At 48.6% G+C, this 142,031-nt stretch overlaps 3 protein-coding genes and 1 non-coding gene across 17 annotated transcripts in view; 1 reads left to right on the top strand and 3 right to left on the bottom strand.

Moving 5' to 3' along the window:
• AAR2 (AAR2 splicing factor) overlaps window positions 1-19,049 on the bottom strand; it is a 20,808-nt gene extending 1,759 nt beyond the window's left edge. Inside the window, exons 1-4 of one of the 3 annotated variants that reach the window (XM_030914867.1) lie at window positions 18,999-19,031; window positions 14,905-15,714; window positions 10,637-10,866; window positions 994-3,346 (exon numbers count right to left, since the gene is read on the bottom strand). In XM_030914867.1, coding sequence (XP_030770727.1) covers window positions 3,230-3,346; window positions 10,637-10,866; window positions 14,905-15,661 — 1,104 coding nt within the window. In that variant the 5' untranslated portion in view covers window positions 15,662-15,714; window positions 18,999-19,031 and the 3' untranslated portion in view covers window positions 994-3,229. Of the gene's footprint in view, window positions 1-993; window positions 3,347-10,636; window positions 10,867-14,904; window positions 15,715-18,445; window positions 18,598-18,998 lie in introns of those variants that run through there. The other 2 variants (XM_010386573.2, XM_030914866.1) reach the window with 2 other exon arrangements.
• Window positions 19,050-22,406: 3,357 nt separating this feature from the next.
• Window positions 22,407-100,922, bottom strand: EPB41L1 (erythrocyte membrane protein band 4.1 like 1). Of its 12 annotated transcripts, none has more exons than XM_030914852.1 (22): window positions 100,658-100,922; window positions 81,296-81,486; window positions 79,511-79,675; window positions 77,195-77,299; window positions 76,582-76,624; window positions 72,908-72,983; window positions 70,018-70,236; window positions 67,607-67,694; window positions 66,872-67,024; window positions 64,699-64,796; window positions 64,280-64,455; window positions 60,831-60,979; window positions 59,824-59,859; window positions 57,149-57,331; window positions 45,506-45,916; window positions 42,992-43,096; window positions 40,928-41,011; window positions 36,414-36,500; window positions 35,193-35,276; window positions 33,095-33,175; window positions 32,647-32,763; window positions 22,407-25,890 (listed from the first exon to the last, which is right to left on the bottom strand). In XM_030914852.1, exons 2-22 carry the CDS (start codon window positions 81,470-81,472, stop codon window positions 25,882-25,884), a joined length of 2,646 nt encoding a protein of 881 aa, XP_030770712.1. In that variant the 5' UTR covers window positions 81,473-81,486; window positions 100,658-100,922; the 3' UTR covers window positions 22,407-25,881. The 12 variants fall into 12 exon arrangements, with proteins under 12 accessions (XP_030770712.1, XP_030770713.1, XP_030770717.1 ...); XM_030914853.1 differs by having other exon boundaries at window positions 40,928-41,008; XM_030914857.1 differs by lacking the exon at window positions 40,928-41,011.
• LOC115892770 lies at window positions 99,781-107,968 on the top strand. The gene is made up of 4 exons (XM_030914865.1): window positions 99,781-99,937; window positions 100,303-100,493; window positions 105,369-105,456; window positions 106,515-107,968. Exons 1-4 carry the CDS (start codon window positions 99,887-99,889, stop codon window positions 106,599-106,601), a joined length of 417 nt encoding a protein of 138 aa, XP_030770725.1. The 5' UTR covers window positions 99,781-99,886; the 3' UTR covers window positions 106,602-107,968.
• A 25,317-nt stretch (window positions 107,969-133,285) lies between these two features.
• Window positions 133,286-133,388, bottom strand: LOC115893084. The gene has a single exon (XR_004053039.1). It is a non-coding gene; the product is annotated as a small nucleolar RNA U13 (small nucleolar RNA).
• Window positions 133,389-142,031: the final 8,643 nt, after the last annotated feature.

Genomic DNA, 142,031 nt, shown 5'->3' with positions numbered 1-142,031 from the left:
CAAGACTGAATTGCTGCTCTAATCTTCTAAACGGGCCACAGGCTGCCAGTTTGAGGTTTCTATCCCCCTTAAAAGCTGTCTTTGATTTTTTTTTATTGTGGTAAAATATACAGATGGACCCTGACTTACGATGGTTCAATTTACGACACTTCGACTTTATGATGATGCAAAGTGATACACATTCAGAAGAAACCACACTTTGAATTGTTTCTTTCAGTACAGTATTAAAGAAATTACACGAGATATTCAACACTTCATTATAAAATAGGCTTTGTGTTAAATGGTTTTGCACAACTGTAGGCTAGTGTTAGTGTTCTGAGCACGTTTGAGGTGGGCGAGGCTGAGATGCAATGTTAGGGACATTAGGTGTAATCAATGCATTTTTGACTTACAGTATATCTGACTTTACAGTTTATTAAGACATAACCCCATGGGAAGCTGAGGAGCATCTGTACATAAGATCTACTATTTCAACCATTTTTAAATATTTTTTAAAATTGTGGCAAAATATACATATTTACTGTTAGCCATTTTAAGTGTACAGTTGAGTAGCATTAAGTACATTAACATTGCTGTACAACCATCGCCACCATCCATCTCCAGAATGACCCCATCATCTCCAACCAAAACTCTGCAGCCATTGAACAGCAACTCCCCCTCCCTCCTCCCTCCAGGCCCTGGCAACCCACATCCTACTTTCCATCTCTATGAATTCGACTACCCTATCCCCCTTCCCTCCTCCCACCAGGCCCTGGCAACCCACATTCTACTTTCCATCTCTATGAATCTGTAGGCACCTCATCTAAGTGGAATCATACAGCATTTGTCCTTTTGCAACTGGCTCATTTCACTTAGCATAATATCCTTCAAGGTTCATTAATGATGCAGCATGTGTCAGAATTTCCTTTCTTTTGAAGGCTGAATAATATTCTGTTGTATGCGGATACCACATTTTGTTTGTCTATTCATCTGTCAATGTCCATTTGTGTTGTTTTTACCTTCTGGCTATTGTGAATAATGCTGCTATGAACATGGGTGTACACATATCTCTTAGGGTCTCTGCTTTCAATTCTTTTGCACAGAAACCCAGGAGTGGAGCTGTTGGATCAGACGGGAACTCCCTGTTTAAATTGTGATGAACTGCCACACTGTTTTTCACAGGGGCCGTACCATTTTATATTCCCACCAGCAATGCACAAATGTTCTCATTTCTCCACATCCTGGCCAACGCCTGTTAGTTTCTGTGTGTTTAAATCATAGCCATTCTAATAGGTGGGAGGTAGTATCTTACTGTAGTTTTGATTTGCATTTCCCTAATGATCAGTGGATATTGAGTATGTTTTCATGTGCACATTGGCCATTGTGTATCTTCTGAAACCCCATTCCAGACTGTCTGGGATTCCAGTCCCTTCCTAAGAGTAACAGCAAACCCATGATTCCTTCTTATACTGTTTTCAAAGAAGTTTCACAGAGCATCCAACTAGATCCTCCCAACACCCTGGGAAGATACAAAAGAATGCCTATTTTAAGGAAATGGAAGCTGAGAGGAGTTAAATGACTGAATACAAATTACCCAGAAAGGAAGAAGTGTTTTTTCCCAGACTACCATCTGCTACCCTACAGGCCCACCCAGAGACACAGGGGTGTGACGGTGGAAGAAGCTCTTTGATCCACATCACCCTTATGCCACAGTTGGCTTTCAGGCCACCATGGAAAGATGCTGGGCCCCAGGAGACCTGACCCAACAAAGGCAACAGGCGTACTCTGCAGCTGATTCCAGAGGCAATATTCCTCCCACCCGCTTCTGTGCCATCTTCCTGTTAGCAGGAGTGCGGCTCGTTTTCAGTGGTCTTTGTCTGGAGCCATTCCGTTGGAGTAGCAGCAGTGTGAGCCCAGGGAGAAGTGATGCGGGGGAAGGGGGACGGTACAGAATCCAGCTTCATTAACTTGGGAATCGACTATACGTAGGAGTGGGAAGCACAGCCACAACAAAATACCAGATCAATAACTAATTAGAGGGGCTGTGTGATCTTGGTGGCGAGGGCCATGGGGAAGCCAGGGGTCGGCCTGTCTGTAGGCAGCTAGTGGAGCCTGCCTGGAGCAAGGCTGAACTCTGGGGAGGGGCCTGGTATGGACAGCACAGAAGCCTTCTCTCAAACAGTTTTAGCTCTGGAGGCCCTGCACACCCATGACGCCATCCCCAGAGGTTGTGGGGAGCCTGCTGGGCTGAATTACCAAGTCTCTTCCAGTTTCCCTTTCTTACATGGGAATTGGATGACTTTCCACAGTCCCTGCTCTTCAGCCACTGAGCAGCCGCCCAAACATGTGCCACTGCTTCCTCTGTGCCTCTCTGCACACACGCTTTTCCCTCTGCTCTTAACACCCTTCCACCTCCTGCTTTCTCCTCCTTCACCTACGAATTTCTCCTAAAGACTCAGGCTCGGCTCAGACATCACCTCCTTTAGGATGTCTTCCAGACCAAGGATGGAGCAGGTGCTCCTCTGCGCTCCCTCAGCCCCAGGGCTACCTTGATCAGTCTCAGTAAGGTAACAGGCCATTTGCTGTTGATCTCACCCACCAGACAAGGAGCAACCTCACAGCAGCGGCTCTTTCACACTGTGCTCCACTCTCAGCACAGCGCCCGACACACAAAAAGAACCCATTAGATGTTTCGTGAACAGAAGAATGAAGACAACCACAGGTTCAATTTTTGGTTCACTTTTGTACAGTGCCTAGCACCAAATAGCTGTTCAATAATGATGTGGTGATGCCGGGGAGAATGAAAGGCTCATCTTAGGGAGGAGGCAGCTTCTTTACCAGGCCCCTGAACGCCATGGCTCTCAAGCCACCTCCTTGTGACATGAAATGCTCGGACCCCTGTTCCCCAGCACTGTGCCCAAGCCTCCCTCATGGCATTCCTCACACTGTGCTTGTATCACAGTGATTTGCACCCTCTAAAAGTGGGGACTGCATCCTAATTATTGATGTGTCCCACAAAGCATATTGCCCAGGGCCAGGTATAGAGTTAGAGCCCAAAGGGTACTCCCCAAATGACCTAATGAGACCCAGGAACTGCCCTGCACTTGGCAATGGCCAGCAGTGACAGGCTGGAACAAGCTGGGCTCACGCTCATCACCCATCCTCCTGAAGCACCTCTCAAACACTGCCTGGGAATAAATTCCACTAGAGGCAGGTAAAACAGACACCTTCAGTCTAACAAGTAAGGTTTCTAATTTAAAAAGTGCTTCGTCCTTTTTAAAGAACTCACCAACTTGATCTTTACCACAGCGTGGGAGGCAGCCCAGGAACTGACTATTCCCGCCGTAGAAGCAAGACACTGGGCGTGCTGCAACACACAGTGACGAATGCTGAGCAAAGTCCTGTCAAAGCAGAGGCATCTCTGCTTCATCCTTCCCCTACCCAGACCTTTTGTCTTGACAGAGGCTTAATCCATCCCTAATATTCAGTTTTAGCACTGCCTTGTGGGGAACCAAGGTGCTTCTGGAACTGTCCCCTCTGCAGCCTCCAGGACACAGGGCATAGTCTGGATTGACTTAAAAAAAAATAAACAAAAAAATCAACCTTATTGTGGTATAACTTACACACAATTAATTTTATTCATTTAATTTTATTTATTTATTTATTTTTTAATTTTTATTTTTGTTTTTTTTTTTTTGAGACGGAGTCTTGCTGTGTCACCCAGGCTGAAGTGCAGTGGCGTGATCATATCTCTCTGCAGCCTCGAACTCCTGGGCTCATCATCCCAAGCAGCTAGGACTACAGGTATGCCACCAACACCTAGACAATTTTTTTTTTTTTTTTTGAGATAGGGTCACCCAGGCTAGAGCACAATGATATGATCACAGCTCACTGCAGCCTTGACCTCTGTGCTCAAGTGATCCACCCACCTCGGCCTCCTCACTAGTTGAGACTATAGATGCATGCCACCATGCCTAGCTAATTTTGTATTTTCTGTAGAGACAGGGTTTCGCCATGTTGTCCAGGCTGGTCTGGAACACCTGGGCTCAAGTGATCCTTGCACCTTGTCTTCCCAAAGTGCTGGGATTAAAGGCATGAGCTGCCGGGAGCGGTGGCTCAAGCCTGTAATCCCAGCACTTTGGGAGGCCGAGACGGGCGGATCACGAGGTCAGGAGATTGAGACCATCCTGGCTAACCCGGTGAAACCCCGTCTCTACTAAAAAATGCAAAAAACTAGCCGGGCAAGGTGGCAGGCGCCTGTAGTCCCGGCTACTCGGGAGGCTGAGGCAGGAGAATGGCGTAAACCCGGGAGGTGGAGCTTGCAGTGAGCTGAGATCTGGCCACTGCACTCCAGCCTGGGCGACAGAGCGAGACTCTGTCTCAAAAAAAAAAAAAAAAAAAAAAAAAAGGCATGAGCCACCACGCCTGGAATTTTTTTTTTTTTTTTTTAATTTTTTATAGAGACAGGTTCTCTCTCACTGTGTTGCCCAGGTTAGTAAATTCATCAATTTTAAATGCTCAGTTCTTCTGGACAAATATATATATACCCCCATGCAACCACCATATGATATATGTTCACAGTGTTTGCTTTTGATATCCAGTTCTGAGTTTGAAGGTGCATATAAATTGTGTAACCACCTCCCCAATCAGGACATGGAACCATCCCATCATTCCAAACAGCTCCCTCATGCTGCCCCTTAGCAGTCAAACCCTTCCCTCACCACTAACCCCTGGCATCCCCTCATCTATTTTTGACCACATTTTTACAAACTTGGTATTTGTAAAAACTCCTCACAATTCAGAAATGAAGATGTTTAAATACTACTTAGTTTCCAAGAAATAACAATTCTTTTACTTTCAGATTAATTTTATGCCTTCTTCAGGAAAACTTAACAGTGATCTAGTTATTTTATTCACTAAAACAAAATCAAATCAACACTTTTTAACATCACTGAGACATAAATCACCTTAATCTCAGCAGATTAATACTAAATATTTAAAAAATACTTTTGAAATAGGATAATATTTTGCAAACAAACGCATTTATCTAAAACAAAAAGCACATCTACTGGGTGTTTTTCTTCAAATATAAAATAAAGCATGAACACTTTAATCATTTAATCTGTGTATTATGAAATTCTAAATTACTTTAGTCATACATGTGAAAGCTTCTCTTAAACCTAAGTTAAATAAATTGAGTTCAGTTAGGTCACCTCGAGAAATTCAAAATATCAAGATAGGTAGCTATGTCACTATCTTATCCTATTTTTTTAGCTAGACCAAAAAGATGACATTTCCTAAATTTTTCAATTCCCAAATAATTATTCAACTTAGAATGAAACTAGCAATAGGTAGAAGATTTTGTTTCTACTTGCAGCAGAAGAAAGTGGTATTAAAAGAAAGACTATTGTTTCACAATGATGACCAGGAAGGTGAAAAGCAGCGCGAATGAGATCACCTGAAGTCAGTTTGAAAAATCTGGGATGTTTCATCTGGGGCTCTAATCATATACGGAAGCCCACCACAGGCTGTAGAATGTAAAGCTCAGCCTTGCCTTCCATTAGCTCTGTGGATTTTGAGCAAATTATGTGACCTCCCTGAGCCTGCTTCCTCATCTGTACAATGGGATTACAGACCTAGCCTCTAGCACTGTTGTGAGGGCTCAGTGAGACGAAGTACGCAAAAGAGATAGCTAATGGCAAGAGTGTAGGAGTAGGCAGGCACATTTATCATAGTGGGCATCGTGATAAAAATACCACAGACCTCATTGTCGAGTTGGTGTTTTCCCTCAAGTTAAAGATGAAAGCATATTTAGAATACTAGCAAAAAAGGAAGTTGGAAAGCATATATGGCCTATTGTAACTAGAAGTATTTTTAAAAACAGGTTAGATGACTATATGCCTAAATACTACACAATCAACAATAAAAATCCTTATTTTGTACATAACTCACTTTCTAACATATCATTAAATTCAGATTATCCTTTCATTGGTTTTAAATGAATTATGATGACTTACGTTGCTTTAAATAAAAGAAAAAACTGTATCTATTTTTGTAAAACAAATCACTTTTATTCAAGTGAAATCCAAGGGATTTGTAAAAACCAGTGGCTTCTACTCAAAAAGGCCTCAGATGAGAAAGTCGAAAAAAAATTAATGGCTAAGAGCATTCCATTACGTGGCTGATTTTATCCATGCTAATGTGGCTGTTTTTAAGTGCTCACACACACAAACACCTATCCCTCTCCATGGGTAGTAGTCATTTAAGCTCCTAAGTAAGAAAGCCAGTTCCGCTTACTTGACTACCTGGGAGGGTAGGCGGCTGGCTGAGGAAGCCTTTTATGGGCCAATTCATTCAGTCACAAATGCCCTGAGTGAATGCCTCTGTGTGGAGAACTGGACTCTCACTGCCAACATAGCATCAACGTGACTCTCCACTTAAAACAGAAAAAAAGTTTTATAATATACTTCTCCATATTGTGCCTTTTGAAATCTCAGTCATCCCTCAAGTGCATGGTCAAATGCCCCCACTTCCACCCTTGCATAAAACCATTCCTGGCCAGGCACGGTGGCTCAAGCCTGTAATCCCAGCACTTTGGGAGGCCGAGACGGGCGGATCACGAGGTCAGGAGATCGAGACCATCCTGGCTAACACGGTGAAACCCCATCTCTACTAAAAACTACAAAAAACTAGCCGGGCGAGGTGGCGGCGCCTGTAGTCCCAGCTACCCGGGAGGCTGAGGCAGGAGAATGGCGTGAACCCGGGAGGCGGAGCTTGCAGTGAGCTGAGATCCGGCCACAGCACTCCAGCTTGGGTGACAGAGCGAGACTCCGTCTCAAAAAAAAAAAAAAACCATTCCTAGTCCTTTATCCCGTCAAATCTCAACCCCAGTCAGAATTAACCAGTCCCTCTTTGGTGCTCCTAATGCCCTTTGATCAGACTCCACTGTTTATACCTATGATATTTACATTGCCAAAATAATTATGAACTCTATCCACCTAAAAACACCCAATAACACGAAATGAAATAAATGTTAGGCCTTGACAACATATTGATGATAACCAGATATGAGCTGGGTGGATCACCTGAGGTCAGGAGTTTAACACCAGCCTGGCCAACATGGCAAAACCTTGTCTCTACTAAAAACACACACAAAAAATAGCTGGGTGTGGTGGTGTGCACCTGTAATCCCAGCTACTTGGGAGGCTGAGGCCAGAGAATCACTTGAACCTGGGAGGCAGAGGTTACAGTGAGCCAAGATTGCACAATTGTACTCCAGCCTGGGCGACAGACCAAGACTATATGTCTCAAAAAAAAAAAAAAAAAGAAGATAACCAGATGAACAAAAAATAGGCCTCGTGTAAAAGGAGCCCATGACTCAGTGTGGGAGTCAGGCAGACAATATATTAATCTCATGCAATATGATAGTGACAAGTACAAAGTAGGCTAAGAGTAGGGAAAGGGGAGGGAGAGAGAGGGAGAGAGAGAGAGAGAGAGAGAGAGAGAGAGATTGAGAGAGAAAGAGGAGGGATGCCTGGAGGGCATGTTGTAGAATGAGCAAATACGTACCAGGGAGAGGGAAATCAGGTTCGGGCAAGGTATGAAACATGGGTATAAAGTTTCAGTTATGTAGGATGAAGAAGTTCTAGAGATCTGCTGGATGGCATGATGCTTATAGTTAACAATACTGTACTGAACACTGAAAATCTGTTAAGAGGGCATATCTCATGCTAAATTGTGTTTTTTACCACAATTTCATTTTTATTATTTATTTTTTTGAGATGGAGTCTCACTCTTTTTGCCCAGGCTGGAGTGTAGTGGCACAATCTCGGTTACCACAACCTCTGCTTCCCCAGTTCAAGAGATTCTCCTGCCTCAGCCTCCTGAGTGGTTGGGACTAGAGGCACCCGCCACCATGCCCGGCTAATTTTTGTATTTTTAGTAGAGACGGGGTTTCACCATGTTGGCCAGGCTGGTCTCGAACTCCTGACCTCAAGTGATCCTCCAGCCTCTGCCTGCCAAAGTGCTGAGATTACAGGCATGAACCACCACGGAACGGCCATGTTTTTTATGACAATTTTTTTTAAAAAAGCATGAAACAGCATAGCCTATCTGGGAACCTGCAAAGAGACCACTGTCGCTGGAGTTGATGGGGGAAAACACAGAGAAGGAGGAGAAGCTGGAGAATAGGATAAGAAGCCAGATCAGAATGGCCTTTGCGAACAATGTTTGGGCTTTTAATTTTCTAGGCAATGAGGAGCCAGAGAGAAGCAGGATCACAGCTGCATTATGGAGCAGCACCTCAAGTGGCAGCGTGGGAGAGAGATGGAGTAATGGGTAAGCATGGAGGCTGGTAAACTCCGATGCAATCTAGGTAAGACCAAAAGGCCAGGGCTAGGGAAATGGTACTAGGGCAGGACTGCCTTCTAAAACACTTACTGCTATCTGGAGTTACTTAGTTAGTTAACTCCCTTAAAATACAAGAGCCAAGACAGTGACTCTGTTTTGCTCACAGCTATATTCCCAGTTCTAGAACAGTCTTCTATACAGCAGATGCTCAGCAATTACCTGCTAAATCAATGAACAAATCCCTTGAGGGCAGGAACCCTGGCTAACTCATATATATATATATATATATATATATATATATATATATATATTCCTCAACACTTTTCAGTAGAATGTTATATATGAAGAATGCTCAGACTTTTTTTTTTTTGTGGGACAAGCCCTGGATTTTTTCAAATAATGACGTCGAATTTTCTTGGTGAAAAGTCCAAAGACTGAATGTTTCCAACCATCAGCTTTGCACAACCCACCTGGGCATCCAGCAATCGAGCTGGGCACTTTCTGTTTTGTAAATCATTGCTGGCAACAAAGCCTGGCAATTATAGAGCTCAGCTGCTGGTTGTGCTAACAATGGTCCCGACAGCCAGCGACACCATGGCCCTCCCGTGTTTGTGCGACAGCATCAATATGCATCAGGAGGGAAGCAGCCACTGCCAGAGGCAAGTTAGCAGGCTAATGCCTCCTCACACTGCCTCACAACCCATAACCAGTACCTTTGGGGAAAATTTTCCCCACAGAGGAAGGACAAAGGGGTTTAATTTCTCTGTTACATGAAGAAGCAGTAAAAGGACAGTTTTACAGCTCTTCTGAGTGGAACAGACCGGGCTCAAACCATGCGCTTGACTGACTCATTGCCATGGTTTACACATGTCCTTCAACTGCCAGCTTTAAGTCAGATGCTTGCTCACAGGGACTCGTCCAACAGTAGGTTGGCTTTAGAAAAGCGTTCTGTACTTCTGAGAAACAGGACCTTGATGAAGTCTTCACTGATGTCAATCAAGAATCCTTTCTGGGGGATTCACTGTATTCACTACACAAGGGCATAAGCACAGGCAGGAAACCAAGACTCAGGCCTGGGTACAAATCCTGACCTCCATCTGCCAGCTGTATGACTTCAAGTAAATGATTTAACTGTTCTCAGTGTTCTCATTTGTAAAATGGGAATAATATCCCCATCTTACAGGGTTCCAGAGGGATTCAATGAGTGAACAGGGTCTCACTCTGTTGCCCAGGCTGGAGTGCAGTGGCACGATCACGATCATTGCTCACTATAGCCTCAAACTCCTGGGCTAAGTGATCCTCCTGTCTCAGCCTCCCAAGTAGCTAGGACTACAGATGTGCATGACCATACTTAGCCAATTTTTTAAATTTTTGTAGAGACGGGGTCTCACTATATTGCCCAAGCTGGTCTTTAATTCCTGGGCTCAAGTGATCCTCCTGCCTTCATCTCCCAAAGTGTTGGGATTACAATCATGAACCACCCCACCCAGCCCCAACATTTAATGAATATTCGTCCCTTCTGTTACCCTGAGTGGGACTGGAAGGTTGGTGAAAAGCTGCCTTATATGGAGCAGGCCTCATGGGGGTACTACACACAGGAAGAAGAAAGAAGCTCATGGGAGGGAAAGTATGGAAACTGATAGTTGGCAGCTTCTGCCTCTTCTATTCTTGAGAAAGTTACACAATGTGAGTGACAGAGGCTGTCCCAAGTACAGAAAGGAAACTAATCTGTTTGCAAAGGGAGGAAATAGCATAGGATGAAGATTGTAAGTTGTTTGAAGCTTCTTTCCTAATTACCACTCATAATGAAAATTTAATTGCCAAGTTGAAAGCAAATTTCACTTTTTCGGTCATAGAATCTCTGCAGAAACTGGCACAATTTTGTTTGAACAGGAAATCAAAGTTATTTTAATGCTTAAATGAGATCTAAGGAGCTGCAGATGTTTCACTGGGAATAAAAAACTTCAAAACTTTGCTTTACTGGGTTGTAGCAATTCATGGCTACAGGGAGAAAGAAAAGCTGTTTTATGCTGAGTAAACCAAAGGAGTGGAAGGAATTCAAATCCAAGTATCCCACTGTTAGGCACTCTGGGGATGAGGTATAGGGAGAGGGTGGTACAGAGAGAAAATTTCTGGCATAGAGACACTTACAATTGAGTAAGAGAGAGAAAACCAGGAAATATCCCAAGACTAGGAAACTGAAATTTAAACATTTTTGGGTCATGGAAGAATAGCAAGAAACAAAACACATACTGTTGCCTCAATTCTGGCCCACATGTGCATCAGCTCAGTCAGAAAGACTGCTCACCTGTAAGGTGCTGGTGAGGAAGTTGTCTTGGGAGACAATGTCTACGAAGAAGTCAGCAGGGATCTCACCAAGCTGGTGGTACAGGGTGGAGATGAGGTTGATGTAGAGAGTGTGGTGCTTCACCATGGCTGCTTCTGACCGGCACAGGAGGTTCAGGAGCTGCTTCCAATGCTCAAATGCCTCGTACACATTCCCCAGCAGGAAGCACACAAAAGCAAACTGGAGTTCACCTGAAAGGTGCAGAGAGAAGTGATTCTGAGGGAGAGGAGAACCAGCTGACACTCTCCATCACTGTTCACAAGGCTATCAATTCGACTGGACCTCAGCAACAGATTACCTTTTATCCTTGTCACTCCTGCAGAGCCTGGCATAGGATTTTGCACCTAACAGGTACTCAACAAATGTTTGCTGAACTGCTATGAATTCAAGCCATGGGAAACCAACCTGTGGCTTTGGATTTCTGTAAAGTCAGACTGTAAGAGAAGAGGTATTCCCAGTATTTGCCTGGCATTTTAAGTTTACAAAATGTGTTCATGGATATTATGCCAAGTGGATCTCAAACCTGGCTGCCCATCAGAATCACTGAGAGTCTGTTAAAAGCAAAGCTACCCAAGCTTCCCCCTCAGAGGTTCTGGTTGAGGAGAGATGATGGGGCCTTCGTATCTGTAGCTCTAACAAGTTCCCCAGGTGATTCTGATGTGGATGGTCTGCTCCAGGGTCACAGAAATACTGCACTACACCATGTAACCCTCAGCCCAACTCCACAGGCAATCAGGAAGGTGGTATTTGCCTCATTTTATAGATAAGGTCAAGGGCTTGCCCAAGGTCGCACATCAGTGCTTCACAATGTGGGCAATGGAAAGATAAAACAGATTCTCTATTGGGTGGGAACAGTTCTAAAACCTCCCACCAAAGAAAAATTCCTGAGTACTTATTCCAAGGTCAGCATGCCAGCCAGATTCTTTTTTGTTTGCTTAATCACAGGGCTCTGTGATTTAATCTCTATGAGCAACTTGGTGGCTAAGAGCATGGGCTCTGGAGCCAAACTGCCTAGATTCAAATCTTAGCTCTGCCACTTAGCATCTGTGTGACCTTGGGCAAGTTACTCAATCTATTAAGACCTGGATTTCCTTATTTGAGGGTTGCAGCAAAGATTAAATGAATGGATACAGTACACGTAAAGCATTTAGAATAACACCTGGCACAAAGTAGCACTCAAAAAATATTATGTTTCCAATTTCTACCAGATGCCCATCTCAAACAAAGAGACCTGATGATCCAGACACCACTGTCCCTGGGCAAGTAACTGGGTCTCGGGCTACCGCAGAATTACTGCCACTCATCACAGGCATTCTCTCTACTTCAAAGGTGGCTGGAAATTTAATGAGGTATATGTACATGTGGGCCATAAAAAGAAGAGATGCACTCAACACCAAATACCTCTTTAAATGCACAGTGTTTGATCTCTGCCACTTCCAGAGACCTGGAAAAACTAGCTCCCTGTCCTAAGCATATGGAACTAAGTTTGATTTATGTGAATAGCTACCTGGTTGAGATATTTTGGATCTCTGACCAGTATCTTCAAATACAGTCACATTTTCTTTGTGTAATATACGTTAATGATTTGCTTCTTCAGCTGGCTTTACTTGGTTTGTGAAACTAAATATTAACCTATTCTTTGCATTTAGGACATTTATTTAAATTTGTGCATTTCTGACCTTGTCTAAAATTTAATTATTACATCAAAAATAATTTCAAAGAGCTGTGATGTAGATTCAAAATTATCCCTGGACAGGTGTGGTGGCAGGGATAGTCCTAGCCCTTTGAGAGGTCAATGGAGAAGGATTACTTGAGTTCAGGAGTTTGAGACAAGCTTGGGCAACACAGGGAGACCCTATCTCGACCAAAAATAATTAGCTGGCCGTGGTGGCACACACCTGTGGTCCCAGCTACTTAGGAGGCTGAGGTGGGAGGATCACTTGAGCCCAAGAGGTTGAAGATGCAGTGAGCTGTGATCATGCCACTGCACTCCAGCCCATGTCACCAAGTAAGGCCCTGTCTCAAAAAAAAAAAAAAGTCCAACAAAGTTATTCCTGTAACAGACCTTTTCACAAGATATATTTTGAAGAATTGAAATGTTTAAGAGGTAGAAAGACAGGATTTCTATTCATTTTTAAGCCAGACTTTCAAAAGTTACTTATTACATGAAAATACCAATGCATTAAGATGTACCTGTTAAAATACACGTTATATCATCAACTGACCCAATGATATAAAAAGTCCTGTCTAGGCACAGTAATCCCAGCACTTTGGGAAGCCAAGGCAGGAGGATGGCTTGGGCCCAAGAGGTTGAGGTGGCAGTAAGACATGATTGCGTGACTGTACTCCAGCCTGGGAGACAGAGCGAAACCCTGTCTCAAAAAAAAACAACAACAAAGTTCTACATTCAGATTTCTCGCTCAACTTCCAACAAGAAAATATGCAAATTACCTGGAAAATTTGTAAATATATATTAGCTGTTCAAAATGTGACACATATTTGCTGTCACTAGTATTTAAGAAATATAAATAAGGTGCCATTTTTCAACTATCCAATTGGAAGAGGCCTTTGTTAAACTGCCATGCCCAATGCTGTCAAAGGTGATGGGCAATAGCTTCCTACCAGCCAGCAAGGATGCAAAACCTTCTCCTGGCAACATGCAGTCTGACCCAGCAATTCTATCCCTAAATGTATGCATAAGTGCACGCGAGAATGTTCACTAGATGATATATGTATATATATTTTTGAGACAGCTCTTGTTGCCCAGGCTGGAGTGCAATGGCGAGGTCTTGGCTCACTGCAACCTCCGCCTCCTGGGTTCAAGTGAGTCTCCTGCCTCAGCCTCCAGAGTAGCTGGGACTACAGGTGCACACCATGCAGTTAATTATGTATTTTTAGTAGGGGTTTCACCATGTTGGCCAGGCTGGTCTTGAACTCCTAACCTCAGGTGATGCCCCTCAGCCTCAGACTCCCAAAGTGCTGGGATTACAGGTGTGAGTCACCACACCCGGCCACTTGATGATATTTATAACAGGGAAAATAGGGAACATCTCAATGGTCCATAACAGAGAACTGGTCCAATAACTATGGAACATGAAACAGCCACTAAAAAAGTGACTGTTAGTGACATGAAAAAACGTTTATATTAAGGCAGATTACAAAGTAATAATATACTTCAATCTTGTTTTTATAAAAACTCATATATACATAGATGCATATACTGAATTTTAGTTTTTTTTTTTTTTTTGAGACAGAGTGTTGCTCTGTCGCCCAGGCTGGAGTGCAATGGCATGATCTCAGCTCACTGCAAGCTCCGCCTCCCGGGTTCACGCCATTCTCCTGCCTCAGCCTCCCGAGTAGCCGGGACTACAGGCGCCCGCCACCTCGCCCAGCTGGCTTTTTGTATTTTTTTTAGTAGAGATGGGGTTTCACCATGTTAGCCAGTATGGTCTCGATCTCCTGACCTCGTGATCCGCCCGTCTCGGCCTCCCAAAGTGCTGGGATTACAGGCTTGAGCCACCACGCCCGGCCCATATACTGAATTTTTAAAAGACTGAGAGGAGGTACATAGAAATAAACAGAGAAGACACTGAAATGAAATACACAGAAATACACAGAAAAAAAAGGAATATAAATATACAAAAATGTATAAATGGTTATTTCTAAGTAGTGAAGATTTGAAGTAAATTGTGTTTTTCTTCTATGATTAATATCTATCATTTTTGTAATAAAAGGTGAGGCAACAATAAAAACGGTAATGATTAAAAAAAAAATCACTGTCCTGTTCTAAGCCAGTTGAGAGACCAACATCTTGAGGGTCAGGAACAAACTGAGGAGGCAGGTGAGAGGCTACAGTGAGCAAAAGTCTGGCCCAGAAACCAAGAGTCCTGGGTTCTGGTCTCAGTTCAGCCACTCAGTGGGCCAAAGCTTTTCCTTCTGTAGGACTGGGCTCTATCAGTGGTTCCCAAACAGAAGATTATCTGTACTAGGTTCACCTAGGATGCTTGTTTATTAGACAGAAAGACAGACAGACAGAAACTGCTGGAGCCCCACTCCAGATCTCTCGAATCACAATCTCCAGGGTTAAGGGTAAAGATACACCTGTATCTTCAGCCTCCTAGCCAGGTTTAGTTTCTGCTGGACTAACACAAGATGTACTCCCTATTCTAAAACACCTCTGCTAATATCCTCCCCTTGGCCCACTCCCAAAGAGCCTTGTTCCTTCTCACCAAGCACATCCTGGGGGCTGCTGGGGAACTGCTTGTTGAGCACAGTCTCCAGGGCATAGCTCAGGTCCATGCTGTGCTTGGTTATTTCTGCTGGCGTGGCACCCGCTGGGAACATCTGCGTGGGTAGCTCTGAGAAGCGGATCTCTGTCCCGGCTCTGGGCTTCATCTCTGGTAGTCGGGCCAGGCCCTCTTGGTAGCTCTTGCACTCAGTGCCACAGCGCGGTAGATTCTGCCCCACGCGGTCCTTGGTGTGCTTCATGGAGAGCACAGGTAGCACATCGGAGAAGGCACAGATCTGCCGGTTCTCAGGCTGCAGCTTCTCCACTGCGGCTTCGCTGATGAAGTTGGTGAGTGAGATCCACTTCTTCAGGGTGGCATATGGGTAAGGCCCTAGGAACTGGTCCAGCTCCTGGAGGTTGGCCCTCATGGCTTCCACCTCAGACTCTGGGGCTGGGGACAGGTCTACCTCTTCCCTGAGTGTGCTCCAGCGCAGCACTGTCAGCCCCCGCTGGTGCAGGCTAAGGAAGAAACCCATACGAGGGCCTACTTCCTTCGGATTAGCCTTGTCCACAGAACTGTAGTGGAGGAAGTGGATGCCTGGAGGGATCATCTTCACGCCCCGGAACTTGGGCCCCACCTCCCAGGAGTTACAGTCAATCCCAAACTCTGTTCCCTTGGGCATGTTCAGGATGACAACAGTGGCCCCTTCAAAGAAGAGGCGCTTGGCTAGCTCAGGATCCATCTGCAAGGCAGCCATGGGGCCAGTGGTAGGTGACCAAAAGAACCCTTTTTCTTTGTCTTCCAGAACAGCTAAGAAAGAAAGAAATCAGAGTTAATCAGAATGTGGAGAAAGATGCTTCATTTGCTAAGCATTCTGTATGCCAGATATTGAATTAGACTCCTAACATAATTATTTCCCTTAATCCTCATGACAACCCTGCATTGAGTTTACAGATGAGAAAAATGAGGATTAAAAAGAAAGGATTTTTGTGTTTTGGTTTAACATGCGAGGACACTCACTTCACAGCTACAAGATACCAGTGAAAGAAAAGTGACATGCTCATGGTCATACCAGGACCCAAATTAGAATCTGGGTACCCTGCCTGCAGGCCAGTGTTCTGTCCACCATCCACTCTTAATATCATCTCAGATCTCTTTCTCACAAGAGAGGGCGAGGGTGGAAAATGCTTGGATGGCTCACTCTAAACTATAACTATGCCTAAATCATTTAAAACTACAATTCTGCCTAAAAACTATCCCAAAAGATTTGGAAAGATTAAATCAAGTACATATCCAGTTTCCCACAAGCCTCAGGGAAGGCCCAGAAACGGACAGATGGTAGAAAGTGAAGGCTCAGCATCTAAAATTTATTTGAGCTCTAGAGAGTTTTTCAACCACAAATCTCCCCTCTTCTTTCACTCATAAAAAACCTAAACTCCAGAGAGTGAAACAACTTCCCAAAGAGCCCACAATCAGTGGTGGCTCTGGACCATTCATCCAGAATGAATTCAGGTGGTAAAGCTGGCCTAGGAAGAGAAAGCAGGCCAGAAGAGAAAGAGCTTAGTACACTTATTTTACCTACTTCTGAATATTCCAGACATTGCCTCTGGGATATCGGCAAGCATGGTACCAACACAAACAAATGTAAACAAACCATTATCTAACCTTCTAGTCCAAAGATACCTACTTGATTAATTTAACAAATACTCACTGAGTGCCTGCATTGTGCCAGGATCTTTGCCAGGCCCCCAAAGAAACATCACAGATTAAGACAGTCACTACCCTCTAGGCAATTCCAATCTAGCCAAGATGGCAAAATTTCACACACAGAAAAACCAGCCACCTGTTTAATTCTGTTTACTTTTTTTTTTTTTTTTTGAGACAGGGTCTCGGTCACCCCTGTTGGAGTGCAGTGGCGTGATCTTGCCTCACTATATCCTCCATCTCCCGGGTTCAAGCGATTCCTGTGCCTCAGCCTCCCAAGTAGCTGAGACTACAGTTATGTGCCACCATGCCTGGCTAAGTTTTGTACTTTTAGTAGAGAGAGGGTTTCACCATGTTGCCCAGGCTTATCGGGAACTCCTGACCTCAAGTGATCCGCCCGCCTCGGCCTCCCAAAGTGCTGAGATTACAGGTGTGAGCCACCATGCCCAGCCCTGTTTACTCTTTTACTTGAAACAAAACAAAATAAAACAGTGCAGAAAGGAAGACCAATCCTTTTCCAAAAATAAGAGCACATTTTATCATCGTTACCTCAGAACCACCGCAAGTGTTTCATCAAACTGCAAGTCACAACCCATTTGTGGATTAGGAAATCAATATAAAGGTCTCAACCAGCATTATTTTTTAAATGAAAATAACAGAAGTTTTGAAATATCACAATACATCAAGAGTAGTAAAGCTAAGTACTGTTTTCTGGAGCTTTGTGTGTACACTTGGTTGTGTCATAAAATGTATTTGTTACTGTAGGTCACAGTCATAAAGGTTTGAAAGACACTGCTCTAAATAATTCATATCAACGGGCTGGGCACGGTGGCTCACGCCTGCAATCCCAGCACATTGGGAGGCCGAGGTGGACAGATAACGAGGTCAGGAGTTTGAGACCAGCCTGGCCAATATGGTGAAACCCTGTCTCTACTGAAAATACAAAAAAATTAGCTGCGCATGGTGGTGTGTGCCTGTAGTCCCAGCTACTTGAGAGGCTGAGACAGAATAATCGCTTGAACCTGGGAAGCGGAGGCTGCAGTGAGCCAAGATCACACCACTGCACTCCAGCCTGGGGGACAGAGCGAGATTCCATCTCAAAATAATAATAATTAATAATAACAATAATAATAACAATTTGTATCATCTTCCTATTTGTAATCCCGAATTCAGAAAGTATTTCATGTTTGCTGAATGAACAGATAATCCATTTAGAATAACTGCTCATCAATTAGCCACTTTCCCTTGTGACATCGTGTGCTCCTCCTTGATAATGACATTTCTTTCATTCTAAATTCACCAGTCTGTAATTCTATTCACTGTATCTCCAGCAGCTGGCACAGGGCCTGGCACAGAGGAGATGCTAGAAAAAGGTTTAGTAAATATGCATAGAACTCTGCCGTCTACCAATCCCTGTCACTGACAGCTCTGTGAGTTCCTCACAGTCCTGGAACACCTAAAATCACATCCATCCACTTCTCTCCACCACCTCCCTAATCCAAGCTACCATCGTCTCTCACTCAGAGTGCTTGCTCCTCAATCCATTCTCCATTCAAGACAGTAACCTTTTCAAAATACCAATCTAATCACATCACCACCCATGTCAGTTTCTGAGTGGTTTCCCACCAGGTTCTTGAAAAACCAAAATTCTTCCTATTACCTACAAAGCCTGCACGGTCTGACCCCTGGCAACCCCTTTAGCTTGTTTCACATCATGGTCCCCCACAAGCTCTCTGTTCCAGCCACAATGGCCTCTTTCAGACCCTGAAATTGGAGGCTCTCTTCAGATAGGAAACTCTTCCCTCCCCACTCTGTCAAATCTCAGCTCAATATTCACCTCCTCAGTAAAGGTTCCTTGACCTGGGGCTAGCTCAGGTCTCCGGTGACACACCCTGGGGTGCCTTGTACCATTCCGTTTCAGTGATCACAACTGCAGTTTTGGATGTTTGATTGAGGGCTGTCATCGCCACAAGACTTGAGTCCTGCTGTATCCCTAGCACAGATTCGACGCTTAGTAAATATTTATTTAATACAAGTATGATATCCATTTTATAAACGAGAAACAAAAGCTCAATTCGGGGAAAGACCTTGGTGGAAGTCACACAGAGAGTAGGGCAGAGCCAGGTCGAGTGCAATCAGGGTCTCCGGCCCCCAGGCTCTAAAGTTAAGAAAAACGCGAAGTAACTCCGTGTTCCCCGGGAAGCCCTGGTGACGGCTTCTCAGGAAGGGCCTCCAGAGACACTAGCGTCCCACAAGCAGAGAACCAGCCGCCCCAGCGAGGTGGGCCTAGTTCAAGGCACTCCGTGACTCTGAGCCGAGAAGAGGGGCGGCCCGGCCACACATACACAAGGAATCAGAAAAGGAAAAAAAGGCCAGGAGGCCACACTCACCGCCTCGTCCCACGTTCCGGTACCGCGGAAACGCACCGGAAGTTCTCTCGCTTTGGCGTCTGACTGGAGCCACGGGGAAAGCGGTCCGGCCGAGCCCTGGGTCGCGGGAAGAATGGCCCGTACCTGCAGGTTCCGCCAGATACAATGTTGCCTTTTGCTATTCTTAGTTTCCCGTTTTAGCTTCTGAACTGTGAACAACTTTCATTAACCTTTGCATTTTATATCCCCGTCCAGAAACACAGACACCAGCCATCTTACTTTGGGCTCAAGCAGTCATGGTCACTAAAGCATAGCCAAGACTTGTACCAATGGCTACTATTCAGTAGTAGCCAGTCAGGCGCTCGGTCACTGTCTTTGTCAGCCAGTCTTATCCGGATCACAGTATCTCAGCTTCCAGTCACACTTAGCCCTCAGGGAGAGCCTCAGAAAGCCAGCCACCAGCCCAAAGAGAACCAGCGTCAGCCTCCGCTGCTGCAGCAGCAGCAGTCACCACCTCAGTCCCTCTGACCCCGCGTCCTTCTTGCAGGCCAAGTCCTAACATCTTAGTCAGGCTATCAACGCGCGAGGGAAGGAAGCTGCCTGTCTTATTCCTCACTGTTTCCCTGGAACCGAGCACAAAGCCAGGCACAAAAGCTCAGCTGAGTACATGTATTATGCATTTAATTAATAATGATGATAATTTGGTATTAATAAATAACTTCTGTTTGTGAGTCTAACCCTGCACTATTAATCAGGGTTCCACCAAAGATGCAGAGCCAGTAGGAGATGTATATTAAGTGATTTATTGCAAAGAATTGGCTTATGTGATTTTAGGGCAGGCAACTTGGGTCTTTCTTTCTTCTTCTTCTTTTTTTTTTTTTTTTTTTTTTGAGACACAGTCTCACTCCGTCGTCACCCAGGCTGGAGTGCAATGGTGCAATCTCGGCTCACTGCAACCTCTGCCTCCTGGGTTCAAGCCATTCTCCTGCCTCAGCCTCCCGATTACAGGCGCCTGCCACTATGCCCAGCTAATTATTTTATTTTTAGTAGAAACGAGGTTTCACCATGTTGGCCAGGCTGGTCTCGAACTCCTGACCTCAAGTGATCCACTGCCTCAGCCTCCCAAAGTGCTAGGATTATAGGGGTGAGCCACCATGCCTGGACTGCCTTCTTTTTTTGTTTTTGTTTTGCGATGAAGTCTTGCTCTTGTTGCCCAGGCTGGAGTGCAGTGGTACGATCTCAGCTCACTGCAACTTCTGCCTCCCAGGTTCAAGCTATTCTCCTGCCTCAGCCTCCCTAGTAGCTGGGATTACAGGCACACACCAGTATGCCCAGCTAATTTTTGTATTTTTAGTAGAGACCAGGTTTCACCTTGTTGGCCAGGCTGGTTTCGAACTCCTGACCTCAGGTGATCCGCCCCCCCCTCGGCCTCTCGAAGTACTGGGATTACAGGCATGAGCCACCGCACCCGGCCCCCTTGGGTATTTCTAATCCTTGCACTAACCCTAGTAAGGTATGTGTATTCCCAGTTTGCAGAAGAGAAAACTGAGGTTCAAAGAGATGTTACACAGCCAGAGAACAGCAGAGCTAGAATACAAACCAACGGCTGTCTGTTCTTATCTCTTGTGCTGCTGCTCCTTAGCTTGTCTGTCACATTTCCTCAGTGACAGCTGGATACGCCAATCTGTCTCGGTCAAAATTTATCTTTTAGTGGGTTGCAGACTAGACCGGGCCCTGCAGTAATGGTTAATCACAATGAGCTACTGCAGGATTAACCAGAGACAGCCTCCATCAGTCACAGTCATGCTTATCAATCTCAGCCTGTCCTGTCAAGTTTCATTTCCTGCATGAAGAAACTCAGCTCCCTCTCCACCCCTCCCCACTCCCAGTCTTAAGCGCTGAGCTCTGTGGTCTGGTCTCAAAGCTCCCTGTTTCAGTTGGGCTCACCATCTTCTCCGAGACTCCAGGACACTGAACAATCGATGTAGAAGCTATAGGTGGTGGCCTAGGAGTCCCACCTTGTGGGTTACATGTCCATTCAGATCGGAATTTCTCAACGTTGGCACTATTGACATTTGGGGCCAGATAGGTATTTGTTGTACGTGGCTGTCCTGTGCATTGTAGGATGTTTAGCAGCAACCCTGGCCTCTACCCACTAGACGCTAGTAGCACCCCTCAGTTGTGACCACCATTCCTAAATGTCCCCGGGACGGGGGTTGGGGGCAAAGGAGGAGGGTCATTTCCCCACTCTCAATGCAGTTGAAAAACACTGATCTGGGTGAACGTACCTTTGATTATTCCACAAAAGCAGAGAGGATGGTCCTTTATGGGAGACAGAAATATGGATCAGGGTGTACAGGGTCCTGAGGAATCATATGAAGACCCATTGTTTATAAACCAAGTCCTATTCCAGAACTCTAGGGATAACAGATTGCTAAATGAGACCTATAAGGAAAATTCAGGGAAGGATTCATAATGTTCCTCGTAGCAGTTGCCTCTGACAAGAGACAGAAATCTGGAGAAGGCTGAAGAATCACTTTTCACTGCATAGTCTTTGTATCATTTAATGAATTACCTTTCCAAAGAAAAGAAGTATTTAGTATTTGAAAGTATAAGGAAATGCTCAGGATATATATTTATGTATTATATATATATATATTTATTTATTTATTTTGAGATGGAGTCTAGCTCTGTCACCCAGGCTGGAGTGCAGTGGCGCAATCTCAGCTCACTGCAAGCCCCGCCTCCCGGGTTTACGCCATTCTCCTGCCTCAGCCTCCTGAGTAGCTGGGACTACAGGCGCCTGCCACCACGCCCGGCTAATTTTTTTGTATTATTTTAGTAGAGACGGGGTTTCACCGTGTTAACCAGGATGGTCTCGATCTCCTGACCTCGTGATCTGCCCGCCTCGGCCTCCCAAAGTGCTGGGATTACAGGGGTGAGCCACCACGCCCGGCCAATTTATCCTTCTCTTCATTCAGCTTACAGATCGCCTCCTCAGGGAGGCCTTACCTGGCCACCATATTTAAAGGGATCTCCTTCAGTGACCCTCCTTCCGTTTTCCCTGTGTATTTCTTTCCTAGTGATGATGGTTCTGTAACCGACTGTTTGCCTGTGTTGGCATCTGTTTCCTTCACTAGCCTGTGAGTTCATGAAGGGCAGGGACTTTTGTCTTGTTTGTGTTGTGCCTGGAGAGTCACCCAAGGCCTGTACCACCTTGAGTTCCAAACATTTGTTGAATAAACATGTTCTAAGCTGGGATGTCTCCACTTCAGTTTTAGCCCTTCCCACAATGCCAATTTGTACCAGTAGCCAAGGTCAGAGAGAGACAGAGAGAGAGAGAGAGAGAGAGAGAGAGAGAGAGAGAGAGAGAGAGAGAGAGAGAGAGAGAGAGAGAGAGAGAGAGAGAGAGAAGAGATACCAAGGAAGTATGGTTCAGCATCAAACACATTTATTTCACTTTTATTGAGTATACAAGAACAGAGAGCACACGCATACAGCACAGAGCACTGAGGTGGGGGAGCATGGGGACGAGAAGAGGAGAGAAGGGTGTGAGTAAAAAGGAACAGGACAGCATCGCAATTGGTTGTTAAGGTGCTTTTGAAAAAAAAATTATTTCGAGTGATGTTGCTCATGCAATTTCAGGCCAGTCTTGGAATGTGCTTGCAGGATTCAAAAACTGAAACAGGTCCTGGCACTTCCTGTACCCTCAGATGGAAAAGATCCAGAGAAAACAAAACAAGAGAAAATGAAGACCCATGAGATGGCAGAGTAGAAAAAGACCCTGGAGAGCATCTGGTTCTTTCTGCTTATTTTGCAAGTCGGGAAACTGAGGCCCAAGAGGGGGAACAGGGATAGCCTGATGTCACATGGTGAGTTAGGAGCTGAGCCAGGATGGTCACCCAGAACTCCTAACCGCCCTTAGGGACTTTTTCCACTATGCTACATGGCCTCCTGGGTAGAGAGGTGGCACAGAGAGGATGAGAAACGAAAAAGAGAAAAGGAAAAGTAGGTTGAAGACAGACAAGACAAACATCTCTATTCTCTACAAAGAGGAGGATGGGGAGGAAACAGTGCCCTAGATTCTAGCTTTGCAGGTCCCCTCCTCCCTAGTGGCACTGCCTGTGTCTCTGTAGAAGGGAGGTCAGAACATCCACAGGATGGCAACTTCCCCAAGCCCTGGTGGCCCACAAACTCCACAAGCTAAGCCTGGTCACTTCATCCCTGCCCTGAAGCCAGGTACAAAATCCAGAACAAGGATCCTCCCTCTGAGGTGTGTGCAGTGTGCTCAGGACTCCTGGTTCCTGCAAAGATGAGTTCCTAGACCAAAGTGGCCCAGAGAGGATTGGAGCCACCACTCCAGCTCTTGACCCAGAATGAGTAGGAGCTCTCAAGTTAAGAAGGGCACGAAGAAGGTTCTGTGGCTTTTCCACCAGGATTGTAGAAAGAACCTGGCGTATGGAAAGTGTGCTGCTGCACTCAGGGGGAGTTGGAGTGGGCCCACCGGCCTGCACCCGGGGGATGCCGCTGATTCTGCTGCCCTGCTGAGCTTCCCATTTGCCCAGAGAAGCAAATACTATTCTGATTTCCTGCCCTGCCTCAGGCCAGCACCAGCTAAGCAGCTAAGGTGTATGTCATCACTGACAAGCAAGCCAAAGGGACGCATCTAACCTGGGCTGCCTGGGGGCACCCCTGAGCAATGCCCCAATAGATTGGCGAGAGTGGGGAGATGTTCTCAGATGGGCCAGCCATGGTTGAAATATAAAGCTGGCTCAGGTGTCTTCTCAGGCTCCACCCTCCCCTCCCACCTTCTTCAGCCTGAGAATAGTCCCTGGCACAAGCAGGTAATCAGTAAATACTTGTGGAATGAATTTATTAACTGGTTTAAAAGGAGGACTGGAGGTAAAATGGAAGTGAGAAATTAGCAGTGCAGTGGGACATTTTCCCTCACCAAGGGGCACTTTCTGAGCTCAGAGAAGTAGCTTGTGGCAGACAAGCTGAGGAAGCCCACATGTGGCAGAGAGCAATGCCAAACTTTTGATGTGAGCTTCTTGAAGGTCTCCTGTGGTCTTGGAGCGATTTCTGGGCACAAGCTCAGAGATCAGATGTTGATTAAGAGGGAGGTCTCCAAGCCAAGGTCTTATGTAGAGGTGGAGCCTTTGAGCAACATTGCCCGTCACTCTCAACTTTGTCCTGGGACAGGGGAGGCCTTTGCAAATGCAGTTTTGATCTCTCAGGGTCTGCCCCGTACAGCCTCCTTACCATAGCTACTTTGGCCCGAGAAGAAGAAATGATTCAGAACAAGGAAGAAAGTAGAGGAAAAGGCTGAGCTGGGAATTTTTAGACAGTCAGGTTAAAGCCATCATCTTCTATAATGGCTGGGAGCACCACCTCCCTTTGGATATGGAGTTGGTTATTACAATGGGGTCAGGGAAGGGCAGGATGTGGCAAAAAAAAAAAAAAAAAAAAAAAAAAAAAAAGAGAGAGAGAGAGAAGACTGAAAACCAAGGCAAGCCCCGTAGGGAGATAAGGACTAAGCCAGGGACCTCTACTGTGGCAACTTCAGCAGCAGAGTCCCAGATTGGGACCCGGTACCTGAGCACAGACCAGGTCCTGACTGCTACTACCAGGGGGGCAGGGAGAAGGTGTCTCGAACTGGCATTTTGGGGACGACATCTGTGTTGCTTCTTTCTTGCTAAACCCACACCTCTCCATTAGGGGCCCCCACCCCTCCCCACCAATCAACCAATTACAAACACCACACACAGTATTACTACACTGAACCGGTCAGCCCCTACTGTGAGCCAACCCACACCCAGAGTCCAGGTGTCCTTAGCTGGGCCAGTTCAGTGAGATCTAGGAACCTCAGGATACATCAATCACAGTCAGATAATTATAATTTTAGAATGTCAGCTTCATACTTACCAACACTGTTTATTTTAATATTTTTTCCTGTTATATGCAATATACATAACTTAAAAGCACATCCGTACAAACCTCCTACAAGCTGCACCTTCATAATGAGAAACCATAAACATACAATGTCTACTTCCCTTCCTGTGGCTTCGTTTTCTGTTCTTGCTTTCTTTTCTTTTTCTCATTTCAAAGGAGAGTCATCTGCAGTGGCCCTCAGCAGGACCCAGACACAGAGGGTGAGGGGTGTTGGGCAGGGGAAGGGGGAGGAGGGAGCCGAGACAGAAAATGACAGCAAGACATTGAGAGTTGAGGGTGACGGGAGGTGGGAGAGAGGCAGGTGAATTTTGCAGCCCAGTGTCAAGATCCAGAAAGTAAGAATCCAGTGTTCTTCCTCTTTCTTTCCAAGTGGGGAATTTTCTTTCTTTCTCGGAAAATGGTTGACTGTGCGTGTCTTGCTGCTGCGACTTCTCTTGCTTTGCTGCGCGAGTGTTTTCCTTTGCATTCAAGTGGGCCTCAGAAATGCTGGAGAAGAACAAATGGAATTGCTCGTCTGCTAACTGTAACGTGCAGAACCAGGGTGGGAGGGACTTCTACAATCATCGTGGTCTGGCTTGCGTTTCTTATTTGGCAGGGGAAAGGAGTGAGCAAGGGATTATAGTTATTATATAATTTTTTTTCTTGAAAAAAACCCACCAGTTCTTCAATTTGTCTGCAAAGGAAATGTAGGTGTTCAGATGTCGGTTGTTGCCGTCGGCCAACTGCTCTGCCAGCCCCAGCAGCAGTGCAAGGACGCGGTGTTTCCTGTATATATATCTATATCTCTATATATCTATATATATATATGCTTTTCCCTTCCCAGTCTCTCATCAGTGACAGTACGTCGCAGCTGGGACGTCGGTGTTGCGTCGGAGAATCCAGAATGAAGGCCCCTTCTTAATGGTTCTCTGGCTTGGGTTGGACCAGAAATGCCAGGATCTCTTCACAGAGGTCAGGATTCCTGGAAGCAAGAGGCATGGGGTAGAATGGGGGGTGGGGAGTGGGGGAAAAGGAAGAGGACAAGGAAAGTTAGCAACTTCGGTCACTTGTTTTTAAATACATGGCAAGAGGTTGTTTTTGCTACCCTTTACCATATGCCCTTTATTGTGACTCAGCAAGGTAGAGTGACTTGCACCTGTAATCCCAGCTACCTGGGAGGCTGAGGTGGAAGGATCTCTTGAGGTGAGAAACTGGAGGCTGTAATGTGTAATGATCATGCCTGTGAATGGCCACTGCACTCCAAGGCCACAGAGCTTATGTGGGGCAGCAGAGAACTGAACCCACATCTGTTGGATTCCAGAGCCCATGTGTGTTTGCTCGCTTGTTTCCAGGGAGGTGGTAATCTTTTACTTTGGCCTGAAAATATGTTAAAATGTCCTTTAACACCAAGAAGCTAAGATCATCATCATTTCACTTTTTCTTCCTTTTTTTTGTCAGCTCTAAGAAATGTTTAGTCACGATTGCAGATGTTCTTTTTTCATTTGTTTTTCCTTTCTGTTGTCCTTGGGCTTGCTGTGTCCTGGAGATTAAACCACAGACAGCAGTGTTTAAATAAAGAAATGGAGCCTGGATTCCAGGTTTGGCTCCAAAACTCAGTGTTTAAGAGAGCAGGCTCTGCACTCTATGGGCCAGCTAGCTCTGTAATCTTGGGTGAGTTTCTTAACTTCCTTTCCTTTAAAAAAATTTTTAAGAGATGAGTCTTACTATGTTGCTCAGGCTGGAGTTCAATAGCTATTCACAGGCATAATCAATGCACATTACAGCCTTGAATTCCTGGCCTCAAGTGATCCTTCTGCCTCAGCCTCCCAAGTAGCTGGGATTACTGGTGCATGCCACAGTGCCTGGCAAGTTTCTTAACTTCTTTAAGCCTCAATTGCTTCCTCTGTAAAATGGGTTCTGCCTCCCATTATAGGGAGGAATTGAAGCAAGGGCCCAGCATATAGTAAGTGCTGAATAAATACTGGCTGTTCTTATTATGACGATTGTTGCTGTTGTTAATTTAATCACACACTACTCTGATCTCCTTGAGGGCAAGGGCTGTCTTTTAACTCTTGTCTTTCCAGTGTCCAACACTGTGCCTGGCACACAGCAACTACTCAAAACCATTTAACAGATGAAACATCATTGCTGCTACTTGCGTACAGTCAAGTGCTAATGGAATCAGAAAACAGATCTTTCTTGGCTCATTTGACAGACAGGAAAACTGAGGCCCAGAGGCTTCAGGCTTAGCAAGTTGGCAAAACTAAGACTAGAGCCCAAGGTTCCTGTTTTGGAACAGGTCAATTTTTTCCCATTAAATTTTGTAAGGTCAGGAAGATGGGCAAGTGCTGCCCTCTTGCTGGTGGTGTTTGGCAGACAGGTGTTCTTTGAAGGAAGTGGGCCAGTGGGAGAATATGGAGCAGAAACCAGACGTCTGACCTGCGAGGTTGCAGGGAGAGAAGGGAAAAGGTTCTGTGTGAGATGGGTGACTTTCCACACTCATAGCAAGACTTCAAGAAAGAAGAATGTTAAGAAGGAAGACCAAGAGTCAACTGAAGCAGGGACAGACAGATGTTTCTGGAGGATTTGGGGAGGGAAGAGAAGATTAAGACCAGCAAGATAAACACTCTCATGGAGACAGGGCCTCAGGTACCAGGCTGGTGGTAGACAATTATGGTCTGACTTTCTCAGTGCTCTCATCAACCTCTAAACATGGAGAAACCTCACAGGGACAAGGAAACAGGTTCACTTTGCTGAGCCCCTTCTGTAGGCAAGACACAGATCCAGTACATCACAGGTGTTGTTTAGTTATTACAGCAACTCCAATTTCTACATTAATGACATTTTGCAGGTGAGGAAACTGAGGTCAGAGAGGTTCCTCTGGACACACAGCTACCAAGGTGTTTCTAGCTCCAAAACCTAGGTGTATCCATCTATTCCTTCCTTCCTTCTTTTTTTTTTTTTTTTTTTTTTTTTTTTTTTTTTTTTTTTTTAACAGGGTCTTGCTCTATTGCCAGGCTGGATTGCAGTGGCACAATCATAGCTCATTGCAGCCTCGACCTCCTGGACTCAAGCAATCCTCCTGCTTCAACTTCCCAAGTAGCTGGAACTACAGGTGCCAGCCACCACACCCAGTTAATCTTTTTAACTTTTTCTAGAAACAAAGGTCTCATTATGATGGCCAGGCTGGTCTTGAACCCCTGGGCTCAAGAAATCCTCCTGCCTCAGCCTCCCAAAGTGCTGGGATTCCAAGCGTGAGCCACTACGCCTGGCCCCTGGTCAAAACTGAGTAGTACTCTTTCTACTCAATTTTGCTACATCCTAACCAGACATTAGTTTTTGTTTTGTTTTTCCTTATAGTAACAGGCTGCACTTTAAGTTTGTGCATCAATTAATGAAGTGGCTGTCCTATAAGTCAGTGTATATCATTATTCTGGGTATGTGGGATATCTTCATAAGCCCATAGACACTTCAGAAGTACCAAAGACATCTAAACAACACAGTGTTATGGTTTATTCTTTTTGGTTTATTACAGCACAGTCCCTGCGTGCAGCATTTTGTTAGCCTACTTCAAGTTAATAGTAATAGTAGTCATAATGAACTTTTATTAAGCACTCACTATGTGCCAGGCACTGTGCTAACTACCATGCTGCATGGATGATCTTGGTAGCCCTAGGAGACAGATGTTATGAAAAGTGAGTGTGGTGAGGTCAAGACCATTGGGTTTTGGAATCTAACAGATTGGGTTTCACTCTCTAATCAATCCATCATGTTCACAGCTTCATGACTGTGAGCAAGCCACTTAACATCTCTGAGCCTCAGTTTCCTCATTTGTAAAATGAATGAGCAGGTAACAGTACTTGTGTTGAGTGCACGGCCTGGTGCCTGGCACAGTGTAAGCTTTCCATAAATTATAGCGATTGTTATTACTGTGATGATCACTGCCATTTGGCTGACAAAGAAACAGGCTGAAAAGTTTAAATGATTTGCTAAAAGGTCACACAGCTAATAAAGGGCAGGGCTTGAGACTCTGCAGGAGTGCAGAGCTCTTCCTTGGGGTACCAAGAGGCATCCATCCATTAAGCCAATGTTTCCAAGCACTTTAAAAAGGAGTTTTCAAATTCAGAGGAGACCTCTTCCAGAATTAATGAGTCTGACTGTATTAAGAGTCAGACGTGGGTTCTACTTGACCATAACTACTGGTAAAGCATGTGGGCAGAAAAGGCAAAGGAGAGAAACTTCTGGCTTGCCAGGGCAACATAAACAAGGTGACCTTTACAGAACAACCCAGAAGAGAGAGAGAGATGGTGCATGGTGGTGCGTGGGGCAATGGCAGCAAAGAAAGAACTAAAGAGAGGCGAGGAGGAGAGAATGAGACAGCAAAGGGAGCAGCGAGGTGGGCAGATATGAAAAGACTGCATTGAGGTAGGGGTAGAGGGGGCAGGATGTGGAGGCCAGGATGAGAGCTCTGAATGGCTAGGGAAATGGGAAGGCAGGAGCCTGGGGGCCTGGTTCTGAATGCCCTGGGAAAGATGAGGAGGCGTGAAAGAGGGAATGGAGAAGAGATGAGAAACACACAACAGATACTCCAGGAAAGCAAATAGGCAGAGGACTATAATTGGAAGGGGGCTCACTCCACTTCTTCATTTTGCAAATGAGGAAACCGAGTCCCCATGTGGGAAGAAACAGACCTACTGTCACACACCAGTCAGTGGAATAGCTTTAGAGCCAGGTCCCTGGATTCCCAGTACAGAGTTCTTTGCATCAGTGGCTCCTATACCTGGCTGCATGGGGACCCTAAGGACCAAGGTAGACATGAAGATTCCCAGGCAATGCAGATCCCAGGTCCCAGTCCAGTCTTTCTAAATCAGACTTTATGGAGAGGGTTCTCTAGTGCCTGTGTTTTAAACAGGCTTCCCCAGGTGATACACCCAGCTTAGCAAGTGGCCTACACTCTACCACTCTGAGATTTGGGAGGAATAAAGGAAGAATGATTGAAAAACTGAGGGGATAGGAATGGCAATCACTTGTATGAAAGTCTGAGGAAGGCTGGGAGGTAGGCTCTACCCATGGCCAACCTACACTTCTAGACCAGTGCTGTCCAGTAGAAGTAGAATGTGGATTACACATGGAATTTAAAATTTTCCTACATAGGCCCGGGTGCAGTGGCTCACACCTGTAATCCCAGCACTTTGGGAGGCTGAGTCAGGCAGATCATTTGAGGTCAGGAGTTCAAGACCAGCCTGGCAAACATGGTGAAACCCCGTCTCTACTAAAAATACAAAAATTAGTTGGGTGTGGTAGCATACGCCTGTATTCCCAGCTACTTGGGAGGCTGAGGCACAAGAATCACTTGAATCTGGGAGGTGGAGGCTGGAGTGAGCCAAGATTGTGCCACCACACTCCAGCCTGGGTGACAGAGTGAGACTCCATCTCAAAAAAAAATATTTTTTTTCCTAGATAATAGATTTTCTAGATAACATTTCTGAAATTTTCTATATATTTCTGTCTTTCTAAATATTTCTAGATAAATGGAAAATGTTAATTTCACAATCAAAGTTCTCAATTTTAGTTTACATCCAAAATGATTTAAAGAGAAACAGGTGAAATTAATTTTATTTTATTTTTATTTTTGAGATGGAGTCTCACTCTGTTGCCTAGGCTAGAGAGCAATGGTGCTATCTTGGCTCACTGCAACCTCCGCCTCCTGGGTTCAAGCAATTCTCCTGCCTCAGCCTCCCTAGCAGCTGGGACTACAGGCACCCACGAATCCCCACTCCTTATTTTGTATTTTAGTAGAGACAGGGTTTCACCATGTTGGTCAGGCTGATCTCAAACTCCTGACCTCAGGTGATCCACCTGCCTCGGCCTCCTAAAGTGCTGGGATTACAGGTGTGAGCCACCATGCCCGGTCAGGTGAATTTAATTTTAATAGTACATTTTACCTAACCTGATGTATCCCTTATCATTTAAATATGTAACCAATGTAAAAATTATTGAGATAATTTACATTCTTTTTTTCATATTAAATCTTCAAAATCCTGCACGTATTTCACCCTTAAAGCACATTTTTTTTTAGACTAGCCAATTTCAAGTCCTCAGTAGCCACGTGCAGCTAGCGACTACCATCCCAGACAGCACAGAAAGAACACTTCCATCACTGCAGAAAGTTCTGTTGAACAGCCCTAGTTCAGACCAGAGGTTAGCAGCCTTTCAAAGCAGCAGGAAAATGTTTCAGTGCTTTTTCTTCTGACATTAAGGGGTCTGGTAATCAAAGGAAAAGAAACATTCTTGTATCTTTCTAGAAAAGACTGGTTTCATTCACTCAAGGAAAAGGGCAAAAAGGAGACCAGTGATTATATTTGTGGGGTCTTTGAGATGGATTTTTTTCATTGTGGTAGAACCCGTGAAATGTGTGAGGTACACAACTCTAAGTGAGAGAAGAATTTTATAAATGTGTTTATATCTATACATCCATGTAACCTACCCAGTTGAAAATAGTGACATTTCCAGCACCCTAGAAGATTCCTTTGTGGCCCTTCCCTCTTCCTTGTGAATACTGCATCCCAGAAGTAACAGAAAAATCAGAAGGATTTTTTTCTCAGAGAATCAGAAATACTCTGATTTTCAACATTGTAGATTAGTTTTGCTTGCTTTTGGACTCCCTATGAATGGAATCATACAGTTTATACTTTCTGTGCCTGGCTTATTTTATCCAACTCAATGTCTATGGGATTTTGTTTTATAGATCTGATAAGATCTGGTAAATTTCCAGAGGGCCCAGAAGAACCCCTCCCCTAATTTAGGCTGCTAAAAGCCCTATCTGCCCCAACATCATCTTATTTATCTTATTCACTAAAGCACTGATGGCCTACAATTAAACAGGAGAATATAGGTTCCCTAGGATTTTGGCCCATGCAGGTCTCAGAAGTCAAGATGCAATCATGCCAGGTGTGGTGGTTCACACCTGTAATCCCAGCACTTTGGGAGGCTGAGGCAGGTGGATCACTTGAGGACAGGAGTTTGATACCAGCCTGGCCAACAAGGTGAAACCCCATCTGTACTAAAAATGTAAAAATTAGCCAGGTGAGGTGGTGCACACATGTAGTCCCAGTTACTCGGGAGGCTGAGGCAGAAGAATCACTCAAACCCAGGAGCCGGAGGTTGCAGTGAGTCAAGATTGCACCACTGCACTCCAGCCTGGGCAACAGAGACTCCATCTCAAAAAGAAAAAAAAATTGCAATCAAGCAAGACAGAAGAGATCAAGGGCTCTGGTCATCATGTCCCCTTAACAACATTCAGTGACTTGTAAATAGAGAGAGAGACTCAGGGCCAGGAATGTGGCACTGGGCCTAGTAGGACTTTTTCTGACTTCCGGTTTATAGGCAATGCCCAAGGAGATAATGAGGGCCTCCATTTGTCCCACCTCAATATCCACTGTCATTCCTCTCTCCATTTCCCTCCCTTTAAAAAAATTTTTAACCACTTCTGGATTTATTTTTCTGGATGTGGAGCCTGAAACCCCAAAGAAGCCAAGGAACCAGTCTTCCTTCCTCTCCCCACGGACTTGTCTCTCGGGGAGGTGCCCAAATCAGCAAATCAGGAAGGCTGGTGGGGGGGCGGGTCAAAGTTGCACTAGGGGTCAAGCCATTGGGTTCTCAGATGGAAATGGCCCTCAGAGGATCTTGCTACTGATCCCTCCTCTCTCTCATGGTTGCTGGGCCTCAGGAGCCTTACCTGTGGCTTCTTGTCCCTCTCCTCCGGGGATGGGTCTGTTTCTCTGTATACGACAGCTTTGGTTACCAGCATATCAGGATGCTGCAGTTTGGCCTCCTTGATGGCCAAAGCCAGAGCCTGGTGGTAAAGAACAGCAAAGGAAGGAACCATGAAATATCCAAGATGAGAGAGACTGTGAAAAACAGCAAGCCCTCTAGTGCACAGCTGGAGAAACTGAGGCCCAGGGAGGGGCAAAGTCAACATTAAAGAGAGAGACTAGAGCTCGGCTCTTCTGGCTCCTTCTGGCTCCCATCCAGTGCCCTTTCCTTGGGGGTTTCTTATCTGAACAGGGTCAGCAAGAAGTGGACACCTTCTCTGCCCATGAGCGTAGCCATCCATGGGTAACCCGACATAGGAGGGATTGAGGACTGGGCAGTGGCACTGGGAAGAACTGTCCCTACCCCCATACCTGGTCTTGATCGACATCTTCATCCCCAGTAATGATGATTCGCTTCTCGATCCTTGTCTCAGAAAACCCTCCTTTCACAGTCTGCAGAGGGAGAGGGAGGTGAGGTCACTCTTGGGTCCTGTTGGGGCAGCAGCCTCAAGAGGGGACCTACCCAAATCATCTCTCAAGGGCAGGGCTGAGAACCAGCAGTTACCTTCTCTCCTGACTTCCTCAGATTTTTTCTTTTCTGGTTTTGGACTTTGAACTGCAGATCTTGTCTGGTTGCCACCACTCCCCAAAACTACCAAACCACCCCATCTAGGTCTTCCAAGCCTAGCTCCAATGCTGCCTCTCAGACCCTGGTTGGCAATGCTTCTGCCTTCCTGCCTTGGTACTCCCTGAGCACTGAGTCTGTCTCTCTCACAGTTCTGGACCTCTCTGCCTGGTGCCCACCATATGTGTGTCTGTGGCCATGTTCACCTCACCAGGCTGCCAGTTCTTGAAGGCAGGGTCTGTATTTTGTTCATCTCTGTATCCCCTCCTCTCCCACTCCCTCACCCAATCTAACCAGGGCAGTGCTGAATGCAGATTTGTTGAATGAACACATGAATGAAATGTGAATGGTGACAAGGTTCTGCCTTGAACAACTTCCAACAATACTACAAGAGAAAATTAGATTGATGATACTTATGACCTCCACTGTTTTCTGAAGGCACAGGATTTGGACAAGTTTCGAAGCAATAGCTGAGGCGGGACCTAATTGTTTGGCATGTTAAAGCAGGGTGGTGTCTGTGGGGAATCCCAGCTGGAGTCAGGAGCGGATAGAAAGAAGAGGGGGCTCCCAGTTGGCAGGGACTTAGGGAAGAAGAGTTTCCTGAACTGTCTGCTGTGGGCGTGGGATGTAAAACCTCCCATAAAGCTTTCAGAGAAGTCAACATTGCTCAGTAATGTTTTTATTGAGAGTGGGTTCTCTGTGGGGTATGTGAGAAAGTGCTGAATCCTGCAGAGGCGCAGGCAGAGGCCAGGACAGTCTGTGCACGAAGGCCCGGTGCAACTGACCAGAGTTCTCCTCTGATGGCTCATCAACCTGGCTGCTCCAGGCCTCCAGCCCTGGCTAGGTGCCCTCCTGCCTTCCTCCTGGCCACATAGGTATGGATGCATCAGCCTGCCTGCCTCCCAACTAGCCCTTGTCCTTATTGCTGGGTCACCCAGGAAGGCTTCCCTCCTTTGTCCCTACCTCTTCCCACCTGGGCTCTGACTCACACCCTGGTCCAGGCCCTCCCCATCAGGCCTGAGTTATTTACTATCCATCTCTCTCCATACTTCTCCCTCTTCTTTCTCCCACCTATCTACACATCCTAGTGGATCTGATATTCTCTCCTTAAACCTATTTTCACTGGGTTACCCTCCAATCTAAAAATCTTCATGGCTTTCCAATCTCCCTGAGGCCCAGATCCTCCAGAGTCAAATGTGTCCTGGTATTTGTTATTTGCTCTATATTCCACCTCCCTGTCGCCAGTACAACCTAATTTCCCAGTTACACCCCCTACAGGTGCTTCTCATGTCCCATGCCTCACTTATGGCTACATCCAGCAGCCCCTGGCACAGAGGCCAACACAAATAAAGTTGACACTCACTAACATCTGCTCAACGAACAAACAAATAAGCAAACACACAATTTCTGCTTCCCTCTTCTGCTTTGCTTAGAACACCTGCATCTGTCTTCTCCTCCCTCAGGTGTCCTGCCTGGCTTTCCAAGACTCTACTCAGTCCCTACTTCTTCTAGGAGATGTTTCCTGACTCTTGCAGGGCCTCTCATATGTCACCCCATCTAGATTCCTCCAGCATTTTCCATCTACAAGGTGCACACGCCATGGTTCACAGTTACTTCAAAGAGGAGAGTATTGTTCCCTCTAGCCTGGCTGTCAACGCCGTGTGGGAAGGGCCTGTGCCTAGAACAACATGTGGCACAGGACAAAGTGCACAGTATTCTAGAAACTGGTAAACACTACAGGTTTTCTCTGCCCACTTTACAGATGGCGAACCAAAGCTGAATAACAGTCATGACCTTCTCGCCTGCAGCTCGGCTGGGGGCATGGGGTACCCTGCTGCTACTCACTTTGGTGACATGGGTGGTGGTGGAGGTTGAGAGGGTTTCCGCAGTGGCGCCGTAGGTGCTGGTGAGGACATCTTTCCCGATGATCTGCAGAATATAACCACCCCCCACCCAGGGTGTCAGGTAAGGACACTGGGCTCTGGAGGGGTGGGGGCAGAGTGGGGTAAAGGGCCCCGTGAAGGTGACGTTTCGAAGCCAAGATGCTTTGAGCCATTAAGATTTCAAGAATAGGCCGGGCGCGGTGGCTCAAGCCTGTAATCCCAGCACTTTGGGAGGTCGAGACGGGTGGATCACGAGGTTAGGAGATCGAGACCATCCTGACTAACACGGTGAAACCCCATCTCTACTAAAAAATACAAAAAATAAAAAACAACTAGCCGGGCGATGTGGCGGGTGCCTGTAGTCCCAGCTACTCGGGAGGCTGAGGCAGGAGAATGGCGTGAATCCAGGAGGCAGAGCTTGCAGTGAGCTGAGATCCGGCCACTGCACTCCAGCCTGGGCGACAGAGCGAGACTCTGTCTCAAAAAAAAAAAAAAAAAAAAAAAAAAAAAAAAGATTTCAAGAATACTGTAATCTTCAGAAACCTAGACCCAACAAACTCTCAAACCCTAGAATCTGAGATTCCTAGACGCTGAGATTCCTGAGGCCCAGAATCCTAACAATACCCTATAATTTAAGAATCCTGGCATCATGGAAGAATGACCAAAGGGATCCAAGGTGGAAACATAGCCCTCCTGACGCCCCAACCTGTCATAGCCAGGTGCACGTTCTCTACGGAGCTAAACAGTGAGAACCACAGACTTGGAGAATGCAAGAGCTGAAAGCGACCCTACAGTGACAGACTCAGGGTCACCGGGCAGGCACCAACAGAGGCAGGTCCAGAATCCAAGCCTCTGGCCTCCTAGTCCATTGCTCTTCCTGGTTAGTAGGGAGGGCAGATGCAAAAGAACCATCAGCAGCACCACTAAGGTGAGGGGCCGCTTCACCCTCACACGCCACCAATGCCCCACTTAAATGTCTGGGTGGAGGGGAGAGGGCCACTCATGAGATTCTAGCAGGCACCAGGGAGCCCTGATGGCAACTGAAAAGGGTACAGTTTCCTGGCTCTGCACCTAGAAGGGTGCCTTCTGGGCTCAACACTGCACTTCCTGCCAGCCATACATGGGTCCATGCCCATATTCTCAGTGTGGAGTCCCCTAGCCTGAGCTGGCCTTGCCCACTTACCGGAGAAAGAGAACGGATTTCCGTGGCCACCGTCTGTGGGCCTGGGATCATGGCAGCTGCCCCCTTCCCGGACTTGAGACTGTTCTCCTGGGGAAACAATAGTGCTCAGATGGCCAGCTCTCAGCCGGGTGGGCCCCCAGGATGGCCGGAGCACGTGGCCACGTAGCTATGACGACCACAAGGTTGAGTAGAAACAGTAGAAGCAAAGGACTGAAGGCATCATTCAGTTCTGCCTCCTCTCACTCATCCCTTGCTCACTCAGGCACACACTCGTTCACTCGCACACTTGCACAGTCACTCATTCAACCAACATTTACAGACTGTCTGGCGTTAGGAACACTGTAGTGATCAAGACATGGCATTGTTCTCCAGAAGCACTAGCAGAGGAGTTGCCAGATTCAGGTTCATGTCCTGCTCTGCCACCTTCGAGCCATGTGACTTGGGGCAGAGCCACTTCCTCTCTATGGGCCTTGCAGATTCATCTGTAAAAAGGGACCCTTGCCCCAATCCCACAGAGAACCTATGAAGCCAATGGAGTAGAAAAGGTTTTGCAAACCAGAATACATAGGATAAATATAGGGGCATAAGCTGGCTATTTAGAATAATAATAATGATTCTCTGAGTGCTTGCTATGTGCTAGGCATTGTTTTAAGGATGTTACATGCCTTATCTCATTTAATTCTCATAACACCGGTAGGGCATTATTTTTAATATTCCTGATTTGCAGATGAGAAACTGGAGGGTGAGAGAAACTTAAGTGTTCAGTCCCCCAGCAAGCTAGTGGTAGAGCTGGAACTTAACTCCATGTTGTCTGACTCTAAGTCTGACACACTCTGCACGCCACTCTGCCCTTGGGAATCTTTCCCTTGAAACAGCTCTCTTGGCCCTACCTTAAAATCTAACTGCTAGATCTTCTTGGAATTGTCCCCAGACTTACTGCCCCTGATCTGGCCAGGGCCCAGCTGCCTGCTTCTACCTCCTACTTTCTGCACCATCTCAGGGCTCAGCCTTGTCTGTCCAGAGACCCAGAACTGTGTCCATTCTGCAGGTCCTCAGTGGCCTGACCTCTTGTTCTGGTCCGGGCATGGCACTAGATCTGGACTTCTGCCTACCAAGGGGCAGGTGAGAACAGAAACTCACTGACTTTCCCCTGCCGCTCCCACACCTGTATCCAGCTGAGGCTGCCAGCAGCCTGGTTCTTTGGTACTGTACCACAAGGCACGTTCCCAGATGCACCTGCAGTTCCAGAATGTGGTCCAGCAGCAGGCTTTCCAAGGGCAGCTTCCGGGCTCAATCCTTCCTTTCCCCTTAACAGACACTAACCCCTCTGAATCCTAGCATCATTCTGGGAAGGTCTTCCTTAAAGCCTCTTATTCTCTCATTGTTCTGTCTTTCCCAGGGCAAAGCCTCATCTCCACCTTCACACTGAAAACAGAGGCCACCACTAGGGACATCAGTCATTCAAAACAAGGCACCCTCTGCTCCTCCTTTCCTCTCCTGTATCCTTGGCCAGTCCCATCACCTGCCTCTAGGAGGAGCAGTTCTTCTCCCTGACCAAGGCAAACTCAGCCCTCTCTCCCTCCACATTCAGGCTCTCCTCACTTGCCACCCACTCTCTGGGCCACCTCGGCCACTCAACAGCTTCTGCTGCCTCATGGAAGTCAAAGTCCCCTATCCCTTCACCTGTAGCCCAGATCTTTCTTGGACCCTAGGCCTTTAAAACCGGTTGTGTCCTAGACATTTTCCCCTGGAAACGTTCCACAGGCACCTCAGATTCATCCGATCTCGAACGGAATTCACTGCTTCTTCCACTTCCAACACATGCTTGTCATTAAAGAGCACTTTTCCCCAGTGCTCTGTTTATATCAGCAGAGGAATCAGCTGGAGGGCTTGGAAAAACACACACTGCTGGGCCCCACCCTAGAGTTTCCGAGTCAATAGGTCTAAGGAGGAGCCCAAAGGACCTGCCTTGCTAACAGGTTCCTGGAAGCACATTTTGAGAACCACTGGTTAGTGAACAGTGTCATGAGCTCATCTTTCCTCTTGTCCCCTGAACATCCTACCAACGACCAAATCCTGGGCTTTCCTCCCTCCAGGCATCCTTTAACTCTGACCCCTTCTCTGCATCCACCTCCTTGCACTCCAGCCCCAACCCAGCCTGGGCACCAACATCTAAGCTGGTTCCCTGCCTTCTCTCTCTGTCTCTCCCAGTGGCATGTGGGCCCCAGACCTCAGGGATGTTCCCTTCTTCAGCTGGATTCACAGTGGCTGGTACAGAACTGTACACATCATGGGTGTTCAATCAACACTTGTGGAAGGAAGGAGAGAGAGAGAAGGAGGGAAGAATTTTTTGCTCAAGTCCCTCATCCACAGAGGTTGCTAGAATAATCTTTCTAAAACACAGAAACACATATCTGATTACATCATGTCCCTAATGTAAAAAATTTAAGTGATTCCCCATTGTCTGCACGACAGAAGTTTGAATTTGGTATATGACATCTGAGGCCCATCAAGCTCTGGTCTAGACTTCCTTTCCAGCTCTTCACCCCCGACTCCTCCTCCATGTGCTTGACATCTGGCTTTCTTGACCACTGGCCTTCCCCCAAATGCTATGCTTCTTCCCTTCTGCCCTTTGCACTTGCTTTTCCCACTGTCTAGAATGCCTTTCCCCAGGACTGTACCTTAATTTATCCTTCAAGCATAGCTCACTCAAATGTCCCTGCCTAGAGAAAGCCTTTCCTGGCTCCTCCTGGCAGAGCTGTCACCCCATAGCTGCCTTCCTGGTGGCCCCTAGGAGAGTGTTATTACCCTATCCCATGAAGGTAGGAAAGAAGTAACTGCAGCTCACATCTTCAGACCACTTACTATGTGCCAGGCACTGTTCTCGGGGCTTTGCACAGATTGCTTTGGTTCCCCCTCACATCAGCCCTTTGAGGTCATGCTATTACTGCCCTCTACCCTCACCCATTTTACAGAAGTGAAAACTGAGGCTTGGAGAGGTTCAGGTGACTTGCCCAAGGTCATCCAGCCAGCAAGTGGGACAGCTGGGCCTTGTTCTCCACTGTATGCCCAGAACCTAAATACATGGGCACAGCACATTAAAGGTGCTCATGACGGTCATTTGAATGAATGAATCCCAGCAGGCAGTATAGTTTCTTCAACTGTATCCCCCATACCAGGCAGATAGTAGAGACTAATAAATGTTTTTGGAACAAATGAATGAATGGATGGATGGATGGATGAGTAAATGAATGGTATAAGTGCCTGCTCACCATACGTATGGATTTAAATTTAGCCCTACAAGCATCCCAATGACACATGGTGAAGGACTGAGGGGAGAGGAGGAACTGAGTGACCAGGGAAAGGTGTGCAAGCTGGTAACTAGTTTGGACTTATTGATCTTAAAATTTCTGTGTATTCAAAACCTACCTGCTGGCTAGTCTAGATTAATGGAATTCCCTTCCTATGTATATGTCAGGGGGTTGGCAAGAAAAAGCATTTGAAAACAACTTCTCAGTGGCTCAAGATAGATCTGGCTCCAGCACTGCTACCTTTCCTAGCCCGAGTAGCGGCCGCAACCGCAGCCCCAGCCCCATGTGGCGGATGTTCACAATGGTCAGGATTAAGGGAGCAGAGCAGAGTGGCTGGGGTTGAAAGTGGGGCTCCTGGTGTTAGAATGCCTGTGGATAACCTGGCACTACCACTTATTAATTGTGTGACCTTGGGTAAGTCGCTTTACCTCTCTGAACTTCAGTTTCCTCATCTGTAAAGGTTGTGGAGGGAAGAGCATCCACTGAGATGATCCACTCAGGAGTCTCAGCACATTGCCTGGAACCACAACCTGTGTGCCAAATGCTATCTGTTCTGTTTAATCATGAAAGGATCTAGTATTGCCGGGGTCCCTTAAGAACTGTAGAATGGGGATTACTGCCATTTTACAGATGAGGACACCTGAGGCCAAGGGTCTTCCTTCACGGGTCAGACAGCAAATAAGTAGCAGAACCATGAGGTCTCTCAATGAGGGGGGGGGGTTCCAAAAATCCTGTTCCAACTTAGGGTCACCGCACGCCATCTACTGACCAAGGCAAGGAAGTGGTCTAAGACACGAGACAATGTGCAGCCACCAGGATGGGTCCACAGGAAGGACTCCAGCCTCACCTTCAGAGTGGAGGTGAGATGAGCCAATGAAATATCAATGCAAGATGAGATTCGTGGGTGCCAATAACCAAAGAGGACCATCCTCTCTCTTTCCCTGCCGCGGCTGAGATGGTCTAGATAACTGACACTCAGGGATTCCACCACCCACATTACTCCCTTTGGAAAACTGAGGCCTGTCTCTATGTCCTGTGGCAACTAAAGCCCCAGACAATAAACAGCTGACTTATGTCCCATGCCTGATGCAGCAAGGGTAGCTCACAACTTCCTGAATCAGCCAGGCGATATTAGCTTGTTCGCTGGCTGTTTGGCGGGGCAGGGGGCTGGTCAGAGAGGGAAGCCTCCTGGGTTCAACTTACCATGGTGGTCGATATGGTCTCCGTGGTGATGGAGGGAGTGGTTGCTATGAACTCCCTCCCCACTGAGGCACTCCCATCAACCTGCTGACCAGAGGAGGAGTCGTTAGAGCTGGGGAGAGCCGGGTACACCTGCAGCATCTGTCACCTGGGCTCACGGCCTCCCAGTTACAAAGTGACAGGCTGTGTGAGTGAACATCACTGGCAGGGGGCTGCACACAGACCAAATCACAGAGGTGCAACAGGCCCTCATTACATTTCAACCAGTGTATCTGATAAAGAAAAAATAATTTCAGACTATCTGGCAAATTCTATCCAAATTGCAATGAGTGTGATCTTTGACCTAGCCATCTCTAGGAACTGACTCTTTGGATATAACCTTTGAAAAGCTCGCCGAGAAGTACCAGCAAGGAAATTCACGGCAGCGCTGATTATGAATTGCACAAAACAAAAACAACCACAAGGCACGCCATTGGGAGACAGTGAAGTAAATCAAGATTTGCCTCCTAAGTGAGATGAACAAGAGTAAGGTGGGTCTATGTAGGCCAACAAGGAGTGATCTCCAAAATAATTACTAAGAAGAAAAGTAACGTGTAAGAAAATGATCGCTTCTGTGTAAACATTGTTAAGTATATAGAGATGTAGGTATCTGTGTTGGAATAGGCTTATATTTTTTTCTGGGTGGTAATATAAGAAAAATCCCATTTTGTTCTGCTTGAATTGTATAACTATAAACTTTTTTTTGTTGTTTTGTTTTTATGTCGATAAGGGTTACTGGGCTGTGGGATCTAGGGCCAATTTTAGTTTCTTTATGCTTTTCTGTGGGAAAACACAACAGAAACACGTGTTACTAAAACAAAACAGGTCAGGGGGGAAAGCAGCTTGCCCAAGGTCACACAGCTCATCAGAACTCAAGAGTCCTGACCTGTAGTAGGCGGCCTCATAAACTCCTACTATCATTATAAAAGTGGGAGAAAAAATTCTGGAAACAAAAGAATTGCCCATGTTGTATTGGTTTATGTCTTATTTCAGTTTTCTCTTTGTCTCTCTTTTTTTCCCGGTCACCCAAGCTGGAATGCAGTGGTGCAATCCTAGCTCATAGTTCACTGCAACCTCGACCTCCTGAGCTCAGGCGATCCTCCTACATCAGCCTCCCGAGTAGCTGGGACTACAGGCATGTGTACCACACCCAGCTAATTTTCGTATTTTTTGTAGAGATGGGGTCTCACTATATTGCCCCAGCTGGTCTTGTACTCCTCGGCTCAAGCGATCTGCCTGCCTCGGCCTCACAAAGTGCTGAGATTACAGGTGTGAGCCACTGTGCCTGGTCTTATTTCAGTTCTTGAGAAAAAGGTTAGCCTCAGAGCCAAAAAGCTCCTAGCATTGTAGCTCTTCTGGCCAGGAAAAACCAAGAGGGCATCTATCAAACCCTCAATCTTAATTTCCCAAGTCTAAAAAGCACAGAAGGAGTGCAGGGAATGGATTGGAAGTGGTGGACCTGTGCCTATGCCTGATAGCTTTCTCCAGGTGGTCAGGGTGCTGCTTCTTGTCAAGACACATGATCTTTGGTTTTCTTCTTTCACTTTGTTCATTTTACTGATCTGATGTGGAACTCTAATGCATAAAAAATGACCCAAGGTGAGCTGTTGACTGAAGCTGAATTGGGATCTCTCCCTCTTCTCTCCCCAGGCAGCTCCTGGGATACCTCAAGAAACCTCTCCAACTCCTTGAAGCAATGTGAACATCAAGGTCCCAATCCACTAGCCAGTACAGTCCTCCCAATATGCCCAGGAGGAAGGGGTAGACAGGGTCATTCCTATTTTATGGATGGCTAAATGGAGGCTTTAAGAGGTATGGTCTACCCAGGACAAGAACCTGCTTTACCTGTCGTCCCTTCCCAGAGCTCAGGGAGGACACTGAGGCACAGAAGAGCATCAGGATTAACATGTGGGTTCCAGGGAAGCTGGGATTAAAAGGGTTGGCCAAGGGGTTTGGCCACAGCAGTGGGGACCCTACCACCAAATGCCCAATATCTGTGCTTAGGGTACATTGGAAGGCACAGGTTACCTGGGTGTTATCCATAGCGGAGACTCTGGTCTGCAGTACGGCCTCCGGCTCAATCTTCTTTCTAATGGCCAGACTGCTGACAGTCATGGTTTCCGTTTTCACGGGCTGTAGGAAAAGGAGGGAGAATGCTCTGTAACTGAAACCCTAGCATGACCCTTGCTCACAGGCAATTGCAGTGTGGGGTCTGCAGGCTATCTCCTATCCCCACAGCTGGCCACATTTCTGGAAGGGTACTCAGGTCCGGGTAAAAGAGACGTGGTGTGATATCATAGACAAATAGCCTGCGAGGAGAGCCAGGAACATCACCAGGACCAGGTAGGCCTGCCCTGCGCCCCTGTGCCACACACCCTCATGGTGGCTATAAGTTGTTTTTTAGGCTACTATTAGAACATCTACCATTTTATTAACATACTATATGCCAGGCCCCAGGCTAAATGTTTTGCTTCTATACATAATGTCAACGAATCCTGAATGACTTCACTGGTGAGCTCACCACCTCTCAGCTGCGTCAGCCGAACTCTTTTTTTTTTCTTTTTTATTCTCTTTTTTTTTTTTTTTTTTGAGACAGAGTTTCCCTTTGTCGCCCAGGCTGGAGTACAATGGTGCGATCTCGGCTCACTGTAACCTCTGCCTCCCAGGTTCAAGTGATTCTCCTGCCTCAGCTTCCCAGGTAGCTGGCACTACAGGCCCACGCCACCACACCCAGCTAATTTTAGTATTTTTAGTAGAGACAGGGTTTCACTATGTTGGCCAGGCTATTCTTGAACCCCTGACCTCAAGTGATCCACCTGCCTCAGCCTCCCAGACTGCTGGGATTACAGGTGTGATCCACCGCACCCGGCCTGAACTCTTCTTTAGAGCAAGAACCACATATGCTTGGAGGCCTGCAACACCCAGGCAGGAGATGTCAATGAGTGAAGAGGGTTTGTTGAGGACTGGGGTGAAGTAGAGAGTATGTGGGGTCTATTTGGGTATGGCCAGCTGTGACTATGACCTTTGAGCATCTGATTTTTTTTTTTTTTTTTTTTTTTTTGAGATGGAGTCTTGCTCTGTTGCTCAGGCTGGAGTGCAATGGCGCAATCTCAGCTCACTGCAACCTCTGCCTCCCGAGTTCAAGTGATTCTCCTGCCCCCGAGTAGTTGGGATTACAGGTGGGTGCCACCACACCCAGCTAATTTTTGTATTTTTAGTAGAGACAAGGTTTCACCATGTTGGTCAGGGTGGTCTGGAACTCCTGACCTCAGGTGATCTACCTGCCTTGGCCTTCCAAAGTGCTGGGATTACAGGTGTGAACCACCGTGCCCGGCCGGTTTTGTTTTTTTTTTCTTGTTTTGTTTTTAAGAGACAAGGTCTCACTCTGTCATCCAGGCTGGAGTGCAGTGGCATGATCAAAGCTCACTGTAGCCTCGAACTCCTGGGCTCAAGTGATCCCCCCTGCCTTCTTGCCTCAGCTCCTGAGTAGCTGGGATTACAGGCACAAGCCACTGCGCCTGGCTGAAGGGGATTCTTATAGATGGTTGCAACCCTGTAACCCAGCCATTCATCCGGTTAATCATCTATTAGTGCCTAATATATGCCAGGCCTTGAGGAGGTGCCACCTGGTAGGAGAGTAGGCTCGTCAGCCACTGACCTGACCGCTTTGGATAGTGCTGGAGCATAGGCATTACAGGGCAAGGGGGTAAGGGGGCAATACTTCTGCCCAGGGTGGTCAGGAAAGCAAGCCCCTGCTGGGAAACTGACATTTGAACTTGGTCCTGGAACATGATAGGTTTGTAAGGCACCGAAAGGGAGAAAAAAAACCTGCTCAGATTGTATAGCACGAAGTGAGAGCCCGGAGTGGCTAAGCTCGTATGTCAATGCTGGGAACGTTGAGGAAGGGAGAATGTAGGAGGGAGCCTGGGTCTAAAAGAGATGAGGGGGCAAAGGAATGATATGGGCAGATGTGCCTTAGAGAAATCCCTTCACAGCTCTGCAGAGGAGACCACAGAGAGGCCCAGAGACAGTCTGTCCCTCCTCAATGACCACATTTCCTCTCTTCCAGGAGCTTCCATTACCACCCTGAGACCCCAGGGCCAGATGGATTTAAACTGCTTCCCCTTCCCTGGGAAGCCCAGACTCCAGAGAGACGAGCCTGGGCCTGGATCAGGAAAAACCATTCAGCTTTCAGACCAGGCTGCAGGAGCCCCCAAGAGTCCAGAGACGCATGCTCTCTGCAGGTGCCATGCAACACAGGTGGGGGTGGGGGGGTCAAGTAAAACCAGACTACCTGTCATCGCTCGACCTCAGCAAGCAATGGGGTCACAGGGTTAAAATGCCAAGGAGCGCGTGTTAGGGGTAAACCGAGATGGCAAACATGCGAGCACAGAACCATGCTGTTCTGAGGAGGGGCAGTCATGCAACACGAGACAGAGCTTCAGGCTGCAGGCTGGGTGCTCGGTCTTCTCACAGGTAGTCCTGGGCCCTGTGAGCATGCGGTGCCCAGCAGGCCCGGCTCTTGAGGAAGCTCCACTGTACCTCAAACTGGGGCATATCCGGAGTGGAGCAGGCCCCTCGATCCGGGCTGTCCTCAATGCCCCCAGACTCATCATCCTGGCTGGTGGCCCCCTTGTTAAGATCCCGGGAGAACACCAGGCCCTCAGTGTCTGAGTCGCTTTTGTCCCGGTCGAGCTCAGGCAGGCTGCGGGAGAAGTCTTCGAAGGCGCTGCCGTGGTAGTCACCAATGACCGTGAAGTCCACCTCAGCCTCCAGGCTGGACGTAGAGCTGACTGTGATGCTGGAGCACTTGCGCTCAATGGCCAGGTGGTTGTCCTTCAGGAACACCGTGTCCCTCTCCTGCTCCTGGTCCTCATCGCCTGTGTCACTCTCTGGGGCCCGGGGACGTGGTGGTTTGACTTTCTCCTCGGAGCCCTCCCTCAGCCCTGCTCTCTATGGCCAGATAAAATCAAACGAATGGGGATGTGGGGTGGGGAGAGAGAGAGAAAGAGAAATCAAGATGGTGAATGTCAGGAGAAATCTCGGGGCTGTGTTGACATCCCGAATGGAAGAGCAGACCAGGAAACGAAAAACACCCCAGGAAAGGTTCCTTGAAATCATAACAAGCTTAAAAAAACCAAAAACGACTCAAGAGTGGAGATGCCCCTTTCTGAGGGTCTCACACTGATGGCACAAGCAAGTACAAAGCAAACGTCCTGCCAGTGAGTCCTGGACAGGAGGCTCCATCCAAGGGTAGTGGATCTGGGAGCTTATTGGAAGCAGCATTGCACGAACAGCAGGGATGGAAGCCCGGACCCCAGGCCCATCCGTGCAGGCGGGCATTGAGAAACAGAAACTAAGGAAGGAGATCCAGGGATTCAGGGAGACCCAGGAAGGAAAGGCAGAGAGGTTGGAGCCAAGAGCTTTGAGGAACAAAAGAGGAAGCCAACATGTTTGTCAATTCCACTGAGTCTCCGGGGGAGGGGTCAGCATCTACTAGAGAGAAGAGCCATTTGGGGTCAGGCCTTTTGGGCACGAGCTTCTTGGGAGCTGAGTGCTACGCTGGCTCTACCCTGAGCTCCATGAGTAGACCACGGGCAGGTCAGAGAGTAGAGGCTCTGGTCCCATCAGTGTAATTGACAACAGCGGGCCAAGGCAGTGCCTTGGGGAACCAGCAACTCTTGTCCGACATACATACCTCTCAACTGGCCTGTCAGGGATTAAACACCACACACACATTTTTGGCTGGTTCATGACATCCTTTTTAAAGACCAACCTAATACCCATGAAAGATTTGTAAAGAACTTGGCTTCTGGTTCTAGGGATTCAGTGGGCTTAGACATTCACTTGCTAAGCGAGCCTCCATTTAGCCAGTTTCTGGAAGGTTGAGAGGTGTGAAGGAGACATTCCAGACAAGCCAGAGTTGAGCAGCACAAGAGGTGCTGCCACATCAGGTGGGAACCTAAGGCGGTGATGCATCCTGGCCAGGTGAAGGTGACCGGGTCATCAGGGCACAGAGGGGCTGCAGAGACCTGAGGGCCCAAGGGGCTGGTGAATCTCAGGCGCCCCCCCTTCCCAGGGGTGTTGGCTGCTAAGTTGGTGGAGTGCTTCTCTTCCCTGACCGTATCTCCGGATTTGTTCTGGATTAGAGAAGATAGTTAGTCTTAAGGAGGCAGAAAGAAACTTGGCACTGGGACTGAGAGGGAACCAGAAGCGAAGGATGGAAACCTCTGGACTGTCAGTTTTCCCAAGGCGGGAGAACCAGGGATGGGAAAGGATGAAGAAAGATCGCTGGACAAGCCAAGCAAGGTAGGCAGGAACCCAGCGGGTAGGAGCGGCAAGGCAAAGCAGGTGTGTCATTTGCTGGTGATGGCGCCACCTTCTCCATGGGGGTTGTGTGACCCTCTGGGCACCAGGTCACACCAAAAGCTGAGGGTCTTTGTGGCCAAGCTAACACGGGCCAAGCAGAGAAGCCCATCATTCAGCCTGAGCTACACCCAGGCCCATTTAGGGAAAAAACTCACAGGGATGGATAAGCAGCCTCTGATTGCAGTAATGACGAGGGGCCACTGAAACATGCTTCTAAAAACTACAGAGCATGCGGCCAGCCCCCATGGGTGGGGAGCAGCGGTGGGGGCGGGGGCTCACGCGGCCAGTTACCCCAGTTCCAGTAGCTTCTGCCAGTGTGGTTTCACAGCCCGAATCGGGGGACACGGGCTCTAGTTCTGTGCGTGCTTCCTGGTAGGATGCAGAAGTGTCCTCCCTGAAGTGTCTGGTAGCCAGAGGCATCACTGTAGAATGTGTGGCTTTGGGGCTAGCAAAGTCCCCTGGGGGCTGGAGTTGGGTGAAGCCCAGGTCTGAGAGCATACTCCACTGCTGCTCTGCCTGTCCCACGGGGGCCTCTGAAGACAAGTCATTTGGAAGGGCGCTTGCTTCACCCTTGCTTGTTCGGCGAGTTTCAGCTCCATGGGTCTCAAATATCCGAATTTTATTGGCCACTGAGGTCTTGCTAATATCTTCTATGGAGCCCTCTTGGACCCCCACCTGGAAAGAGGTCATCTCCCTCTTTCCAGAGAGGGAGGGAACTGGAGGGAACCCCAACCCCAGAGGTATGCGCCCCTCAGCTTCTTCAGGGACTACTCTGGGCTTTCTGCTGGTGATGGAAGGAGGCCTGCGCTCACTTCCTGTGGCAGGGGACACCACAAACCCTACTTGGTCCTTGGGCTCTGGGCTGGCTTTCAAAAGATGGACAGGTCTAAGAAAGGGCTCCCTGAGCTCCGAAGGCTCCCCTGACCCATGGGAGGTTGGGCTTGGAGAAGCTTCCTCCAGAGCTGCCAAGTCCTCAGAGTGACCAGGGGAGGCCGGCAGGGGGATGATCACCTCCATGTGAAGAAATGCTGAGGCCTCACGGTCCTTCAGCTCAGCCCCTCCTTTCTGGATGGGAACCACTCCCCTCTCTTTGGGTGGGAAGTTGCCTCTGCCTGGTTTGGCTGGCTTCCTGACATACAGAGGGATGGCCTGAGGGAGGGCGCAGGCCTGGGATTCGGGACGCACACCGCATCCTCTGTGAGGAGGGTGTTTCTTCAGTTCCTCTGTGGGACTTTCCTCAGCCTTTCCCAGCAAATCTCCACTCACGGGGGCCCCTTCCTCTCGGGCTGCGCTAGCTGTTGGGTGGGGAAACTCTCCTTCCACTCCCCACTGGGCATCTTCCCAGCCTTCAGCAAATGCCTGTCCTGCAGTAGGTCCCTTCAGGTCACCAGGTCCTCCACGGTTCTTGGGGGTCTCTGCCCCTTCCTCTAGGGAAGCCAGGTGGGCTTCGTCCTTGCTCCTGCTGGAAACAGCAGCAGAAACCCTCAGGTCTGAGGAATTTAGCGCCGGCCTGGGCTCACCTCCAGGAGGGGCATCCAGGCGCCCTTGTCTCTCCTCCAGGGGTGGAGGGAGGACTTGGTCTTCTGAGTCTTTTTCTTCATAGTTTAAATAGAAGCTCCTCTCTGCAAAGGAGGTATCAGTTTCATCACTCGACTCAGCTCTAGCTTCTGCGTGGGCTGGATCCAACAGAAACGACTGGAGTCCTCCCTTGTCGGAGGCTGGAGAGAGGACGTCCACCTCTGCTGGCCTGGTCCCTGAAGCAGTGGGTCTCCCACAAGTGTGGGGCTCCTCCAGCCCCTTCCTCAGCTCTGTCTGGCCCTCCGGCTGACCATGTGACATGCAGCGGTTCCTGATGATTGCCTCTCTGGTGTCTGCCCTGAGCTTGGAGCCCTTAAGGAGCTTTTCTGTCAATGTGCTGCCAGAAGATAGGGCAGCCCCTCCTGGGCTTTCCCTGATCCAGGGGCTTTCCTCTCCCACTGACTCAAAGTCTTCAGGACTTGCAATCATTTTTCCTCGTTGCTGGGTGTTTGCTCTTCTGGTTCCCACCATTTCTTCTGTGGCCACTTCCACTTTGAACTTGTCCACCAAAACGTCTACCTTGGAGAGTCTGCCATCGGCAAGGATACCAGCAAGGCCTGTCTGCCTTTCTTCCTGATGCATGGTGGTCACTTTTAGGAGACCGAGCTCTTCTGGCCTAGTGTACTGTCTTTCTATAAATACCCAATGCTCTGAACCCTGTGTTTCAATTGGAGCAAGAAGAGTTAACATGAAATATCAGGCACCTAAAGAATGGGTGAGTTTTTCCCTTTGTAAGAGGGGACCAATCTACCACTGAAATGTTTGACTTTGGGACAGCACATCCCCAGAACTGGCTGGGGAGAGGAAAGCATGATGTGCCAGCCATTCTCATCAAGGTCCCTCTTCCCATCAGGTGCTTGATAAATTATTGACCAATTTTCCTCAACCACTGCTCCCAACTTGATAAAATGGGATGGGGTCTTATGCCCTCCCCCATGTCAGCCATGGGGAAACGGAGATCCATGGATGGGCCAGGACCCTTCCTCTTCCTCTTTTAATAACATAACTGCCATCGTCAGAGGGGAAAGTTGTTTCCATCACATGGAATCTTTGAATGTTAGAGTCAAAAGTACTCTTACGATGTTATCCAGTCTCATCTCCATATTGTGTAAATGAGGAAACAGGTCTAGAGAAGGTCAGTGACTTGTGCAAGGTCACTGTTAGTAGAGGATAGAGTCAGGAAAAGAAAGCCTGATTTTTGAGGCTGGAGATCTTTGCTAACTTATTTTACAACCACGGAATATAGGTGCCAACTGTGATCTAACGGCAAGTTGAAGGGATGTGTTAAGTTTCACAGGTCACAGCCTGAAATCAAACCTTTCTACGAGGGCTTCTGGGAAGAAAGCAGAGTAGTCGTGGAGATACCACATGGCCAGGTTAGTGCCAGGCACCACAATGGCTTAAACAGCTTGAACGCTGTGGGGTTCAACTCAAAAGAAACAAATACCAGGGCCCATTCTAATTCTAACAAAACCCATATAAAGAGCAGAAAAGGACTCAATAGAATGCATCAAGGAAGGGAGAAAGGCAAAGATCCAAGCATCATCGTGCATCAAAAGCACCAGAGGCCAGAGTGGTGGCTCACGCCTATAATCCCAGCACTTTGGTAGGTTGAGGTTGGAGGATCATGAGATCAAGAGATCAAGACCATTCTGGCCAACATGGTGAAACCCCATCTCTACTAAAAATACAAAAAATTAGCTGGACATGGTGGCACACACCTGTAATCCCAGCAACTTGGGAGGCTGAGACAGGAGAATTGCTTGAACCCAGGAGGCGGAGGTTGCAGTGAGCCGAGAATGTGCCACTGTACTCCAGCCTGGTGACAGAGACTCCGTCTAAAAAAAAAAAAAGGCTGGGCGCAATGGCTTATGCCTGTAATCCCAGCACTTTGGGAGGCTGAGGCAGGAGAATTGGTTGAATCTGTGGGGCAGAGGTTGCGGTGAGCCAAGATTGCACCATTGCACTCCAGCCTGGCCACAAGAACAAAATTCCATCTCAAAAAAAAAAAAAAAGCACCAGATCGCAGCACTGTTAGGCCATCTCCCAACAGCCTCTACCTCCCCACAAGAGTTCTTCAAACAATGCCTGGGAGGGGATGATGGACTTCTAGGACGGTTAGAAAAGCAGGAAGGTAACTGGGTTTTTCATCTTGTGGCCACAGGATCCTTCCCACAAAATTTTAATGGAAGTCCGCTATGTGACAGAAATACAGAGCTGCCCTGGTAAAGTTGGGGGTGTGGGCAGCCTTAGTGCCCTGAGGTACCTCTCTCCTTTGAAATCACTGCCCCAACTAGAGCCCCTCCATGATACAGATATGAAAACTGAGACCTGGAGAAGCATCTTGCCCAAGGCCATACAGGGAGCAAGTGGAAAGGCAGGCCTCGAACTCAGTCTCTGACGCCAAGTTCTGTGAAGTGTGTCCTCTCCACCCTACCATGACCACCTCCACAGGGAGACGTGCCCAAAACTGCTCCTGGCAGCAGGAGGGTGAAGGTTTATATGACCTTGGGCTTCTTTTCAGGTTATGACTTGGTGAGGAGTCTGTCAGATCCCATAAGATCTGAAAAATTTTGAAGGCCCAAGAGAGCATCATAAACTCTGTGTTCCCCACTGTGTTTTGAGAAAATGTTTCTGATTGTCAGGGAATCAGAACCCATTAAAATAATCTTGTCCATGGGAAAGCGAGATAAAAGGAAGGGGGAAAGGTCTAGGTAAAGTCTGGGGTGGGTTTCTGAGATTTTACTTCAGGTCATTAAGCCTTCAGGACCACAGCTCCTGAACCATCCCAAAGGGACGTGCTTTGAGAGCCTATGGAAGCTAGGTCCCTTTGCTCATTTCCTTGAGAAGCAGGTTCCTCCAGCTGCCTCCATTCCAGCTGTACTGACATCATCTGCCTGGTAATAATGGCCAAAGCTAGTCAATGAGCCTCCTTCTGGGACATTCCTGCTCCAATTCTAACTAGCAACTAGGCTAGATAAGCAAGAGTGAGTGGAGCAGGTGCTGGCAGAGAATGAAAAATAATACTGCATGAAGAAAGGGGAAACGTATAATGATTGTTAGTTACTATGTGCCAGGCAATGCCAGCCCTTTGTCTAAGTTATTAAATTTAATCCAAATGGCAACTTGTGATATTGTTATCCTTATTTCAGAAGAGGAAATGGTATCCCAGAGGGGAGAGGCCATGCGCAAGATCACATACTGAGCAGCGGGGGACAAAGTAAAACGTAGGATCCTGAAGAGGAAAAGAAGACTGAACAAAAAGAGAAAAACTTCCACGGAACGAAAGCACGGGTGGAGCCACACCCCTGGCCCGAGGGGTTGGCGTGAAAGTCATTCTAACCCGAATCACAAGATGGGATAATGTTACAGTAGCCCCAGGTAGCCACAGCCCTGCAGCCATTCAAGGAACAGACAAGAAACTCTCCAGCCTGGCTGTTCCCCTGACTCCAGGCTGTTCAGGCCCCTCCTGGAGCTCTGGGTCACATTTTGGGGCCTGACATTTTTGTTTTGTTTTGTTTTTGAGACCGGAGTTTTGTTCTGTCGTCCAGGCTGGAGTGCAGTGGCGTGACCTTGACTCACTGACACAGCCACCTCCCAGGTTCAAGTGATTCTCCTGCCTCAGCCTCCCCAGTAGCTGGGATTACAGGCACGCACCACCATGCTCAGCTTATTATTATTATTGTTACTGTTATTATTATTATTTGTATTTTTAGTAGAGACGGGGTTTCACCATCTTGGCCAGGCAGGTCTTGAACTCCTGACCTCAGGTGATCTGCCCAACTCAGTCTCCCAAAGCGCTGGGATTACAGGCGTGAGCCACCATGCCCAGCTAGGCCTGCCCTTTTATAAGAGGAGGGGGTTCAGAATAAGGGGCCCTCCAGAAACGATGTCCTGGGAGAAACTGCGAAGAGAGTGAAGTGTTCTAGGGAAGGGGAGGTGTTCAAGTCTCTGAAGGGCTGGCCTGGAGGAGGATGCAGAGCGGCAGTGGGCACCAGCGGGCAGAATGAGGCCTACAGGCTGCTGATTTGAAAGGGCAGGTTTTAATTCAACACAGTAACTTCCCAATAGTTAATGGGCTGCCGCCAAGGACAGCAAAAGTACCCGCTGTGGAAGAGGCTGGATGGACATTACCAGGAGAATGATGGGGGCGTGGGGTGCAGGTTGTGGGCTCTGCTCCCCAAACAGGCACCTGTCCTTGGTCACAGGAGCATCTCTGTGTCCAGGACATCTCTCTGGCCCTGTTCTTGGTATGCTGTTGACTCCTGTCCAATTTCCCTCAAGAGAGTGCGCAGATAGTTTTGTTTTTATTTTTAGATTGAGAAAAATGCATAGAGTAGAAGTATGATTTATGTTTTATCACTTATGTAGCTCATTTATGTCTTTCTTAAAGTTCCAGCACGTTTGCAGCAGCACGGAAGTTTTCTCTGAGAATGGAGAAAGGTACAGGCCCTCAGAGGAGAGCATATGCCAACAGAGGAGCGGCAGATATCGGGGAAGACAGTTCTGCCCAGATGATCACTCAATACCTTCCAACCCTGAGAGTCCATGAAATCCCAGCAGAGGAGGGAGTGCAGCCTCCTGCCTGGGCCTGGATTCTATGCCTAGCATCCATGCAGGGCCACAGGAATTTCAAAGAGCCCTCCACTTGCTGCCGCCCTGGGCATAGAAGCAATGGTCGCCTCATTTCAAACACTTGCCTGACCAATCTCTTTACAACCCTAAGGATACTCCTTAGAGAAAGATGTCCACTTTTGCCTGCCTCTTTGATGGGCCCAAGCTCCAAGGGAGTTCAGAGAAGATGCAGGCAGGAGATGGCTGGAATGTCGTGCCCTAACTAGCCACTGCTAGACTTTATTCAGGCTTCTGAACAGAGACAAGACCTTCAGGCAGAAGGCATCTGGGTGCCATGACCCCTGATCTTAGCATAGAAGTCAAAGCCTGCCTCTAGAGTCGCCTGCCTTACCAGGGCCTGAAAGAGGGAGATCATTCCTGCCTCTCCTTCAAGGCCAAGGCAATGCAGGCTGTTCTGTCTTCCCAGAATGGTTGCAGTCCTGTCTCTCCTCAAAAACAAGGGATGAGGGAGGGGCTGGCCCTTTATGGATCTCTGGGATGGGGACATTTCCTTATCACAGCATGGGGACAGCATGGGTTACCCATTGCTTCCATCTGCTTGGCAGAATCTGGTACATTCCCCTCACCCCAGAGAAAGGGTTTTCTTAAGACCACAGAGGGTGGTTCTAGGTGGGCAGGAGGAAGGGGCACAGGAAGGTGAAGACAGTAACCTCAGGAGATGCTGCGAGGCTTTTCTGAGTGAACACTTCCAAGCCTGCGGCTGCTCCAGGCTCAGGTGCCAAGTCCTGCTGAGAGATGTCCTGGGTCCTCTGGGACTGCAGGGGAGGCCCAGAGCCAGGGAAAGGGGAAGAGGGAGGAAGGGAAGGAGAGACAGAGACAGGAAGAGAGGGAGAGAGAAAAAGTAGGAGAGAGAGAGACACACACACACAAAGTCCATAAATAGCCCAGCTTTTTAAGTCCCACATCTTTAGGATTTGTGGATTAGGTCAGGGAGTAGCCACTCTGTGGGCTGAGCTAGGGAGGGACTGCCCTTCTGAGCTACTTAAGGGAGGGAGGCCCACAGTCAGCCCCAGTGCCCTTCCCCCATGCCCTGCCCATTCTCATTCAGAGATGTTGGAGCCATACCTTTTAGACTCTGGCTCCAGGGCTTCCCTGGATGTCTCTGGCTTAGGCTATGGTTCAATACTGCAGTTTGGTTTACAACCCCCTTTAAACATTGAAACTTGGGTTTGGCAAATGGAAACAGTTAAAGTTCCCACTGTTTTCCCCTTGGCCCAGGTGAGGTCCAACAATATATGAGGAGGCTGCTAGGAATTCTGGATGACACGGGCATCTTCAGGATACCCCCCACAAAGCTGGTTTTGGCATCAGGGATTCTAGTCACCATCAGCAATAGCCCCATGACTGCCCAGCACCTTCCAGTTGAGAAAGTGCTTTTATATTCATTATTTCACTCCACTTTCCCAACTACCCTATGGAATGACAATTTTGGTCCTCCAAAATGGACTAGGCAATGAGGCTCAGAAAGGGGAAGTTACTCACCCAAGGACCCAGTCAATCCTTGTCTATGGCACCTCCCCATCTCCCAAATCTTCAAAGGCCCCTAAATGCCAAGGGAGCCTGTAAGCTAGTTCTGAATGGTCCATAGCTCCAGGGTGAGCTCCTGGACCATAGTTCTTTCCAGCAGTGGACTATACTTCTTGGGGCTGAGCGGGGCTGGGAGGTGGAGCAGATTCTACCTTTTAGTAAGACCCATCTTCTAGCAGTTCCAGCTATCACCAGCAGGTGGAGCACACCCTACACCAGGCTACACTGAGACACTCCAGAGCTCTAGACCCCACTTCCCAGGGCTCATCTTACCCTTCTCTTCTGGAGACTCACTCTTTCAGTAGCCTCTGCATTCCACCTCACCCACAGCCAGGCTAAGCCTGGCCAGCCCACATCAGGATTGATTAGAGGCCACACTGAAGGGCAGAAGGGGGTGCTGTTCACTGGCTCACTAGACCAGCCCCCGCCACCCAGTCCAGGGTCTTGCTTGTGCCAGAGGCAAACAGAGGCCCTTCGTGGATGCAGAGGTCTGCCATTCTTTCACGGCACCAGCCTTAAAGGCCCCCAAAGCATCCCTAATTCTGTGACTCACCAACCAGAAAGCCAACCCAGTAGCTCTCTCTGGACTTATGCCTTACTAGACAAAGCCGTCTGTTATCTAGCAGGTTCAGGCCATGGGTAGCACTGATCCAATAAAATGCTCTGCTAATTAGATCATGGGTGCATCACCAATTTTCAAAGCATTAGAAGGCAGCACACATACAATTGACTCTCTACCTGGTCTTTATGTGATTTGGTCTTGCTCCTAGGCAGCTATTGATTTAATAGCAAATACAATAGCCTGGGTCACAAGCAAATTGGGTTCTGGCTCCTCTTCCATCAGCTATGACACTGAATAAGTCCTTCCTCTTTCTGGTCTCAGTGCCCCTATCTGTAAAGTGAAGGTTCTGATCAGGTTCCCAGGGCCCTTTCAACTTTTATTTTATTTAGGAAAGGGGAATTTTATTTGTTAAAGAAAAGTCATCTGTGAATGCCTCTAGTTAAATTAGTATGCTTGACTTTAACACTTTGGATTGAAACATACTTTCTTTATCCTGATTTGAAGTTAACCTCCTCTGTGGAAAAGTCTGGAACTCTCAAGTGAAACAATAACTCACACTGCACATCGAGGTACTCTGCTACTCCCTCTACGTGCGTTATCTTGTTTAATCCTTACAACATCCCCATGAAGTAGGTGCTTTTATTATCTCTACCCAACGAGTCTCAGAGAGGTTAAGTAACAAGCCCAAAGTCATCCAGCTAGCAGGCAGCAGAGCCAGAATTTAAACCCAGGCAGCGTAAGTATACACCACAATTGGATTTCAGACCAGTAAGCAATAGCTTCAGGGAGAAAACACCTAAGTATAACCTGGGGTAAATATCGCCAAGATTTAGCAAGGGCTAAAAATACAGACTTGAGAGTCTAAATGCAGGGCTTCCCCAAATCCTAACTTCATCTCTTCTTCAATCGAGAAAACACCCCACGCTTTCCACTCAGAAAGGCAGGTCATGTGAGATCCTTTTCTGAAGCCTCAGAAGCAGGTCTGATTTCTGTGACGGGCCCATTCCCCTCCAGTGGGCTCCGAAGCCCCTTTCAGGAGGGACCACTCCCCAATCCGTGTTTTCACAATAGGCGCAACAGGGTCTAGTTCTGGATAGAGCTATTGGGATTCTCAAAATGTAGTACACATGAAAAGCCTCGGCAGCACTTGTCCAAATGCCGATGCCAGCACTGAGTTCAAATATCTGATTCAGTAGGTCTAGGCTGGGGCCCTGAAACCTGCATTTCTAACCAGCACCCCTTCCCCATTATACTCGGGCTGATGGAAGGGAAGTACACCAAGCTTCCATGAGTCTTGAGTTTTTCATGTTTTAAGTTAGTCTCCAGGACCCAGGATTCCAAGATTTAGTGAATTCATCTCCCTCAGCCTAACCTACCACCCTCTCCATCCCCACCAGCCCCTAAGCAGCAATGGGGGAAGCATACTGGTGTGGAGGATGAGTGTAAGTCAAGACGTAGCAACCCAATGCCTCTTTACCCAAGGCCCCTATCGAGGGGTTCAGGGTGACACCTACCTCATTGGCTTTCTCAGGGGTGCCCTTGGGGGAGGGGGAGGCAGGGGAGGAGGGCAGCCTGCGCTCCCGTTCCCAGTCTCGATCCCGGTGGATGAGTTTGCTGTTGGGCTCCTTCAGGGTCCTCTTGAGCTCATTGATGCTGGCCTGGTGCTTCAGCAAGACGTCCTCTGGCTTGTCTAAGAACTAGGGATAGATGGAGAGGGTGGTGGTGTTAGGGGAACAGCTCCAAGTGGGGGATGCAGGGTGCAGGGATGATGGCAGCAGTCACCATCACCACCCTCCACCAGCAATGTGATTCCCACTCTGACCTGTGTCGCCCTCATGGCAGCCTCAGAGGCCAACCAGGGCAAGGAGAACTACCCCAACAGGTGCACATCCCAAGGCACAGAGCACTGAAGATGAAAAAGAGGAGACGTCTAGTTAAGCCACCTTTGCTTCTCCCTTGCCTGGACAGCCAAACTCTACCCAAAGCCCACAGGTCTGGGTGAGTTCCCTTTGGTGCTACAAGCCCAGTCTTAGTCACAGAGGTGACTTCCCTCTGGTTACAACCACAGCATAGCAGGCAGCAACTGCCAGAGAGCTATAATAACTCACTAATCCTGTTCACTGGGCTGCTCTGGCTCATTCAGGGGCCTCCTAGATCCCTCCTGGATCCCAGTGTCCACTTTCTGGCCAAGACTTGGGCCACTATACTTAGCGGGATGTCCAGTCTGGGCCCCTCCTAGACCAACATGCACAACTGCTCAGGCCCTGGGGAGGCCCACAGTACAGATCCTCCTCAAGCCAGGGACATTCAGAAGAATGGCCAAGCTCCCACACTAGAGACCAGGGGCAGTCTAGTCTCCTCTGTGATGGGCCACTACCTTCCCCAACCACCCTGGACCTTCCAGATAACTTTCAGGTACTGACTCACCAATAGCAGACAGGGTGAGATATAGCCAGATAGAGAAAACTAGAATGCTGTAGAGTGTTCGGGAAGATTAGGAGAATTAGAGACCAGGAAGAAGAATGGTAAGTCCCATGGCTGGACATAAGAATTGAGCCAGGTATAGCTGGAGTTGTAGGATTCTAACTATACAGGTAGTGTTCCCCATTAAACTACCAAGTCTGTGCTCAAGTTAGTGCAGCATGACAGAGTCATCTCCTTAGGTCAAGGGAGGACGAGCTTTGTGCAGGAGCTGGCAGGGACCTGCCAAAGCTGTTTATCTGGCTACTTCTGGGGCAAAGTGGTGGCTGGCAGCCCAAGGACCCTTATCTGTAAGACTGTTTAAAAATTCATGTTAACTCAATTCAGGACAAGAAATGGACAATCTCAGCTTATTAAAGTCAGATCAGGTAATTCTGGAAGAACCGCTGGAAGGTAAGCTTACCCTTGGACAAAGCTAGAATCTTCCCCTGGGCTCATCTCTGGTACCCAAGGATCCACTATGGCTGACTCCTAAGCTATCTCAGGAAGGAAACCAATCCCAGTGAGGCTCCTGCTTTCCCTCCAGACATTTGTCTGTTCCTTGGGCATCCCTTCCCAAGCTGAGCTGCCCTCGGGACAATGGCTGTCTGAGAAGTCAAACCTGATGGCATTTGCACAGGGAGGGGGTTTGGGCTACAATGGGTAGTAAGTCCCAACCTGAGATGTGGCTTGTCATCTTCCATTCCAAACCTGCCCCACTGCCTCCATGGGTGTGTCATGTCCTTGAAGGCTACACGAAGCAGTGGGATCCTGGGATCCTGGGATCCTTAAAGGTTAAGGGCATTGGAGAAACCTAGTCTGAATGCTTTGCTGTGCAGACAGGGGACTGGAGTCTGAGGGGAATTTCCCAAGACCTTCAAAGAGTTGGTGGCAGAAGTGGGGTTGAAACCCAGATCTCAGAACTCCAAGGTAAGGCTCTTCTTATGTCCCAGTCTCTGGCCCTTTCCCTTGGCAGCCCAAGAATAAACCCACTTCTCTTGCAGTTAAAGTTCAGATAAAGAGTTAGTGACTGTGTGAGAGACAAGAAGTGGTTAACATGGGAGGAATAATTTGGGGGAAGCAACATATGGGAAGAAGACGAGGAAAGGAAGAGAAGAGGAGGAGGTTTTTGCCAGAGTTGAGCAGGAGTCAACCCTGCCTGGGGGAGGTGTCGGACTGGAGTTGGGGCAGATGCAGATGTGCTCTGAGGTGCCTCCCTCCCCACCGCAATCCCCACTCCCACATCTGGCTGCCAATAGATACAAAAAGAAGCTTGGGGTGAGGACACAGGGGACACAGATGAGATGGAGGCGAGACCAAACAGTGCTGTCGGGGAGGAGATGAATCTAGGGAAGGGGTGGGTGGGGGGAGATGAGCTATATGAAAGCACAGAATGGCCTGAAAGAGCTGGTGGTGCAGGTGGGATGGTCAGCAGGTGAGCTGCAAGTATGGAGGACCGGGTGAGCTAGGGAGAGGGTGGGAGGGCTGAGGAAGAAGGGAGAGATGGCCAATTGGCTAGGAGAGTCTAAGAAGGGAGCTAGAGAGATAAGCTTAGTGGGTGGCGGAGTGGGGAGCAAGGGCGGCTGCAGAGGGCAATGGCTGGGGACCAGAGATGAAGTTGAAGCTGAGATGGTGCCACGGAAGTGAGCCTGGGATGGACTGTGGGATGGTGACAAATGAGCTGGGGATAGGAAAGGCTGGGTAGGGAGGGACAGGTTGCATGCAGTACCTCCTGCTTGTGTCTCGGCGTGGTTTCCTGCTCCGGCTAGTGGGATGTGGTAGGAGGGAAAGAAAGCAGCAGGGTCAGTAGAGCAGATGGATTAGAGATGCCACGATGGGCTTGGTCCAGCAAGGAGCCCAGAGCACTCACACTCGACCAAGTGGAGGCCAGGGCAGCTGGGTGGGCCACCAGCAGGGCAGTGAGATAGTCAGAAGAAGGTGCAGGCGTGAAGCAGGGCGCTGTCCCAGGAAGGCAGAGAAGGCAACTAGAGGCCAAGTGGGCAGAGCCATACTGGGCAGGTGGGATATGAGAAAGGAGTTCCCTGTCTCTTGCTGTCAGTGGGAGCATGTTCAAGGCCCTGTGCTCACAAGGGAGATGGAAAGAAACCTGCTGAACAACTACACCAAGAGGAAGCTCTCCCTGGCCTGTGCGTGCACACAGCTGTGTGTGTGCATGTTGTTTACACATCGGTGTGCATGGATCTAAGGGTGACGGGTGCATACATATGTTATTAAATGCATGTGAGGCTGAGGTCATGCACTCCTGCATAAGCATGTACACACAGATACTGGGAGTGTGTGTGTGCACCTGAGTGGGGCATGGGGAAGTAGGAAGGGGACACACTTGAACCTCACACTCCTGAGAGCTGTTGGTGACACCCGGTCATGCTCTGAGAAGGAAGAGAGCAGTGCAGATCCAGATCCCAGTCAAAGGGGCAAATTAAGAGTGTGCAAAAGGAGGCCTGAGTCCTTTAAGGGACAGAGTGGCCCTCTGGAAAAGTAGGGCAAAGCTGGGGAGAGTACAGGGCAGGCAGCATGCCCACCCCCACGCCCACCCCATCCCAGCAAGGGCCAGGTATTGAGAGATGACCCAAAGGCAAGGCCCTGCCCATGGTGGACTCCATAGCAAGGGTGCTTGGCAACAGCTGGGGGCATATGAAGGCCAAGGCCAAGGGTAGACCTCAGGTCAGCCTCCTGATCCCCAGGGCAGAGGGTACGAGAAAGCCAGGCTCCTACCTTTAGCTCCTTGATCTTGGTTGGAGTCCTGACCTCTCCTTCCTCAGCCTCTGACCGTCGCCCCCCAGACTCGCCATCCTCCTCCCGCTTGTCACCATCAGGCCCTGCATCGTGGTTCTCACTGACAGAGGCTGGGCGGGAGAACTCTGCTGAAGTGGGTGGAGATAGCCGGGCAACCATGTGAGACCCCTCCCGGAGAACAGAGAACCAGCCTGGCCCTGCCCAACCACGCCTGGAGTGGAGCCAACTCTTCCACACCCCTCACCCGTTGCCCAGAGGTGTGAAGTAGACTTCTGGTCACGTGGCCGGTAAGTGGCAGACCTGCCTCCCAGCCCAGGACTCCTTCCTGGTTTCTACAGCACTAGAACCTGGGTTCAAATCTCAAATCCATCTCTTCTTGACTGTATGACCTTGGGTAAATTACACAATATTTCTGGGTCTTGGTTTCCTTATCTAGAAGCAGTGCCTGCTTTAGAAAGAGGAGGTGAAGAATGAACAAGCTAATGTATATAAGTACTTATGGAAGAATGGCTAGCACAGAGTGAGCCTTCCATCAATGGCAGCCCATAAATGTTGCTGTTTTGGTTGTGGTGGTTGTGGTTAAATACTCACCTGATCATTATTTAGCAACACACAAATATTGTGAGATTAGCTTTACTAGTGAAAGCTAAAGTCTTAAGTTTGCAACTAATTTACCTTCTTTATAAATTAGGGAGAATTCAGGGAGATCCCTGCAATAACACCTTTCTCACTCACTGGTATTCCAAAATGCTTTTCTGAATAGGAAAGGAAGGGGTGGAACTAGACTTTGCATCAGGCATTGGGCATAATCTGACTATGCCCATGGATTGTGTCTTGGTGGAAAATAGGCTGAAAAACACGGGTTTAAAATAACCAGAGCTCAGATTATCCTTGGGGTTGGCCTAGATTTTAAAAAGAGGATAATTATCCTTTCTATTCATATACACTCACTTTGCAAAGTACACATTTATGCATATATTTCATTTGATTTACACAATACCCTGTGTTGATGGCTGGAATGGGACTGGCTTATCCCCATTTTACAGAGGATGACTGGAGACGTCAAGTGGGGAAATATCCCACTGGTGACCTTTTGGTGAGTTGGGATAGGGACTGAGGCCTCCTGGCTTAGACTCCATGTTCTGTTCCTCTCTGATGAGCTTCACTAGCTCTAGGCTAACCTCTGCTGCCTGCCAGAATCTGGGCTTTGTTTGGCCCCTGACATAGTAATGGAAGCTACAGGGGAGGGACCTTTCCCTTTGCATAAACCCCAGTTTTCTGTCCTCTGTCTACCCAAGGAGAAGAAGGAGCTTCTTCAGCCTCAGACAAACCCTAGCAGAACTACACATCTTTCAAACATGCACAGGAGTCCTGAGACAGGTCTCACTTTCGTATACCAGAAAAAGTATCAGACTTTCTTGATCACCTGGCAAACTCCTAGGTATCCTTCAAAACCCTGCCCAGTTAGCACCCTTTCTGCAGAGCCCTTTCTGCCCCTTCTAAACTTAATTCCTCCCTCCTCACAGCTGCTCTACATTCTACACATGCTTCTCCCATTGCTTGAACCACAACAAATGCTTACAAACCTGCTATTCTACGAGCTCCTCAAAGGGAAGGGCCAAACCTATTCACTCTAAATACTATACCCAGGACCCAACACAAGGCCTGACACACATATAATACTCAGAAAATATAAGTAGAACTAACTTGCCTGGAGGCCTGCTCCAAGGTGTTCTGGGAGCATCTATGGTTTCCCCACCCAAGTCCCTACTTCCCACTTTTTTTTTTTTTTTTTTTTTTGAGATGGAGTCTCGCTCTATCGCCAGGCTAGAGTGCAGTGGTACAATCTCGGCTCACTGCAACCTCCGCCTCCCAGGTTCAAGTGATTCTCCTGCCTCAGCCTCCCGAGTAGCTGAGACTACAGGCGCCTGCCACCATACCCAGCTAATCTTTGTATTTTTAGTGCAGATGGGGTTTCACCATGTTGGCCTAGATGGTCTTGATCTCTTGACCTCATGATCCACCCCCCTTGGCCTCCCGAAGTGTTGGGATTACAGGAGTGAGCCACTGTGCCTGGCCTTTTTTTTTTTTTTTTTTTTTTGAGATGGAGTCTCGCTTTGTTGCCCAGGCTGGAGTGTAATAGTGTGATCTCAGCTTACTGCAACCTCCTCCTCTGGGGTCCAAGCAATTCTCCTATTTCAGCCTCCTGAGTAGCTGAGATTACTGGCGCATGCCACCACGCCCAGCTAATTTTTGTATTTTTAGTAGAGACAGGGGTTTCATCATATTGGTTAGGCTGGTCTCGAACTCCTGACCTCAGGTGATCTGACCACCTTGGCCTCCCAAAGTGCTGGGATTACAGGCATAAGCCACCATGCTCAGCCCCCACTTCCCACCTTTAAGCCACTCTCTACAAACCTAAAAACAATAAGAATGGGTACAATTTCTTCAGGTGCTACTATATGTCACAGAATATTTTCTAGGGATGATCTCATTTAGTTTTCCCTAGAACACAGCAAAATAGGTAATATTTATTTTGTAGAAGAGGAAACAGGCTCAGGGAGTTACATAAGTTGCTTAAGGTCACCCATCCATTCATTCAGATATTTATGAACCACTTCCAGTGTTCAGAGAACAGCCCACAGTGACTGTCAAGGCCGAGATTTAAACTCAGATCTGCATAATTCTGAATTTCCCCAGTGGCCCATGTGACTTCTGAACATCACGTACAACTCGAGTGTGTACATCCTGGGGAGAGACTTGGGCCCTGAAGGATGCTGATTTAGTAGGTCTGGGGCAGAACCTGGGAATTTTTGTGTTTGACAATCTCACAGGCGACTCTGATGAGACATGGTTTGTGCACCACATTTTAAGCCCTGTCTGCTTGCTACAGGACTATATAGGGCCAGTTTTCATTGATGTTAAGGGCACCTATCAGCCCAACAGAAATGGAGACAGTGGAGAGTGCCATGTGGTCAGATTGTCAATCAGCCCAGAGCCCAGTAAAACCAAAAGAATGACCAAGAACAATGCCCTGGCCTCCCAGCAGACAAGGCATCATCGGCTCCACACCGCAGTCACAAGACACCATTCCCCTAGTATCATGATGACCGGTGGATCGCTAAGCTTCTTGGGTAGGTGGCCCAAATCATATGGCTGAACCTGGGACCCCAAAAGACCACAACTCAGGGAAGTTGTGGGAAATCCAGAGAGTGGTAGTGTCACATCTCAAGTGGAATTGAGCTCTAGGTTGGGACTAAGCCACCAAGAGCTGCCCAGGGACAGCACTGGTCTTGAGGGGCCAGCCTGGTGCAGATGAACTTGGGATGCGTCTACCATTTTCCTGCTCATTCTGCAGAACCCGGCATGCCCACTCCCCCACTTCCCTCTAAAGACCATTCCCCCCAGCCCTCCAGTTTGGGCCATACCTCCATCAAGGCTGCGGGACATGGTGTACCGTTTGCTGGAAGAACGCTCAAAGAAGGGTGCAGGCCGGTCAATGAGGGCGCTGGCCTGGCGGGTCTGTGCCTGGGTCCTCCCACTGTACCGGAACTTGGAGCCCATCACCAGGAAGCCCTTGGGTGGGGGCTCAGGGGACACCAGCCTGCAGCAGAGGGATGCAGGGGAGGGGGAATCAAACCTGTACTGCCAGGCCCAAAGTTAGACCACAGCTGGCCTTTCATCCCACTACCCCACCAACTACGACAATTCAAAGTGGCCCAGGAAGGGAGGGACTTGGGGAAAGGGAGGAGGACATTCCTAGCGTTCTCACTAACTCCTCCCCCGCTCCCCTCCATACACATGGTCTCTGCCCCATCCCCATTACCCCATCCAAGGTCAGGCTCACCGGAAGAATGTGTGATGCTCGATGCAGACCTTCCACAGTCTCTTGGCTGACCGGTGGTTTGGGAGTTTAAAGCCAATTGTGCTCTCAAATTGCTCATACTGGAAAACCAAGAAGGGCAGGTTAGAGGCAGGGCCTGAGCTCACTCTCGCCACTAGACCATTCTTAGTGTTTTTATTTTATTTGTTTAATGTTTTCTTGAGACACGGGGTCTCGATCATTTGCCCAGGGTGGAGTGCGGTGGCCAATCATAGCTCACTGTAACCTTGAACTCAAGAGATCCTCCTGCTCAGCCTCCCAAGTAGCTGGGACTACAGTCAGACACCACACTGGCTAATTTTTTGTAGAGAATGGGTCTCATTATGTTGCCTAGACTGGTCTCCAACTCCTGGGCTCAAGCAATCCTCCCACCTCAGCCTCCCAAAATGCTGGGATTATAGACGTGAGTCATCCTTTCTGAACTCTTCTCAGGCATCTGCGACTTTGGTCTGTTCATTCACTGAATCAATAAGGGTGACAGAGCCCTAACTCTGTGATGGGTCCAGCGCTAAACACTAGAGATACATGGAGATCAAGGCAGAAGATTCTAGTGGGGGTAGGGGAGCCTCTAATAATAAATAAGCAAACAAGATAATTGCAGACACTGATCAGGGGAAATGAAGGGAGATATGTGGTATGGCAGAACTGGGAAGGCATGGGGGCTTCTGCCGTCTAAGGAAGAGCAGGGGATCCCCTCTAGACCTAGATTTAGGTGATCTTGAACTGACATTTGAAGAATGGGAAGGAACCAGCTATGTGAGAAGCAAGACAGGGAGACACTTTCAGGTACAGGAAACATCAAATGCGAAGCACCCAGTCAGGAAAGAGCTTGACTTATTCAAAGATCTCAAGGCCAAAGAGGCTAAAGCACCTTGGGTGTGGGGCAGTGTGGCAAGGGATAGGTGGGAGAGATAGGTGGCCATGGAAGGAGTTTGGAGTTCAGCTCAAGAATTAAAGAGAGTTCCTGAAAGGTGTAAGCAAGGGTGTGGGTGGGAAGGGGGAGTGGGCTTGCCATGATCTGATTTAAGGGACGTTTTAAGATCTCTCTGGCAGCTATGAGGAAAATGGCCTGATGAGCACCAGGGGCGAGGGAGGGCAGAGGGCAGTGAGAAGGCCCTCATAGGCACAGGTGAAAGATGGGGGCTACTGGAGGCGGGTGTGACAGAGAGGAAGAGAAGCAGACGTTACGACCAAATGGGCCTTTTGATGGGTGAGATGTGGGGAACTGAAGGAAAAGAGGTGCAGACATCTACATGTTTGCATCTGTGTGTGTTGTATGTATAGTCGAGTCTGTGTATCTTAGAATGTGTACAAACTTCCATACTTACATGTAAGTAAATACATGAACTTTACACAGACATATATTCATTTATCTGTGTGACCTGAATATATGTGGTTATACTTCTTCTTCTGTTTTTATTTTTCTCTTTTTTTTTTTTTTTTTTTTTTTTGAGACAGAGTCTTGCTCGCCCAGGCTGGAGTACAGTGCCAGCTAATTTTGTATTTTTAGTAGAGATAGGGTTTCACCATGTTGGCCAGGCTGGTCTCGAACTTCTGACCTCATGTGAACCACCCACCTCGACCTTCTAAAGTGCTGGGATTACAGGTGTGAGCCACCGCACCTGGCTGTATGTGGTGATACTTTTATTTTTTATTTTTATTTATTTATTTATTTATTTATTTTTTGAGACAGAGTCTCACTCTGTCACCCAGGCTGGAGTGCAGTGGCGCAATCTCAGCCCACTGCAAGCTCTGCCTCCTGGGTTCATGCCATTCTCCTGCCTCAGCCTCCCAAGTAGCTGGGACTACACGCGCCCGCCAGCACGCCTGGCTAATTTTTTTTTATTTTTTAGTAGAGATGGGGTTTCACCATATTAACCAGGGTGGTCTTGATCTCCTGAACTTGTGATCTGCCCATCTCGGCCTCCCAAAGTTTTGGGATTACAGGTGTAAGCCACCACGCCCAGCCAGTTATACTTTTATTTAGGCTCTTCTCTCTCTCTCTCTCTCTCTCTCTCTGTGTGTGTGTGTATGTGTGTATGTGTGTGTGTGTGTTGGCAGCCCAGCCCCGGCTGCTGGGGTTCACTCCTTTCTAGTTGATTCTGGTGAGGAGGAGGGTTTCCCAAGGCAGGCTCACCTCCCCAGGCCGGATCTTGATATAGAAGTTACTCCTTTTGTAGGAGATCTTGAGGATCTTGGGCCAGGCAAAGCGGTTGATTCTCAGCCGGTCCCGGTAGATAAGCAGGCCATTGGCACAGACGCCTAACATAATGTCGATGCCCTCAGAGTCCTGCATGAGAAGAGACCATGGAATGGAAGGCCCGGGGTCCATGCCTGGGGACAGCCTGCCACCCACCCCGAACACACCGCCCTGTGCGCTGCTTGTAATGAGCTCTCAGGATCAGGGTTAGAGCCTCCATGATGGAGTCCCACTGACCAATCCCTCCCATAGTCATTCAGTCATTCACTCTTCCATTTAGGTATTTATTCACCCACTCACTTGTCTGATCATTTGCTCTGTCAATCACTCAATCACACATTCACCCAGCGAACATTTACTGGCACATACTTGGTGCCAGGCTATGTGCCAGGTGCTAGGAATACAGAAAGAAACTAAGGCCTACGTCTTTCCCTCACAATGCTCCCAATCTAGCGGGGGCTCAAACAGGTTCATAAATAAAATACATGGAGAAAAGGATACAGATCATGAGAAAATAAAAGGTTATGGAACTTCAAGGAATGAGAATGAGAACAGAAAAGGTTTCAAGTTGGAGGTAACACAGGGTCTGGCACACCAAGCCCTAGGGAAAAGCCTGATAGTTCTTTGGGGGCACCACCCAGACACTAGGGGAACCCAGGAAGCCGGTGGTACCTTGGCATGGTGCAGGTCTACTCCATACATGGAAAGCTTCTTGGCGTTCTCTAAGAAGTGGATTTCTGCTTCTCCTGGGGTCATCCCCCTTAGGGAAAGAAAGTGATCACAGGTGACCAAGGGAAAGGCCCAGGCTTGAGTCCTGCTGGCCAAAGGTGGCCACCATCAGAACCCATGATTCTGTGAAGTCAAATATGCTGAGCCCCACCCTAATCCTTTCCCTCTTTCCTCAGAGCAGGAGGGTATACCCCAACTCCCACTTCAGCCCACCCAACCCCCATCTTCTGCCAAAGCTCAAGTCCAGTCTTGTTAGTCCAGAGGGCTGAGCTGGGAGTCAGGATTTTTGCCTCATTCTGCCACTGAATTGACTGTGAGCTATAAATTCTACTTTTCCATGACCATAAAACCATTGTTAAGGACATTGTTCATTATAACCACCCAAGGGCTCCTAAATTATTACCCACATGGGATATTTCTTGCAGAATTTAGTATCAGAAGCCACTTAATCTCTCCTAAGGAACAGGTGCACATTCTCCTTTCCAAAGAGAAGAGTTATGTAATTAATCAAGTTCCTTCTTTGCTTTGGCTGCCAGGAAACTTGGACTATATTTTATACTTAGTCAGAGCAAACATTTATTGAGTACTATGTGCTGGTTACTGTTCTAAGCACTTTACACATATTAACTCACTGAATCCTCGTAACAACTCTGTAAGATAGGTATTATTCTTCTTCTCATTTTACAGATCAGAAAACCGGCACAGAGACATTAAGTAACTTGTCCAAGACCACACTGCTATGAAGGAGAAGAGTCAGGATTTGTTTGACTTCAGAGTTTATGCTCCTAATCACTTCATTACAGGGCTTGTATATCCTCCAGGCCTCAGTTTCCTGTGACCTGTCTACTTCTGGGCTGCTGTGTGGGATACCCGGACATGAGATGTCAGTGTGCTTTAGGTCCAAAGAGCTGTAGGCACAGCCGTTAGTATTTCTCCAGCCCACATCGATCTGAACATCGTTCTCTGAATTATTATGGCTCTTGCAAATCCTAAGATGTCTTGCTATCTAGGACAGGGATGACAAATAGATGGCAGACAGGCCACTACTCCCTATTCCTATGCCCAGGTGGACATTGCTAACCTGGGCATTGTAAGGAATCAGTGTCCTACTCAACACAACATCACAGCAGTCACTATTAACCAAGCAGAGTTAGTGTGCGATTCTCAGAGACAGCATCTGCCACCCTTGACCTAGCATTCATCACACCCCAGCAGGCTCTTCCCCACATACACGATCACTCCACATCTGGCCCTGGCCCTCCTCTCCAGATGAAGGCCACAGAACAAGAGCCTCCTAATTCCCTCCATCCTCAATAGTAATGAGACAATATCACCATACTCCTTTCCCTGGGTGCAGCACTTTACAGTTTATAATGAACCTTCACATTATTAATCATACTGAGTCCCCATAACAATCCTGGACTTACAGTCCCGAATACTTCCAGCTTAAAAGGACCCTACAAATCATTTCGTTTTGAGGGTTCCTCTCCAGGGGAACCTGTACAGAAGCAATGGCGAAGTGGAGTATCTGGGTTGTTACAATGACTGAGAAGGTGTTACGGGCATTTGCCGGGTCCCAGGGATGCTGAACATTCTGCACAATGAATTCTCCTGCCCCAAATGCCAATAGTTGAGAGACACTGATAATCTAACTTCGTACATATGCAGGTGAAAAATTGGGCTTAGAGAGGTTAAATAACCAGCCTATAGTCACACTAGTTAATTATCATCCAACTGCTGAAACAAGGTACTTTCCCCTGCACAATCAACTATTCAACTCCTCAATCCACAGACAGCAACACTAACAGCCAACATGCAGTGTGCCTTTAATATGTGCTATTTAGGCTTCCGAACAATCCTACAAGGTGGGTTTAACAGCATCCACCTTGAACAGATGAGGAAACCAAAGCATAGGAAGTGAAATGACCTTCCTGAGATCCCCTGGTTAGAAAGTGGCAGAGCCAGTATAGGAACCCTAGCAGGCTGGCTTTTGGGTCCAAACTTTTGAACTCTATACCAAGATCTAGACATCAGGACACTTACTTAGAGACACAGTAGTGATTATTATCTCTAGCTGGCAGATAAACTGATTCTCAGAGGCCAAGGACAGGGAATTATCACACCTATAGAGGAGTTTAAGAAACTTGGGTCCCAAAAGGTCATCAAGGCCATACAGCCAGTCACTATCGTTCCTATTTACAGAGATGATTTGCTCTCAGGTATACCTCAAGTTAGGGGCAGAGCCAGGTGCGGTACAAACAGCACAGTATGCGGCGGCCTAGGACATTCAGGCCTGCAAGGAAGGCTCCCACTGGCCAAGGAGCCACAGAAGGCCCTGGCTGTCACCCTCTTACCTGTATGTCTTATGCAGCTCCATGATCCTCTCCTCCAGCTCCCGGGTCTGGTTAGGGGCGAAGCGGAGCTCGCTGACATAGTTGCCCACATGCTCCTCAGCATCATAGTCGCCCAGTTCGGCCTGCACAGCGTAGGAGCCCAGTAGGGCATGCGTGACAAAGGAGCAGGGCAGCCGGCCCGTGATGATGTCTGCCCGCAGCTGCAGGCACAGGTAGTATCTGGAGATAGGAGAGAGCCAGCATGGGCACAGGGCCCTACTCCTCCCTAGATCCCCCAAACACAGCTGTCCATCAGAACCAAACAGAACACAGCTCAGCAGAAAAGGATGTTTGTAGACACTGGCGCTTCATATGTTGACAATCTGGGTATGTCTCGTGAGATGGTTTTGCAACATTTCACATGACTTTAAGCATTTTTGTGCATTTCTAAATTTGAGGGATTTGTTTTCTATTATGAGAGCATTTTCAATTTCTAACTCAATTTCAAGCTAAATAGGACTACTTTGCTGGTTTGGCCATTACAAAATGTCATGTAGTTTTAATTATACAAGTAATATACTGTATTCATATTGAGGAAAAAATGCACACTTTAGAGGTGACTCTAAATTTCCTCTTGATGACCAGAAATGCATGTGGTTTTGATTTATGGGTGTTTCTTACCTGTAAATGGCATCAAATGCTGCCTCTGATTCTAACAGCTCACTTTTTCATACCCAGGCCTTAGAGCCCTCCCATGTCAGCACATGTAACTCTGCCCCATTCATTTTAACTTCCACACTGTATTCCATTGCCCGGATGAACCTGCTTGCCAATGCTTTCCCAAAACTTTCTTATTTTGCCTCCAGCTCTAAGTAAATTGTCTGAAAACAAATTGGTTTAAAGGAACATTTCCAACTACCAGGCCATGATTTTTTATAACTTTTATGCACACTTGGACGATTTTACAATTTTAGAACCATTTAAAACCATTTTTATTGCTTTTTTGGTTACTATGTATTAAAAAAAAAAGTTTCATTTTTAGCCAATGATGCCTCCCTGTCCATTTTTGTTATGTTTCACCATTTTTTTTCAATTGCCTACTTCTTTTTTCTTTTTCTTTTTTTGAGATGGAGTCTCACTCTGTCACCCAGGCTGGAGTGCGGTGGCGTGATCTCAGCTCGCTGCAACCTCCGCCTCCCAGGTTCAAGCGATTCTCCTGCCTCAGCCTCCTGAGTAGCTGGGATTACAGCCACGTGCCCCACGCCCAGCTAATTTTTGTATTTTTGGTGGAGACAGGGTTTCGCCATGTTGCCCAGACTGGTCTCAAACTCTGGTCTCAAGCAATCTTCCTGCCATTGTCTCCCAAAGTGCTGGGATTACAGGTGTGAGCCACCACATCTGGCCTTTTTTCTTTTAAGTACCTTTTACTTAATATAATTCTTACTACTCTGTGACATTATTTCAGTCAGAACTGAAGTCCTGGCAAAAAGTATGTGCAACCTCAGTGTGCGCCCAGGGCCAAGGCATAGACTCAGAATCAGTAGCAGCTCAAACATCACTGGCACCAAGTACAGGCTTATGGGCATTCTATTCAAAAGTCTCAAAATTCAGAAATCACTGCCAAATATTCTGACCAATCTTTCATTTCAATCAATTTGTCGTTTTGACCAGTTTATTTCGGGCCTAACTATTTTTGGCGAAATCAGCTGCTATAGCACCCATCTCCTAGGGCCATCTGTGCTAGGCAGGCCTAACTTCCTTCCTGGTGTCCCTGGAAGCACAGTGCCCAGGGTCTGGCACAAACAGGAGAAGTATCAGTAGGTAAGACCAGGGGGACGGAAGCTATGCTGGCCTAACCCACACAGTCCACTTGGGAATGGAGTTTCAGATCCTGATGCTGCCACATTAGCCCACACCTGACCTCAGGGCTCAGAACTAGGACTAATGACGCCAAAGCCCAGGCCTGATCTGTTCCAGGAACATCTGTCTTATCTCCCAAGGCCAGAGTCAGCATCTTGACCTTGGTCGATGGCCTGGCAAACAGGCAATCGACATGAAAGTGAAGGAGGGACCCAATGGGAGAGAGGGGCCGGCTTAGGAGCCCCTCCCCTGCTATAGGGGAACTCCAAGCCCATATCTTCTGTTGGGAGTAAAAGGCCCATCACCTGGATGACACAGCCCCAGGATATCATGAAGTAAGACTATCTCTTTGGAAAGGGCTTAAGAGAAGGGTTTCCCCCTGTTCTGGTTTCCAGAAATGGGTAACCCCACAGAAGCTCCCATTCCGAAGGATGCTTTGCACTCATTTTACTGTGGGGAGTCCCAAGCCCCACTTGACTTCCATGTGCCTGACGTGTGCACAGAGTGGCATGCAGACCAAAGTCCCACGTTCAAAGGCATCCCATTCTACTCCCTCCATATTCCCAATGCTGCAAACCGGTGGCTCACCCAGCACAGCAGCCTTCACATGGGTTTGGTATGTCCCATGCATAGATGGCCCATGCTATGTTATTTTAAAGTTTGCATTTGTTGCCAACATTTAGAAACTGTGGTTTTTATTCTTTAATCTCTAGGTTCATTCCAACAATCAGGACCAATTCCTACATGACAGTGATGGCCCGGAGGGGAACAGCAACTGTTTTAGGTGGCTTCTGTCCTCTCTACAAGGGGCCCCACAGCTCCCTGTGATACCTCTTCCTCTGACATCAAGGGTCAGCTGCCACTGACCACTGTGCTTGCATCACTGTTTCTTACAATGAGTCGGCTTCCTGTGTTGATGCTGTCTGCCTGACCTTGGTAGGAGACTGCATTTGCAGCTGCTATCACATACTGCCTGTGTCCCCAGGGCCAGGAGCCCTCATCCGTAGCCCCACACAGCCAGCACACCTGCCTCTCCCTCCACAGCCCTCACCTTGTGATGTCTTCTGTCAGCTGGGCAGGATCAGGTGGGTAGAACTTGACTGTGAAGGCAAAATTCCAGGGGCTACCTGAGAGGAGATGGGAGAGAGATCAGTGAGGCCCTATCACCCCATTGGGTGGTCCAGATGCACCATCCTATGGGCAGTTTTTCAAAGTCTTCTCCTATCTGTAATCTCAGGACAATCCAATCAGGAAGGCTGGAACATTACTCCCATTTGACAGATTAGCAAACTGAGGCCCAGGTTAAGAGACTTGTGAGCTAGCAGTAGGAAGGAAGGTAGAAAGAAAGAAAGAAAACTGACACTGCATGCCAGACACACCGTTAATTACTTTACAAACATTACTTCAGTAAACCTCACCACAACCCTGTAAGTAAGTCCTATGATTAGCTCCGTTTTATAGATGAAGATACTGAGGCCCAGGCAGTAAAGCAGTCAGCCCAAGGTCACCCCACTTGGAAGCGGCAATGCTGGGGTTCAAACCCAGGCCATCTGGCTCCTTGGTCTATACCCTAGTCTGGGTCATCGTATGTCAATGATAAGAAAAAAGTCTAAATAATACCACATTAAACAGGTTTCTTAAATTTGGACTTGTCAGAGTCCTCGCCCTGCTACTGTGCATTGCAGCTCTCTGAGGGAAACATGCATTCAAGAATTTCCAAAAATGGTTTGATCTGTTGTATCCATTTTTTACAGAGCATCCTGCAAGATTAATGTTTCTCAGAACACACATTGGAAAACTCTGCCCTGTATCATGTTGACTCCATCTCAGATGACAGGATTGAATTATAAATAAGACCCAAAAGGCAAATATAATGAGCTAAATGTAACAAAGGGATATTTTAGGGGGATAAATGCTAACCTCCACACTTAGATGTGAAAAACCAATGGTACACATCTAAGAAGATACACAGGGCAATAAAGGCTGAGGTTATAGCTGGAAGCAAGCTCTGCAAGCCCAGAGAAGGGGTAGTCACTTGAGAGGGGATGAAGGCAGGTAGGTGTGAGGTACTGGACAAAATTAGCGAAAGTCGACATATCCACAACAATGGTCAGACCACCCCTGGGAATTTCAGGTTTCAGGCTCAAAGCGGCCCCTGACAAAGTGAGAAAGTGAGGCCCATCCAGGGCAGGGCTGTGGTCATGGACCGCTGGAGGTCACATCGCCACTACCATCCTTGTCTCTGCAGTAACCACTATCTGCACCATACAGATGTCACATCTCAAACTTTTACTAGATGCCAGTCACTGCGCTTGCTAAGAACTTTATGCACATGTATGGGGTTCGATCTTCATAATCATCCTGAAGTTGACTTTCTTTTTTATAGATGAATTCTGAGAGGTTAAGTCACTCTCTCAGGGTCACTCAGCTAGTCAGTGGTAGAAAATGGGGATCCTAACTCTGGCCATCTGGCCCCAGAGCCCAGGCACCTGACCACACCGACTCCTTGGAAAAAGCAGCTTCAAGGAATAATAATAGTCTCAGGAATTCCTACCTCAGGAATAATAACGGTAATAATCAATCATAATAATAAATAATAATAGCTAATGCATACTGGGTGCTACTGTGTGCAGGTACCATTCTACATGTAATACTCATTTAATCCTCACAACGTAAATACAAGTACTAGCATTACCCTGCTTTACAGAGGAGGAAACCGAGGCACAGTCAACACCAGAAGCAGATAGAGTTAACATTCAAATCCAGGCAGTCTGGCCTCAGTATCTGTTTGCTTAACCATCACACCAGATTGCCTCAGGGAAGCAAGAAGAAAACAGCTACTGAGCACCTACTATGTGCTTGGTGCTGTCCATACATATGTCATTGAACTGTCACCCCCACTTCATGAGGCAGGAACTAATTGAACTGTCACCCCCACTTCATGAGGCAGGAACTACTAATCCACTGGCCAAGGAGAAGCAGGGACCCAGAGAGGTGGAGAGCTTGCCCCAGGTACCCTACTTTGCCCTACCTCGCCCCAGGTGCACTGAGGTTTGGGAGGAGGTACACCCAATTCTGAAGCCCAGGCCACAAGGACCAATGGCACCACCTTCAGAAGGCTGAGGTGCTGTCACAGAGGGCAAAACATTGCTCTACTGGGGCACCAGAAGGCAGGATGAGGATGAATGGCTGGAAGTTACAGGGGTAGAGGCAGAGACTGTGGCTCTCCTGGATAAGGTGCTTGCTAGGGATCAAGACTATTACTCGATGACTTGGGATGGCTACAAGGAGTGACATCCACCAGGCCTGGGCTGTGCTGGCAGGGGCTGCAGGCCACCTTTGGGAGTGATGCTGAGACCTGACCATTTGGTCCAGCGGCCTGTCATTCCCAAGCACCTGGTCCTGACCAAACACCACACGCTCGGCTGCCTGTATCTATCTGTTCCAATCTCTTTAGTCATGAGACACAGGCCTCCCAGCCAGGCTGGGGCTCCTGGGGGACAGCCTGAAGCCCAGGCGGAGGATCTATCAGCCCCCCGAGGAGCATGCTCTGTCTGCCTGCCTCTTTGTCTCCAACTGACAGAGCCTACAGGAAGAATTCCTCGAGCCCCCTCCTGCAGAGTCAGCTGGCATCCCAAGGCCCAGCTGCCCGCTGTCATGGCAACAGGCTCAGCTACAGCTTTCCAGCCAGGGGACCAGGGAGTTCAGGAGAGACCAACCACAGCCAAGGGGGACGGGCCCTGGGTGGAGGCATCTCTGTCTGGAGGTCCCAGGTCTCCAACTGCTCAGGCTGCCTTGCTGAGGCCCCCTACCTCCCCCTTCTGCCATTTGGGAGCCGCCCCATCCCTCCCAACATGCTTTCTCTAGGCCAGAAAGGACAGGTTGTTGGCCTGCTCATCTGCCTTCACCCCAGGCCTTGAAAATAGCACAGGATGGTGTTGGAAGACCAGGACTCAAGACCTGGCTCAGCCAACATTTGGCTCTGTGACCTTAGGTAATAACTGCCTCTCTCTGGGCCTCTGAGAAAAGGGTCATTGCTTACTGAAATCTACACCATTCCTGGACAGAAGGGTGGCTGTTTCCAGCCCATCATCTGCTTCTCCTTTGTCCTAGACAGCTCTGCAGGTCCCTTCTAGAGCTGACATCCTGAATGTATTTATGATTCCTCTGCTAACTTGTTGTGTGACTCTGCACAGTCGTTTCTCTTCTCTGGGCCTTAGACTTGTCCTTCCCGCTCTGGCTTCTCCCAAGATCTGCCATGTGGAGTACATGGACTCATGGATCTGAATGCACTTTCTTTTCTTTTTTTTTTGTTTTCTTTTTTTGAGATGAAGTTTTGCTCTGTTGCCCAGGCTGGAGTGCAGTGGTGTGATCTCAGCTCACTGCAACCTCTGCCTCCCGGGTTCAAGAGAATCGCTTGAGGCAGTCCCAGTGCCTCAGCCTCCCAAGTAGCTGGGATTACAAGCACTCGCCACCAAGCCCAGCTAATTTTTGTATTTTTTTTAGTAGAGACAGGCTTTTCCTATGTTGGCCAGGATGGTCTCAAACTCCTCACCTCAAGTGATCTGCCCGCCTCAGCCTCCCAAAGCGCTGGGATTACAGGCGTGAACCACGGCGCCCAGCCTGAATGCACTTTCTAAAGGAGGAGAGAGCAGTACAAGGGAGGTTCTCATGGCCTGGAATCCCCTCACCCATTCACCTCCCCAACCACAGCAAGCCACTCACTCCGGATCTGCTTCTTGATCTCCTTGGAGGGGTCCAGCCAGTTCTGAAAGAAAAGACAGAGATCTTCAGAGGGAATATGCAGGAAAGAACCTGACTTGGCTGGGAGAAATATCTTGAAATGGCCGGTCAGCAGCCCCTTGTGGGCAACGCCCTTCCTTGGCTAAGCCTCCTGGTCCCTTTTTCTTGGGTCTAAGGGGTGAGGGGAATGGGGCCAGGATTCACTACCAGGCTTGGACCCAGTGTCCCGGAGCTGCCACTGCCCTGAGGCAGTTCCAGTGAGCAGGTGATACAGCTGCAATGGGACTGGCAGGAAGGAGGAAATTCAGAGTCTCCCAAGGATGGGGGAGAGGCTCTGGCAGGGAGCTCCTAAGCTCCCCTAGCAACTCTAGCAGCCAGACCAGGGCTCTTCAAATTCCCACCTGGGGTTGACCTGTATGTCACCAACAAATGGCTGAGACAGGGAACCGCGGGTAGATAGGGCTGGTTGAACCTTGGGGACATGCAAACAGAAGATGCTTAGTGATCTGAGCACTAATGGAAGCCATGCGGGGTGGCCAGGATTATAGGGGCCTAACGGAAGTGCAGGTCCCACCCTGCTCCCTAGTCCAGGTACCTTCTGACTGTCGGCATCACAGAAAGTCAGGCCAAAGTAGTCCTTCTCTAGGAGGTTGAGGTGTTCACAGACCAGGTCAAACAGCACCTGACCCCGGCCATGTTTCTGAGGAGGGAAGCAGAACAGCTGTGAGGCTGAAGTATACCCCGGGGCGAGGCTGGGAGATACCCTAGGCTCCACCAGGACAACTCAAAAACCCCAAGGGCCTTTTGGCATCTGGACGGGAATGCAGCACTCCTGCCACCCACCTGGCTCTGCCCTCTGAGTCCTAAGGGGGTAACAACAATGGCCAGCTCCTTGATGGCCTTCTTCCAAGTTCTGGTGGGGGTTTCTGGACCTTGAGGTTGCTTGGGGAGAAGCTGAAGTGGAAGGCATAGGAAGTGACGGCTTTCTCCTTCCTTTTTAGTGATTAAGAGAAGGAGGCTAACTTAGACTGAAGGAGCAGAAAACCAAGTCCTAAGCTTTAGGTGTGAGAGGAAGAGAAGAAGCCCCTGGAATATGACAGAAGCGGGCAGGGGGTGAAGGGGAGGGGTTGGGACTCAGGGTCACAGTGTAACCCTCCCTTCCCTGAGTGAAATCCAGGGCAGCCCAGGCTAGCCCACCACTCCCTTCCCCACAGCCAGTGAGGTTTCACAGAGGCTCATGGGGCCTCCATCAGCTTCTGCTGGAAGAACCATTGTTAGGGCCGGATAGGTTCCTCCCACTCCTGTAGAACTAGGCTTGGGCCTCTCTGAAACACCATTCAAAATGACGAAGCCAAGAACCTGACTGGGTGCACTCCAAACCCACAGGGGTAAAGATGAGCACCAATAAGGGGATCACAGGGCAGGGGAACAGGAGGCAGTCACCACCCAAAGAAGCAGGGATTCTAGAGAGGGAGTGAGGCCCCTGTAAGGTCTGGCTGGGCCCTCAGGACCAAGCCTGACAAGGAATTCCTGAACCTGGAGATCATCAGAGAGAGAGGACCTGGCCTCAGTCAAACGCTTTATGCACTTCTAGGACAAGCAGAAATGGCATGTTGGGGCCCATCACGGTAGGAGAGAGGACATAGAAGATAGCCCTTTCCTTTGTCCCAGGAGCAGGGAAGGTGAAATCTTTCTATAGACAAAATACATACACAGTCAGGTGCAGTGGCTCATGCCTGTAATCCCAGCACTTTGGGAGGCCAAGGCAGGCAGACCACTTGAGGCCAGGAGTTTGAGACCAGCCTGGGCAACATGGTGAAACCCTGTCTCTATTAAAAATACAAAAATTAGCTGGGTGTGGTGGTGGGCACCTGTAATCCCAGCTATTCAGGAGGCTGAAGCAGGAGAACTGCTTGAATCTGGGAGGTGGAGGTCGCAGTGAGCCGAGACTGCATCACTGCACTCCAGCCTGGGCAACAGAGCAAGACTCTGTCTCAACAAAAAAAGAAAAAAAAAAGAAAAAAGAAAAAATACATACACATAAAAACAAAACAAAACCCTGTAGAGAAGAGGGACTCAGCCTCCCAGGACTCAGGAGTAAGTCACATCCCTAAAACCAGGGCATGGGGGAGAAAAGGGGGCAGCTCCTATAAATCTTAGTAGCAAGGACACCCTCTGAGCTCTTTGACACATGCGGAGAAGGGCCAGTAATGCTGCCTAGGCAGGGGTAGAACCTCTAAGGGCTCACAGAGGGGGCAAGTGAGAGCTCAGAATTGGGGCAGGAGTCAGAACCTATACAGGAAAAGGAGACCTAAATGTGAGGCCAGGAGGGCCAACCCCAGATGGAGGCATCTGCTGAGTCACCACCATGGGGCAGGGTTTCTACACGGCCTGGGTGACATCCTCCCAGTGAGCCGCCTCCCTGTGATGGGGTGATGGGCTTGCCATAGAACCCTCAGGTGACTAGTTTGTCCTGGAGACTTGAGATGGTACCCTGGACAGGGATATTCACTAGGAAAGGAGGAGCCCTCTCTCCACCCAGTATATAAAAATGATTTAATTTAAATGTCAGTCTCTCCTGGGTGAATAGGGGAGCCCAGTTCCCAGGTCTACTATTTGTAGATCAGCCCTTACATAGTGGCATCCTTGCCAAGGTATAGTCACCCTGTAAAATCTTCCCGTGGTGCCAGCCCTGTACCTCGTCTAATTCTATTTGCAACCATAACCACTCTCTCCAGGCTTTGGTGCCACCATCTGTACAAAGGAGCGCTGAGCCAGGTCATCTCTCTGGACGCTGTGGCCGGTCCAGGACTCCTCTGGTTTGGCCCAGGCTGGGTACACACAGGAGCCTGCCCTGGACCTGAGGCTGGCCAACCGGGGACAGGACATATGGCACTCAGTGCTCCCCTACCTCCACCTCACACTCATACTCCGAGGCATCAAGCAGAGTGACCCGGCAGATGGCACTCTTGTATTTCTTGGCAATCTTCTGGGGTGACTTCTGGGCCTTGCTGGGCGTGGTCCTCTCCGACAGGCCATCGGCCTCACTGTAGTCCTTCTCCTCCATGTCTAGGCTCTGCAAGACCAAGCAAGGTAACAGTTTGCTCAGTGAGTTTTAAGCCATGGCCTTTCATATAAGGAAGAAGCAATATGGAGGCATCTGGGGCCAAGACAAACCCCAGAATGAGAGTCGCTGCCGTCTGAGACCCACAGGGCAACTAGGGTCTACGGCTGGTGTGTGCAGAAGGAGAGCCAGGGCTTCCATGCACAATGGGTGGCCTCGTGTGAGGGGTCCCCATCTTCCCGGCAGGCTACTGCTGCCATAGGCATCCTCTGAGGCAGAAGCGTCCCATGAAACCAAAGCCAGTGGCCAGAGCTGCCCTGTCTCTCTAGAGCAGCGCGTGACTCAGCATAGCATCCATCTGGTCTCCTTCTTTTTGTCTGTCACTGGATCTAGCAGGAGTCTGGGAGCTGTGGACTGAGTTAAAGGAGAGGAGAAAGGCCAGAGACCCGCCTCTGCCCCGCCCCCTGCCCCGGGCCCTAACTCCACTGCTGATGCCCTCGGTGATCTTGGCCAAGTCCCTGCCCCCTCCAGGCCTGTCGTGAATTAAGGAAGGTGTTAATTAGATGATGAGGTGAATCTGTTGTAGCTTTAGGGGCTGGCCAAGCTAGAACATGGGGCTAGCCAAGCTAGAACATGGGGCTAGCCAAGCTAGAACAGACAGGTTCAGGGGTAGGAAAATAAATGGAAAGAACTCAGGCTTCAAAATCAGATCTAGATTTGACTTCACCTCTGTTACTTTATGGCAATGTGACTTTGGATAACTCACTTTATCTTGCTGGTGCTCAGTTTCCCCAAGTGTAAAATGGGGGAGTTAGTAGCTACCCTCTTTAGTTTGAGAGAATAAAATTTAAAAATGATCACAATGGGCCAAGCGTGGTGACTCACACCTGTAATCCCAGCACTTTGGGAGGCCAAGGTGGGAGGATCACTTGAGCCCAGGAGTTCGAGACCAGCCTAGGCAGCATAGCAAGACCTCATCTCTACTGAAAGTTAAAAAAAAAAAAAAAAAAAAAAAAAAATTATGGCCAGGCGCAGTGGATCACACCTGTAATCCCAGCACTTTGGGAGGCCGAGGCAGGTGGATCACCTGAGCTCAGGAGTTTGAGACCAGCCTGGCCAATATGGTGAGAACCTATCTCTACTAAAAATACAAAAATTAGCCAGGCGTGGTGGTGCATGTCTGTAATCCCAGTTACTAAGGAGGCTGAGGCAGGAGAATTGCTTGAACCTGGGCAGCAGAGGTCGCAGTGAACCAAGAGTGCAGTGGCACCACTGCATTCCAGCCTGGGTGACAGGGCGAGACTCCAAATCAAAAAAAAAGAGAAAGTGAAAACAATTAGCCAGGTGTGATGCACACCTGTTGTCCCTGCTACTCAGGAGGCTGAGGCAGGAGGACTGCTTGAGCCTGGGAGATTGAGGCTGCACTCCAGCCTGGGCAACAGAGTGAGACCTGCCTCAAAAAGAAAAGAAAATAACTACAATGCTCCCAGCACAGTGCTTGGCATGTAACGGGTCACTAATAAATCTTAGTTTCCTTCTTTCCTCCCTCCTGAAAAAATACTGGGGCCCTAAGAACTGGACCTGGAGGACGGTCTGGGCAGGAAAGGGATGCCCATGCTCTCGTGCACACACCTGTTCAGCAGGCCGCGTGTCCTGCTGGGGTGGATGCTTCTCATTGGAGTTGGCCTCTGGGTGGCCGTGGCCTGCAGGGGTCACAGGAGTGGTCACAGCGGCGGCGGCCTCGGGCTGCTGCGGGGCCTCCTCCTGAGCTTTCTTCACCTCAGAGTCGGGGCCTGTCTCTGTTGTCATGGTGACCAGCACGCCTGCATTGGCATGAAGGAGATCATGTGACAGGGAGGGACAGCAATGGTGTAACAGCGAGAGGGGCAGGAACCACACGCAGAGAGAGACAGATGGAGGCAAACGGACAAAGAGTCACAGGGCAAAGGGAGGAGGGAGGGAGAGACAGAGGAAGTGGGGAGGAGGGAGGGTCATGGGAGGTGAGGGGTTAGTGGCTGAGGTCATAGGCACCCCTCCCACCCTGTGTCTGCAGCTCTTCAGGGACTCTAATCTCTGGGCCTTTCGTAGGAACGATGAGTCCTTCCAGGGAGCCCCGCTCTGCCAGGAGCACATGAGGCCGCCAGTGACCGCCTCTAGGCAGGGCCCAAACCGGGCTGTCTCTCCAGCCACCTCACCTGGCGCTTGGTAGCCCCTCAGCAAAGCTGGATTCACAGAATTTAACCAAAAGAGCCCTGGGTTCCAGACACTTCCAGTGCTGAAGCTGGACACACCTCTTCATGCCCCAAGCTTCAATAATTCCTGCCCTGCTAACTTCACAGAATAGATCCAAAAAGAGAATGACAGGAAGAAACTTAGGGAAAAAAAAAAAAAAAAAAAAAAACGTGCAGCCTTGACGATGTAAAAGTCAAAAGAATAGGCTCAGTTCCCAGGTCGGCCATAAATGTGGCAGTCACTTCACCTCTCTGGGACTCATCCAAAATATGAGCAACGTAGAGAAATGCTCTCTGGGATAAACGATTCTTGTCATTTTCCCCTTTCAGCAGTAAATGAGGAGATTTCAGAGAGTCAAGGACCCATTGCCCAGCTATTCTGCTGGAATAAGCAAGTTACAGAGAGAGAAAGAGAGAAAGAGAGAGAATGGCATGGTCTCATTTTTATATTTGAAAAACAAAACAGGCCAGGTGCAGTGGCTCATGTCTGTAATCTCAGCACTTTGGGAGGCCGGATCACCTGAGGTTGGCAGTTCGAGATAACCTGGCCAACATGGTGAAACCTCATCTCCACTAAAAATACAAAAGGTAGCCTGGTGTGGTGGCGCACGTCTATAATCCCAGCTACTCAGGAGGCTGAATCAGGAGAATCACTTGAACCTGGGAGGCAGAGGTTGCAGTGAGCTGAGATTGCACCACTGCACTCCAGCCTGGGCAACAGAGCGAGACTCCTTCTCCAACAAAAAAAAAAAAGAAAAAGAAAAACAAAACAGTAACCTCAACAACATATGTTTGTGTTTGCACGCCTTTAGTAAAAGGTCTGAAAGGATACTCACCAAATTGTTAAGAGAGGTTGGTAAGGCAGAAGTGGGTAGAGGAAAATGAAAGAGATCCCTGGGAACAGGGTGACATAAGAGAGAAAACTTCACTTTTCACTTTATATGCTTTGGAACTACTTTTATCTTTTAAAATATACATATGCAGGCTGGGAGCAGTGGCTCATGTCTGTAATCCCAGCACTTTGGGAAGCCAAGGCGGGCGAATCACCTGAGGTCAGGAGTTCGAGACCAGCCTGGCCAACATGGTGAAACCTCATCTCTACTAAAAATACAAAAATTAGCTGGGTGCGGTGATGCATGCCTGTAATCCCAGCTACTCAGGAGGCTGAAGCAGGAGAATCGCTTGAACCCAGGAGGCAGAGGTTTCAGTGAGCCACTGCACTCCAGCCTGGGTGATAGAGCAAGACTCCATCTCAAAAATAATAAATAAATAAATAAATAAATAAATAAATAAATAAATAAATAAAATATACGGATGTACTTTTTTAAACGTACGAGTTGGCTTTTTTAAAATGTAGGGGAGGGGAGGGGCATCAGATGCAACCATTCCTGCCCCCAATCAACAGATCCTCAAAAAAAAAGCTTTGAAGCTAAAATCAGGGAAATAGAGAAATGAGCAGGATCCCTCACCCCTGAGTCCAGGACCTTCCTCTAAATCTATCATATTACATGAGAGAGATTCAAGCTAGACCTGGCAGGCCCTCTCCCCTGCACCATCCATCGTGGGAGGCCTCTGATAGACAGACAGACAGATAGACAGACAGACACAGCATCCACCCTGGGCTAGCCATGTGCTCCAGGTCCCCTGCTCCATACTTCCTTTTCATTTTTCAGTTTTTCTCCCGGCATCTCAGTGAGCATCAGCCTAGCCTAAAGCCAAGAGCACTGGACAGAAAGCCAGGGACCCTGAGCACCCCACTCAGGCACAGGAGAGCTCTGGGACCCTGAACATCCTCAGTCCCCCACAGAGTGGATAACGGGGGAAAGGCTTTGTATGTGGAGGCGTGTAGTACAAATGAGAGGTTTTGTTGTTACTGATGCTACTATTAAGAAGGAAGATGAGGAGGAAGGGAAGGCCTGGGTCCCCATCACCTCCTCCCCACACAGAAATGCTTTCCACTCAAGCCACTACTCTGTGCTTTATGGGTATAACTTAAAGCCACAGTTAAATAAAGGCTCTCTGTCACTTACAGGACAATGAGTGCTGACTCCAGGCCAGGATACAAAGCAATGACAGCTGCTCTAGGGGAGCCCACAGCCTTGGAAGGGTCCACATGATACCTGTGCGCCAGGCTCAGGATCTTTTCTGAGCCTGCACTTAAGGATACTGGTCATAATGCCAGATAAGGCCTATAGGCAAGAACTCTTAAAATAACTGCCTGCTTAATTTTGCTTAAAAAGAAAAAAAGAAGAAAAAAAAGAAACCACAGACTCATCTGTGTGTTTTCTGCTGTGAGATGCAGAATCCACATGACCCCTTGTGGGCCCGGGCAGTGGAAGAGACACTTCCACTCCTCCCTCTCCAATGGCCTCAATCTGATTTCAGTTCATACTCTCGGAACTTTTCCTGGGTCTGAGGTTTCTTGAAATAGCCAGGAAAGCAAGCCTGTAATCCCAGCACTCTGGGAGGCCGAGACGGGCGGATCACGAGGTCAGGAGATCGAGACCATCCTGGCTAACACGGTGAAACCCCGTCTCTACTAAAAATACAAAAACTAGCCGGGCGAGGTGGCGGGCGCCTGTAGTCCCAGCCACTCGGGAGGCTGAGGCAGGAGAATGGCGTAAACCCGGGAGGCGGAGCTTGCAGTGAGCTGAGATCCGGCCACTGCACTCCAGTTCGGGCGACAGAGCGAGACTCCGCCTCAAAAAAAAAAAAAAAAGAAATAGCCAGGAAAGCAACCTTAAATAAATATCCCAGTCTTCCTCTGGCTGGGTCTCCAGCAGAGCCCGCTGGCAGCAAATGCCCGGCACTCCCAGAACCACAGAGGAGAGGAGCTGGATGCCTTTTGAGATAATTTTTGAGATAATTCAATCTACTCCTCTTCCTTTACAGGTGAGACTCCGTGAGCAAAAAGGACGACTGACAGTCATTTCCTCAGAAACCAGATTTCCCTGGTTCCTCCGCCCACTCTCCTCCCTCCCCAGCCTCCAGACTCCCCAGATCCTAACTCTAGGTCTGCCTTCTCTCCACTGTACTTGGCTGCCTCAAGCAAACCCCAACAGAACCCCGCAAAGGAGAAAGTACTCAGGGTCAGGCTGAACACCAAGGACGTGGCAGGAGCCACCTCTGCATTCCATGGCCAGGGGCTACTGAGAGAAATGATGGCTCATTCACTCTAGAGAGTTAAAGAAAAAAATGTAAAAAATCATGGAAAAGATTTGAGTATAAAAGCATGATACATAACAGTTTGTACAGATTAACTCTATGTTAATGAATACACATGCACAGATATGGAAAATTCAGCAAAGTATTAACTATAGTTATTTCTGGGTGGCAGGAAGACAGTCATTTTTTCTTCTGTTTAACTGTAGTTTTTGGTTTTGCTACTATACTTGGAGATTCCTTGAATGAGTTTAAGTTAGAGGTCAAAAAAGAAATTTTTCTGATGCACATGGCTTGGTATGGCAGTATGAGAAGGAGATAAAATCTGTTTAAATCTTTTAAAAATTTATAAATCAAAAATAACATCTTTTAAAAAAATATATGATGAAATCTTTATTTCACATATCCAAGGATAAGAGCATGGTTCTCTCACTAGGCCACGGAAAGGGAGCCGAGGGCCTGGCCCTGACTTCTGACATAGCCTGCCACGTAGGCACGGTTCTGCCCAGGTCCAGGTGAGCACAGACTGATGGAGCTTGCTGTGCGGCTAGGCCGGGCCAGGCACCGTAGTGGCCCCTAGAGGGAAGCACGTGCTGGTTCCCGAGGAGCTGGCTGCAACATGGGAGGAGGATGCTCACCCAGGAAATTGCTAAACACTTAGGCAGGAGGTGATTTAGATTTGCCATTTATGTTTCAGCCTCTCAGCAGAGTCTGGGGACCTGGTGATCTGGACTGTAGCCTGGAGTTCCCAAAGGAAGTTTCTAGGGTAGGTGGGGGGTGAAGGTGGAATTAGGTGTTGAAAAAAGGGAGCTATTTATTTATTTATTTATTTATTTATTTATTTATTTATCTATTTTGAGACGGAGTCTCGCTCTGTCACCCAGGCTGGAGTGCAGTGGCCGGATCTCAGCTCACTGCAAGCTTCGCCTCCCGGGTTTACACCATTCTCCTGCCTTAGCCTCCCGAGTAGCTGGGACTACAGGCACCGCCACCTCGCCCGGCTAGTTTTTTGTATTTTTTAGTAGAGACGGGGTTTCACCATGTTAGCCAGGATGGTCTCAATCTCCTGACTTCGTGATCCGCCCGTCTCGGCCTCCCAAAGTGCTGGGATTACAGGCTTGAGCCATTGTGCCCGGCCAAGGGAGCCATTTAGACAGAAGATGCAGAGAGAGCATTTGAGCTGAGTCACCATGTGGGCAAATGTCCAGAGATGGAAAGAAGGGGGCTGGCAGGGGATGGAGAGGAGACCTTGACGTTCTGGCACTTCAGAGTGAGAAGCCTATAAAGGTGAGCACCAAACAGCCTGGAGGGAGGGACTGGTTGGAGCTTGGGAGGAGTGACGGGGCTGGGAGGGTGCAGGCAGCCTTGCGAGAGTCGAAGCATCTCCGTGCAGGAGAAGGACAGGGCTCCCATCACTAAGCGCTGCTGCCAGCCAGGCCCAGGGCTAGAGACTTCACATGGTCATTCATGGACCTCTTGAACGGAGGTAGAGCAGGTGGCCCTGTGACTCAGCGGTTCACAGCACAGGCTTTGGAGTCAGGCACACCCAGATCCAAAGCCTAGTGCCAATGCCTGCTCACTCTGTGACCTTGGACAAGTGACTTCACTTTTCTGAGCCTGAGTTGCCACTGTTTTTTTGTTTTGTTTTTTTGAGACAGAGTCTTGCTCTGTCACCCAGGCTAGAGTGTAGCAATCTCAGCTTACTGCAACCTGCGCCTCCTGGGTTCAAGTGATTTCGCCTGCCTCAGCCTCCCTAGTAACTGGGATTACAGGTGCCCACAGCCGGCTAATTTTTGTATTTTTAGTAGAGACGGGGTTTCACCATCTTGGCCAGGCTGGTCTCGAACTCCTGACCTTGTGATCCACTCGCCTTGGTCTCCCAAAGTGCTAGGATTACAGGCATGAGCCACCATGCCTGGCTCTGAGTTGCCTGTTTTATAAAACTGAGATACTCCTCCCTCCCTCTCAGGATGGTGAAGGAGATTTAGGAAAATAACACAGAGAAAGCTCTTAGCGGCCAGGTGTGGTGGCTCACGCCTGTAATCCCAGCACTTTGGGAGGACGAGGCAGGCAGATCACAAGGTCAGGAGATGGAGACCATCCTGGCCAACATGGTGAAACCCTGTCTCTACCAAAAATACAAAAATTAGCTGGGTGTGGTGGCATGTGTCTGTAGCCCCAGCTACTTGGGAGGCTGAGGCAGGAGAATGGCTTGAACCAGGGAGTCAGAGGTTGCAGTGAGCCGAGATCGCACCACTGCTCCAGCCTGGCAACAGAGCAAGACTCCATCTAAAAAAAAAAAAAAAAAAAGCACTTAGCATGGTATACACCCAATAAAACAAGCCTGAGACGTAGGGTCTATAATTACCAGCAGTAATGGGAAGCTGCAGTGAAGAGGGGCCTGAGAACGGGAGTTCAGAAGTGTCCACCCACAACAAATGGAGACATGGAGAAAGAGATGTTTCTAAGAGACAGCCAGCAGGACCAGACTGATGACACTAACATATGAAAGGCCTAATGCACAGGATTAGAAAAGAGAAAGGTCAGCCAGAGAAATAAATGCTGACAGTGCCCGTACTTGCTCTGTCTGGGGGAAAAGAACCCAGTGAGGCCAGGGATGCTTGCCTGGGCTGGGGCTGGCACAGCAGACTGTCAGCATCTGACGCTCTTCAACATCCTAACCACCCTCTGGCTCCTCTAGCTCACCTTCCAGGGGCACTCAGCAGCCTTCTCAGCTGTGGATCTTTATCCGGGTGGCCTGCAGGGAGAGGGTGTCCTAGCCCAGATGAGGCAATATCCACTCAGCCTGGCAGTGAAACCACTCCTTAAAAATGAATCAACTGGTATCTGGTTTATACATCAGGCCCTCTAACCAGGGTTAGCATGAGTCAGCATCTCTGAGTCCAGTAACTTGGATTTGCTCTTTTTCTCCATCACCATTGCAACTGCCTAAATCTAAGCCACTATCAGCTTGTTCCAGGAGAGCTGCCCCAGCCTGCTCCATAGTCTCCCTGTGACCACTCGGGCCCTCCTAGAGTTTATTATCCACAAAGCAGCCATAAGAATCTTTCCAAAACTCTCAGTGGACATCCTCTTTTTTTATTTATTATTATTGTTATTATTATTATTTTTAGAGATGGTGTCTCACTCTGTGGCCCAGGCTGGAATGCAGTGGCATGATTTCAGCTCACTGTAACCTCCACCTCCTGGATTCAAGCAAATCTCCTGCCTCAGCCTCCTGTGAAGCTGGGACTATAGGCACCTGCCACCACGCCCAGCTAATTTTTGTATTTTTAGTAGAGATGGGGTTTCACCATGTTGCCCAGGGTGGTCTCGAACTCCTGAGCTCAGGCCCGCCTCGGCTTCCCAAAATGCTGGGATTACAGGCGTGACCCACTGCGCCCAGCCAGATGCCCTCTTTAAAACCCCCAAGGGCCTCCCATTAAAATAAAACACAAACTCCTTATCAAAGCTACAGACCTCTGTATATGACTGTTGCCCATCTTTTCAGCATCAGCTCCCACCACTACTGGTCCCCTACTGCCTCCCCACACCGCCACCATCACCATGAGCCTGTCACATTGGCTTTCTGTCTGTTCTTCGACTGTGCCAGGCTTTGGGGCTTTGTCCTTAATGATTGTAATATTCCCTCTGCATGGACAGCTTGGCAGCTCCCACCTTCAGATTGTGAATCTGTGTGCCCCTTGACCACCCTGTCTAATTTATTTAGGTCCTTTCCCCTATTTTTTTGGTTACAGCATGCTAGATTGTTTTGTTTTTGTTTCATTTTGCCATTTTAACCATTGTTAAGCGTAACAATTCAGAGGCATTAATTACATTCACAATGTTGTACAAAAATCACCACTATCTATTTCCAAAAATTCTTATCACCCCAAACAGAAACTTCAAATTCATTAAGCAAGCATGCTGGGTTGGGTGGTTGGTTTTCTTTCTCTTTTTCTTTTTTTTTGGAGACAGTCTCGTTCTCTTGTCCAGACTGGAGTGCAGTGGCATGATCTCGGCTCACTGCAACCTCTGACTCCCAGGTTCAAGCAATTCTCCTGCCTCAGCCTCCCCAGTAGCTAGGATTACAGGCGCACACAGCCTTGCCCAGCTAATTATTTTGTATTTTAGTAGAGATTGGGTTTCACTGTGTTGACCAGGATGGTCTCGAATTCCTGAGCTCAGCCAATCCGCTTGCCTTGGCCTCCCAAAGTGCTAGGATTACAGGCATGAGCCACCACGCCCAGCTGGGTGGTTGGTTTTCAAAGTAATTATCACAAACTGATCTTCTATCATTGATTGATTTACTTATTTGTTTTTATCCCTCCTTTAAAATAAACTCCATAAAGATAAGAATTTTGTCTCATTAGCCATTGTTCCCAGGGCTCAGCGCAGTTCCTGATAAATAACAACAACGTTATCATTTGTAGTCTGCTATTTGCTAGGCACTAATCTGAGTACTTTACATCAATGAACTCACTTCATCTTCACAATAACCTATAATGAGTAATAAGTACTCTTATTATCCCTATTTTACAAAAGAAGAAACCGAAGCAGAGAAGTTAAGGAACTTGCCCCAGGTCACACAGCTAGTAAACGGCAGTGCCAGAATTCACATTCAGCAGATCTGGCATCAGATGGAGGGGTAGATGGATAAATGGTTGAACACATGGATGACTGATGGATAGAACACAAAGAGACAACCTCTAGTCTACCCAACTGAGGAGAGAGACCCGGGCTGCATTCACCTTGTGAGCCTTTGTGGCTACCAGCCAGCCCTCCTCTCCTGATGATTTAGTTTATCTCAACACCTGATGTTTCCATCCAAAGTCCTGATACTATTCTCATTATTTTACTAATGAGGATGCACACGCTCAAAGAGGCAAATGGATTTGTCCAAGGTCATAAGGCTGTGCCAGGTATCTCTGATTCCAGAGTTCTTCCCACTATATGGCATTCCAGCAACCTCAGGGGGCTCAAGCTGTACTGACTTCTCCCAGGGTTGGGGCTGGCTAAAGAAAGACTTCCCAAGATTGAAAATGAAACATACTGGGAAGAGCTGAACTCAGAATCAGGACCATTGCTGCTTCAGTGCTTCCACTTCCGACCTGATCAGCCTTGGGCAGGTCACTTCCTCTTTCTTTTTTCCTTTTTGAGATGGAATCTCACTCTGTCACCGAGGCTAGAGTACAGTGACACAGTCTTGGCTCACTGCAACCTCTGCCTCCCTGGTTCAAGCGATTCTCCTGCCTCAGCCTCCCAAGTAGCTAAGATTACAGGTGCATGCCACCACACACCCAGCTAATTTTTGTATTTTTAGTAGAGATGGGGATTCACCATGTTGGCCAGGCTGGTCTTGAACTCCTGACCTCAGGTGATCCACCCGCCTTGGCCTCCCAAAGTGCTGGGATTACAGGCGTGAGCCACCACACCTGGCCACTTCCTCTTTCTGAGCATCAGTTTCCTCATATGTCAAACGGGGATGAGAGACCCTGTCCTCCACATCAGAGGAAGGCCATGGAGATCAAGGATATTACAGAGAATGGAAGGACTTTGAGATACAAAAGTTAATAATGTCCTGGGCCAGGCATGGTGGCATGCATAAGCACAGCAGTGAAACAACATGAGAACACACACAGCCACATGTATGGCGCAAGCAAAGCTGTCTCTTCTAAACCCTGCACACTGATGATACCAAAGACTATTGCCCAGGTGTTCTTGGGAATTCTGAACCAGGTGAGAGAGGAGATGGGGAGGCAGGGGAGGGGAGGAGACACCAAAACACCAAGAGACTGCCAGGCAGAAAAAAGTCTTTTGTTTTGAATGATGTTTTTAATAATCAGTTACTAAGACAACTCTTTCTTTCTGGGAAGTCAGGGGACACGTCTCTTCCATCTCCCTACAACCACGCTGCCTGGGTTGTTAGTCTCCATTTGCACCCCCAGATCCATGGCCTGCTTGAAGAAGCAGGAAGCTGGCCCATTGGACTGTCCCTTGAGCTCCCTTGTCTCCTGGCTTCTGGTTCCATTTGGCCAATAGAAGGCACTGGCAGGGGCCAGGCACAGTGGCTCACGCCTGTAATCCCAGCACTTTGGGAGGCCAAGGTGGGCAATGACTTAGGGTCAGGAGTTTGAGACCAGCCTGGCCAACAAGGTGAAACCCTGTCTCTAGCAAAAATACAAAAATTAACTGGGTGTGGTGGCAGGTGCCTGTAGTTCCAGCTACCAGGGAGGCTGAGGCAGACCTGGGAGGTGGGGGTTGCAGTGAGCAGAGATGATACTACTGCACTCCAGCCTGGATGACAGAGAGAGACTCTGTCTTAAAGAAAAAATAAAGAAGAAGGCGTTGGCAGGAAGTCAGAAGGTGGAAGGAGAAAGATCCTGGGTGTATCTTCCCCAATTTCTCTCTCTGTGGTCCTGGCAGTGGCTGAGCCCCTCTGCGACAGCTCCCTGCCCCCCTCTACCGGTCACCGAACTCAGGTAACACCGCTCCCTCCTGCTTATTCAGGCCGAGAGCTGGTAACGCCCTGTTAGTTTGTGGGTGCCTCAGCATCCCATGTGGGTTCCCCTCACCCTGCTCACACCTTTATTAACATCTCCTCAGGGGAAGCATCTGAGTGGAATTCTGTTTCCTGTCAGAATCAGACTGATCCACCACCTGATGCTCATTTAGGATGAGGGGAGCCTGAGAACAGGCAGAATAGGCTAAGAAGTCAAGGAAGGCAATGGAACCGTAAGCAAGTCCCTTAATCTCTTTGTGCCTCAGTTTGTTCATCTGTAAAGTCATGATTATAATCTTGCATACCTCACAGGCTTACTATGAAAATGAGATCAGATCATGCCTATAAAACACTAGACACGTACCAGAATATTAGAAATATTTGCTCCAAAAATATTAGATACTCTCCAGTTAAGTCCAAAGACTAAAATGTTAATAATAGCCTTCCCTTGGAGAAGGAAATATGGGCCTTTTCGTCTGTGTTTTTCCATTTTCTACTATAAGCATGTATTACTTTCGGAGTCAGAAAAGAAAAAAGAAGAATTACAAGAAAAAAAAAAAAAAAAAGAAAGAGTGCCTATCAGGGCTTATTATTTCTCTCACTTGCTGGAGATGATGTGACTTCCCAAGGGGATTTCCCCAGTATGGAACACTCACTTTCTTGAGTGATAATGTCTACATGGACATGAATGAAAGGATGGAGGGTACAGGCTGAGAGAGCTGCCTCTGAGACCTCAGGCCACCTTCACAGCCAGACCAGAAGGATCAAAAACAGAGCTGGGTCTGTAGTCATGCTGTCTGGTGCTCGGGTTTGTACATGGCAGTGGGGAGATGGCAATTTGTCAGAGGCTTGCAGTACCCACAGACACCACTTTAAACCAAACAATGTGAAGAGGCCACCACCCATCAGCCTTGGCTTCTTGCCCAAAAGCTTCACGGGCCACCGGGGAGCCTCAGGCTGATGTGCAGTGGTGAGCTGGGGACCACGTGACAGCACAGAACTGCAGAGTAACAGCATCAAAACGGAGAAATGCATCCCACCTGGCCCATCCTGATGATGATGCAGAAGGCAGAGCGAGACCTCCCACTAGCAGGGTATCCTCTGAGAGCCGGGCAACGTGCTGGCTGTCTTCTGGGCTTTATCTCATTTGAGCTGGATAAGGGCCACACGGAGTAGGTGAGCTTGTTTCCCAGGCAGCTTAGCAGCCAAGGCCACATGGCTAGTCAGTTCCAAGGAGAGCCAGGACTAGGACTCAAGTTTGCTGGCTCACAGTCCAGTGCTCTCCCCACTCAATGCTGCTACATCCCACGACCTCCAACTTGCTGTAGACCATACAACCAAAGCTACTGTTCCTCTGGATGTAGAAATAATAACGGCAGTATCAATCCCTCCCACATGCAGGGCACTTTACAATTTAAAGGATCTTTTTATAACCATTTCGCTTGGACCTCACCAATTAGTCATTGTTCAGAGTGGTCAGGAAACAGTAGTTACGGACATGGGCTTAGGAGCCAGAGCTGGAATCCTGATGCCACAGGCTTGGTGACCTCGGGCAGGTTACTTAACCTCTATTGAAAAGACTATCTCCTGCACCTCCAAGGTATATAGTGAGAATTAAACGAGATAGGCAGGGTGTGGTGGCCTGTAATCTCAGCACTTTGGAAGGCCAAGGTGGGAGGATTGCTTGAGCCCAGGAGTTTGAGAGCAGTCTGGGCAACACAGCGAGACACTGTCTTTACCATGCGCCCCCCCCAAATTAGCCAGGTGGGGTGCACCTGTAGTCCCAGCTACTCAAGAGGCTGAGGCAGGAGGATCACTAGAACCTGGGAGTTTGAGGTCACAGTGAGCTGTGACTATGCCACTGCACTCCAGCCTGGGTGACAGAGTGAGACGCTGTCACGCTTTAAAAAAACAAGAATAATGGCCGGGCGTGGTGGTTCACGCCTGTAATCCCAGCACTTTGGGAGTCTGAGGCAGGCAGATCACCTGAGGTCAGCAGTTCGAGACCAGCCTGGCCAACACAGTGAAACCCTGTCTCTACTAAAAATACAAAAATTAGCCAGACAGGTGGCACGTGCCTGTAATCCCAGCTACTTGGGAGGCCGAGGCAGGAGAATTGCTTGAACCAGGGAGGTGGAGGTTGCAGTGAGCTGAGATCCTGCCATTGTACTCCAGCCTGGGCAACAGAGTGAGATTCCATCTAAAAAAAATAATAAATAAATAAATAAATAAACAATAATAATAATAGTAAAAGAAAGAAAAGAAAAAATAGATAAAGCACATGAAGCTTGCTCTAGCACAGTATTTGACATATAGCAGATACTCAGTGGCAGCAAAGGCTCAGATCACCACCAGACAGATGGACAAACTGAGGTACAGAGAAGGTAAAAAGCTTGTCCAAGGACAGTCTGGGTGTGGGCAGCAGCATAGTCCAAGCAGCAGCTTATAGCATCCTAAAAGAATTTGAACATTTCCTAGGAGAGCTCCATACTGGGTGGGTGAAAGAAGGGGTCTCCCTGTGACATCACCACCTTTTAAGGGTGACAGAGAGATGGCCTCCTCCAAGACCAGTCCCCTCAGGTTCCAGTGAGGAGAGGAGGGAACAGGAGAAGGGAGAAGCAGCAGACCTTTGAGAGCAACTATCACGGTCTCATGGTTTCTGACTCTTTCTCTCACTTGATTTTCATTGTCTAAACACTGTTAGAATTCAGTTAGTGTTACTTAGAATACTATAAAATTGGAAACAACTTCAAATGTCAATCAACAGGGGGGCTGGCCAAATTAGCTAGGGTTTATCCATTAAAACTTAATTATGAAAGTATAACATACGTATTGCAAAAATTTTTGAGATAGATTTTATATCTACTGACATGAAAAGATGTCAATGTGTAGTTACATGAAAAATGCAAGTTGTAAAACAATAATGCAATGTATGATCCCATTCTGGTTTGTATGTTTATGTTGGTATAGAAAATATCCTGGAAGGATACACAACATGCTGTTATTAGCTATGACTGAAGAGTAGGATTTGTTTGGGAATCTACGGGGAGAATACACTTTTTTTTTTTTTTTTTTTGTGACGGAGTCTCGCTCTGTCACTCAAGCTGGAGTGCAATGGCGCAATCTCAGCTCACTGCACCGCAACCTCCACCTTCCGGGTTCAAGAGATTCTCTTGCCTCAGCCTCCTGAGTAGCTGGGATTACAGGTGCCAGCCACCATGCCTGGCTAATTTTTTGTATTTTTAGTAGAAACGGGGTTTCACTGTGTTGGCCAGGCTGGTCTCGAACTCCTGACCTCTGGTGATCCACCCACCTCAGCCTCCCAGAGTGCTGGGATTATAGGTGTGAACCTATAATCGTGCCCGGTCTACACTTCTGAATTATTAGATTTTTCACAAATTGTTTTTGTAATTAAAACTAAAGAAAAATAAATAGTAAAGAAATATTTGTTTTTCTGTTTTATTTACTTCCCATATGCTTGCTGGAACTCCATTTTCTGCCTGTTTTCTTCCAATCCGTATCTACGTTCACACCTAATTTTATACCACTGTAATATGAATACTGATAATCTTAAGAGTCTTCTTTCCTATTTAACATTAATTGTATCAGACCATGAATGACATCACATCATGACATCATCATCATCTCCACTAACGTTCATGGATACTTCACTATGTGCTAGTTACCATGCCAAGATTTTTACATGCCTTAATTTATTTCATCTTGATGACAACCCTAAAACCAGGTACTTGAACTATCCACATTACAGCTGGGTAAATTGGGGCTTTGAAAGATTAACTTGCCAATGCTTCACAGCTAGTAAAAACAGAAAGAAGACTGAAGCCCTGTTCTATGCAAGTGCCAAGTCCTCACTGGGAACCTCTCTGTCCTACTCCCCTCGAAGACAGTGAGTGGTGAGTGAGAAGAATGTGGCAAGCAGGGAATAGCAAGAATATGGCAGGCACTATGTCTTTCAACTTGAGTGACCTTGATCAAGTCACTTCCCCTCTTGATTAGTTCACTCATTCTTTCATTGGACAAGTATTTGCAAACCACTGAGCAACACGCTGTGACGAAACAATGAATAAAATGTGAACTCTGCCTTCAAGGAGACTGGAGTCTAGCATCATTCTCTTCAAACACAGAAAGGATCTAGCCCCGGCCCCACTTCTGTCGCAGGGCAGTCATAAGCACAAAATAATCAAAGATGCAAAAGAGCTTTGCAATTGCACAGCTCCATCCACTGCAAGCAGTTTTTCTGTGGGTGTTCACCACTGCATATTATTTTATCCAGTGGATGTTCCAAAGCTTACCCAATCATCTTCCTATTGTTGGACACTTAGTCCCAATTTACTGCTATTATAGAGGAAGCTCTGATGGGGATTTATTCAAAAGAAATAATTCAAAGGAAAAACAAGCCAGAGGCGCAAAAAAGATGCTGTCCAATCTTCCAAATGACTAAAGGGAGACCAGCCCTTCTCAAACTCACCAGGCCTCAAACGGAATTCCTGACCCTGTGGCCTTACCCACTCCAAGCTCCTCCTTCTCCAACCTGGCGAGCCACCCACTACCGGAGGGACACCTTAGTGAGTGTCAATCTTGCTCCCTCCCCAGCCCTCCGAGTCCCCATAGTTAAGGTTTCTCCTATGAGGTCACGTCCTCTCCTGGGGATCATACGGTTGCCAAAGGGACCTTCCCAAAACACAGTTCTGTCATGCTCCTCAGCAGACTAAAATCCTGCAAAGGTTCCTAGAGCATCCTGGCTCATGTCAAGTCGAAACACCTTGGCCTGACATTTAAGAGAGACAGAAGGGGGAGAGAAGTAATGTTTACTGAGTTCCTGCAATGTGTTAGCATTATACTAGGTGCTTTATGTAACAACCACAACATGGTCCCTATGAGACAAGCATGTTTATCTACATTTTACAAATGAGGAAACTGAGGTTCGGGCCAGCTGAGTGATGTGCCCAAGGCCACATGGCTAAAACAATGCAGTGCTGTGACTAGAGCCTACGTCTGGAGGATTCCAGAGCTCCATCAAAAACCCAAACACAAGCTGACTTTCTGAGTCACCTTCCAGCTCACACTCCGCCACACACACTATCTGTTCCACGCACACCAGACCACCCACTCTTCTTCAAAGGCATTACTATTTCCTTCCCCTCTGACCTGGGGAAGTGGGTGCCCTTCCCCCTTCAACCATCGAAATCCGACCTGGCCTTCAGTGCCCAGCTCAAAGGTCCCCGTCTTCTTGAAGCCTTCCCTGAGCACCAAAATAGGAATCCATGCTGAGCCTATGCAATAGTACACTCTTTACTTTTAGCGTGTCATGTCTGCATCTCTCCCAGCTAGACTGGGAGGTCTTTGAGGAGAGGGATGCATCTGACTGAGTGACTATTTCACCTTGAACAAAACAGAGTATGGCCTCTGAGAAACTATAGGCTGCCTTGCATGGCCTTCAGGAACATGGCTCTGACCCATATTGCCTAGGTTTGAATTCTGACTCCCCCACAACCTAATTGTTTGACCTTGAACAACTGTCTAAGCCACAGCTCCCTCAATCTGTAAAATGGGAAGAATAATAACTCCTATACCTCATCTACCTCTCACAGGGCTTTGTGAAGAATGTGAGTTGTACATGGAAGCCCTTAAAACTGGGCCTGGCACGTAATAAATGCTCAATAAATGTTAGCTGTTACTATTCTGATCCACAAGCCTCCAGCCCACAAAGGAAGCAGTGCCAGCTTGCTCCACCCCCACCCATCCACCCAGGTTCAGCTCCCTGCCCACAGGGCCTCCTCAGCCCAGTCCCCACTGGGGCCTCAGGATGTGTCCAGGGCCAGCCCATCTTCCCTAAAAGCCAATGGGAGCAGGGAGTCTGGTGTTTCCCCACTTCTGGGGGATGCTGGCCAGAAAGCAGAAGGCCAAGGCTGATCCTTCTCTGAGAGCTCTTAGTCAGTACCTACCTACCCCTACCCCTTAGGACCATAGGAATATTCAGTCCACAAAGCCCCCCCGCCTCGCCAGAGATACATACACAAACACACCTCACACACCTCTCCACCTGGACCGGCCCTGGCCTACCAATGAATTGCCAGGCTCCGCTGGACACCAACCTGGTACTTCCAGACATCGCCCCCAGTAAATGTCATGGTAGAAAGAAGGGCTCGAGACTCAGACCACCCCACACTTTCCAGCTGTGTAACTTTAGGCCGGTGACATAACCTCTCTGAGCCTCAGTTTCTCCTCTGAAAAAGTGGATAATTAATCGTACCTATCTGATAGAGTTACTGTGAAATGACTCAAAGCACTTCTTGCAGTACATGGTATACAGTAAGTGTTCAATAAATACCATCATTTTGATTGTGTAATCATTGGTATTTATCTCCAGGCAGAGATGGTCATCCCCACCTTTTTCCGCTTTGAGATGGAGTCTCGCTTTGTCTCCAGGCTGGAGTGCAATGGCACGATCTCAGCTCACTGCAACCTGCGCCTCCTGCATTCAAGTGATTCTCCTGCCTCGGCCTACCGATTAGCTGGGACTACAGGCGCGCGCCACCATGCCCAGCTAATTTTTGTATTTTTAGTAGAGACGGGGTTTCACCATGTTGGCCAGGATGGTCTTGATCTCTTAAACTTGTGATCCGCCCGCCTCAGCCTCCCAAAGTGCTGGGATTACAGGCGTGCGCCACCGCGCCCAGCCAAGATGATCATCCCCTTTTAACAAACAAATGGGCCGGGCGCGGTGGCTCAAGCCTGTAATCCCAGCACTTTGGGAGGCCGAGACGGGCGGATCACGAGGTCAGAACATTGAAACCATCCTGGCTAACACGGTGAAACCCCGTCTCTACTAAAAAATACAAAAAACTAGCCGGGCGAGGTGGCGGACGCCTGTAGTCCCAGCTACTCGGGAGGCTGAGGCGGGAGAATGGCGTAAACCCGGGAGGCGGAGCTTGCAGTGAGCTGAGATCCGGCCACTGCACTCCAGCCCGGGCGACAGAGCGAGACTCCGTCTCAAAATAAACAAACAAAAAACAAACAAACAAACAAAAAAAACAAATGGAACAGAGAAGCCCAGAAAGGGGCCCTTAGGGAAGTCCCTGCAGGGGCTAAAAAGCACTTCCCACCACAGCCTGAAGTCAGAAAACTCTCTCTGTTGCCCCCTGGAGGCTCAGGCCAGAACATCCCTAGGCACCTGGCATCCTCTCAGCTCTATGCACTTCCAAGAGGGTCCAGGGCCACTGGCGGCCCTTTCTCTCAGCCCTGGCCTCTCCTGCTCACCTACTGAGGGCAAGGGCTGGGAGGCCAACATAACGCCCTTCCTAAGGGATCAGGTAGCCTCAGGCTCCAGGCTACAATGCCTAGCCCCTGGCAGAGGCCTGTCTATAGCACAGCCACCGCAGCAGGGAAGCCGGCATCTGAGCTGCAAGAGCCCCAGAACAAGAGGTGGAAGACCTGGGCACATTAGTGCTGACTCCCCCGCTCAGCTGTTTTGTGACCTTGGCTAAGTCACTCTTACTCTCTAGGCCCCATTTAACCTTTCAATATCGACTGAGTGAGGACTACCTGACCAAGCATTGTTTTCATGCAGGGTTCTATGGAAGAAGCTCTTGAAGAAGCTCCCAGGGGGACTGTCACATAGCCCAGGAAGGACTTTAATAGGAACAATGCCCTTTGCACTGATCTCCAGGATTGCCTTGAGGTGCCACTGAAATCCCAGGGACTGTGCTCTGCATGCCACAAATACTGTGCCTGGGTTGCCAGGCAGGCATGACCTCAGGCTGGCCAGGAGAAGCCAGCTCCATCCCTGCACAGAGCTGGCAGAGCCTCCCTGGGCCACGGTGGCTCACAGAGGAGGCTGGCACAGGCTGCCTCTGCCGCAGGCTCCATCTGGAGGAATGGGTGGGCAGACAGGCACACAGCTGCCTCTATTCTCCACACCCTTGCCCGGGACAGGAGGCACTGAGTCTTCCAGGAGCTGCGGAGGGCACCATCCAGGCCCCAGATCTCAACCTGGCCCAACTGCCACTGATTCTGGAAGGCTCCTAATGCTGGGAGTTGGGGGATGGGGTGGGAATGGAGCCAAGTCGCTGGACCCCGCACAGCCTTGGTGAGGTCCTAAATCTGGCCGTCTCACATTCCCACCTTTGGGTGCAGAGGAGGTGCTATGCGGATCCAGAAGTGAATGTGGGAACACGTGGTGCTCTCTCCCCCATCAATGCATCCTCAGAGCTCCGAGGGAAAAGCAACGACCATGGCTGGCAGCTGAGGGAGAGATCAGCATCCCCAGAACTCCCTCTTGGTCTCTGTCCAGCCTTCAAGGTCTCCATGGACCACTTTGAGCCATATAGGTCTGCCAATCAGTGGCCTCTGCGCCCAGTAAGTAGCCCAGTGACTGTAGACATTGGCCCCCCCATGCCTATCCCTGAGACCCCAGCCTCTCAGGCCCTTGGACCTCCCCAAGTGTGAAGGTGCCAGACACAAGTGGGACACACAAGCCCTCTCCCTCTGATTAGGGGACAGTCACTGGCGAGGGCAATGCCAGGCCGGAGCCGCAGAAGTCCTAGGGCTAAGATCCCTGCTAGCAGCTCTGAGGTACTTGTAAGGGAGACGAGAGGGGAGGCAAGCCCAGAGCGGGGAAGGGTCCGTGCCCAGAGCGGGGAAGGGTCCGTAACCAGAGTGAGGAGAGATGAGGGCAAGAGCTCGCCAGCATCCCAGGCTCCAGCCAAGAGCTCCTCCTGCAGCGTCCGAAGCAGGAGAAATCCAGAGAGCCCTTGGCCTCCGGAGGCGGCAGCAGGAGTGCTCTCGGAAAAGAGAGTGGGCCAGCCGGTGGGAGCCCAGCGCCCACCCACCGCTCATCCTACAGCAGGACCAAACTCCCCCACCCCCCAGCCTCCGGATCCTCTCTCCAGGCCTTGGAGGAGGCTGCAGACCGGTAGGTGGGGAGGAACAGCGAGACCCTCCCCCACACTGGCCAGGGGACCAACAGCCTGAAAACTCAGTTTTCGGCCTCGCCCCCGTTCCTCCCCAGGGCTGGCGGCTGGGCCTCGATGTTGCAAGCCCCCGGCCCCAGAGCCACCTGATCCCCCGTGTGCCTACCTGGGCCCGGGGGTCCCCATGTCGGGCAGGTTGGGCGAGGGGCGGCCCCCTCGGCTCCTCTGGCAGGCAGGCCGCGGGGCGGGGCGGCGCGGGGTCGCGGCGGGCTCTGCGGAGCAGCCTGTTCGGCGACACCCCCGCCCGCTGATGGATGCCGACTGCAGCAGCGGCGGCGGCGGCGGCGGCTCGGCGTGCGCCGGGGGCTGGGCACGGTGCCCACAGCCCCGGGCCTGGCGCCCGACGCGCGGCCAGCCCCCGCCCCCGCCCCGGCCTCGGAGCCCAGCCCAGGGGCGGCCGCCGCTCGCGCCTGCCTCCCAGCTCGCGGCGGCCCTGCCCCTGCCTCCGCCTCCTCTCTGCCTGTCTCCTCTACCACCACCACCCCGCCCCGCCCTCTCTCTCAGGCTCCCAGGCCACCTCTTCCCGGTCCCTGCCACACGGGCAGTTCCCAGACCACTGCGGGACTGTGCAGCAGCGGGCCCTCTCGAGCACCCCGGCTGCCCCCACCCTGGTCCTAGCCAGCCCCGGGCCTTCTCGCTCTCGCCAAGCCCTCTTGGGGGCTCAGCAGCGAGAGAGGGAGGGGGAGGAGAGAAGAGGGGGATGGATCCCTGACTCAGAAGGGGTGACTCAGCCTCAGTGGGCCTCCCATCCCACCGGAGCCGGATCCCCTCACCACCCCTGCAGCACAGCAACAGGGCAGAACCCGCCTAGGACTCAGCGTCCTCCCCCACCAAGAGGAGGTATTGCCAACTGTCTCCTGGGAATCCTCTGTGCCTCTGAGTGTGTCTAGAGGGTGTCCACATTTGTCCACATGTGCCTTGGTGACGATGACAGTAAGCGTAACAGTGAACCCAGGGACCTATTGGGGATGAGGCCTGTGTACAGGCGCACTTGCTGTACGTGTGTGAGCATAGGCTGAGTGTGCACCTGAGCTCCAGGAAGGGGCAGGAGCTGGCCAAGCGGCTCGTGGCAGAGACCATGGCTCAAAACCAAGCTTAGCCCTGCTCCTCCCCTCCAGGAGCAGTGTTACCCACTCAAAAAACCAGTCCAACCACTGCAGCACCTCCATCTCATATAATCCAAAGGTGGGGACCTCAAGCCATAGAGGGCTCTGGGAGGTAGAGGGCCTGGGTTCCAGTTCAGCTCTGCCACTGGCTCAGCAAGTACCCTCGGGCAAGTTGCTCCATGCTCTGGGCCTCATTTGCAAATGATGAAAGGGCTGGACGTTCCTATCTCTAGGGCCCCTAGTTCTTGGGGAAGCCATAGAGAGAATGGTGGGTAACCGCAGCATGATCTCCAAAGATTTCTGTCCATGGGTCTACTGCAACCCATATGACTGTGACCCACCCCAGTCACCAACCCCACCCCCAGGCATACACAACTATTCATTCATTCTTCACATCATTCCTGAGTACCTACCATGTGCTGGCCATGGTTCTTATCACAGAATCCACTGCTCTGGGAAGCACAGAGGCCCCACACTGAGAAGCAGTCTCGATGTGAACTGAGCCCTCCATCTTCCCTGCTGCGATTCCCTCAGTATCAGCCTCACCAGTGGGCTCTCCATCTCTGCTTGTCACACACTAAAGAGCCAGGCACTTCCCTCCCCCAACTCCTTCCTCCCAGTGTGCTGTTCCATCATGGTGACCTTCTACCCTGGGTCCTCATATGCACTCTAGCGACTCCAGAGAATGAGGCTATGCCCTCTCCTCAGCACCCTTTAGAGAACTCAAGATACAACTGTGTCCCTTTGTACCATGTCCAAAGCAAGCCTTCTCTTCTCTAACTTAAACTTCCTTCATCAGGTGTCTTTAGATACAGCTTCTGGTGCCTTCACTCCCCCTGCTCACCAGGTTCAGGAGTGGATGAAGAGCAGAGAGCAGAATGAAGCCAGCTCCTCCCAGTCCTACAGAACAGGCCTGCCTTCCAGACAGAAGGTGGGAAGACAGACAAATCTGCCCAGACCGACTGACAGAAGGACCAGTGTCCTGCTTGGCAGTCTTCTGTAGAAATCCTGTCCTTTGCCTTTGGACTTCTCATCCCCAGGCCTTTCAAATTCACTTCTTCCCAGGAGCTCCCAAGGGAGTGTCACACATGCCCCTGAGGCTGTGGCCTTGGGCAAGTCACTTTGCCACACAAGGTGCTCTGTTTGAGTTTAGCTCACCACACATTTATTTAAATGAATGAGTGAAAGGACCAATAAAACTCAGGAGTTATACCAGATGAATTTATTGTTTCAGATGCACAGCTGCTAAGAGATTCTTGACTGCCTGCCTTCAAGTATTTTTATTCCAAATAGGCTCGGTCTCCACTGCTGGCTGAGCCTTCCCAATCATGGGCTCCCGTGGGCAGGAGGCTCTGGGCTGCACGGCCAAGGCTTCTCTGTTCCTCTTAGTTCAACTCTCCTTCCCTGGCCCTCTCCCTTTCCTTCCTTCCCCCAGGCTGAAGCCCTCCCCACTCCTCCCCTGGGGCAGGGCCACTTTCCCACCCTCTTCAACCAGATGGAGCCTCTCACTTTCCCAGGAGAATCCAGGCTACACTCCAAAGACCGAGGCAGGATGTTCCCAGACATCATCCTGCACGTATACCCAAAGGGCTCAATTTACTTCAGGTCATTGAGACCACACAGAAAATGAGGCTTCGGCTATTTTCATTATTTTGATTATTATTATTATTCACTAACATTTCTATTAGCACTTTCCAGTTTGCAAAATACTTTTGTGTGTCATCTGCACAGTATCTTGTGAAATAATATCATCCCTCATCTTATAAATAGGCAGGCTGAGGCTAAGAGTGGGAGTGACTTGTCCAAGTTACACTTGCACAGTTACACTGGCTCCCTGGACTAGATACTTTCCACTTTACCCAACAATAACCCTTTCCAGAAAAATCAGGCTGGAGGAAGCAGGAGAGACACTTAAGAATACATGGCCCCTATAGGCATCAGTTGCAATTACTACTCGAGTTACCTGACTGTTTTCATTCCCCAGGCAAGGAAACTGAGGCACAGGGACAGGATTCAACCCAGGACCAAGTCTCATGGAGAAAGAAAGGAAGAGGAGCCCATCCAACAAAGGGGCTCCTCAGTTCCCTTAGCTGCAAATTTTGCTTCCAGCCCTAGCTCTACCATTTCTTTTTGTATTACTTAGGCAGGTTATCTGACATCTCTGAGCCTCAATTTTCTCACCTATAAAATGGGAGAATCCCTGCCCCGTGTCTGTCACTGGGCTGCTGTGATGGGAGGTCAGCAGATGCTGGCAGAAAAGAAGGGACAGGACCCTTCATCCCCTCTCTGCTCTGTCTAGGAGACAGGAGAAATTCTTTCCTCTTAAATTTTAACTGGAGGGAACTTAATGGTGCACAAGTCCAGGATATAGGAAAGCCAGAGGAGAACGGAAGTGATTTGCTCCACTGGCTGGGAAAGCAAGGGGCACAGAGTCAGCCACAGCCCCCCAAGGTCACTGCAGGGCAGAGATTCAACCAAACACTTCAGGCAGGGCCCCTCCTATCTTCCTTTTATCTTTCAAAGGAGGCAACCAAGGTCCTCAGCAAAGCAGTGACTTGCCAAGGTCACCCACAGGTAGTGGTCTCCTGACTCCCAGCCACCAGGGCCCTTGACTCCTGGGCAAGCAGGGTGGGGTGGGGAGCACTCCCAGCCCAAGGACTTAATCTTTCATTCAGCAAGCAGTAATGCTCACACCAAGCCAGGCCCTGGACACTGGGGAAGGCGGGAAGAATTGAATACAGCCTCTGCCCTTGAATTCACAATCAATCTAGTGGAGGCACGTACCCGAGCACATCAGAGGGTACTAGAAGATGAATCACCACCATTTTCTGAGCACCTCCTCTGTGCCTGGCACTGGACACACATTCATTTGTTTAACCCTCAAAGCAATTCTCTGACACTGAAATTATTAATCCCCTTCACAGCTGAAGTAACTGAGGCTCAGAAGGGTTAGCAACTTCCCAAAGTTCATGCAGCTAATAAATGGCAGGGCCAGAATATGACTGCCAGGTATATCTGGTGCCAAATTCTGAGCTTCAACCCTTATAAACTCCCTGTTTTTAGATCTGTGCTAACCAATATGGTAGCTACTAGCCACATGTGGCTATGGAGCACTTGAAATGTGGCTTGTGGAAATCAAAATGTGCTGTAAATATAAAAATCAGATTTTGAAGATTTCATACCAAAAAGAATGTAATATGTCTCATTAATAATTTTTATATTGAAATACATTATGGCCGGGCATGGCTCACACCTGTAATCCCAGCACTTTGGGAGGCCGAGGTGGGTGGATTACCTGAGGTCAGGAGTTCGAGGCCAACCTGGCCAACATGGTAAAACCCCATCTCTACTAAAAATACAAAAATTAGACAGGCATGGTGGCATGTGCCTATAATCCCAGCTACTCCAGAGGCTGAGGCAGGAGAATAATTGCTTGAACTCAAGAGGCAGAGGTTGTAGTAAGCTGAGATTGCGCTATTGCACTCCAGCCTGGGGGACAAGAGGGAAACTCCGTCTCAAAAAAAAACAAAAAACAAGACAAAAAACAAACAAACAAAAACCTTATGAATGTATTGGGTTAAATAAAACAAATCATTTGAATAATTAGATATGTTTCTTTTGACTTTTTTAAAAAATGTAGCTACTAGAAAATTTAAAATTGCATGTGGCTTGCACGTGTGGCTCACATTATATTTCTTTTGGTTAGTACAGGTTTAGATACTCTGGGGTCCTAACTCAGCCCATAGGGATCAGAAAAGGCTTCCTGAGGGAGAAGACACCAAGCCAAGCTGGGTTAAAGGTGAGGTCATGGGGAGGAGGGTATTCCAGGACAAGAGCACTGCAGGGTATCTGGCTCCTGCCCCGGAGGGCAGCTGGGCCCAGCAACAGCCCCAGGCCACTGGGAGCTGGGCCAGAGGGAGGGAGCTACCGAAGCCAAACTTACCAGAGCAGCACGACCCACCAGCCTGGGAAGTGCTGCCTGGCAGGCTGTTTCACTGAGGTTGGCACTCTGCGGAGGGCAGCACAGGGCAGCTGTGTCTAGGTGGAGGAAGTAGGCAGGGTGTGGCAGTGCCCACCTTGCAGGGACCTCCCCGCTTCAGCTGCCCCCTACTTCCTCTTCTCCGTCTCCTCTAAGAAGCCTCTCAAAGCACTGCAGTTGCCAGAGACCTTACCCTTCCTGTAACCTTCTATCCAGTCCAGAGGGTGGGAACCACACCCTTCTGCGTTAAGCCTTATTCTAGTGTGGAATGATGAGGATGCCTGCAAACTGCATAGCAGGTCACAGTGTACAAAGCACTTTTCCATATGTGTCTAGTGTAGTGTTGCTGAAGAGCCTAAGGGCAATGGTCACGTCTGGCAAGGGGGCTGGGGCAGGGATGGGGGACATTTATTAGCACAGGAGCTGCATGACCTTGAGCAAGGCCTTAGCCTCTCTGAGCCTCAGTTGCCCCATCTGTACAATGGGGATAATGTCAGCACCATCTTCCAGAGCTATGAGAATGACATGCAAGAATGCCCACAAAGGCTCTGTATGGTGCTGGCATGCTCCAAGCTCCCTTCCGCACCTCAGATGGACCCCACTAGGGTGTCCCTGAAGTACCTTCAGTGTCACCAAAGCCTGCCCATTCTCAAGGTTGCCTCCCCTCCAGAAAGCCCGGCCCTGTCTCCTCCCGGCATGTTCCCTGAGGCAGTCTCTTCTTCTCTGCCTACTGGACACTCATCTCATCCTTGCCTCTAGTTCTGAATTTGGGGCTCAGATGTCATGAGGCTCTCCAATGTATCCAGTAAGACTGGCATTTCTCAAAGCTGGGAACCTTAGTTCTGGTCCTTGCCCTTCCTCCTCTTCTATACCCACAGCCAAGCCCCCTGTACATGTCTGGGCATCCCAGAGGCTCTCACAGCGCACTCCAGTGGCTTGGACAACTGACTGCCATCTTTGGCTAAAGACAATACTGGTCTCCACAGAGCACAGTAAGAGGATCTTGTCTTGCTTTGCTTCCTCAATGGAAGAAGCTTCAGTGGCTCCTCATTCTCTGATGAAGCAACTCAAACACCTCAGCCCAACTCTCAAGACCTTCCACAGCCTGGTCTCACCTGGCTCTTTAGCCTCATTCTCAGATTCCATGTGATGAGCTTTGTCAAACTGACTGGTTCCAGGTCCCCAGGGCACAGTGGCTCTGCCCTCTTCTCTGCCTGGGAGACCCTCTTCCCATTTCCCATAGTTATTCTTCTAGGCATTCTCCAGGAAGTACTTCCTGAACCCTTCCTCTTTGCCCCAACTCCTCTGGCTAGAAATAACCTCTTGGCCCCTCTCTCTCCCTCCTGCCACCCTCAAGTTCAGGGTCATGTGACCTAAACTTCCACTGTACTATGAGCTGTAGGATAAGGGCCACTTTTCATCATACTCCCTTCCCCCTCACCCACACACACCCCTGAAGGCCCACATCAGTGCCCAGTTCACAATATGTGCATAGTATATGTTGGCCATCTTCACACTGTGAGCCAGAGGCCAGGGAGCAAGTAGGAGTCAGCGCCCAGGATGCTAGGACACTCCTGAGGCTGAGATCTGCCTTATCTCCACCTCGGCTGTTTCTTAATAGGTCCCCATGCTTCCAGCTGCTCCTTAGGAAATCAGCCCCTCTAGGAGGTCTAGGAGCCACATTCCTGAGACCAGAACATGAAAAATCTGGCCATGTTCCCACTAGATACAGATGTCCACCCAGCCTCCCATCGGGTGCCTGAAGTGTCAGCTTAGGTTTGCATCATCACAGCATCTCTAATTCCTTGCAGTCAGAAGAGAGCTGGAGAGTATCATACAGAGGCTGGGAGCAGTGAGAGGCAACAGGAGAAAAGCTGTGCGTGTGTCCCTGGTCCCGGGTGCCACAAGGTGCTGCAGCATCACCATCAATTAACATTGCTATTACAGGGAGCATCTGAGTCCCCACTTACTTGCTGGCACTATGCCTAGCAACTTGCCTATATTTTCAGTTTTAAATCTCCTACTTCCCTGTAAGGCAGAAATTATAGATCAACCTTGATTTTATAGGGGAAGAAACTGAAGTTAAATCGCTCATCCAAGGTCACACTGCTAGTAGGTGGAGGGGCCCAGGATTCAACCCCAGGCATGCCTGACTCCAGGGCCTGTGTTTGTTCTATCATTACTCCTGCACACATTAGGCTTCACACAGGTTTACTCTGGAGATACTGACATATTCTGTTCATGTCTGGGGGGTAGTTACGCAAGTACGTGTAAACTTATGATCTATGCACTTTTCTGTGTTTATAACACCAATAAAGTTTCTTTTTTTTAATGTTTTTGTCCCAGAGATGAATATGTGCTAGAGATTTTCAGGGTGTAAAATACTCTTAGGATTAGAGTCTAAAGCTAGAAAGCTGTTTCTATCTTTTTTTCCTCTGTTTTTTGTTGTTGTTGTTTTGAGACAGGGTCTCACTCTGTCGCCTATGCTGGAGTGCAGTGGGGTGATCATGGTTCACTGCAGCCTCAACTTCCCCGGGCTCAGGTAATCCTCCTACCTCAGCCCCTTAAGTAGCTGGGACTACAGGTGTACGCCATCATGCACTGCTAATTTTTATATTTTTGTAGAGATGGGGTTTTGCCATGTTGCCTAGGCTGGTCTCAAACTCCTGAGCTCAAGTGTTCTACACACGTTGGCCTCCCAAAGTGCTGGGATAACAGGAGTGAACCACTGCACCTGACCTCCTTTTTTTTTTTTTTTTTCTCTCTCTCTTCAACAGTTTTTACATTTCAAACAGGGACTGTTATGAAGACCTCATAAACCCCCAAGCCAGACCCAGCAGAATTTCACCTGCTGTCTGCTGGCAGATCACAAACATTTGCTTGCACTCACATTCCCAGTCCAGGTGCCCACTCCACCCAGCCAGCACTTCACTTCCAGAAGCTGGCACTGCTCTGCTGTCTTTTCAACCCTCTCTTCATCCATCCATCTGCAGGGACCAGACGGCTAGACCAGCCGCTGCATCACTGGTTAATCCCCAACTTCACGAGGCAGCCAGGCAGCGACGCCTGAATGTTCCCATCTCCCCGCACCAGGCCAGGCTGGGCAGAGAAGTTGTCTGTGTGTGTAAACACAGCCTTCTGCTTAGGCAGCTCCTGCCGGACTCCCCTCGCCAACTGGGCCCTCTGTGGCTTTTATCTCCCTGCCCAAAATAACCATTGGCTTCAATGGTTCTCTGGGCATGAATCAGACTCTCGTAGAAGCCTGTGAGCAGCTTGAGGACAGGGAAGTTATGGTACCAATCTCTGTATCCTCGGTGTGCCAGTGCAAAGGTTTGTGGGATTTATCAAACTCCTCTGTGTACCTGGAGGGACCTGCAGTAGGAAGCAAGAGCTCTCTACAGAAAACAGTCACATCCTCCAAAAGCTCACAGCTTAGTAAGAGAAAATACCCACACCAGCCAACTGCAATGTAAAACAGAAAGCACTAAAAGTTATAAGAAGAGGACAGAGTGTTGGGGAGTTCTGAGGAGAAAAAGATTAGAGAGCAGCAGGTGTCAAAGAAGGTTTCGAGGAAGAGGTCACATGTGGGTTGGGCATTAAAGGCAGGGCAGAAGGACAATGTAGACTGAGGAGAGAGTATAACACAAGCCAAAGTGGTTGGAAATTACAAGGTAGACTCAGGAAAAGCTGCATATGGCCTGGAGCCTGGGATACTGAGGGTTGAGGCTATCCCTGAGAAGATAGAAAGGGGCTGGTGCCAAGCAGAGCCTTGAATGACAAACCAAGTGCACTGCACTTTCTAGCAACTAGCCACATGTGACTATTTAAGTTTAAATTTAATGGAACAAAATGTAAAATTCATAGCCACATGTGGTTAGTGGTTACCATACTGGATAGTGCAGATATAGAACATTTCATCACTGCAGACAGTTCTACTGGACAGCGATGGTGGACAGTGTCAAGAGGATCCAGAGAGCTTTGAGCAGAGCCATAATCAGATCTGGGCTTTAGGAAAATTAATTTGCTCCTGATGAAGAGTCAGTGACCAGAGTATAGGAGAAGCCTAGAACCACAGTGGGACATTGCAATAATCCAGGTGAGATCAGTCACCACTTCTTTTCCCTCTGTTCATCTCTTCCTATCAGGAAATAGGGATGATTCTCAAAGTGTGGTCCCTGGAACACCAGCAATATCTGGGAACTCCTTTTTTTTTTTTTTTTTTTTGAGACGGAGTCTCGCTCTGTTGCTCAGGCTGGAGTGCAGAGGTGGGATCACAATCTCAGCTCACTGCAGCCTTTGCCTCCCAGGTTCAAGCAATTATCTGCTTCAGCCTCCCAAGTAGCTGGGATTACAGGCACCCACCACCAGAACCAGCTAATTTTTTTGTATTTTTAGTAGAGATGGAGGGTTTCACCATCTTGTCCAGGCAGGTCTTGAACTCCTGACCTCGTGATCCATCCACCTCGGCCTCCCAAAGTGCTGCAACTACAAGTGTGAGCCACCGCGCCTGGCCATTATCTGGGAACTCTTAAGTACACAAATCCTCAGGCCCCACACAGACCTACTGAGTCAGAAACTAGGAGGTTTGGAACAGCAACAGTGCTTTCATCAGCCCTCCTGTTATTCTAACACACACTGGAGTTTCAGGTCTGCTGGCAGAGAGGCTAGGAGCCTACATACACTTTGGCTCCAGAATGATGTATACTCTGGAGTCAGAGGACCTGACTTCATATCCTGGCTCAGCTGTCTCCTAACTGTGCTTAATTTATTTGTGCCTCAGTTTCCTTATAATAACCATATGGAGTTATTATAAGGATTAATGGAGGTAATACATGTACATATCTTAGAAGAGTGTCTAACTTATAGTAAGTATTCAATAAATGTTACTTATCAGTCCTATTATTCATTCCTATGGCAGTTTAATTCCTCCCATATACAATGAGACAGCATCTGTCTCTTGCCACTAGCTATGACCTCCTGCCTTTCCAACATATAATATTCCCAGGCCCACTCACCCATTCCATTTCCTGTCCTCCAGGACCCAACAGTCAGTTCCTTTCCCACAAGGCAGAGGCACTTCCTGTATCAGGGAGTGTCCCACCAGGATGAGAATGTCAACAGACAGATTTAACTGTCCTGGGCAAAGATGCCCTCTAAAGGAATGAGTCAGGAAATGCCCCATGGGTTTTCCCCTGGGAGTGGGAAGGTCTGGAGGTGAGTGCTCAGCTGCCCCCTGTGATTGAAAGCCTCAAGCCTGTTCAGTTGGATCCATGCTAGCCAAGAGGTTATGGAAAATGGTACTGTGATCCTGCCTACTGTAGGTAGCTAGACCCTGGCTCAAGGAACCAGGCAGAGGAGGATGGCGTCCTGTGTGGCAGAGGGTGCTAGGCTGGGCATCAAGAAACCTTGATTTGACCTTTGCTGTGAGATCTTGGGCAGTCATTTTCCTCTCTGGATTCAATTTCCTTACCTGTAATGTGAGAGTGTTGGACTAGCGTAGTTCTAAACCTTTTAGGGGTCTGGGTACAGTGGTTCACACCTGTAATTCCTGCACTTTGGGAGGCCGAGGCGGGCAGATCACCTGAGGTCAGGAGTTCGAGACCAGCCTGGCCAACATGGTGAAACCCCATCTCTACTAAAAATACAAAAATTAGCCGGGGATGGTGGTGTGCGCCTGTATTCTCTGCTACTTGGGAGGCTGAGACAGGAGAATCACTTGAACCTGCAAGCAGAGGTTGCAGTGAGCCGAAATCGCGCAACTGCACTCCAGCCTGGGCGACAGAGCAAGACACTGTCTCAAAAAAGGAAAAGAAAGGCTGGGCATGGTGGCTCAAGCCTGTAATCCCAGCACTTTGGGAGGCCAAGGCGGGTGGATCACGAGGTCAGGAGATCGAGACCATCCTGGCTAACATGGTGAAACCCCGTCTCTACTAAAAATACAAAAAACTAGCCGGGCGTGGTGGCGGGCGCCTGTAGTCCCAGCTACTCGGGAGGCTGAGGCGGGAGAATGGCGTGAACCGGGAGGCGGAGCTTGCAGTGAGCTGAGATTGCGCCACTGCACTTCAGCCTGGGCGACACAGCCTGGGCGACACTGCACTCCAGCCTGGGCGACTCCGTCTCAAAAAAAAAAAAAAACAAAAAAAAAAAAAAAAAAAGAAAAGAAAAGAAAAAAAAATATTTTATGGGTTGCGCTTTCCTTTGAAAATGCAATGAAAACTGCAGAGCTTCTCCCAGAAAAATGTACATGGGTATGCACACGCACACACACACACACACACAAAGTCACACTCACACTCATGCACCACACACACACACACACCACCACCTTTATTATCTTTCAGGCATCAAGAGACCTCATGAAGCCCATGCGTAGATCACCCCCTGAATCCATGGACACTTGGTTAAGACTTGGGCTAGATGATCTCTAATCAGCCACGATAAGAAATTACCTGTATTTCTGTGTATATTGTATTTTGTATCTAATTTAAAGGAACCCTACATTAAAGACTTCACTAAGAAGATGAGCTTTTACATGGGCTTTTGTGGGACATAAATGTTGATGGGCTAAATGCTGTGCCTCCTCAGAGCCTGTCTCACCCTTGTCATATTGCCTCTGAAGTCACCCTCTCCATTCCACTCTCTCCACCTTTTTCAGCAGGCAGTGAGCATGCGGTCCTGAAAGATACCCCTACCCCCACTAGCTGTCTCTGTCCCCAGCTATGAGAGGGTAGAAAAGAGAGAATCTGGTCTGCCTCTCATACCCCCACCCCAAAGCCCTGGCTCAGAGGTCAACCAATCAAGAGGCCCCAGATGGCACCTCTATCCCCAACACATACACACACACACCCTCCCTCACATAGCCACAACCACAGGACTGCACCTCCAGACACCTGGCAGTGCGGTCACTCGGAAGAGGCAAGAGTTATTTTTAGAGGCCAAGTGACAGGATGGTGAGAGCAGTTCCACTCTGTCAGAGTTACTGCCGCCACCACCAGCTCTGATGAATCACTCTCCACTACGTGAATGGACAAGTCTGTCAGCATGGCCAGGGAGGCCACGCCACCTTCTAGAATGAATGTCTTGGATTGGTGACCACGCTGATCACACCAGGCTGAGCCCAGGATCACACCAGGGACAAGACTGCCAGGCCTGAGCCACTGCAGCCAACCCAGACCAACCGCCCAGCACTGCCTCCCATAACCAATACAGTCAGGCCAACACAACCTGGCACAGCACAGCCTGTGCAGGTAAGCCCCTTCAACACAGTCCAGTCCAGCCCCACTGGGCCACCCAGGGGTCTCTCTCTGCAAAGTCCCTTTAGAGTGGCTATTGATGCCTCCCTCCACCCAATCCATGCAAGTCAGCCTCCCACCCTCTAAGCTACCACTGCCGGGTTATTAAGACAATGAGCCTCCAATAAATTGGGCAGATTCAGACAGTGTCAATGCAGCTATCAACTGGTTTCATCTTTCTGGAGGGCACTTTGAAAAAGCACATGATAAGCCTTAAAAGTGTGCATACCATTTAACGCAGAAATTCTTTTTTAGGACTTGATCCTTAGGGAACAATAAAAGACACAAAGATGTGGCTATAGGAACATTTGTCTAAGCACTGTATACAAAAGTGAAGTACAGTATTGGAGTTAATATATATGTCCAACAATAGTGGCTACGTTATATAAATAGTGATACATACATATGCTGAAATACTACACAGCTACTACAAAATAATGTTGTGGATCTGTATGTGGCTATGTAATCATGTTCACAATACCAGTAAAAAAGCAGAGACAAAAGGGTATGTAACAAATTATCCAATTTCTATAAAATATGTTTTTTGTTCTTTTTTTTTTTTTTTTTTTGAGATGGATTTTTTGCTCTGTTGCCCAGACTAGAGTGTAGTGGCACGATCTCGGCTCACTGCAACCTCCACCTCCTGGGTTCAAGCAATTCTTCCACCTCAGCCTCCCAAGTAACTGGGATTACAGGCGCCCGCAACCATACCTGGTTAATTTTTGTATTTTTAGTAGAGACAGGGTTTTACCATGTTGGCCAGGCTGGTCTTGAACTCCTGACCTCAAGTGATCTGCTCACCTCAGCCTCCCAAAATGTTGGGATTACAGGCGTGAGCCACTGTGCCAGGCCCCAATTTCTATAAAATATGTATGTATGTGTACATGCCTAGCAAAAAGCAAACTGGAAGGAAATATTTTAAAACATGTTACCAGAGGTGGTTTTATGATAGTGGAATTATTTCTTTTGTGTACTTTTGGGTTTTGTTTTGTTGCTTACTTTCTGGTATATATGTGTAAACATATTTATATAAGAAAGGTCTGTTACCTTCACCTCACTCAAAGCTTCTGGCCTGAACCATTGAAAGTTCTTCCTGGAATCTCACTAGAGCCCCCACCTTTCAGCAACCACAGCCCGCCTCAGGCTGCCTCTCTGGCTTTGAACTTTGCTGCCCTCTTCAGTTGTTCCCTGGAATTTCACTAATGGAGCCCATCTAGCCAATTCCCACAGTCCTGACACAGGCCCTCACAGTGGCAGTACCCTCCAGGGCTCCCTATTCATGCATAGAAACCAAACAGAGTCCAATTCCCTCATCTGACAGTAAAAGAAAAAATAATTATAATAATAAACATGACAGTTGTAGTGAACCTTCACATTTCTACTTTGTCTTCCTTTTTACAGAGCACTTTATTATACATGTTTCACTTAGCCCTCCCGTTGGTGAGAAAACTGAGGGCCAGCAAGTATAGCAGCACAACACTTGCCAAAGGTCATACAGTGAGTCAGGATTCAAATGCAGGTCTGATATTGACATATAAGGAGGTAAATGGAAGAAATGAACAGATAATCGTGAGCCCATAGTCTATGAAAGGCACCATATTCTACAAAGCCCTTCCTCCTGCTCCCAGTGCTTTCTCCCAGCTGCTGTCCCCTGCCCAGAATCCCAAAAAACCCCATCTGGGGCCACATGCCATACATCTACACACCAGCCCGTCATTCCCTCCCAGCTCTAGAAACAGGCTCTTGCTGCCTCCTCAGAAATCCCAGCAACGAGACATCCTGCAGCGCTACCCTCTCCACCTCTGGGCTCTTCCATCTCGGGCCTGTCTCATTAGGGGAGGGGGCAGCTGGTCGGGCTCTCTCATGGGGGTGGGGGCTGTGACACTCATACATGGCAGGGGCAGAGGGGAGATGAAATCAGCCTGGATGGCCCTCACTCTGGGCCTGCTCTTGCACTATTCATCTTTTGGGCTTCTGATTATCTGCTGACTGGGACAAAAAAAGAAGCCAAATCCTAGGGCATGAATTCTAGTCCATTCCAATTTCTTTTTGCATTTCTGAAATACATGGATTCTTCCAACCAGAATATTAATATTCAAAATAGCAATAATAAAAGTATTAGCAAGAAAACAGCTACTTTATTCAGTGCTTACAACCACCCTTGAGAAGTCGTATCCCCACTTTACAGATAACAAAACCGAGACCCAGCTTGCCTGAAGATACCTAGCTAATAAACGGAAAAACAATTGTGTCTGACATCCAAGTGTATACTTTGACTACCATGTCTCTTAGAAAGCACCTAATCCTGGTTGGGTGCAGTGGCTCATGCCTGTAATCCCAGCACTTTTGGGAGGCCAAGGTGGATGGATCACTTGAGGCCAGGAGTTCAAGACCAGCGTGGCCAACATGGCAAAACCCCATCCCTACTAAAAAAAAAAAAGTAGCCAGGTGTGGTGGCGCATACCTGTAGTCCCTGCTATTCAGGAGGCTGAGGCACGAGAATCACTTGAACCTGGGAGGCAGAGGTTCAGTGAGCAGAGATTGTGCTTCTGCACTCCAGCCTGGGTGACAGAGTGCGACTCTGTCTCAAAAACAAACAACAACAACAACAGCAAAAACACCTAGGCTGGGCATGGTGGCTCATGCCTGCAATCCCAGCACTTTGGAAGGCCAAGGTGGGCGGATCACCTGAGGTCAGGCGTTCGAGACCAGCTGACCAACATGGAGAAACCCCATCTCTACTAAAAATACAAAATTAGCCGGGCATGTTGGCACATGCCTGTAATCCCAGCTACTCAGGAGGCTGAGGTAGGAGAATCGCTTGAACCCAGGAGGTGGAGATTGCGGTGAGCCGAGATCGCGCCATTGCACTTTAGCCTGGGCAACAAGAGTGAAACTCCATCTTGAAAAAAGAAAAAAGAAGGAGAAGAAAGAACCTAATCCTATCCCTTTACTGCACAGATGGGAAAACCGAGACCCAGAGAGGGGAAGGGCTTTGTAATCAATCAACATCTATTTATTTACTGAGCAACAACTAGGTCTGATGTACTGAGCTAGTGCTGTGAATGAGGAAAGATTTAAACTTCTGTGTTATTGGACAGACAAGCTGTGACTCTACATATTAATCATTGCTAAACCTAGGCAATGGGTTCACAGAAGTACATTCCACTATACTCTTTAGTTTTATGTATGTTCGAAATTTTACATAACAAAAAAAAATTTTTTTAAACGATGACAGAAAGATAACTGACTATCATGCAAATCTTAAGTCTGGCTTGAACTTATAAAACTCGAACCAAATTTAGGAATATTTTTGCTCTGATAGCTTTGAAAATCAGAAAAAGGCAATTGTACTAGAACTTACTTCATAGCCTTTCTTTTCCCATCTTTCTGTAAAAATTTTCTGCCTCTGTTGTTGCTAGGAAATCAGTGAGCCAAAAGAATCCTCATTGGCCTAGCCAGGCCCTCTCCCTTCCCACACTGCCTCTCTGAGAGTACAGCATCCCTGTACCCAGGAAGCTGGCCCTCTTGGGCCGGCTTTCTATGGATCCACAAGCCAATCACCACAAGAGGCTGAATGAGAGCCTGTCAGTCACTGGGAGACAGGCAGCTATAAATCCACAGGACTATGATTAGAAAACAAATTACAGGCCTCCCACTCTAAGTTTCCAACTCACAAAAACTTCTTGGCAGTCAAAGGGCCTTTACTCAAGTTGCTCAAAGTTTCCAGAGAGAGTGAAAACACTCAAGGCAAGAGAGAAAAAACAATGGGACACAACAGAGGCAGAAAATTCTATAGACAGGTGGAGAGAGAGGCCACTGGGAGGCAGCATGTCACAATAGTTAAAAGCAAGGCTTTGGCAGCAGGTCAAAGTTCCAGTGCTTGTTCCAAAGCTTCCTAGATGTGACACTTTGAGCAAATAACTTAACCTCTCTGAGTCTTTATTTTCTCAACTGCAAACTGGGGATAATTCTTCCTACTACTCAGAGTGAACGTATGGATTGAGTGAGGCAATATACGTCAAATAATTAACCCAGTTCCTGGCACATATTAAGCATGCAATAAATAGTGGCTTTAAAAAATGTGCTGGCCTGGCATGGTGGCTCACACCTGTAATCCCAGCACTTTGGGAGGCTGAAGCGGGCAGATCACCTGAGGCTGGGAGTTGAGACCAGCCTGGCCAACATGGTAAAACCCTGTCTCTACTAAAAATGCAAAAATTAGCTGGGCGTGGTGGCACACACCTGTAATCCCAGCTACTCCGGAGGCTAAGGCAGGAGAATTGCTTGAACCTGGGAGGCAGAGGCTGCAGTAAGCCTGAGATCGTGCCACTGCACTCCAGCCTGGCCGACAGAGCGAGACTCTTGTTACACACACACACACACACACACACACACAAAAGTGCTAACCATACGACCCAGCAATTCCACTTCTGAGGTTATATCCAAAATAATTGAAAGCAAGGTGTCAAAGAGATCTCTGTACAGCCAAGGCCACAGCAGCATTATTCACATAGTCAAGAGGTGGAAGCAACAAATGTCCATCGACAGATGAGTGGATAACCAAAATGTTGTACATACATACAATGGAATATTATTCAGCCTTAGAAAGGAAGGGAATTCTGACACACGTGACAACATGGGTGAACTTGAAGACATTATACTAAGTGACATAAGCCAGTCACAAAAAGACAAACACTGTATGATTCCACTTATCTGAGGTATCTAGTCCAATTTACAGTTACAGAAAGGAGAATGGCAGCTGCCACAGGTTGGGGGAGGAGGAAATGGGAGCTTTTGTTCAGTGGATATAGAGTTTCACTTTTTTAATATTAAAAAATTTGGCTGTGCGTGGTGGCTCATGCCTATAATCCCAGCACTTTGGGAAGCTGAGGCAGGAGGATCACTTGAGCCCAGGAATTTGAGACCAGCCTGGGCAACATAGTGAGACCCAATCTCTACCCCCAAAAAAATTTTTTTAATTAGCTGCCCAAGCACAGTGGCTCATACCTATAGTCCCAGCAGTTTGGGAGGCTGAGGCATATGGATCACTTGAGGTCAGGAGTTTGAGACCAGCCAGGGCAACATGATGAAACCCTGTCTCTAAAAAAAATAAAAAATTAGCCAGGTGTGATGGTGCATGCCTGTAGTCCCAGCTACTTGGGAGGCTGAGGGGAGAATATCCCTTGAGCCCAGGAGGCAGAGGTTGCAGTGAACCGAGATTGAGCTACTGCACTCTAGCCTGGGCAACAGAGCGAGACTCTGTCTCAAAAAAAAAAAAAAAAAAAAAGGAAAGAAAAGAAAAGAAAAGAAAAAATGAGCCAGGTATGATGGCATGCATGTGTAGTCCCAGCTACTTGGGAGGCAGAGATGGGAGGATCATCTGAGCCTGGGAGGTTGGGGCTGCAGTGATCGTGCCAGTGCACTTCTGTCTAGGCAACAGAACAAGACTCTGCCTTGGAAAAATTAATTCAAAAAATTAAAAAATTCAGGCTTACACCTGTAATCCGGTTACTTTGGGAGGCCAGGGCAGGAGGATTACTTGAAGTCAAGAATTCAAGATCAGCCTGGGCAACAAAGGAAGAACCCCATTTTTACAAAAAAAAAAAAAAAAAAATTAGTCAGGTACCACAGTATGCACCTGCAGCCCCAGCTACTCGGGAGGCTGAGGCAGGAGGACTGCTTAAGTTCAGGAGTTCAAGGATGGAGTGAGCTATGATTGCACCTGTGCACTCAGGCCTAGGCAACAGAGCGAGACACTGTCTCTAAAAAAAAAAAAAAAGAAATAAAAAAGATTTAAAAGTTCTGAAAATGGATGGTAGTGATGGTGTTGCACAATATGAACTTACCCAACACTACTGAACTGTACACGTACCTAAAAATGGTTAAGATGGACCAGGCATAGGTGTTTCACACCTATAATCTCAGCACTGTGGAAGGCTGAGGTGGATGGATCACTTGAGGCCAGGAGTTCCAAATCAGCCTGGGCAACACGGTCAAACCCTGCCTCTCCAAAAAAAAAAAAAAAATTAGCCGGGCACAGTTGCATGTGCCTGTAGTCCCAGCTACTCAGGAGGCTGAGGCAGGAGGATCGCTTGAGCTTGGGAGGCAGAGGTTGCAGTGAGCCAAGATCACACCACTGCACTCCAGCCTGGGCAACAGAGCGAGAACCTCCCTCAAAAAACAAGTGGTCAAGATGGTAAATTTTAGGTTCTGTATATTTTACCACAAATTTGAAAAATTTTTTGTAAGTTCTAGCAAGAAAACCAAACAAGCAAGTAAAAGGTCATGAGATGATGCCAGAGAAATAGGGGGAACTGAAAAAGTGAGACCACAGTAATAGGAAGGTTAATGATCCAAAGAGGAAACACTCACCTCACATGCACCGCCCTTCCTAAGCTGTCAAGTATAAAGGGAGGAAATTTTCTGGGGGGATTTATATTTCCAGGGTGTTCAGGACACTACCCGCTACCCTCAATTCTGCCCCTACCGAGGTGTTGTTCTGATAATCACTGAACAGGCTTGTGGGAGAACCTACCTCACCCGCTTCCCCTTTCCAGAATCCTCAAGGAAACAGTAAAGGATCGAAGTCTAGATGTGAAGGAAGTCTATCTTTACAACAACAGGCTGAGATAGCAACTTCCAGGCAGAAGAGCAGCTTATGCAAAGGTCTGAGCTATGAGCTATGCATGGGAGACCTCCAGGGCGGCAGGGGCCTCAGATATGTAGAGGGAAGCAGGAAGGAGGCAGGGGCAAGAGGCGAAAGGCCACAGGCTAGACACTGCACTTCCCATCATCTCAGTGACCTTTAAATCAATCCCAAGCAGCAGGTGTTAATATACCCATTTTATGCAGAGAGAAACGGAAATCCAGACAGATAAAGCAACAGATAAAGGAAACACAGATGGTGAGTGGAGGGGGGATTCCAAATCAGCTGACTCCTGACCTCATGCTTATTGCTTCAGCCCATGTGGTATCAGTCCCTAAGGCCAAGACCGTGGGCTCTGGAGGCAGAATCCCAAATCCCACTCTATCCCCTCACTGGTTGTGTGATCTGAAATAAATTACTTAACCTTTTGAGTCTTAGTTTCTTCAACTGTAAAATGGGAATGACCATACGCCTACCTCGTATGGTTTTAAGAGAATTAAATGTAGTATTTCAAGGAAAGTGGATTGCAGGCCGTGATAATAGACAGTACAAAGTAGGCTGGACATGGTTGCTCATGCCTGCAATCCCAGCACTTTGGGAGGCGGAGGCGGGCAGATCACTTGAGGCCAGGAGTTCAAGACCATCCTGACCAACATGCAAAACCCTGTCTCTACTAAAAATACAAAAATTAGCCAGATATGGTGGCGTGCACCTGTAGTCCCAGCTACTCGGGAGGCTGAGGCAGGAGAATCACTTGATCCCAGGATGTGGAGGTTGCATGCAGTGAGCCGTGATCAAGCCACTGCACTCCAGCCTGGGCAACAGAGTGGGACCCTGGCTCAAAAAAAAAAAAAAAAAAAGACAGAGAAAACACAAAATAGTGTTCTTATTTATTATGCTTAGGCACCCCTCATGGACTCCCACAGACAGACGTGCAGCCATTGCTTCTGCCTACCTGAGGCCAATGCAGCCTTTGGAGCAAAGTAGATGCCAGATCTGGACCCCTGAGGAGCTAATGGCCCAGGCTGGGCAGTAACCTTGCAGGGACAGCCTGGAAACTACCTCCTCCACTCTTTGTTCTCAACTCCATGGCCTGGGTAAGTTGTTCTGCAAATGTTCAGTGGGACACAATCCAAGCAATCTCTGTTCTCATGGGAATAAATGTAATAGAAACAACTAGGGCTGCCAACTCACCCACCCTTTGGTCTCCACCATGGGCTGGTTTCCTGCCCCACAGTATCTTCTGGGACCAGATGGCCTAGAATGTCAAACCATCAATACCAGGAAGGCCTTTGGATACCATCGAATCCCACCTCTCATGCACATGGGAACACTGAGGCCTAGGAATTAGTAGGGATCTGCTTAAGTTCAGAGTGAGCCAGTGGCAAAGCTAGAACACAACCTTGGGCTACCAACTCTCTGGTCTACTGGAGTTTCCAATTTATTTCACCATCGCTGTTTCTTGTTGTGTCAAGCTTAAGTTTACATATTTGAAGTTCAAGAGTACAATCACCCCTGCAAGCCTAATTCTGGGAGGTGGCAAGAACTTTGGAGACAGACAGACCTGGGTTCAAATCCCAGCCCCACCACTTCCTAGCTGAGTGGCCCATTATTTATTTATACAGTAAAAAAAGACAACGCAGGCAGAGGCTAAAAGCATAGGCTACAGTCCTAGCTCTACCATTTCATGACGGGTGAGTCACTTTATCAACTGCTGGTTCAGCTTCCTCTTCCGTAAAACCTGCCTCACCTAGTCATCCGAGTATAGAATGAGAAAAATATAAATGAAGAATCGGGTACAAGGTTTGCTATGAAGTAATGATGGATATTACTGGTTTTATTTATTTATTTATTTATTTTTTGACAGGGTCTCACTCTGTTGCTCAGGCTGGAATGCAGTGGCATGATCTCGGCTCACCTCAAGCCTCAACTTCCCAGGCTTAAGCGATCCTCCCACCTCAGCCTCCTGAGTAGTTGGGACCACAGGCACATGCCACCACGCCCAGGTAATTTTTGTATTTTTTGTAGAGACAGGGTTTGCATATTGCCCAGGCTGGTCTCAAACTCCTGAGCTCAAGCTACATGCCTGCATCAGCCTCCCAAAGTGCTGGGATTATAGGCGTGAGTCACTGCACCCAGCTGCTATTAATATTATCTTTAATTCTATGATTGGGGTGTGCTTTCAGCAGGTAGCAAGAAGGTACCTCTGTCTCAAAGCTCTAGTTCTCCTATTTCTCCTCATGGAATCATGGAGTGTTAAGCTGGCCAGGGCCGTGTATCACAGACAACAGAACTGAGATCCAGAGGGAAATGGCATGCTCAAGGTCAGGGAGCAAGTTAATGAGAGGGGTGAACTAGAACCCAGATCCTCTTAAATCTACTGACTTAATTCCCTAAACACAAGCTCTTACTTTGTGCATGGGCTTGGTGGGAAGAAATGGTGGTCTTTCAGACCCCAAATACCAAAGGGTAGCAGGATCTCAGCCAGAATGGAACTCATCTTGCGCTCATGGCAGTCCCAGGCCAGAAGCAAGGCGGGGCTCCAGGCTGGTGGACCAGGCCAACTGGGCTAGCAGCCAGAGTGGTGCCAAAGACACAGCTCAGGTCCTCTCACCAGCTACGTAATAAAGAAATTATGGGATTAGGGATAAAATTAGTCACTTGTGTAATTATTTTTCTTAGAACAAGAGCAGAAAGGACCTTTTTCAAGAGTTGCTCCTTCGCCCTCCCAAGAGTATTCATGCAGAGACACAGATGAGTGCACACACACACAAGCACACGTACACACACAGCAGTGATGGCGGCGTGTGGAGCGGGTGCTTAGCTTTCTGTGGCAGTGCCTCACAGCGGGTCCCACACCTACCAGGCCTACCTCTGAAGGCCAGGGGTGACATTTCCCATTGTCTGCCTCACTGAACATGTTTACCACACTATCACAGGTGCACTGCCTTCCTTCCAGGCCCCCCATCATGGAGAATCTCTCATACCCCTCCCTCGCCACAGCATATCAGGCCTGGATCCCCAAGCCCTCCCTCCATCTTGGAGGCTAGTGGTACAATTCCAGCAGGACCTGGGGGTCCAGTAATCCAGAAAGATATTTGGTACTGGCTGCCGTGGGTGCCCCCCACCCACAAAGATGTTCATGTCTTCATCCCCAGAATCAGGTGAATATGTTACCTCACATGGCAAAAGGGACCTTGCACAGGTGATGAGGTAAAGAGTTTTGAGATGGAGAATGGTCCTAGATTATCTGAATGGGCTCAATGTAACCACAAGGCTTCTTGTAAGTCAAAAGGGGATTTGGGGGAGTCAGAGTCAGAGGAGATGTGATGACGGAGGCAGAGGTGGGAGGGACGCAGCTACTAGAAGGGGCCATGAATCAAGGCATGTGAGCGGCCTGGAGAGCTGGAAAAGGTCAGGTAAGGATGCTCCCCTAGCAGCTCTCCCAACACCCTGACTTCAGCCCCATATGGTCCATTTTCAGATTTTGACCTCTAGAAGTCTAGGGTCACCCATTTGTGTTGTTTTAAGTATGTGGTCATTTGTTAGGTCAGCATTAGGAAACTGACACAGTCACCTAGGGAGGGGTCCTCAGAACTCACCTTTACCTCCAGACCAAAACGCCCTCCTCAAGGGCTAGCCAGGGAGACTCCTTGGGGCCAGATGTCCCCTGGATATACCTCCAGGGAACAGGCCTGAGCTGGGGCCCCAAGCTCTAACCTAGAGAGATAACTTTGTGGGGGAAAGTACCCCAGAAAGAAGGTGATGGCTCCGGGAAGAAAGGGAGAGACTCCACTTTATAGCTCCATCCAGGGACTCCACCCTTCCCACATATTCTCAAACAGAGGGCCACCTACCCCATAAACCACACCATCCACAGCAGTAGCCTGGCATCAGGGAAAGAGAGCACTGGAGGCAGGAAGCCTGATTCTGGCCTCAGCTCTGCCCCTGTGTCATCAGGTGGTGAGAGACCAGCTCCTTCCTCTTTCTAGGCCTGACCATTGTCATCATGGCTTACTGTATATCAAGTGTCTTCCATGCTTTCATGCATAGAAAGCCTCACAGGCACCCTGTGAGGTGGCTCCCTGTCATGATGCTCGCTTTATAGCTAAGGAAGTGGACTCAAGGTGGTTAAGAGGGGAGGCTGGCTTGAACCCAGGCAGCCTAACTTCACAGCCCTATTCTGCCTCCCGCCTTAGGGTGAATGAATGCATGGACAGAGGACAGTTGGGAGCAGTCCCTGAACACAAGGAATGGGCTCTTCAGACCCAAGAGAAATTAAAAAACAGGCGGGGTATGGTGGCTCACACCTGTAATCCCAGCACTTTGGGAGGCCGAGGTGAGCAGATCACCTGAGGCCAGGAGTTCAAGACCAGCCTGACCAACATGGAGAAACCCCATCTCTACTAAAAATGCAAAATTAGCTGGGCGTGGTGGCGCAGCTACTCCGGAGGCTGAGGCAGAAGAATCACTTGAACCCAGGAGACAGAGGTTGCAGTGAGCTAAGATTGCGCCATTGCACTCCAGACTGGGCAACAAGAGCAAAACTCTGTCTCAAAACAAAAAACAAAAAACAAAAAACAAACAAAAAAAAAAAACAACAACTGCCGGGCAAGGTGGCTCATGCCTGTAATCCCAGCACTTTGGGAGGCCAAGGCGGGCAGATCACTTGAGGTCAGGAGGTCGAAATCAGCCTGGCCAATATGGAGAAATCCCATCTCTACTAAAAATAGAAAAATTAACTGGGCATGGTGGCAGGTGCCTGTAATCCCAGCTACTCGAGAGGCTGAGGCATGAGAATCACCTGAACCTGGGGGGTGGAGGTTACAGTGAGCCGAGATTGTGCCATTGCACTCCAGCCTGAGTGACAGAGCAAGACTCCATCTCAAAAACAAAAAACAAAAAACAAAAAAAACTGCCGGGTGCAGTGGCACACTCCTGTAATCCCAGCTACTCTGGAGGCTGAAGTGGGAGGAGCCCTTGAGTCCCAGAGTTTGAGGCTGTGACTGCACCTGTGAGTTGCCACTGCACTCCAGCCTCGCCAACATAGTGAGCTCTCCTTTGTATTTTTTAAAATAAATGAATAAATTGAATTTTTTAAATTAAAAAATGGTATTATTTTAAAGACAATAACTGCAATGCAACCCTGAGGAACCCACACACTGAACGGTTAAGGAGAGGAGCAGGAACAGGCAAATGAAGGCAGGCCAGAGAGGGAGTGAGAAAGCCAGAAAGTGGAATGTGCTGTCCCAGGAGACCAAGGAGAGGGAGTGCTTCAGGAGCAGTGAGCCTGGGGTCAGGGTGGCCTGGGACACGCTAGTGACCTGACACTTGCCCTTATGCCCCCCAATTGCATTCATAACGCAAACCGGGTGCCAAGAATGATCTAATAATCAGCCTTCACACATTCCCCAGGAAGGCGTCTGAAAAAGTACCCCCACCATGACCAGCGGCTCCAGGAGCAGTATTTACAATGCAAACCAGGCTCCCAGGAGAAGCGCACACACCCATGGCCATTCACCCCCAAGTCCAGCCCAAGCAAAACAGGAGAGGCCTCACATACAAGAGCCTGGTGAGAATTTTCTGGTGTCTTCAGAATAGGACTCTCTCGGTCCATACCAGTTCTACCACCTGTGTTTCCACAGGGACTCGCAAACCACCCCCAGGACCCACCCCTTACCCCCGCCCATGCGGGCTTCTTAGGCCCATCCATCCCTTAGCCTCTTTGAGACACGTCCCTTACATTCTGTGCCTCCTCCATGTAAGCTACACAAAAACAAGCTTGCCCAGACAGTCACATCTCACTGGGACAAATTCACCCACCCACACACCCACCAGTCTTTTTTCTTCTGAGAATGCCCCTTCCTCCCTCTCTCCACCCACGTCATCCAGGACCCCAGGCAAACCTCAGCAAAGGAGGGAAGGTCCCCCAGCAACTCATGCCTGACTTCAACATCCCATCCCTGCCTCCCACCACACCTGTGACAGACAGTGGCCAGGTCTGGGCTGCTGCCTCTAGACCCCAGAGGTGGAGAGAGGCTAGGTCACAAAGCCAAAAACTAAACCAGGCTCTGAAGGTCTAAGAAGACCCCTCTAATCCTCAACCTGGTAAGCTGACAAGAAGCAGGGCTGAGTCACTACCAGATGCAACCCCATCACACCCCATGCTAAGAAATTGACATTGCTTACAGCCCAAATGCACGGGTCATCCTCCTGGGCAGCCTGTGGTAATGAGTGTCACTGGGCCAAGGCAGGGCCAGTACCAATTAAGTTTGCTCCCTTTCCTGCCAGTGAGCTCAGTCTCATTACTTTGCTCCATTTTCAGCTCATCTGAAAAATCCTCATTTGAGGTCCCTGGAGGATCTTAAAAGTGTTATTCAAACATTAGCTCTGACACACAGCCTCCCCCATCCACCCAAGGCAATACTTTTTTCTCCCTGCTTTTTGGTACTGCCAGGAATGAGCAGCATCTAAGGCCCTGCCTGGGGCACCTCAGGTCCTGCAGCCTAGGGCCCCTCCTCAATCTGAACTTTCCCCATCTCCCTGCCTTGTTTAGAAGAGAGAGCAGGGAAGGGAACTTGGTGTCTCCTGTATGGCAGACACATCATCTTGGCAACAAGCCCTGTGAGGTGGCATTATTATTCCTGTGTGATAGATGGGGAGACTGCAACTAAGCCACCCTCCCAAGGTCACCTAGCCAGCAGGTAGACAAGTTAGGCCTGGAACCCAGGACTGCTGAGCTCCAGGGCTCTTCCAGCTGCCCCCACCCACCCCCGCATGCTCCTTTCTGCACACTGCCTAGCCCCATCCTGCAACAGACATGAGCACCCATCATTTGTTCCTCCTGGCTTCTGACCTTGGGGCTCGGTCCAGGTGAGACAGATGAGAAAAAGGGGGGTTGCAGGATGTGAGGCTTCTAGGACAGGCTTCAGGGAGCACAATTTTTCCTAGAGAAAACCAAAACAATTCTCAAGGCTGGTTGCAACCCCCTATTCTGACCTGCATCTTACAAGGGAACATACGAGAGAGAATGCGGTCAGAGGCACGTGAAGGGCCACGGAAGGTCAGAGAGGAGGGGATGTGGGCTGTGTGGTCAGGGAAGTCAGAGCTGGAAGGACCAGAGTTTAGCCCAATGCCTTCATTTTTCCATGTAGGGAAACTGAGGCCCAGGGAGAAGGGACCTGCCCAAGGCCAAGAGTGAGTCTGGCTATGTCAGGATTGGTGTATAGGTTTCCTGATTCTTAGGCTAGTTTTCCTGGACCTAGAAGGATGAAAGGCCTGGAGCAGATGCTGCCCGGGATTAGTGAAAGACGAATAAGCAAGGGCATCCAGCACCCCCAGCTAAGGAGGTAGGACAGAGACACCAACACAGTGCATCCATGGGGACTCCAGCTTTGCTCGTCTCTCACCTCAGGGAAGGTGTAGGCAGAAGAGAGGCCCTTCCATTCACCAAAGCTTAAGCTCCAGCAGGAGCCAATCAGGGCCTCAGAAGAAGGCAGAAACTTCGGTTCCCCTGGCAACTCAGACAAAGGCATCTCCTCATCACTGCAATCAGCTTGGGTGGGGATGCAGACTGTATTCCACCAGACCCAGACAGGGCTCTCCTCTGCTTTTCTCATAAGGAGGGGGTACCAAACCAATCCCTTTGGTTTTAGCCCTGAAACTTCAGTTATATCTCTGAGCTCATCTCAGATGGGAGGCAGGGTATGGATGAGCCTCACTGTCGGAGGCTTAGGACAATAGCTGAGTCCTCTCCAGTCTGCGGGGGCCCTCCTGCTGCCACTAGGTGTGTGCCTCTGAGATGGGCCGGGGGCTGTGCTGATGTTCATGAGTTCATCACCCCTATCCTCCTCTCCAGAGGCAGTGCCAGCTGCATGCCATGGGAAAGCCTGTAGCTGGCAATGAGGTGCCTGGGCCAAGCCCAGCTGTGGCATTATTCACAATAATGAGCAATTTGCATGCACCTTCTCTTGTTCCCATCCATAAGGAAAATTAGATGGATAATCTAAGACCTAAGTTTCTCTGGAATGTGAGCTTCCAGTCCACACCCATCAAGAAAATAATACGGAGAGGGAGCACGCAGGAGCTTACCTTTCACCACTCTTGAAAAGTTGCCTAGTCTTGGCCCAGAGCAGTGGAATAAATACACAAAACATTCCACTGGCCAGGGGTGGTGGCTCACACCTGTAATCCCAGCACTGTGGGAGGCTGAGGCAGGTGGATCACCTGAGGTCGGGAGTTTGAGACCAGTCTGACCAACATGGAGAAAACCCGTCTCTACTAAAAATAAAAATAAAAACCCGTCTCTACTAAAAATTAGCCAGGGATGGTGGCACCTGCCACCTGTAATCCCAGCTATTCGGGAGGCTGAGGCAGGAGAATCAGTTGAACCTAGGAGGCGGAGGTTGCAGTGAGCCAAGATTGCACCATTGCACTCCAGCCTGGGCCACAAGAAACTCCGTCTCAAAAAAAAAAAAAAAAAAAAAAAAAAAAAAAAATATATATATATATATATATATATATATATATATGTATATATATTCCACTAACTGGAACTGCCTCTTTGTACATGCTTTGAAGAAAATCACAAGAAAACTGATAGACTCTGAAATACAGCTTCCAAATAAAATCCCCAGCTTTGTTACCACCAAAGGAGGCCAAGCTGCCACCCCTCCGTAGGAAGTATGCACAGTGTCCCCACAGGAGGCCCTCCTCATCCCTAATGGAGGAGTCATCATTCAGAGATTTTAGAAAGATTTTCTACACGGAGAGTCAGATGAAAGAGAGGTTTCTCAGGGAGCTACTGAATCCCCAGAAAAGTCAAACTACAGGCATCAAAACCCACATGCACTGTCCATACTTTCAGCTTTATAATCTTGTCAGCCACCCCATTGAGAAAGCCTGCAGCCATCCAAAACAAGTTCCTTTCTCCCCCCTCCCTTCCTGGAGACCCATCAGGCCCCACACTCTATCCATTCTCTGTCTCTACTCACTCTGGGATCTGTTCCTTCTTCTATACTTCCACAAGCCTGAGATGAAGTCCATCACTTCTCACCAGGCCACACCAACAGCCTACCATCCGTCTCCTGGTCTCCAGCCTTACCCTTCCAGTTCATCCTCCCACTGCTAGAATCGGATCACATCATTCTCAGCCTAATACCCTGCAGTGTCTTCATCGCTTACCAGATAAAGTGTCAGCTCCTGGCCAGTATACACGGGCTGCAGGAGCTGGACCCACCTGCTACTCCACTTGCCTCCTTGCCATCCACAACACACACAGGAAACTCCTGCCATTCCAAAGCACCCTCCTGTTTCATGCCTCTGTGCACTTGTGGCTGAATCTACCTTTCTGAATCCCCCACTGTTGAATGGAAGATAATAGCTCACCTTTACTGAGCGCTCAGTAGGTGCTAGGCTCTCTGCTAAGCCCTTTGCAGGTTCTACCTCATTGATCCTCCCCAAGAAAACTATGAGACAGGTACGAACAGCAGCCTGTTTACAGACGAAGAAACAGAATCAGAGATTCGAATGAGCCTAGCAGAAGTCACACGGTTGATAAGGGGAGGGGCTCAAATAGAAATTCAAGCATCTGACTTTTAGGTCACCCCTAACCTCCACTCCCCAGAAACAGTGTAATGGCCACGTGGAATCAGAAAACACAGCATGCTCCTAACTGTGTCCCCTCCTTCTGGGCCTGTGGGAAGAGCCTGTCTCAGAGAATGACACCAGAAAGGTTCCCAGCCTGTCTCTCTCTGAGTTTGTCCACCACCCTGCACCCCCACCACCATACAGCACAGCCCCTTGAGAACGCAAAGTGCCTCAGCCCACATCTCAGAAGCAGGGCTTTATAGTTACATTAATGGCCCAGCAATGACTTCCAGCTACTGTCTTTCAGGAAGTCTAAACTCTTTGGCCGAGCATCAGGGACCCCCAAGATCTGGCACGAGCGCATCACTTTCCAACCTTAATTGCCCGCTGCATCCCCTACCCACCATGTATGCAATCTATCGGTGGGTATTTATTATCTCTGCCATGTCAGTTTTCACTAAAAGCTGCCATTTATGAGCACCTCCTAAGAGCCATACCCTATGCCAGGCACTCAACCAGCACTCTCTCATTTCCTTACAACTCATTCATTCATTCATTCATCCAACAAATACTTATTGAATACCTACTGTGCACCATGCCATGTGGAATCCAGAGTGAACATGACATTAAAAGAAAAAGACAAATAGCTACAAATTTGTGATAGAATCAAGAGGTGGTGAAAAAAGCAGTGCAGGGGGTGGGAGGACTAAATTAAACTGAGATGTAAAGGATAAGAAAGAGCCAAGGCGGCAAAGAGCCAGGAAAAGAATTCTAAGCAGAGGGAACCTAAGCATGTGTAAAGGTCTTGAGGCTGGAATGAATTTGCTAAATGAATAAAGAGAAGACTCCTGTGGCTGACAGAAATTACCAATAGAATCATTTCCAATGACCAATAGAGACCAGTAGAGGTAGATGTCTGGAAGGGGAAGCAGGGACCGGCTCACTCAGGGCTCTGTACACCATGGTAAGGAGTTTAGATTTTATTCTAAGGGCAGAGGAAAGGCACTGAGTGACATGGTCAGATTTGTGTTTTTGTTTTTGTTTGTTTGTTTTGAGACGGAGTCTTGCTCTGTTGCCTAGGCTGGAGTGCAGTGGCGTGATCTCGGCTCACTGCAAGCTCCACATCCCGGGTTCCATTCTCCTGCCTCAGCCTCCCAAAATGTTGGGATTACAGGCGTGAGCCACTGCACCCAGTCAAATTTTTATTTTGCAAAGTTCACTCTGGCTGCCACTTGGAAAGGAGACTTGGGAATGTAGACGATGTATGTATTATATGCAAAGTAATTGGCATAGCACTGGCACATAGGTGCTCAATGAATGTTAATTCCCTTTTTCTTCTCTCTCTATCTCCCATCTCAGACTGGGAATGTCCTCTTCATCTAACTCCCATTCCTTCTTCTGATCTATACATTGTCAGAACTTAAATTTTCTGCCCAGGTGCAGTGGCTCACTCCTGTAATCCCAGCACTTTGGGAGGCCAAGTTGGTGGATCACCTGAGGTCTTTGATCACCTGAGGCCAGGCGTTTGAGAACAGCCTGGCCAACATGGCAAAACCCTGTCTCTACCAAAAATACAAAAATTAGCCAGGCATGGTGGTGGTTGCCTGTAATACCAGCTACTTGGGAAGCTGACGCAGGAGAATCGCTTGAACCCAGGAGGCGGAGGTTGCAGCGAGCCGAGACTGTGCCACTGCAATCTAGCCTGGGCAACAGAGCGAGATTCTGTCTCAAAAACAAACAAACAAACAAACAAAAAAAGCAACAGAACTTAAATTTTCTGAGGACATGTGATCTGGAAGACATGTGTCTTCCTGGTTAGATAGGGAAACTGAGGTCCAGCGAGAGTACACAATTTTCCCAGTGTCACAGAGGGGACCTGTAGCAGTGGTGGAACTTTCCTGCCTTCCCCTCTTCCCCCAAACCCTGGGCTGATATGAAGGTCGGGAAGAATGAGAGGCAGCAAGTGCGAGGGCCTTTCCTCTGTGTTCTTGTTCTCTACCTGTGCCCCTCCCCTCAATCACAGAGCCATCCAGAAAGCCTGGTTCTCAGTCAATTATGGTCTCAGGGTAAGTGGAGCGTGGGAGGGGGCCTAGAGAAAGCCCCATCTCTAGGTATCCTCTCTCCTGCTTGAACCAGATAAGGGCAGGCCAAACTATAGAAAGAAAACTTTCCCATGGAGACTGGATGCTTGCTAGGATGTTGCTGATCCTATCGACATCCCCAGGAAGCGAGCAAGGGTCGAGGCACTCATTTTACCAAGCCAGAACCTGCGGCAGTCAGTGCTCTATCATTTGTTCAGGGATGGAGAGAAAATGGCAGAGCCCCAACTAGAATCATACAACGTGGCTGTCTGAGGATCACTGAGCCCAAAGCCCCATTGTACAGGTGCTGAAACTGAGGTCCAAGAAGGGAAAGGGGCTGGCCGAGGGCCACATACCGAGTAAGTAGTGGAACCAGGACTAGAAGTCTGCGTGGCTTCTGCCTTCCAGCTTGCCAGGAAGCCTCCCTTGAAAAAGGTAGAAAAGGCAGCAGAAGTGAGGCTGGGATTTGGGGGTATGGGGGGAAGGACAGGGCAGCACTGCCTCCTCAGCCGTGCCCCACCCCAGCTCCCAGGCCTCACACTGCTCACGGGTGTGGCTAAACCTGCCAAACCAGTCTCTGTGCCAGAGCTGAGCAGCAGAGCCCAGAGCTTCAGGGTTGTGGGTGAGGCTGTAGACACCAAGAACCAGGAAGGACACAGAGAGGCTCTTCCAGGGCCTGCTAGCCTAGGCCACATGGCCACGGCCAGGAGAAAGGATGGGCACTCACAGCTGAGCAGCTCCACCACCAGGAACGGTGCACAGCAGGACTCACCAGGCCTCCTGTTCCCATTTGGCACAAAGGCTCGCCCTCTGCATCGCCCCCTCCTCTGGACACTCAACCTATAGGCTGTTTGAATCAATTGGGCAAGAGACCTAGGAACTTATCTGAGACACATGACAGGAGGCAGGGAAACATGACAAATGACATGGAGACACTTCTCCCCCACCAACCATAAGCATCAGGATAAAATGTGGCCACTCTCCACCTGGCCAGGTGCACACAGGCTCTATCCTTTGCCCTCCCCTACTCCGTGAGCAAGGCCCAGGAACAGCTGAGCACATGACGCACTTGTGCAGGGAGGGGTCAGTAGATCTGGGTTCCAGCATAGTTTGGTGACACTTGGCAAAGTCTTGGGGAAAGCTGCTCTTCTAGGGCTTTGGTTTCACCACCCTTCCTGAGGCAGGACTAGGTTAACTGCATAGTTTCAGGGGCCTTGAAGGTCTGCTCTCACTCCATCCCCACTCTAGCCTTCCCCACTTCCTGCCCAAAGGTAAGAATAAGAGGTTACACCCACCAGTGCGTGGGGTCCCTGCTGGACAGGTCTGGCTTCTGTGTCAGGGGCTGTGTTGCTGGAACCTGTTCCGTCAGCTCTGAGAAGCCAGCAGGAGACCCCACAGGCTAGAGTGTGGGGAAGCTGATGAGCTACCCAGCCCAGAGGTCACTTCCAGGGCCTGTGAGACCCAGGAGCCAACTGCCAGGCAGGAAGGGACCTTGGAATCAGCCTGGGCTCCTGTGAGCACATGACACATAGACCAGGCAAATGCCAGGGATTGTTCTCATATTCCAGCCAATCCCCTCCTTTGGTAGATGGGGAGGAAGAGAACCAGAGAGAGGCAAGGACCAGCCTAAGGTCACCCAGCATGGCAACAGACGAGGCAGCATCACAGCCCAAGCCTGACCCCCAGCACAAGGGCCCCCAGCACATTCTACCTCCCCCAACAGAGGTATTTTTCCAAATTCGAAATCATGCATCCCATGGAGGAACCAAGAGACATCTTTGTCACTACCTCTTGGGAAATGCCAGAGAATGGTATGAAGTTCTGCTTTCGGGCTGCTATAACAAAACACCATCAACTGGGTGGCTCATAAACAACAAAAATTTGTTTCTCACATTTTTGTGAGAAGTCAAAGATCAGGGTGCCAGCAGATTCCGTGTCTACAGAGGGCTGCTTTCTGGTTCAGAGATGGCTCCTTCCAGCTTGTCATCGTATGGTAGAAGGGAAATCTAGCTCTCTGAGATCGCTCTTTTTTTTTTCCATGTCAGACAGGTAATGCGTTGATGTTGTAACAAGGTTTGAAGGTGGCACATTTCACACACTTGCGTGAATACCAATCACCATGCTCATGAACTACCAAAGGCTCTGGGATCTTTTATAGGGACATTAATCCCATTCATAAAAGTGGAGCCCTCATGACCTCATCACCTCCCAAAGGCCCCACCTTCTAATACCATTATCTTGGTGGTTAGGATCTCAACAAATAAATTATAGGGGGACACAAACATCCAGACCACAGCATGTGTTTACCTGCCATGTTGGCCTCTGTATCCCAGTACACAGGACAAATTGGAGTTTTTAATAACAATGTGCTGACTAAATCAGGACTCAATGGAGGACCAGCTGGAGGCAGAATCCATTTCTAGGCCCAAGCACTGGGGTGGTGGGTAGGAGAAAGAGAAACAGATGAGAGAGAAAATATGAATCTGGCTGTCCAGGGCTCAGGCTCCAGCCAGGCTACATAAAACAGACAGGGACACAGTCGGCCTAGAGCTTCAGAAATCCTAGATTCAAAGGCAAAAGGCAGATTGCCCATCACACTGAATGTATGGACTTCAAGGCCTGTGTGTGCTTCTGTGGCTTGCCAAGTTCACCGGACCAGTCCTTCTTTGCTCACTCAGTCTTCAGCTGGACTGACTGTCCTTTTCCTCCTGTGTGTTCTACAGTCCAGTGGATAAGACTCAGCACAGCCTCTGGTTTTGAATCCCACCTTCACCAACACTTAGGCAAATTATGACACCTTTCTGTGCCTCAGTTTCCTGATCTGCCAACTAGGGACTATACTATAACCTATTTCTTAGGATGAGGATTAAATGATTTTAAGTGACACAGAAATGAATCACTTATAACCATGTCTGGCTTAGAGTAGGGGCTTGATAAATGGTAATCTGTTTTAATGGTTATTAGCGCTTAGTGATTATGTTACCGACAGTTTCTAGCTGTGATCAGTTGAAGGCCAGAACAGCAATGTCAGGGGTGGACTCAAACTGAGGAGGGCTACTTTGGAGTGATGAAGCAAGGACTAGCTTGGTCTGAGAGAGAGGACCCCTGGGCTCAAGTTCACCTCTATCAGGCTCACCGTGTGACCAGTGCAGAGGGTACAGAGGAGGAGGACAGGCAGGAAGAGTGGTATTGAAGAATGGGCTGAAATGGGCTTGCCCTGGATGGAGGGCAGAGGGAAATCTAGCATTGTTCCTCGCCTGCTTAAAATTCATCAGTGACTCCTCCTGCTCTTCTGAATCAAAGCCAGCCCTAATCTCATCACAGGATTCAAGGGCACCCTGGACTGACATGAAGACACCCTACCCTGCCCACCCTTCCCTTCCCTTCCCTGCCCACCTTTCCCTCCCCTCCCCTCCCCTCTCCTCCCCTCCCCTCCCCTCTCCTCCCCTCCCCTTCCCTCCCCTTCTCTTCCTTCTTTCTTACTTTCTTTCAAGATGGAGTCTCGCTCTGTCACCCAGGCTGGAGTGCAGTGGCTCAATCTCAACTCTGCAACCCTCCCAGGTTCAAGCGATTCTCCTGCCTCAGCCTCCCAAGTAGCTGGGATTACAAGCATGCACCACCATGCCTGGCTAATTTTTGTATTTTTAGTGGAGATGGGGTTTCACATCTTGGCCAGGCTGTTCTCCAACTACTGACCTCCAGCGATCTGCCCACCTCAGCCTCCCAAAGTCCTGGGATTACAGGCATGAGCCACCACACCCGGCCACACCTTGCCCTTTCTTTTGGCCATCTTTCTGATCCTTCCTGGTCCAGTCAGTTGTCAGACTCCAGGGCAGTCACCCTGCTATCCCCAGGGCTGGTCAGAGCCCCTTCAGGCATTGCAGCCCCTGAGCCCACCTCCCTTCAGTACTAATCACAACATATTGTCAGGGCTTGGTTCTTCATCTGAGTCTCCCTCTTGACTACTGAGAATGAGAGAGGTCTTGGCACGTCGATATCAGTATCTCAGCATCCTCAGGGATAGCTCAATTATAGAAGTGCTTGGTTAAGGTTTGCTTAATGAATCAGGGGCTGGAGGAGATAGCATAAAAACTTATTTCAACTCTCTAAAACTTTAATTCAATTGCCCTGGGTAAGTCATTTAATCTTTCCAGGCCTCTGTTTCTTAATCTGTTAAATGGGGATCATTATTCTTGCCTTGCCTCCTCCTCACAGCTGCTGTGAGGATCAAACAAATGTACTTTATAAGATGTTCTTATATCAAAAAAAAATTTTAAGTAAAATGAATAAATACATGTTATACTCATTAATGCATTCATTCAACAAATATCTATTAAGCACCTACAAATGCAGGGCATGCTCTAATATAATCCCAGGTATTCTTTTTTTAAAAAAATTGAGATATAATTCATATGCCATAAAATGTACCACTTTACAGCACACAATTCAGTCCTCTTGAGTATATTTACATATGGAGTTGTGCAGTCATCATCAGTAATTCCAGAATCCCAGTTGTTCTGGCAAGTGCTGAGCTATAATCTCCAATGCTCCTTAAGAACCTGGGTCTCTGGTTCTGGTTTGGCCTGGGTGCTACTTTTCTGATAAAGCTCAGGGTGCCCCTTGGAAGAATTTCTCTGGGATAGAAGTAGAGCAAAAGATAGGCACTCAGTACACTCTGTGTTTTTTGTTTGTTTGTTTGTTTGTTTGTTTGTTTGTTTTGAGATGGAGTCTTGCTCTTGTAGTCCAGGCTGAAGTGCAGTGGCTTGATCTTGGCTCACTGCAACCTCTACCTCCCAGGTCCCAGTTCAAGCAATTCTCCTGCCTCAGCCTCTGAAGTAGCTGGGATTATAGGCATGCGCCATCTGTGTTTCATTTAATGAAACAAAGCAGTAGATTTTCCTAGGGAAAGGCCCATCATATTAGTCGAGTCCAAGTCTTTTCCTAGCCTTGCCTCTCTAAGCTGTCCTGAATGTAGTGATTGTGCTGACACTTGCCTCAGTTTCCCTATCTACTCCCTGAGCAGCAAGCAGGCTGAAACCCATTCCTCCAACATCCCACAGAGGGATGCCCCCTAACAAATGACTAATCTTGTCCATCTTGTCAGAAGGAAAAGACTAGCCTGTTATGTTAGCTGAGATTGGCAAGAGTCGTAGGTTGGGGCTGAATTTGGGGAACTCTCAGATACAGAACTGGTGAGTGAGGCTTTACTCTGGAGGCCTTAGGAAGCCTGGGAAGGTCCAAACTGGGGACATGACCCCTCCCCCACACTGGGCTGAACCAGAGAGGGAGTCCTGGATGGAGGTGGAGAGGGACTAAGAGGCCAGCCACAGGCTGTCCCAGTAGTTGTTAGCACTGGGCACTGAGAAGGTCAGGATTCCTGGACACTGGCTTCTATCTTCTAGCCCTGCTCTGCCACTATCTTTTATGCAACCTTGGAGAAGTCACTTACCTTCTCTGAGCCTCAGTTAACCCACCCACAAAATGGGATAATTATACCCTTCCTGCCTTATTTCTCAGGATTACAAGGAAAATCAGATGAGATGAAAAATTGAAAAGCCCTAAAAAAAACAAAAACAAAACAAACAAACAAATAAAAAGCCCTTTGTAGAAAAAAATATAAAGGACTTTGATTCTAGTTCTAGTGTGAGCCAGGTGATAAGGGCCATGGGGTTGAAGGATCCTAATGAAAGAATTCTTCTGTCCTTCTCTGCCTCTTTTCCCATTACAGAAATGCTAGAATTCCTTCAAGAAGGATTGGAGAAATCCAGGGACTCCAGAGACCATAAGAGTCACAGAAGAAATAATGGATGTCTGGACCTTACGTGGGCAACATTCCTGAGGCCTGGGTCCCCCAGAGACACCCCTCTAGCTCTCAGGCAGGCAGCAATCCAGGAGGAATGATCTGTTACCATGTAGAGGAGAGGATGGAGAGCAGCCAGGGTAGCCAGAGTCAGCATTTCAGAGCCACTGCCGCAGGAGGAGGAATTGATGGGCAAGAGCAGGGGAGGGAAGGGGCAGTTTTCCATGTTGAGTCTCTAGGTTTATGTCCTTCCTTCAGGAGACAAAGGCACAATCATTCACATTTCATGTGACAACTGCATTTGCATCATTTTCCTCCTCTGAGCCTCAACTTCCTCATCTGCAAAATGGGATGATAAAACCCCTGACTCACTGTGAATCCAGCTCAGGAAAAATAACTGCTATTCTACCCTTTGAAACCAAGAGAGCTCCTAGCACTACATCATACTCTTCTCCCAATTTCCCACCTGTGTTGTTTGGAGAAAAATCCAAAGGCACTTTAGGAACAGAGCCCAGGCCTCTGGGGGGCATTATCCACCTTCTGACAAATGGATGAGATTAGCTAAGGGAGGGCACAGGAGAAAGGAGCCCCTCCATGGGTGAGAGGCATGTGCTTCAGCCTGTTATCCAGGGAGGATATGGAGAACCCTCCTGAATGGCTAGTCCAGCCATTCTGGTGCCTGGAGCACTGTGCTGTCTGGAGAAAGTGCTGATCCCTGGAGAATGGACCATTCTTCCCTCCATTCACCACCAGGAAGAAGGGAATGAAGCACTGACAGCTGTTGGTGCCCAGGTGCCTTGTCTACCCTCCAGATAGGGCCTGTCCACCTCACATCAGGAGGAAAGGAAGGAACTGAGCACCTGTGTTGAGCTCTCCTGGAGAAGATCAACCCTCTTCACATCTATGAAGAGAACAGTCTGGAAGAAGGAGGCACCTTCTGTGGGGCCTGAAAACACAGCTGGCCACAACACCCCCCATCCTCACCCCCACCTCAGCTCTTTCATTCTCCCCAAGCTTCACTACCCCTGCTTCTCTCTTCCAACCCTTCCTAGAGATCCCTCCCTGAATTGAATGTCCAAATCCTAGTTCCCTTCAACTTAGATCAAATGTCCCCTTCTCCCCCTTTCCCTCACCTCTGTCCTCTGAACTTCAGTTGCATTTTTCCTGTCCCTCTCAGTGGCAATTTGCATGCTGACTGTGTCACAATCACATCTGCACACATGTATCCCCCCCCAGGGGACACAGCTGACTGCAGTGGGTTCTAGTACAGGCTCTGGAGCTAGGCAGACCTGAACTCAAATACCAGTTTTGTAGTTTCTTAGTCACTTATTCCCTCTGAGCCTCAGTTTCCCCTGGAAAATGGGGACAATAACAGAACCTACTCTCTGGAGTTGTTGTTGCAATTATTATTATTATTATATTTTTGAGACAGTCTTGTTCTGTCGCCCAGGCTGGAATGCAGTCATACGATCGCAGCTCACTGCAACCTCCACCTCCTGAGTTCAAGTGATTCTCCTGTCTCAGCCTCCCAAATGGCTGGGATTACAGGCGTGCACCACCACGCCTGGCTAATTTTTGTATTTTTAGTAGAAATGGGGTTTCACCATGTTGGTCAGGCTGGTCTCAAACTCCCGACCTCAATTGATCCACCCACTTCGGCCTCCCAAAGTGTTGGGATTACAGGTGTGAGCCACTGCACCTGGCCTGCTGTTGCAATTAAATGAGATAATGCACATAAAGAGTTCAGCATGGAGCCTGGCACAATGTCAGTAATGTGACTTATTGTGATGGTGACCGTTCAGGCAGGTTCATGGATGATTTTTTTCTTGATATCTCCTGAAACACCTAACACAGAGCCATATGCTGTCTGGATGGATTTGTACGGAGGTAGACATGTGCACTGCGTAGGGAAGCCCTTTTCAACAGGCAGAGCAGTGCAACCTGGGCCTGGGCTGCCTCTGTAGGTCATGAGCTCCGTGCATACAAGCAAAAGCAAGATGGCCACTTGGCCTACTAAACAGAGGCTGGAGATGCAGTAGTCAGAGCATGGTCTCTGAAGCCAGACACCTTGGGCTTGAAACCCAGCTCCCTTACTTACTCAAAGTGTGGCCTTAACTTAACAGGGCCTCAGTTTCCTCATCGATAATATGGGGAAATAATAGTAATAATAGGACCTACCCAAAGACTGTCATGAGAGTTAAATGAAAGAATACACATAAAGCAATAGAACATGCCTGGCACAGAGAGAGTAATTCAATGCACATTCGCTATTGTTATTATTGTTGGCATTTGCATTACTATAACTGAAGAGGGGAGTTACAGCCCCTTGCAGGCCTATGAGCTGTTACAACCTAGGGTTCCACTAATATCCTAGCATGTTCTCATGGTCTGCCAACAGTCTTCTACTCCCCCTATGTCTGGTGCTAGCTGTGCCCCTACATTAGCTACATGGGTAGGCACCTGACCCATACCTGGCCACTCAGAATATTCCTATCCTCCCAGCAACAGTGACTGAAACACTCAGAGTCCTTCCCTTGGATTGACATACAGATTCTAGAAGAAAAAGAGTCTCCCTTTTCTGTTTGGATTGCTAAGCTGGGGCAAAGGACAGCTTAAAAGGGACAGATAAACAGTGATGGCAGAGAGAGTGTCAACCTGATTCCTCATTCTTCAGACCCATGAACTGCCCCAGGATCCATTAAAGTCGTTTTTTGGTTTAAAGCCACTTTGAGTTGAGTTTTTGTCACTGGTTTCTGGAAAAGAGCCATGCCCAATTGTATAGACCCTAACTAAGATAAGGTCAGTGCTGGCCACGGGAAGGACCAAGCAGAAGCCAGTATTATAACAACTCTTGTGTACGTGGCACCACCCCTATCATCTGGGTTGCAGTGGGCAGTTTTCAAAGCATGTTCTCAAGAATACCCTGACCCAGTGTCTTTAGACCCTGCTTCCTAGAGCCCTGGGAATTTGCAGAGGTATCTCCAAAAGCACACAGGAAACTAAGAGCCATGAGGAGGGCAAAATTCTGGGTAAACTGCCCTAGAACCAGACAAGTTCTGCTATAAATGCTTACAGTATTGGGTTTCTGCTGTCCAAAAAGATTTGAAAAACTCCATTCTAATTGACACTTAGCAAAGCATTGAGAAGTAGCTAGGGCTGATGTGTTCATCTGAATTCTATGGAAGGAGAAACGAGGGCTCAGAAAGGGGAAGTCATGAGACCATTACTGTAGAGCAAGAATTTGAATGTGGGGCTCTAGACACACAGGCCAAATAGCTCCGACTGCACCCAGCTGCCTGTGAAAGTCTATTATCTCTCACATTTCCTGTCTCCTTCAGTAAACTGATGGTGGTTAATACCTAGAGTCTCATCTTTCTTGGCTCTGACTCCTACAGAATTATCTGCCTCTGAGCTTGGCTCCTTGAAAGGCTTCAGGAAGCTTGAGGAATGTGTGGAATAAATGCATGAGCTGATCTCAACCTCCCCTTAACGGAGCCCCACCTTCCCTATGCGCACATACCTTGAGCTCCGCATATCCCCACAAGTTTGCCCAAATGTCAGGGAAAGGCTGGGCAGGCTCCCTCCCAGGAACTCCTAATCCACCTCCTCTGTCCTGGCTGTGCTGTGGCTGCGGACAGAGGATTCCTTGTTCCCGGTGCTTCCTGCCCAGAGATCTCCATGGGGCCCCTGTAGGAAGGAGCCAAATCGCTCCTTTTAACTGAGCTAAAGCCACCCCCTACCCCCACCACCCCCAGGAGCAACATGCTCCCAGCTCTGCCCACCATTCATTCTACCTGTCCCAGCCTGGCTCGGCCACACTTCATTCCCCATAGTTCCTGCTCCCTACAGGTGCACACACATGTGTACACACACACACACACACACACAAATGGGAAGTTTCCCTAGGGGTACAAAGATACTTCACATCGAACCAAAATTAAAAACCAGAGGACTCCAGGATGGTAACATCACAGCCCTGGCAGTTGTGCCTTACTAGTAACATCACAGTTTTGACATTTGCATGTTACTTCGAAATTTCCCAATCAATGTAACTCCATTGGCTGAGTTCCCTCTCTACTCCCTCGCCCTGCCAGAGTCACAGCACCTCCAAACTGGGAAGAAGCTTTGACACGCCCCAGGTCAGTGGTTTCCAAAGTGTCTTCCATAAAGCCAAGAAAAGGTCAGTTGCATTGTCTGGGGGCTTCTGGGGGTTGACGAATTGGCCAACCCCATGCCAATTCCAACACACACTGCAACCCCTTTAGCTGTTTTGTACATTGAGATTCTTTGGGGTGCAATGGAAAAGGAGAGTTCCCTCTGGAAAGTTTGAAAACAAATCATTTAGTCTGACCCTACTTTCCCCTATCCCCTGACCCAACAATGTTGATGCAACCCTGAGGCCAATAGAAAGGAAGGTCATATAGTAGTCAACGGGCAGGGCCAGGATGAAAACACTCTCTCCTGAATCTAGTCTACGACCTAGGAGTGGTGAAGCAAAGGCAGGCAAGGGCCATGGGGCCAGCTTCCAGGCCCAGCACCGTCCTTCACCAGCCACGGTGGCATGGATGAGCAATAGAGGCAAAGCCTGTTGTTGAATACAGAGCTTGATGAATATGCATTTCAGTCCCTACCCCAAAACAAGCCAAAACCAGGGAGGGCCCCCAGCACTGCCCCCGTTTTCAATGCCACCAGAAACAGGTGGCCTAGACAAAGCCTCACACTTCCCCAGCAGTCAAATATGTCAAAATTGAGAGCCCAAGGGCCTAGAAAACCTCTTTGTCCAACCTCAGCAGGAGAATAATAAGGCTATGCCTCTAGAACACTCACCCCTCTTCTGTCCACACCAGCTCCCCAGGGGCAAGAACTTCTGTCAGTCAGGCACCTAGAGAGAGGAAACAGCGTTAGCTCCTCAGAACAGGAGTTCATGAGCCCAGCATGTGCTGGAAATTGAGAGGCTGGCATTTGACTCTCTGAGGCACCTTAGG

Source organism: Rhinopithecus roxellana, chromosome 13 (assembly GCF_007565055.1).
Source record: "Rhinopithecus roxellana isolate Shanxi Qingling chromosome 13, ASM756505v1, whole genome shotgun sequence".
Classification (NCBI taxonomy): domain Eukaryota; kingdom Metazoa; phylum Chordata; class Mammalia; order Primates; family Cercopithecidae; genus Rhinopithecus; species Rhinopithecus roxellana.
This window is presented reverse-complemented; position numbering and strand designations above follow the sequence as displayed.

Bases quoted from the DNA above. Each gene is read 5' to 3' on its own strand.
- LOC115892770 (XM_030914865.1), top strand. From the start codon at position 99,887: ATGGACCACTTTGAGCCATATAGGTCTGCCAATCAGTGGCCTCTGCGC. The intron at 100,494-105,368 runs GTAGGTGGGGAG...TGGTTAGTACAG, and splicing joins TTGGAGGAGGCTGCAGACCG to GTTTAGATACTCTGGGGTCC. The intron at 105,457-106,514 runs GTGAGGTCATGG...CTATACCCACAG, and splicing joins CAAGCCAAGCTGGGTTAAAG to CCAAGCCCCCTGTACATGTC.
- EPB41L1 (XM_030914852.1), bottom strand. From the start codon at position 81,472: ATGACAACAGAGACAGGCCCCGACTCTGAGGTGAAGAAAGCTCAGGAG. The intron at 67,695-70,017 runs GTAAGAGGGTGA...TCTTTCCCTAAG, and splicing joins GAGCTGCATAAGACATACAG to GGGGATGACCCCAGGAGAAG. The intron at 35,277-36,413 runs GTAAGTGGGCAA...TATATTCTGCAG, and splicing joins AAATCCGTTCTCTTTCTCCG to ATCATCGGGAAAGATGTCCT.